Source organism: Aedes albopictus, chromosome 3, assembly GCF_035046485.1.
Source record: "Aedes albopictus strain Foshan chromosome 3, AalbF5, whole genome shotgun sequence".
In the NCBI taxonomy this organism is placed as follows: domain Eukaryota; kingdom Metazoa; phylum Arthropoda; class Insecta; order Diptera; family Culicidae; genus Aedes; species Aedes albopictus.
In genome coordinates this window covers 415566112-415676603 of record NC_085138.1, presented here as the reverse complement: position 1 = coordinate 415676603, position 110492 = coordinate 415566112, and the positions used below count along the sequence as shown (strand labels likewise).

Here is a 110492-nt window from a genome sequence, read left to right as displayed (position 1 = left end):
CTGAAATCCCAGGACTCCGCGTACCTTGCCTATGAGCCAGGAGAAGGATACAATGAGCATTGAGCGCTTACCGATAAGTGTAGAACGGAACGAATTGAGGCCAACAAAGTATGGTTAAACTGGCACTACACAAAGAGATGGAGGTACGTAAGCGGACGTCCTTAGAGAATCTGTGCCAGTTAGCTAACATAAAACCCAGGGGTGATGCTTACAGAGTAGTCATGGCCAAGACTTCCGGTCCCGGATATGCTGCAGTTAAAAAAAAAGTTTGTAGTTAGGTTAAGTGTAAAGTCCCAAAAATCCCACGAACGCAGCCATTACTGCACTGCCCTATACAAGGACGACGGTAGTTCTGCTAGCCACCACCAGGCTGCACAGGACTGCACGAATGGGCGGCCATGGGAGGCGAACTGGGTGGCCATCATGAAGAGGATACACGACGGGTCAATGGCCAAAGGTTCGGGGTGAACGAGCTCCATTACAACATTTTATTAGCCTGGTGATCTTTAGAGCCAACAGTCGGAGTTTTGAAAAGTTATTACAAGTAAAAGTTATTTAAAGAAAAGTATAGTAGGAGAAGTGAAAAGAAGTTTTGGAAACCACGGAAAAGTGGAAAGAAGGAAAAATAGAAGTAATCTGGACATCCAGGTAAACCCCGTAACAATAACCCCGAACTTAGCCATCCGTACAGTGCCTAACCCGCCATTGTGATACACCCATTATGTCCACAGAACCTCGCGGTTTTTATTTTAAAACCCAAGCTTCGCGGTTTCGAGACCTCTATACCGCAGCGTAGACCCTACTGGCCGATTTGTAGTGTGTCCGCATCAGCCCTGTACCCGATACAACAACAAAGCGCGCCGACGAAGGCTTTTTACAGTGAGTCCACGGATCACTAAAGCCTCGAGTCCGTCACCACACTCGAGGGGCGCACGGGACAGGAGGAAGGTCTGCGGGAGGCTGCAGCCAACGAGAGGAAGGAATGGAGAAGAATTGCCCGCTCCCTGGCCCAGGAAAGAGAGAAGGAGCCAGTAGACAGGCGAAAGGAGCGGAGCGAAGGCGGGGCCCCGAAGAAAAACTGAAGAAAAATGAGGAACGTAAGGTAGGATTAGTCCGTAAGAAAGTGGAAGGCGTCACCCAGTGTTGAGGACGAACGCCAGGAAGTTAGAAGGAAGGCAGTTAGAAGGGGGAAAGTAGGACGTCAGGAAGTGAAAATAAAGTGTACCCTGTAGTATAGTGTAATTTTATATATAAGAGTAGGCTGTGAGAAGAACGTGACAGGAGGCATGATATGAATAAATCATTATTGTTCAGTAATCCAAACAACCAAGACTATTGACTTCCTACATTGGCGACGAGGATGAACGGGAACCAGAAGCAACACCAATCCTGGATAAAACTCAAATGGGGACGACCATCGCAGAACTGGCGCTATCGAATAAAGCAGAACGAACTGGCGATATAGTTTAACTCGGAGGAACGATCCGGTCATTTAGGAGGAAAGTAGATGACGAGTAAATCGTTTTATTGAAATAGAGGTAAGTGTCCTTCCGTTCCATAAAAGTTATACTGAAAAAAAAAGGAAAGAAGAACGACGTTGGGCCTTATTACAAGTTTCACTTCACAGCCGTTATGTTTGTTCGAAGACCTACGGCAAACAGAAACAAGACCGAGACAGTGGATTTTGAAAAATGTAAAGCCATAGGTTTGAAGTAAAAGTCATATAATCAAACTATAGCATATTGTTGCTATTAAAGATAATGATTTACATTGTAGGATTCTCAAGTAAGTCTGCACCCGTGAGATAGCTCACAAATTGAAAAATGTGTCAATATAGTACAACGGTGGTTGTTGCTTGTGCGCTTGTCATTGTCTTCTAAACCATAAGCATGCTGTGATTGGATGTATGTTTGAAAAAAAAAAATAGATCAATAAGATTTGTGCTTGATAATGCAGTGTCATCACTCAACTGATTTGTTTAATTACTATGCTCAAATTGTAGTTGATTTAAGTTGGTCTACTTTACAGTGAAAGTTTTATTTGGATATTGAAATTGTTATGGCTCTTTTAGTGGTGCACAATTGCTCAAAGTGAAGATCACTTTAAACAAGGTATGAAATGTATTAAGTAACAGAGTGATTTTCTCTAATTACTGAAAAAAAAATACATTTACACTAGCTAGAAACAGTTGTGACTAGGATTCGGTTTGGTAGATCTTTTTCCGTAGCAATACGAGAAGGTAATGTACCTGTTTTACGAGTTTCGTAAAATAGAATCAATCATCATTTAAACCACTTTTCGCATGACACTGTGAATTAAGGTTTCATGTTGATTGATTTTTATTACTGGAACAGATAGCCCGTAATACTATTCTAAGACGACAGCTATACGGTGAATTAATTTTATTAAAATGACAGGTTTTTAAGACACTCACATGTGTCATGTTATGTTAAACAGTTTATAAGAACTTAGTATAAAGATTGAATAATCGGGTAGTGCAAAATCTCTTGGCATATTTCAATTCATTCCTGGACAAACTGTCACTTTAAATAAAACAAAATAATCCTTTCATATCAGAAAAAAGTACAACTGATTATTCAACACTGAAAATGTTCAAACGAGTGCATTGTCGTTACATCCAGGAAGGCGGGCAGAAGCTGATTCTAGTCCGTGCACCTGAAGAGCGAAGGGAAAGTTGATTTCCAGTCCGCAAACCAAAAACCAGGATAACGAAGGGAGCCAAAAATTCCAGCCCGTACACCTGGTATTCTTGCGTAGGGAATGTAGAATTCCAGTCCGCAGTTGAAACCCAGGATAACGAAGGGAATGGAAAATTCTAGTCCGTATACCTGGTACTCAGGCGAAGGGAATGTAGAATTCCAGTCCGCAAATAAAACCCAGAATAACGAAGGGAACCAAGAATTCCAGTCCGTACATCTGGTACACAAGCGAAGAGAATGCCGAATTCTAGTCCGCATTGAAAGAAAAGTCAAGAGACCAGATGCGAATAACATGTATGGTTGGTCCATTTCTACTTTGCATTTTTTAATAACTTCATTTTTTTTAACAGCGAGCCACAATAAAAAAGTAAGAAGAAAAGATCAGAATTTATTAAATCGGAAACGCAGCGAACATTAAAGAAAGTTCAAGTCCGTTTCTTTAACAATATACAGAGATTTAATTTGAATTTATACTCCAAACATACGGAGTTCATAGAAAAGAGCTAAAGGGATCACGGATCGTTATGCATTTTTGAGGGTATTCAAACATATTTTCGTCTTTTACAAACAAAAATGAAAGAGAAAATCACGTTTAATTCAACCAGAACAAGTGTAGATAATTATCAGATAGGAAAGACAAACGACAAGGAAGACGCTGTTTTTATTTCATTGTCCAAATTTGTACGGATAATGACATAATCTCGGAAACGTTTGTCTATTACAAAACAGGAGCTAACTCTAATCCATAATCTTTAAATCATGAATTACTAATTATCATGAACCCAAGATCAAAACTGTTTTGTGTTGATTATATATGTACAATGATGCAATGCTTATCAACTCTATGTTGAAATCGAAAATCTCAATACACAGCTAAGAAATGTCTAAATTCGCGGGGAACGACCTTTATTATATTCCATTCAAATTGTGACAAACCTATGCGTTGGATGGATTGTCACAACAAATGCGGATTGCAACGTTGTCTTTATTGTTGTGCGATGGATGTATATTGATACAGCTGCCGGAACGTAGAAAACATTTTTTATATTCGAATATAGAGAACTTCGTTATCCCAGCCTATCTGAAGTTTGAAAATAAAAGAATGAAGAGGATTTCTAATCCTAGTACATTCATGATTGCGAAGGGTATCTTGAAGACCAAATGAAGAAGAATATTCTTCGTACATTTGGCATTATATCCAGTCCACCATTTGATGTAGGAAGCGTTGTAAGCTTCAGACCATCTTCTTAAATGGTGAAGGGATATGCAAAAGAAACGTAGAGTTTCAGTATGCATTGCAAAGACCAAATGTAGGAGATCCGTCTCAGTCCATTTGGCAATCCAGTCTATCATGAGATGAAGGAAGTGTAACTTCAGTCCATCTATGGTATAGGGATATGCAAAGGAAACGGGATGTTTCAGTCTGCAATAAAAAAAGACCAAATGTAGGAGATTTGTCTCAATCCATTTGGCAATCCAGTCTATCATGAGATGAAGGAAGTGGAACTTCAGTCCATCTATGATATAGGGATATGCAAAGGAAACTATGCGTTTCAGTTAGCAATAAAAAAAATAATAAAAATAAACATTGGGATTTCCATTCTTCCACAAGATAAAGGAAGATAGTTGATCTTCAATCCACCTTTTACAGTGGTACAAGACATTTGCTCATTTTAAAAATAACATATTTTTTTCAAGTCTCGTTTAGGAATAACAAACATTTTCACATTAGACATAAATACTGGACCGGTATGGATTCTAGATTGTGTATCAATGGTAGGAACTTGATAATCTACACAAAATTACAAATGGGAATTATTCAAAATATTGAGGTAAGAAAGCCGACTTACTGGTAAAACAAGAAAGAAAGCTAAGTATAACATTTTATTAGTAATTGGAGATTGTTATTCTAATATTGTTTTTACCATATCTAGATTCACTTGCGCGTTGTACTAATACACTGATGCTGTTGAAGGACCAGAGGACCCCAAATTATCAAATATTGGATCGCGAGTTGTAGCGAAGCCATTCATAGATGAAGGAAAACAATTCATTGTGATAATTGAAATAGCATATATTGTACTTAATTTTTGTTTTCATTGAAGTTAAGGAGAGATGGAGTAGTTCACATTAATAGGTATAGGTAAACGAAAAGCAATTGAAATTTGAATTAGTAAAGAAAAAGAAGAAATACGTCATGGATTTATTTGCATTAGAAGAATAAGAAAATATTATGCGTAATGTATATTAGTATTACCTATGGAGGTTCAGCTGGTAATATGAATTATCAATTGTTTTAACTTTAATGGAGAAAAGGAGAGATGTAGTATAGTGTAATTTTATATATAAGAGTAGGCTGTGAGAAGAACGTGACAGGAGGCATGATATGAATAAATCATTATTGTTCAGTAATCCAAACAACCAAGACTATTGACTTCCTACATACCCCACACCAAGAATAGAGGAAGTTTTCTTAATCGAACCTATAAGTGTTTTCTTTCGCGGAGTGTCACGAGCGTCTTGCCGACCCTGAGGCTTGAAGACGGGGGTTTCATCCTTGACGGGAGTAACGCGACCATTGCTACGTTTCAGAGTTCAGAGGTCACCGTTTAATCTTATACAGGGGATGGCCAAAATGTTTGGGATAGGCATTTTTTTTTTCTCTCGCAAAAAAGTTCAACAAGCTATAACTTTTCATAGAGTGCATCAAAAAATCTCAAATTTTGACTGTTTGTCAGCCTATTATGTGTGCGTCATTGGTACAAATTTGGGCTCGATTGATCAATATTTCGCAAAGTTAGAACCGTTTGGGTAAAACACTATTTTTCAGACAACTCATTTTTGAGCTGTCATATCTCGGAAACCAGTGAACCGAATTGAATGAAATTTTGAACGTACACTAACCATATGTAAATGCTTCACAAACTATTAAAACATAGGTACTTTTTAAACGTTGAAAAAAGTTAGCATGGATTGACACTTTTTGGATTTTTCTTGAAAAAATGTAATTTTTTTACATCATTGTCAATAAATTTTAGTGTTGATATCCAAAGATTTTCCACTTCTGTTCTCAAGTTATCTCTTATCAGGTATATTAGAGCCTATTTAGATTGAAGGAAGAACACATTTTGTAATTTTTGTGTGGTATTGTAAATTATACTTATTTTCCTCTGCAGGCGTCTTCCCTTTTAGGCGCGATCGGCCGACCGTGGCATGGCCACCTTGGACGTCCGAGAGGGGTAATCTCCTTTACTATTAGGGCCTATGCCCGAGATTTCGGGCCGACCCGTGTGCTGGACGGTGGAACCTATTAAAAGGCCCAAAAAAGAGGTCCTATTGGACGAAGTGTTAAATATAAAATTGTTCTTTAAGAACCGTGCAGGATGTTATTTATTACCTGAGCAGGTTTCTTCCCGGGTATCCACTTGACCACGTCAAGGGGGGGGGGACTTATCACTGCACTAGAAAAAAAACATCTACAGCACACGGACGCCTGATAGCAATAGCTGCCTAATTTGGGCAATGGCCGTTGAAATTCCAATTTTTCCACATTCTACCCATTCTTACTTAAGTCATTCGTACAGCCATGTCTTACTATTGGTAGCATACGAATGCGTTTGCAGCGGTACTGGACCCTTTCACTACTGTGGTATTCTACTGTTATTACACAAGAAACGTGAAGGGTCCGACCTCAACATAAAATACAAAACAAAAATCTACAATCTTGTAACGAAACGGTTACAGTTACGAGTGTAGATCTGAAGGCCTCAACCACATAATACTGAAAGGTGACCTCAGATATTTCTGATGCTCTGGAAACTTCTCTCCCATGGCTTGCACTATGTGTATGAATCAAATGGGCAAACTTTGAAGTTTGCGCACTTCTGTTGATATACCATTTCAAATTTAAACCATATTTCTCAACTTTAGAATAGTTCGGATGATCCAGGATGCCTCTATGATGTGTATACAAGTATCATATGATTCAACTGATCTTCTATGACTACCAAATCGTACTGTACCAAGTTTGAAATGCACCCGGTACGTTATTACGGGTATAGATATAAAGGCCTTAACTCCAAAATGATTTGGATGGCTTAAGATATCGCCATTGATGTGCAGTTAGTCTTTCATACTCTGATTTACATGTATGGATCTAATGAAATCAGTTCTGACATTCATACATTAGTTTGATATACTTTACAGGTAAAGGTTTTACAATCAGAGCCCCAGAGCTATTTTAAGTTGCCTAGAACATCATCAGGTCATGACTACCATTATTTCATGTTTCAAAATGTATATTTGAATGTAATTCATCAAGTTCGAATGATTTAAAAAGTAAACACAACTATTTGTATTCAGTAGACAAAGATAAAAACTTCTGGACGTTTTGTATAATCTGGAGATCTATGTTACAGCTGTAAAAGGACATAAGACATTTCTATCTAACAGCCCCAACCCATACAAAGAATATTGTGCAATTTTCATTTAAATATATCACAGGTACATAGAAAATAAAACACGGAATCGATTAAAGAACAAGTGGTGTACACTACATTTGCAGCTATATCGCCAAAATATTCTAGCATAACATAATCTCCATATATGCATATGATAGCACAACAAATCCACTTGATAAAAAACAATTTAAAGTAAAGTCACACTACCATCACCTGGTGGAAAAGTTGCACGAATCACTGTGTTGTGCAATATCGTCAACAGAAGGCGCTAGTGTGAAACGTCAAACGCATAGAAAAACGATGCGTGCGCCTCTGGTTGTGAAAGCCACAACTATGAAAATTTAAAATGATCGTTAAAAGCGTGGTCGATGGAAATTTTGCAAGTGTTACGTCTGTTTGTCTGTGGTAAAGTCAAGGATATGCTGAAAAACTTTGCCGAAGACCGAAAAGTGATCCAAAGCGTGTGAAAAAACCTACTCACTAGACAGGCGCGTTGCCGCTACGCCACGAGAAGACTCGAAGACGTAGCTGCTAACCTGAATTCAAGTTCAACACAAAATTCCGAGGTTATCTTTTCCACAGATTGCACCCCTTTCGGATGGAATGAGATGTACATCCACACTACGCATATATTGTATATGTAAAGCCTAGGCGAGAGCGCATTGTTTTTGTGTGTTGGAAGTCCACACACCTCTCATCGACGACTGTGTCGAAGAGATCGCGCGGTGAGCGGAAAGCTTCCAATGGGTCGCGACGTTCTCAAACGACCGGTTACGGAACATGAGTCCGTTGCTCGATGACATAATTAAATTAATTAATTATCGATTTTTGCGGCTTAACCAGCCGAATGGAAGTTTTACTTTATTCCTCGTGGCGTAGCGGCAACGCGCCTGTCTAGTGAGTAGGAGTCGTGAGTTCGAGTCTCACCGAGAGGACGAGTAACTTTTTCGCAAATTTCACCTCAATTTGTCCATTTCTCACTCACGCCAGTATATGTAAAGTCTAACTTTTGGAATAAAGTAAAACTTCCATTCGGCTGGTTAAGCCGCAAAAATCGATAATTAATTTAATTATGTCATCAAGCAACGGACTCATGTTCCGTAACCGGTCGTTTGAGAACGTCGCGACCCATTGGAAGCTTTCCGCTCACCGCGCGATCTCTTCGACACAGTCGTCGATGAGAGGTGTGTGGACTTCCAACACACAAAAACAATGCGCTCTCGCCTAGGCTTTACATATACAATATATGCGTAGTGTGGATGTACATCTCATTCCATCCGAAAGGGGTGCAATCTGTGGAAAAGATAACCTCGGAATTTTGTGTGTGAAAAAAGTTTTACGTTTGGTAAGTTAGTTTGATGTTATTCCTTTACATGTTAAATGTTGAGCACTTTCGGACGATCTGCAATGTCACAAATGTCGGATCACTTTCTGGTCTTCGGCAAAGTTTTTTGGTTTATCCTAGGCTATACATAAACGTCATAAGTTAGATCGTTTCAGACAAAAAAAATCAATTTATGAGAAAGCACGTTTTCCCATACGAATTTACATACAAATTTCAATCGAAATGCGGGATACGGGGACGCAACCAATCGCTCTCAAATTTTGCACAGTTGTTTTGGACGTTACAATAACATATTTACCCAAAGTTTTCCTCAATCAGCATCAAACTAGGCAAGAAACCATAATACCCACGGTGTTTGCACCATTTCATTGCAGACATGAAGATAAGGAAACGTTCGGTGTAGTACTAGAAATGTAGTAATGAGCTGAATTCCCAACTAACATTTTCAGCGCTATAAGCTTCAGTCATTTGCTTTCTGTTGTGTAACCATCGAGTAAAAGCAGTCAACGCTGTACAACTCGTTATACTGACAAATCCCCAAACCAGCAGCGCTTTAAAGGCCGTTATGCGATTTCATTACGGCTAGAAGCTGTAATAAAGAAACTGTTGGTTTACCAACACGGCTTGTCGGATATAAACAATAGGGGGATTCACTTAACAGCGTAAACTGATTAAACTGATTAAACTTCGCGATCACCAAGGCAATCTTAGATTATTTCATTCGCAAAATCATGAAACATTTCAAATAAGCAGAAAATCATGGCTTACGCAGCAATTTAACCTGTTTAGTGAGTACCCCTATTATTGTCAAAACAAACTCTAAGCGGGATATATACAGGGGATGGCCAAAATGTTTGGGATAGGCAACTTTTTTTCTCTCACAACAAAGTTCAACATGCTATAACTTTTCATAGAGCGCATCAAGAAATCTCAAATTTTGACTGTTTGTCAATCTATTATATGTGCATCATTGGTACAAATTTGGGCTCGATTGATTAATATTTCGCAAAGTTAGAACCGTTCTGGTAAAACACTATTTTTTAGACAACTCATTTTTGAGCTGTCATATGTCAGAAACCAGTGAACCGAATTGAATGAAATTTTGAACGTATACTAACAATATGTAAATGTTTCACAAACTATTGAAACATAGATACTTTTTAAAGGTTGAAAAAAAGTTATCATAAATTGGCACTTTTTGGATTTTTCTCGAAAAAATATAATTTTTTTACATCAATGTCAATAAATTTTAGTGTTGATATCCAAAGATTTTTCACTTCTGTTATCAAATTATCTCTAATCAGATATATTAGAGCCTATTTAGATTGAAGGAAGAACACATTTAATAATTTTTGTGTGGCATTGTAAATTTGATTTATTTTCCTCTATATGGGTAAAAATTTCAACCCGGTATAACTTAATTCGCCGTAAAAAATATTTCATTTTATAACGTCGTATTAAGTATCAATATATTGTTGATAAACGTTAAAAAAATCATTCAATTCGGTTCACTGGTTTCCGAGATGTGACAGTTCAAAAAATAATTGTCTAGAAAATAGTGTTTTACCCGAACGGTTCTAACTTCGCTAAAAAATAATCAATCGAGCCCAAATTTGAACCAATGATGCACATATAATAGGTTGACAAACAGTCAAAATTTGAGATTTTTTGATGCACTCTATGAACAGCATGTTGAATTTTTTTGTGTGAGAAAAAAAGTTGCCTATCCCAAACATTTTGGCCATCCCCTGTAGCTACTACCAGGCTTGTAAACATTCGACACTTTTCACTACCTTCGTTTCGTTGCCGCGGTCGGGTGTCAGCTTGCTTTGTTTCATTCGAGCGCGACCGCTACCTCTTACACACAACACGAGCGGCAGAACGAAGATCAATAAACAAAAAAGTGGATCAAATCATCGTCGTCTGACACGGTGACATTTGTCTAATTCCAACTTTTCGGAAGATTTCAGCCAATTTTGATTAAGATTGGTATAATATTAGTTAATTCGTGTGTGATAAATCGATTACGACACATACATTTATACAAAACAGCTCTCTTTATGGGAAAGACAGGAATAACAAAAACCGAACCATCTCCAGAAGACGCAATCGTGGTCAAGCGCATTCATTCGACATTTTTGTTCCGGACAGTAGTTTGATCGCGTGTGTTGCGAATGTTGGAGACAAAGGCAGCCGATTTTCGACAAAAAGGTGTCAAAGACTGTGATCGCTAACAAGATTGGCTACTACACAAATTCTTTACAGCTATCTATGTCTGTGCTGTGAAATTATTTGGGTTGCTTATATTGCACTTTAATTCAATGGCGGAAGATTTGCCGGAAGATGTGCAAATCGAGTAAGAGTCCCAGCTACTACAACAGCTGCTTTTATACAGTACGTTCTGTAATGTTGCCAAAACACAAAACAGCAGCGCTTCGTAGCCGTTTAAAGAACACTCTTTCAGCTAGAAGCTGTGAAGAAGAATCTGTTGGCGCAATCCAACAGCTTGTTCAATGTAAACATTATTGCGTTTGACGTTTCACAAGCTTTTGCAGCAAGATGAAGTTGGGTAAGGTTTCTTGTGGCACAATTATGAAGCCTTGTCTGGAGTAAAACAAAACGGGCTATTTTCTATGTTTATATATAGCAGTGTGGCAGCGAGGACATCACCGGGACCAGTGGATACGGAGATCGGGAGTTCGATTCCAAATAGCGGCAAGTACTTTAATTATTCAATTTTAAAAGTGATAATTCCAGTTCCACATGTATTGCGTCACGGTATCCATAACCTAATTATATTTAAACGTTTAATTTGGGGATGCCGTATAACTATTATTTAACAACTGCGAAAAGGCTGAAAAAGCACCTTCTCAAGATGTTATTCAGTTAGTGGTTACATAGGAGCCGAGAAAAGAGCTGGTGGCATAGAAGCTTCTCGCACAGCATATACATGCTGATTAAGTTCGCCAGATTCATTGGTATAGGGCTTTCATAGAAGCTTCCTTCCATATGTACAACACAGTAACTCAGCATCAAGCCGTATTAAGGACGCTTTGTTGACGTTTACATTCGCAATAAATGTTAGTTGGGTTGTCAAAGGCTGTTACTCTTGTATAAAACGAATAAGTTTAATTTAAGACGAACAAATCTACCTTAAGATCATAACTAGTAAAAACAATCTTCAATAAAGGCTGTAGCTTTCATGCAAGGTGACTTGGTTCTATCATTTTGTTTTGTTTGCTTGGAACGGCAGACATGCTTAGAAAGAATTGAAAAAGTGGCGTAGCCTTTTGTTTTTAAAGGAAATTTATGTCTTCGTATATTAATGATTGATATTATTTTTGAGGCGCTTTGTAATTTTCGTTTGGGTGGCATATCAACGTAAAAGTGGGTATGGCACGGAAAATTTTGATTCCTTGTCATGAATGATCTGTCAGGCAATTTAAATGTTTTAGCCATTTCAATTTCATGAAAATTAATTCGCAGTTCAATTAACATTTCATCCATGAAACAAAACTTGTTTGCATCTGCATAATGCTTAGATAAAAGATTTCATTTATTATGCACTGTTGACACTTTTGAGAAAGACAGCTAAAAGATCAACATGCCTCAAGCTATTCTTGTTAAAGTTCCATGAAGTTCTTATAATCAATCATCAGTGCATGTACATAAATACAACTAGTTTCATAGCAGTCTTCAAAATCAGCTTTGAAGATCTCCTGAAGAGTGGGCCAGATTAGTCTTATGGATGTTTTATACCTATTTTATCTCAGATTTGCAGAACAAAGAGCTTTATTGCTAAGTTTTATTATTCTATCTTAGAAATCACTTCAGGATTGCCACAAAAGTATAATTGTTACTTGGGCTACTTGCCTAATTTCACCTTCTATAAATTTTCACACTTGTTCGCAACCTAGCGAATACTGTCATATTTATCATTTCATTGATCACTTTGATCTCTACTCCCTTACACTCTGAGTAGAAAAAGACCGATATAGCCATAAAATGATTAAGTTATAAATAGAATACGTTCGATAAATCAGTATATGTAACAAAAAATTTTCGAAGAATTACGTTTGTTACCTGTGGCTCTATCTAGACAGAAACCATATCGCTCCTGAACCCCAGGAAAAAGGTTTCTGATGAGAACGTGCAGAAGAGTGGCGTCACATTGAATGGCGTTGGCGCTACTTGCGTTCCAACTATTTGACTTATCACAATGTACATACCTTGCGCAGCTTTAACACTGAACTGCAACACTTGAGGCCTGTTTGACCATTTTTCCTCGACATGTCTATGACGACGCGTATACAACATACAAAGCATCGAAAAATCCATTCCACTTGAATGAAAAGCATACTTCAAGTAAGCTAGTTCGCTTAATTAGTATCGCACAGTAAAAATTCACGTAGTAAAGAATACGCCTAAATGTGAGTCTTCCAATCAGCTCAAATTTCATCTGACACGCGTCCCAAGCAGCACCTGCAACATCATCCAAAATGTGGTTTTCTATGCTTTGGTCTAAAAGAGTTGCAATAAAAGCGCACGCAACTTCCATGTTGTCAGTTGAGTTGCATTTAAACTCCGAACATCGTTAAGTTGCAGCTTTGTTTCATAGGAATTACAAATAACATCGTATTTAACATCGATTTATGGAGGCGGAGCTTACATATTCCTCACAAGTGGCAATACAGTCAGCTGGCATTAAATGTGCTATGTAACACACATGAAACATCTTACTCTGGTTTGTTTGTTCAGATTAGGTTCCAAATGTGTTGCGCAAAACTTGCGCGTCTTTTCATTTTGACAGCTATTCTAACTTGTGACAAAAGCGGTACAATGAAGTAACGCGTAACTTCAGTAGCTTTTATGGTGCATTGAGCAACAAATCTTTCACAGAGCTTCTGGTGTAGTATGTAAGGTGAGTGGTTAATACTCCTGGTGTCCATGGTTCGAGTCTGAATATATTTTTTTCATTTTTTTTATCCTTTTCTGTAGCTCAAGTTGCAACACGATTTAAAATTTGCGCTTTTTGCGTTTCAAAGAAGAAGAAATTGTGTTCTGTTGTCCTTAATTTGAACAGTGAATAAATTGCACTGATGTTGCTGGTACTGGCTTTGAAACAAGTCGTGTTGCTTGGGGTATTTCCATAGTTCGGATCATCAGTACTGTAGGAATCTTCCGGCAGCAGTACTACAGGAATCCAGCAAGATCGAATCCGTTCTATTGGATTTCTAACTGCAGATATATATCTATGAACAGATACAAAGGAGGAAAAAAAAGTAGGACGAGCCAGGGATTGAACTCAGGACTTCCTGATACGAATTACAACCAGTAATCACTAAACCACAAAGCCTGCCCATTATGAATTAAATGAACCAATGAATGTTTTAGATATTATAAATATATATATATGTAGCGATTGTAAGGATGTTCCATCGGGAAGTGATACGCACTACACGTAGGTACAACAGTCCATCCAAATGCTGCCTGATTCTTCGTTATTAAGATCTGTATCTGTGTCCATATCGGAAATTTGAAATTACACTTGTTTATCCTCTGCTTTACTGAAATCGCAGAGCTCTCTACGGTTTGATAATGTAATTTTTAAAACGTGTAAGTGTGGGTTCAGTTTCTCAGTTTTAAAATAGTTTTTTTTTGCACAGAGGTATATCCATTACTTCACTTCACTTGTGTATGTATAATGTATATATTAGTAATTCATTCTCTGACTATCACATCATTTCACATCTCGTGACACACAATAGCATCCTTTCTTCCGTTTATTTAAGCGTTCCGCTTAACAACTACGTGAATACAATGATTCATATATAAATAAGTTTTATATAAAAATACGTATCCCTAAACATTACGTGTGTCTTTGATTGCGAAGTTCGAACTTGGAATTCTTCGAATCGACTGAACAATAATTTGGTTTTTCAAAATGTGACCTATACGATACGAATGGATAAGTCTTATTCCTCTGTCACGTCGGTCAAGGGATCCTCTCGCTTATCGCTCATCAACACCATCTCAGATAAATAACCTTTCTAATTGCACCATTCGATTTTTCTTTTGTGGGGTAGGGGCTTACAAAAATTCACTTTGGCCTTATCACTTACGAAATATGATTGCTACGTACTAAACATCAGTAGTGTGTTTGTTCGATTTCTTTTTTTGGCTGGGTATGTTTGATCTTGATATCACTGCGACTGCTGATCAATACTTTTAGGCTTGTGGGCTCAACGAGACGTATCGAATTTCTGCTTCTTGCCCAGAATCTTCATCAGGCTCTTGGACATGTAGTAGGGCTTCTCCTGGGTGCCGTCGTTTCGTTCACAGTCCTCCACTAAAACCGGAAAACGTTAGGGTTAGTAAGACTTCTTTATGTTCTTTTTTTGAACGTAAAGTCTACAGAAAGTATACTACTTCTCAGCTATGAGTTCTATGATCACTTCCACAGTTTTTAACTGAAGGCTTTCGTGTGAAATACTTACAGAAGCACAGGAACAACGTATCCACCGCTACCGAATACACGCTGAAGAACACCGACGCGATCACGTACGTCCCGACAAACACCAAGATCGCCGGAATGAACGGATAGTGCAACGGTTTGGTTGGCCCGCTATCGAAGAACGTATAAGTCACGGCCGCCATTCCACAGGCAATCAACAGCTTCGACAGGAAGAACAGGAACCCAGTCACCTTGTCCAGCGCAATCACTCTCAGGATGTTTCTGGCCAGCAGACTGAATGCATCCTTGGCACTGGAGCAGAAGTTCTTTCCGTGGATTGCACACATGATGTACGCGTTGGTGTTCAGGAACTTGAGGAAACTCTCCAAACACCAGAAACAGCACTTGCAAACGCACAGCACCGCCTTCACCACTCCGTTGTCGTACTTTCGGAGCTTGTGATCGACGTACTCCAAACAGGCCCGGATGATCTTGCAGATGGCGATGATCAGTGAACCGAACGCCAGCGTTCCCAAGTGGTAACGAACCGTACGCAGAAAACCTGTTGTTAACACGAAGAACCGGAGCTCCTTCTTTCGGAAAGTCCAGTACCAGGTGGCGAAGGTGAACGCTAGAACCATATCGCCGAAGGCCGACACGAAACAGATACCCCAGAAGAACCCAAGCACGTTGATTGCCTGCGAGAGAAAACAAATGATGAGCGATCGCACAAAGTATGACGAAGAACTACTCACGTGGAAGTACCCCACTTCCTTGGGGCTGTTGATCTCCTGGAAGTGGCAGGCCGCATCCGTACAGCGTGCGTCCAATGCCCGCACCAAACTGTTCCGGCAGTGATCGTTGAACACCGTTGGATCGCACACATCCCCATCGCGGTACCCGTTGTCGCACACGCAGGATGAGGACGTGTTCAAACCGTACACCCGATGAACGGGTTCTCCGATCGAGGCCAGGTACAGCCCGACCACGACCGAGAACACGATCACCAGGATGTGCAGCGCCCACGGTATGATCGGGAAGAACACGGTCGAGAAGATCGCACTGACCGCTCTGTGGGATGATCGAGTTTCTTGGTAATGTGTGGAATCTGTTGAATAATGCGGGAACTTACTTGCTTCCTTCCTTAACCAGTGCGATCGCGATCACGATCCGCTTGCGGAGGACTAGAATCACCAACAACAGAACCACCAGAATGATCGACAGAATGATCAATATCCACAGCCAGGTGCGATCGGATTTGAACCACGAGTTGATCAGCGAGCTCAGATTGGGCGACACGTTGACGTGGCTTTCGACCGGATGTTGGCTGATGTATTGGTACTGCTCGTAGCTATAGTACACGCCTGGAAGAGAAAACGAAGTTTGGTAGAGTTCAGCGATCGAGGGGGCGGGATTGGGACTCACCGTAGCAGAGGGCAGCAATTACGCCAAGAATCGAGATCCACACCATCGGTTTGGCGATCCAGCGCAGCATCGTGATGAAGATCAAGCTGGCGAAGAGGGATACCACGAGGAACACGATCACCATGCGCCATGACTGCAGGATGTCTTCGACGACCATTTGGCCAGTCTGGTGGGGGGAGGGGATGAACGTGTCAGTAAAGGAAATTCAATTCTGATAATTTTGGATTTAGGGTTGTTAGTTGTAAACTTTGTGAATAAAATACAGTGGTTTGCTGATGAGTCTGATTCATACTAATGTGTCTTACTTCTTAATGAAATTAACTTAGTTTAAAATACAAAATTAAAGATCTCCAGATGTTGACAGGCTCCTAGAGAAGGTCTTCAAAGATTTCAGAGAAATGCTTGTCCAAACTTCCGAGAAACGTCTTTCCATTTTTCCATACTTATGAGGAAAGTCATCACAGACTTCTGGAGTAGGAATTCCCAGACATCTGGGGAGAATTCAGGGAAAGATCTTCTCATACGTCTGGGGAAAAGTCTTCCAGACTTTTGAAAAGGGACTTCCTATAAACGTCTTCACAGGTTTCTGGAGAGGGTCTTTCCAGACTTCTGGAGAAGGTCTTTCCAGACTTCTGGAGAAGGTCTTTCCAGACTTCTGGAGCAGGTCTTTCCAGACTTCTGGAGAAGGTCTTTCCAGACTTCTGGAGAAGGTCTTTCCAGACTTCTGGAAAAAGGTCTTTCCAGACTTCTGGAGAAGGTCTTTCCAGACTTCTGGAGAAGGTCTTTCCAGACTTCTGGAGAAGGTCTTTCCAGACTTCTGGAGAAGGTCTTTCCAGACTTCTGGAGAAGGTCTTTCCAGACTTCTGGAGAAGGTGTCTCCAGACTACTGGAAAAGGTCTTCCCAGACTTCTGGAGAAGGTCTTCCCAGACTTCTGGAGAAGATCTTACCAGACTTCTGGAGAAGGTCTTTCCATACTTCTGGAGAAGGTCTTTCCAGACTTCTGCGAAATGTCTTTCCAGGCTTCTGGGGAAGGTCTTTCCAGACTTCTGGGGAAGATCTGAACAGACTTCTGGGGAAGATCTGAACAGACTTCTGGGGAAGATCTTTCCAGACTTCTGGTGAAACTCTATCTGGGGAAGGTCTTTCCAGACTTTTGGAGAAGGTATTTCCAGACTTCTGGGGAAGGTCTTTCCAGACTTCTGGTGAAACTCTATCTGGGACTTTTGGAGAAGATATTTCCAGGCTTCTGAAGATGGTGTTTTCAGATTTCTGAGTAAGCTCTTTCCAGACTTCTGGAGAAGGTCTTCCCAGACTTCTGAGGAAGGTCTTCGCAGACTTCAGCGTAAAGTGTTCCTAGACTTCAGGGTAAGGTACTCATAGACTTCTGGGAAAAGTCCTCCCAGTATTCTGGGGAAGGTCTTCCCAGACTTTTAGGTAAGGTCTGTCCAGACTTCTGGGGAAGGTCTTCCCAGACATCTGGGGAAGGTCTTTTCTGAATTCTGGGGGAAAGTCTTCAAAGACTTCTGGAGAACGTATTTCCAAACTTCTGGGGAAGGTCTTGTCTGAATTCTGGGGAAAGTCTTCACAGACTTCTGGAGAAGGTATTTCCAAACCTCTGAAGATGGTCTTTCCTGAATTCTGAGGAAGCTCTTTCCAGATTTCTGGAGAAGGTTTTCTCAGACTTCTGAGAAAGGTCTTTCCAGACTTCAGGGTGAGGTGCTCCCAGACTTCTGGGAAAAGTCCTCCCAGTCTTCTGGGGAAGATCTTCCCAGACATCTGGGGAAGGTCTTCCTGAACTTCTGGAGAAAGTCTTCCCAGACTTCTGAGGAAGGTTTTCCCAGACTTCTGAGGAAAGTCTTCCCAGACCTCTGGTTATGGTCTTCCCATAGTTCTAGGTAAGGTTTTTCCAGATTTCCGGGGAAGGCCTTTCCATACTTCTGGAGAAGGTCTTTCCTGACTTCTGTGGAAGTTTTTTTCCAGACTTCTTGGGAAGGTCTTTCCAGACTTCTGGAGAAGTTCTTTCCAAATTTCTCGGGAAAGTTTCTTCTGACTGTTAGGGAAGGTCTTTCCAGACTTTTGGGGAAGGTCTTTTCTGAATTCTGGGGACAGTCTTTCCAGACTTTTGGGGATGGCCTTCCCAGACTTCTGGGGAAGGTCTTTCCTGAATTCTGGGGAAGGTCTTTCCAGACTTCTGGAGAAGGTCTTTCCAGACTTCTGGAGAAGTTCTTTCCAAACTTCTCGGGAAAGTTTCTTCTGACTGTTGGGGAAGGTCTCTCCAGACTTTTGGGGAAAGTCTTTTCGGATTTCTGGAAAAAGTCTTTCCAGACTTCTGGGGAAGATCTTTCGAAACTTCTGGGGAAGGTTTTCCAGACTTTTGGGGAAGGTCTTCCCAGACTTCTGATGAAGAACTTTCCTGGACTCTGGAGAAGGTCTTTCTAGACTTCTGGAGAAGGTCTTTCCTGACTTTTGGTGAAGTTCTTTCCAGACTTCTCGGGAAGGTCTTTCCTGACTCTTGGGGAAGGTCTTTCCAGACTTTTGGGGGAGGTTTTTCCAGGCTTCTGGGAAGATCTTCCCAGACTTCTGGGGAAGGTCTTTCCAGACTTCTCGGAAAGGTCTTTCCGGACTTCTGGGGAAGGTCTTCCCAGACTCCTGGGGAATGGCTTCCTAGACTTCTGGGGAAGGTCTTACCAGACTTCCTGGAAAGGTGTCCCCAGACTTCTGGGGAAGGCCTTCCCATAGTTCTGGGGAAGGTCTTCCCATAGTTCTGGGGTAGGTCTTCCCATACTTCTGGGTAAGGTTTTCCCAGACTTCTGGGGAAGGTCTTCCCTGACTTCTAAGGAAGGTCTTCCCAGACTTCTGGGGTAGGTCTTCCCAGACTTCTGGTTATGCTCTTCGCAGACTTCTGGGTAAGGTTTTCCCAGATTTCTGGGGAAGGTCTTCCCAGACTTCTAAGGAAGGTCTTCCCAGACTTCTGAGGAAGGTCTTCCCAGACTTCTGGTTATGCTCTTCGCAGACTTCTGGGTAAGGTTTTCCCAGACTTCTGGAGAAGGTCTTCCCAGACTTCTTGGAAAGGTGTTCCCAGACTTCTGGGGAAGGTCTTCCCAGACTTCTGGTTTCGCTTTACGCAGACTTCTAGGGAAGGGCTTCCCAGACTTCTGGGGATGGGCTTCCCAGACTTCTGGGTAAGCTCTTCCCAGACTTCGGGGTAAGGTCTTCCCAGACTTCTGAGGAAGGTCTTCCCAGACTTCTAGGGAAGATCTTCCCAGACTTCTTGTTATGCTCTTCTCAGACTTCGGGAAGGTCTTCCCAGACTTCTGGGTAAGGTCTTTCCTGACTTCTGGGGATTTTTTTTCCATACTTCTCGAGAAGGTCTTTCCTGACTGTTGGGGAAGGTCTTTCCAGACTTTTGGGGAAAGTCTTCCCAGACTTCTGGGGAAGGTCTTCCCAGACTTCTGGACAAGGTCTTCCCAGACTTCTGAGGAAGGTCTCTGAACAAAAAGTTCTGGTTTTGATTTATTATGAGTGTTCTACAGGGTGCGGCAGGAAAAAATGCGAAAAGTTCAAGGCACTATAACACGCTAAATATGGGATATATATGACTATTTTTTCATGACAGTGTATCAGTCAATGTCTATATTCTAGCACTGAAAAATAAAAATGAACATTTTTGATGTTTAACATGTGATATTGTAGGCCTAATAAGCGGATATCAATAAACTGCGCGCCCAATGGTCATTAAACAAAATGACTATAACAGTAACAAAATTAGCTCAAATTCGACGAACAACCAGACCACACTGATCCAGAGCCATGTAGTTTCACATACCAGATGAAATAAGTACATATATTTGATGATATTGTAGAGAAAATCAACAATTTTGTTTTATCTGCGAAATTTAGCAACCTGTGCGATTTTCTACGGTTTGAAAATTCTGGTTGTCTTCATCTTCAGGCGCCGCCCTGTAAAGGTTAGTGACCAAAATGGGAAATTTTTTAATTAACTTTTCAGAAAACTAGCCTATTATAGATCATGGAACGTTGAAACATAGATTGGTTAATGTCAAATGGACGAAAATGAGGTTTGAAGTTGAAAAACACTTTCGCATTTTTTCCTGCCGCATACTGTATACCATCTTTACCAAGTTTTACCTATAAAACCCTGACTCACATCCTTCAAACAACACAAAACAAACCTACCCCGGCTAGCAGTTTAATATTAACGACTCCCTCGATGATGTTTTTATCGATGTCCTTGATTGTCTCCAGATTGGGAAGGCAACGTTTCGAAACTGCTCCGTCATCGTCGTCGTTGTCAGGGTTGGTGGTGCAGTGATTTTACGGGTTACGTGAGTTGCCAATTGTGGGAGAGTCGTGTGCCAGGGGTTCATAAACAGTAGCAATAAGATAGAGATAGATCGATTGTAGAGAGTAAGAGCGATAACGCATTAACAGTGCCTACTGATTAGTTGGTTCGGTTAGTTTCAGGGTTATTGAGTAGAAAGCGCAAGACGGAGTAAGAGGGAGACAAAAAACAACGCCACAGCTCTAGTTGGATTAGTCAAACACAGAGGCATTCGCAAACGCAGCATGCTACGGGTTAGCAATACTGTAAACTCGATGTTACGCGATGTTCGCCGCACAAACCTGATGGATATTGGTATCGTTGGTAACGTGCGACAGCAGGTTATCCACGTAGCGTGCAAAGTAGGACTGCAGTTTGGTGACGCGATCGACCAGCAGCTGCCGACCTCGGCGCCGTTGGCTGGCACAGTCCCGCATCTCGGCTGAGAGTTGTTTGCCGGATCGGGTCGAGTGGTCTTTGGGGGACGGAGCTAGTTGGTACTGGGGCAGTACCATTGGTGGAATGTAGGGACACTCGGTTTCCGGTAGGTCCGAGATGCACCGTTTAGCGACTGCAAATAGCGACTCTTTCTATGACCGTTCTTGATTCTAGGGGGTAGTCTTTTTGAAGTTATGGGTACAGAGACAAAACATCGATGCGACACAAATAGATGCAAGGGACTAGGGATCGGAGTATTGCGGGGTCTTAGATATTGAACAATGAACGATACTTACACGGAACGCTCTTCAGATAATACCTGGCGCAACGTCCTCGATCGATGAGCGATTGAATATCGTTGCAGCCGAGCTGATCCTTCTGGACGGTGTGATCACAGATCAGCTTTGATCGGATGCTAGCGAGGGAATTTGCATTGCAAAGGTTCGTAACGAACGTGAAATCTTCGGTGGGACATTCTTTGACGCAAACCTGCGGAGTCTTGCAGCCGTACAGCGGGACGTCATATTTGGCACACTCAGTTATGTCGAAGAACACCAGATAGGGTTCCTTCTGGACCTCACTATCCACGCCACATTTGAGACCGTTCGAGTCGGTCGGGACTAGTAGGCGATCCAAGTCGCCGTGGTGAAGTGCTGTGTGTAGATATAGTAGGCAGGTTATTGACGTTCTACAGGTTTCTGCGTCAGGAGGTACTCACCATAGTAGGCCACCGCTCCCCAGCCCGCTAGGAAGGCGATGAACAGAAGGAGACATGGAATGTCCGTGCATGATCGCTTCGACAGAGGTCCCTTGAACTCGGGATCGTACTTCAGTGGTTGACCTGTAAAGAACGAAAAAAGTTTTGTCGTAAGTTTATCATGTTACAACACAACGTCCTCCTGAAACACATTTCTCTTCAAAATACAGTGTTCTTACTTTCAGATGGATCTAGAACATCATCTGCGGTGTGTTGTATGACGCGATCTCCCGATCCACAGCAGAGCCCCATCTTCACTATAAATTTCTTTTCTGACTAATGTAGTCGTCAATTAGCAATCGAAAACTGATAACCTGATAAGCATTTCGCAGTATCTATCTATGTATCACTGCAGTTACACGTACGTTATATACTGTATGGTAATCTCACTGTGAATCACAATTATGTAAAGAGATTTATTTAGTATTGCAACTCGTAAATCGCTCGAAACTTGTAAACTTAAACTAAATTTTCCGAATGCTCCCAAACATTCTTATCATTCTATCGCACAGCCCTCGCGGTTTGCTTCCCTCGAACAAGCGGAGCACTCTCGAGAGATACCTACTGTTATCGTTACATTTGGTATACTGAATGCGTTTGGTATCGCCACAAGAGCGACACACAGAGTGGAAGCAAACAAAAAAAGCGTTCAGTCGGACAAATTCAACGAAAATAGATTAGTATGTAGGTAGGAACAGTGCTGCTCAAAATAAACTCTACATTCGTTGATTATTATCTAAAACGTGCCTATTTTGAGCACTGAATCTCAATATTTTACTTGGGTATTGCAAGTAATCAAGGATTTTGTAAATAAGATATCAGTCTGTCAAAACACTACAACATTTCAGAAGAAACTTCGAATACATTAAATAGTCCTTCTCAAAAAATTCAATACAATCAACTTGATGTGATGTGGGTGCTTAATTGATTTTTTTTTAAAAAAAATTACAGTTCGAATATCAAGATAATATTTTTAATGCCCGGTTGTATTTGTATGTCATTCAGTGTAATGAAAACTGATATTCAGATCTCTTCTTTAGATGAAAATCGAACAACGTGTATCCTATTCTGTCCGTCCCTGTAGGTGTAGATGTAACGTCCTTTACATATTTGCTATTATTTTGGGGGCATGAGCAATAGTTTAAAATGGTAGTAGTTGATCCATTTTTTTCATACTATTCCAACCAGCTTAAGATGGTTTTAGAGCATTTCTAGCTCAAAATATGAAAATATCAAGACTTTTTTGTTTTTGATGAAATTTTCACAAATTCCCGAAAAACTCTACTAGTTTAGGACTCCGGGGATATGTGTGCCTGGTCCACATGCTTCCGGAGTTATTCCGGATTGTCTTGGGGTACCAAAATTGGCCGCATACTTTGCACAACGTATATCTCAAGATCCCGATGAGATAGAAGAATAGCGTCTTCGGTGATTTTTTTCAGCATGTTAAGAACTAATTGGCAACGGCGACTTTGGTTCGCGACTCGGCCACTAGGCGGCGCCAGTGTAAATCATGTCGAAACCCTCATATCTCAGAAACCTGATAAGATAGAAAGATGCTGTCGTCGGCAAAGTTCTTCAGCAAGCTCAGAACTATCTGATAGTAAAGTCTTTGGTTTGGGATTTATCCGCTAGGTGGCGCCTTGTATCTGAAAAATTCAAACACGTATTTTTCGATACCCTAATGAGCTACAAGCATGCCGTTTTCAGCGAAGTTGTTCATCAGGCTAAGAAATATCTGACAATGGCATCTTTGGTTCGAGAATCGTCCGCTAGGCTGCGCCAGGGTAAAATATGTTCAAAATTATGTATTTCAGAATCCTGATAAGATAGAATGATGGCGTCTTCAACAAAGTTCTTCAGCAAACCAAAAACTGTCTAACAACTGAGTCTTTGATTCCTGATTTATTCGCTAGGTGGCACTTCTTCCAGGAAATCCTTCAGAAATTCCTCCGGGAATCCTCTAGAAACTCCTTCAAAGATTCCTCCAGGAATTCCAGCGCGAATTTATCCAGGAATTCCTTTCTCTTGGATTTCCTCCGGGAAAGTCTCCGGTAGTTCCTCCGGAAACTCCTCCATGAATTCCTCTAGGACTCCCATCAGGAATTCTTCCGAGGATTCCTCTAGTAATTCCTTCGGTAATTTCTCCAGGAATTCTTCGGGGATTTTTTCCAGGAATTCCTCCGGGGGTTTCTCTAGGAGTTCTTCCGTGAGTTTCTTTAGGAATTCTTCAGGTTTTTTCCAGGACTTCCTTCGGGAATTTCACTGAGAATTTTACCAGGACTTCCTCTGGGAATTCTTCCATGAACTCCCCCGGGAATTTCTTAAAGAATTCATACGGGAATTTCTACATGAATTCCTCCGAGAATTGCACCAGGAATTTCTCCAGGAACTTCTTCAGGAAAACTTCCAGTTTTTTTTCAAGGAAATCCTCTGGAAATTTCTACAGGAACTCCTTGAGAGATTCTTCCAGGAATTCCAGCGCGAATTTATCCAGGAATTCCTTTGGGAATTTCTCTTGGAATTCCTCCGGAAATGTCTCTGGAAGTTCCTCCGGAAACTCCTCCATGAATTTCTCTAGGACTCCCATCAGGAATTCTTCCGAGGATTCCTCCAGTAATTCCTTCGGTAATTTCTCCAGGAATTCTTCGGGGATTTTTTCCAGGAATTCCTCCGGGGGTTTCTCCAGGAATTCTTGCGGGAATCTCTCCAAGGTTTTTTTTCCAGGACTTCCTTCGGGAATTTCACTGAAAAATTTCCCAGGATTTCCTCCGGGAATTCTTCCATGAACTCCCCCGGGAATTTCTTCAGGAATTCATACTGGAATTTCTACATGAATTTCTCCAAGAATTGCACCAGGAATTTTTCCAGGAGTTCCTCCGGAAATTCCTCCAGGAACTTCTAGCTTTTCTCAAGAAAATCATCTGGGAATTTCTACAGGAACTCCTTGAGGGATTCTTCCAGGAATTCCAGCGGGAATTTATCCAGGAATTCCTCCGAGAATGTCTCCAGGAATGTATCCGGGAATGTCTTCAGGAATTCCTCCGGAAATTTCTCTAGGAATTCTTCTAGAACTCCCATGAGGAATTCCTCTAGGTATTCCTGTAGGAATTCTTCGGGGATTTTTTTTCCAGGAATTTATCCGGGGGATGCTCCAGGAATTCTTCCGGGAATCTCTCCAGGAATTCCTCAGTTTTTTTTACACAATTCCCTCCAGGAATTTCACTGAGAATTTCCCCAGGAATTCCTCCATGAGTTCCTCCGGAAATTCCTTCATGAATTCCTTCGGGAATTCCTTCAGGAATTCCTACGAAATTTCTACACGAATTCCTTAAAGAATTTCTCCAGGAATTTTTCCAGAAATATCTTCGGGAACATCTCCGGGAATTCCTCCAGGAACTTGTTTAGGAAAACTTCCTGGGAATTTCTCCAGGAATTTCTTTAGGAAGTCTCATGTGGTTTTTTTTTCGCAGAAAATGCTCTGGGAATTTCTCCAGGAATACCTATGGGAATTCCTCTAGGACTTCCTTCAGGAATTCCTCCGTGAATTTATCCTGCAATTTCTCCGGCATTTTTTCCAAGAAATCCTTCCTGGATTTCTCCACGATTTCCTCCGGGAATGTCTCCGGGCATTCCTGCGAGAATGTCTCTTGGAATTCCTCCTGGAATTCCTGCGGAAATCTCTTCAGAAATTCCACTAGGAATTTATTCAGAAAATCCTTCCAAAATTGTTCTGAAATTCCACTGGGAATTTCTTTAAGACTTCCTCCAGGAACTTCTCCGGGAAGTCCTTTTAGGAATCGCAGCAGGTATTCTTCCGGTGATCCCTCCAGGAATTCCTTCGGTAGTTCCACACACCGGGGGCAGAACGCAGTTATGGACAGACAATACCTCTAGTGCTCTGGATATACATCCTAGAGATTTGGTGTCTTTAGAGAAGTGTCTTGTAAGAGTTTTGACTAAAATCTGGTAACTCAATAATTGATCTAGATAAGTTGCAACTGATCTAGATCAGTTTTAGCTTTTTATAGAAGCGTCATAGAAGAAAACTTTCTTCTGCAAAGTTGTTTATTCTGATATTTTTGACATTTCTTCCGAAGACATTTTTACTCTATAATGCACACGAAAGGCACAGTGGGCTACTTTACTGACGAAGTCGAAAAAATCGATTTTGATCAATATTTTGAAATAAAAAAAATCAGAAAAAAAAATTCCCAACGTTTGGTTAGCAGATTAGATTATTCCATATCTAAAACTTACATAATCACGGAAATTTGAGGTTTTTCTTATTTAAATAACAAAAAAAAAGGTGATTTACAATTTATTTGATAACTCATGAAGCAGCAGGCGGAGGCAGCTAATTTTTTGGTCAAAACATGTCAATACCACTAGCATCGATACAGTGGGGAAAGAAAAGTGGGGTAACTCGGGGCTTTTGCTATGTTACGTTTGCTGTATTTGCTATGCTATATTACATTAAAAAGCAATCGGAAAATTGCTTTACATCATGTTGGGAGTTCAAAAAATTGATCTTAATGGTCAATTTTCATTTATTTTCGTGGTGATTTCATACTAGTATATAGCAAAAGCCCCGAGTTACCCCACTTTTCTTTCCCCACTGTATCGATGCTAGTGATATTGACATGTTTTAGCCAAAATATTGGCTGCCTCCACCTGCTGCTTCATGAGTTATCAAATAAATTGTAAATCACCTTTTTTGTTATTTAAATAAGAAAACCCTCAAATTTCAGTGATTATGTAAGTTTTTGATATGGAATTTTTTTGATAGCCCATTGTGCCTTTCGTGTGCATTATAGAGTAAAAGTGTCTTCGGAAGAAATGTCAAAAATATCAGAATGAACAACTTTGCAGAAGAAAGTTTTCTTCTATGACGCTTATGTAAAAAGCTAAAAGTGAACTAGATCAGTTGCAACTTATCTAGATCAACTATTGAGTTATCAGATTGTAGTCAAAACTCTTACAAGACACCTCTCTAAAGACACCAAATCTCTAGGATGCATATCCAGAGCACTAGAAGTTTTGTCCGTCCATAACTGCGTTCTACCCCAGTGTGTTCCACCTGGACTTCATCCGGAAATTTCACAGAGAATTTCCCCATCACTTATTCCTGGAATGTCTTCTGGATTTTCTCCAGGAATTCCTCCATGACTTGCTCTGGGAACTTCTTCAGGAATCGCTCCAGGAATTCCGTCAAAAATTTCTTCTGGAATTTATCTGGGAATTTCTCAAGGAATTCCTCAAGGAATTCCTCAGGGAATGTCTCCGGGAAATTTCTCCAGGAAATCTGCCAGGAGTTATTTTGGGAATTTCTTCAGGAAATCTTCCAGAAATTTCTCCAAGAATTCTCTACGAAATTCTTCTGGAATTCCTCCGGGGATTCTTCTGAAATTCCTTCAAGAATTCCTACTGAAATTTTTCCGGCATTTTTTCATGAAATCCTCTGGGAATTTCTCCAAGAATTCCTCTAGGACATCCTCCGAAAATTCCTCAGGAAATTTCTCTAGGAATTCCTCCGGAAATTTCTCCAGCAATTCCTGTGGAAGTTTTTTCAGGAAATCCTTCTTCCTGGAGGAATCCCCGGTGGAATTCCTGGTGAAACACTCGGAGAAATTCCTGGAAAAAAAATCTGGAGAAATTACCGAAGGAATTCCTTCGGAATTCCTGGAAAAATTACCGAAGGAATTCCTAATGGGAATCCTAGAGGAATTCCCGGAGAAATTCATAGATGGAGACCTAAAGGAATTTCCTAGGAGTAATTTTGAAGAATTTTCTGAGGAAATTCCTAGTGGAATTTCTGAAGAAATTCCCGGAGGATTTCCAGAGCAATTCCCAGAGGAATTTCCAGAGGCATTTCCGGAAAATTCGTGGAGAAATCCACGGAAAAATTTCTGGTAAAATTCTCTGAGGAATTTCTGGAGAAAAAATTCTCAGAAGAATTCCTGAAATAAATCGTAGAGAAATTCTCAGGGTAATTCTTGGAGAAATTCCCAGAAGATTTTCCTAAAAAAAAAAAACTCGAAAGTTTCCCCGCAGAAATTCGCGGAGGAATTTCTGGAAGAATTCATCGAGGATTTCCCGGAAAATTTCCTGAAGAAATTTCCGAAGCAATCAGGCTTGTCAGTTGCTCCCACAATGTGCCTTAAACGCACGTTTTTGTTCTTGTTGTTTATATAGGTACGCTCCCATCGATATTGATTGCGAGAGTAAAGAGGAAACAGGCGAAAAACAAAGAGAAACGTTGAACCACAAAAATCAGCACAAAGAGAAACATTTTTGAGCATCATTTTTGAGGCTCCCGCTAAGTTGTACGACAATTTTACCGGCATTTTGCGCGGTATGATCCACCTTGTTTCGGTGTCACAAGCTGCAGGCAGGAAGGTGAAGGAAAACGAAAGAAGGCGCTCTTGTTTTGCTCTGAGGAGTATTCCATCACTGGAAGCAATTCCTGGCGGATTTTCTGAAGAAAGTCCCTGAGACATTCCCGGAAATATTCCTGGAGGAACTTCTGGAAAAACTCCCGGAGGAATTCCTGAAGAAATTCTTGGAGGAATTCCTGTAGACATTTCCGGGGGAATTCCTGAAAAAAATCCCGGAGGAGTTCCTGGGGAAATTCTCAGTGAATCTCCCGGAGGCAATCCTGAAAAAAAAACCGGAGGAATTGCTGGAGAGATTCCCGGAAGAATTCCTGAAGAAACTCCCGGAAGAATTCCTGGAGAAACTCCCGGAGGAGTTCCTGGAAATATACTCAGTAGAATTCTTGGAGAAATTACCGAAGGAATTTCTGAAGGTATCCCTGGAGAAATTCCTGATGCGAGTCTTGGAGGATTTCTTGAAGAAATTCCTGGAAAAAGTCCTTGAGGAATTCCCAGACGTAATCATGGAGAAATTTCCGGTGGAATTCTCGAAGGAACAAAAAACAAAAAAGGAGTGACCATTTCTGTACTTTTACCACCAGGGTGCAAGGCTGCCATTTTTAAGAATCCAACATCTTGTATGTAAACATTTGTGTATCCACAAAATATTCCATTGTGGATACACGATAGATGTTGGCTCCTGTCAGCTGCATTAAGTGGGATAAGGGTTTCCACATACGTGGCTTTTACGAAGGGGAAAAATGTACGTTGGCTGGATGAAGGTTGAGATAGGAAGATTACATGCATACGATGACTTTACACCGTCCAAATCATAAGAGCCGAATTTTCATACGTTCAGTGCGGACAAGCATGGATAACGTCATCCTTGTGAAATAGCAAAGGTATTTACTTAAAACCCATTCTAGGTATGTTATCTGGTTCATTTTCTTGCGAAATCGTGAAGTGTTTCTCATGGAGTCTACTGAACATCCGGGTGGAATTTCTGGAGTATAGAAATCACCGTTGAAAAATGAGAAGAAAAGTATAGGAAGCGAAATTTCAAAGGAATTTGAGGAGGCGGAAGATTTGTTTTCAGAACTTCTCACGGTGAAAAAATAATGGCCGCTCAGCCAGTTTTGACATCTAAGAAAACCTTACAATATATAATGACCTTGGGTAGCATAATACAGTGGTCATTATACTCAACTATTTTCTTGCTCAGGAGATACCCTACCTGTCCTACTTACTCCTAGTGCCGCTGAGGTTATGCATTACACAACAACCAACTGTATTGTTACTGTAAAGCAATAATTTTGTTTGATTGGATATTGTTAAAACTATGAGCCGTTGAAATTTGACAGAATTTTAGAAGACACGGACACCGTCTTCAGCCAGAGGCTGTACAGACTGGACGAAACTTAACACTAGACAAGGGACATATGGAGCACGCACCAGTGAATACGGAGAAGAAACTATTCTGACAAAAAGTTTCATCTCCTGGAGCGGGAATCGAACCCACACCCCAAAGTATGGTACAATTTGAAGTTTGGTGACCCTATCCGCCCGGCTTCAAGGCTTCATTTTTCATATACTTATTGAGATTATTTGAAATGAATTCTTAAACCTGAATTATATCCAGCTTAAACGGTTGTCCTTTGTCTAGAGGTATCTCTAGAAACTTTAACGTTTCTTCTAATGGATGTGAATGAGCAAATATAGAGCATCAAACGCCATTTTTCCGGGAAGTTCTACGTCTTCCTGACAGTGACTATACTATCCAAACTATAGTATTCTATTACCGAAGACGCGTACGTTTCTGAGTAAGTTTCCCCGCTGGTAAAAAGGCAACGATGACGCATTCCGCCACTTTGTGTGCAGTATGTAGATAGGTACGTAATACAATCACTGCACAAGTTGGCGCTAATGTTATGTTACAGTTTACCATCTTCTGGACTTGTCTACTCCATGTGCTCTTTGACTTGGCAAATCACCTTACGAGACACATGTGCAATGTGCATATGTGCGGTACACTAACTGTCATGAGTATGGATTTTCATGAATGTTTTATAACTGTCCAATTCCAAATTTTCCTCCCTCAGCAGGATATGTGTTTCTGATGATATGAGCAACTTTCTTCAAGAGGTCTTATTTGACCATGATCAAGATTTTGAGTCTTTATTTCTAGGTGATACCAAACTTGACTTTTAAAAGTGTTTGTTAGAATTTGTCATCTAGTGTATCCGACTATTACTTATCAATCCTGATTTTAAATTTGTGAGTCCATACTTTTGACGAGTAGTGTTATGTTTGCAACTAGATATTGCAAGTATGTAGGTTCATGTACCTAGATAGACATGACAGACGACGCGATGGTGCGGTGGAAGACAATATTTTCTAAGCCGACCGAGGCCGGATCAAACCAAAACAAAGCATGCGAACGCGAACCGAACAGACAACAACAAGGAACGTGAAATGCAACGGCAGCAAGGCAAGCCATGACTTGGGATTGCCGAGCAAACCTGTTGTTGGTTGGAAGACCTGATGACTCGTGAGAGTGACTCATGGACCAACAGCGCTTCAGCAGGTTGCACTGATTAAGTAAATGTTATTCGTTCGATATGTTGGGTGGTACGACTTCCACGGTTTAGCTAAGGGATGTTGTTTCGCAATGATTTCTTGTAATATGAAATGAGAATGTTTGAAATCATAATGGTCAAGTTATTTTAGAATAGTATCAAATGAGTTTGCCATTTTTTTCTTTCTGGATAACATTCCAACTGTGAGAGACCCTATAATACACCATATCCAAGGAAATCAAGAACATTTCCATTACGGATCCTGGGTAGTTCGGGGTTCTAACCTACTACCCGCGTGTTTATCACTTAGGCTACATAGGATTGTCTTGATAATGGAATCAAGTTTTCATTTGAAGTGATGTCAGTGCCAGTTTGTTTTATTTGCACTTCATCGAAGCTTTACCTTCAGCTCTGAACATTTTTTTTTTCAGTTCTCTCATTTAAATTCACACCTAGCCACTATTAACATCGACCCGATATTTGGTCACAAAAATATGGCCAACGGAAGCTTGATGCTTATTTGGACTGCCTAATCTGATCACTTTCGGCATTAGAGATAAGCTTTTTTGAGACATATGGTATTCATTCAATACGAGGTATTACAATTTGCAGTGATCCTAATTTACCTCTCTTGGCTAGTATCGGGCTCAGTTTTGGATTCAGCTCTATCATCATTTCGGCATTATGGTCAATCAAGATAGTCTATAACCTCTATTACGTATGTCAAACCTCTCTGGGTAGTTATTGGAGGCATCCACAAATCTCGGATGGTCATAACAACTATGAAAAAGGAACAAATAATTTTCGAAATGCTTTAGCACAGTCACAGATAAAGTCTATTATCTATAGTTGTATATTTGACGTAAGCGTCAATACGGCAGAGATTAGCAATGGCGATTTCTACTGGATACTGATCAACTATTTTTGGATTGGCTTTCTCAGCCACTAAGTCAAGACAAGTATTTTATGCTGTTCCGAAGTTTTGGCCTTTCGTTGTGGCCAATCCCAGAAGATGGCCACAACCAAAAGGTAGAAACGTCGGAACAGTATACAATATTTGTCGTGACTTAGTGACTGAGAAAGCCAAAAATTTTTGGGCGTAGATTAGTTTAGGAAGCAATGCATGCAATTAACCTAAAAACTTTTTTTTATGCAATTCTGTATCATAATTTCTATTTTATACTACTCATTTCAGTATCATAATATCTCACTTTTCCGAACCGGTTCATTATGCAACTAAAATGCAACAATTATGTCACCTTTGGGACCGACCAAGTAGCCCGTTTTAAGTGTGATCGCCAAACTCGACGTAAAAATTAGGTTACTTAGGCTTGGGTTACTGAGTTAGGTAGGTACTTGTATTAACTTCAATTTATACGATCAAGCATTGATCATAAGAGACAAAGTTCCATAATATTAAATGAAATACCAACAATCGCATTTTTGTTACCTAATAATAATCATATCGTCAGAGTGTTTTGAAATGAACGTAGATTATTGGAGAACCATCTGTACGTTTACTTGTCTTTATATTAATACTTTTTAATTTTTTTATTTTTTTAGGAATAATTCTTATGTTTTACACTATATCAAGCCCTTTTCCGACTATCACTTCTTCACAGTCACAACTTCACACGATCACATTAAATATAGACTGTTTCAGAAATTATAAATACACTAACGATAACCTGCCATTTCAATTTGAGCACATTATCCAAAAAAGTTTCTTCTAGCTCTAATAGTAAACATGCTAACGAAGCAAATAATATCAATTTTGTTGATGTTTCTGGTAAGTGTTGAAAAATAGGGCTCTGTAAACAAGATGATCAAAATTTGAAGTTGCACAAAGTGGTCAAAAAATGTAGCATAGTAGAAAAGAAAAAAATCTCACAGATAAAATATTTAACTTCCAAACACAATAGAAATTGCTGTATCGATAATAAAAGATGTTTCTCGATTGGTAAGAGTATTTTTTACTGGAATAATTGATCAAGAACCATCATTACGGGCCTTCTCAAAACAAACATTTTTGTTTCAAATTTCTCGACAACACCAGTAGCAACAAACGTTAAGCAAACGAATGTCTTAATTACTGCTTACTGCATTCGTTTTTATGGTATGATAAGCTTTGGCATCTGAAGGATCGAATGAGCTGAAAAAATAAGTTTGTTTAGATTAAATGCGTTCAGGAAAGCTAAGAAACTGTGTGGTAGTTCTTATGTTCCTTAGAAAACCTCAAAAAATGAGAAACTTGATCTCCGAAAAAATGTTGTGGAAATGCCTTTATCGATTTTTCCCAAATTTTGATCAACGCATTCCTAAGACAACTTGTTGAGAAAGCGAATGTGATAAAAATTTAGATAATTTTTGGTATTTAGTGATAAATAATGTTGAAATCATTAAAAAACACCTTTGTGCAAATTCAAATTTGAAAAAATTAGTTATTTGTTAAATAACTCGACCGTTCTTTAAAATATCAAGACAATTGAAAGGAAATATAAAAATATGGAGTACAATATGCTATACTCTGAAAGAAGTAGGTAAAAATCATTATAACAGTTCATTTAATTTACTTAACAAAGTGTATTTATAATTTCTGAAACAGTCTATAGCAGCATGCCACCCACGTCCATCAATTACAAGCACTATTAATTAAGAGTGTCCCAATCAAGCCAAACTAGTACCACAGTCCACACTGCAAGTCACCCGGTATTTATCATTCTAAAACGGAACTCCTTCGCGCACTGATAAACTAAGAATTCTCGCACTACAACCGCGGTCGGCGGCGTACTTTGTCGCGGTCATTTGTTTATCATCTATTCTAATTGGTAGCACCTTCCAGTAAATCTTGGCGTTCGCGATGTAGTTCGAACTCGCGCAACTGTTGAACTGACGACAGTAGGACTGTGTTCCGTAACACTTGAACACTACACGCTGCTGTTGCGTACGAAACAGCACTGGAAGAAATTGTCAACCAAATGAGCGAAGGAGGCGTTGTTGATTCCTCCTCTTGCTAGCTAGAAGTAAGATCCAGCTGAAGATCGAGGGGTGCTCTGATAGAAGGAGAATCAAGATAACAAGAACTTTGATTATTGATAAATATATGTTATCATCAATCTGTCAGAGTTCCGTAGAAATCGCATGATTGAAATTCTTCTCAATGTGTGCTTGAAGTAATCTCTACATCAACGGCGATGTATCACAACAATAATTATCCATCTGAAAGCCCCCCGTCGCGTCGTTGCGTCTAGTATGTACTCAGTCATATGTTTGCTTCTGCGATGTTCTGTTTGTGATGCCACCAAACAAAGCAGACATTAACTCAGTATACACAACACCCACTATTCATGTGTAGTGTATCTACATATGGGCTGGGTATGAATCAGTGCGTAAGGTGTAAACTCAACAAACTGTTGGAGTTCGTTTACATACATCAGAGAGTAAAATCAGATAGTAGCACACCGCACTTTCCGCAATTGGTAGAAGCCACTAGCTGAGTGTATTAATGCAAATTCTTCACTAATTGATCTACTAGGTTCAAACTGTGCCGACTTGTTAAACGCGTGGTGCAATTACAGTACCGAATGGTCAGTATAGTCAATTCTCTATATCTCTATATAGGGTCTAGGACCATTTCGGCAAGAGGGCCTGTTTGGGCACTTGTTTCTATAACTTAGTCAATATTTATTCAATTGACATATTTTTTTATTCATGGCTAGATACTGTACGATAGATACTTCACTGTGTCCCAGAAATAAAGCCAATTGATGGATCCATTTGAGAGTCATTAGCTTAATGTACAAATTTGATGTAGACATAAACATTCTTGGTGGTTCATATATTAAAGTATGTCAAAGATTGTACTTTTTTAAGCACAATAATGGTGGGCGCCATTCATTACACGGTTAATTTATGCCCTTCATACTACCCAAATATATTACATTTTTTTAATCACACATTTCATTTTAAACTACACACTCAATTCTGAATTGCCTGTTCAGCACTTTTTTGATGAAAATGGAACAGCAGAACTATTTCGGTAGCTTCATTAATCGATTATACTGAGACTCAGTACACCAACTGTTAAAACCGGGTGCAAAAGGTAAACAATGCAGTACATATAGCTGTTTTCAGCTGTTCTATTTTCGTCAAAAATTTACCGGTCATGGTATTCCAAGTTAAGTGTGTATACTATAACTGAGTTTGTTATAATGTTGACATAGAAATCAGCTAATCACATTCTAATGTATTGTAACTAAGGGCGATGCAAATATTATTTTTCTTTTATGTCCGAGACCTCCCATAGGGTACGAGGGGGGGGGACAAAAATTAATAAAGAACAAACAAAAAAAAAACTATTGAAAAATTACAAGTTTCACCAACTATTGAAAAAAATATTTTTCGACTATTGAAAAATAGTTGCTTTTAAACTTTTTTTTCTATTGAAAATGGAGTCACGGGACGCCATGTTTGTTTTCGCCCCTTCAATATTTTGTGATTTTTGAAGGGGGGGAGGGGGGCGGGTTGACATAAAACAAATTAAATATTTGTATCGGCCTAACTTGGCTGTAATTATGATATAAGACAAAATTGTTTTCAGACCGATTCCAATTAACATATTTATATCTCGCGCTTAGTATCATACGGGCGTATCTACAATGATCGATTTCTCTTCATCGATTTTATCCTTGTTCAATAACTTGGCTGGCATAATATTTGCTGAAATACACCAAAAGATCATCCGAATATTGGTCATATTTCCCGGAATAATTCGAAGATAAAATCGATGAAGAGAAATCGATCATTGTAGATACGCCTGTATGATACTAAACGCCAGAAATATAACAAATTTTGATACATATACCAACCGTTTATATAATTATTAGCGTGGTTCAAAAAATTGTTTTTGCTCCACACCGCTTATTCAATTCGTAACTAGATTCTATGCCATCTCCCAAAATTTGAGCTCATTTGGTTGAAAATTGAGACTGCACAAGCCCTTCATAGTGTGTATGGGGATTACTATGAGAAAACGATGTTTTTCATTAAATCGACTGTAATATTTCTCCAAGTGCCCTAGAGGATTAGTTGACCCTTGGTACTCCTAGGCTACTCTATCAGCTAAGACTTTGCCGAAGACTGCATTTGAATCGGACGCCTCGTTAATTAGTTACCGATTTTTATCCAGAATTGAAATCTTTGCTCATGATGGTTGAACTATTCGGTGGGCATCAGTTTGCACAGTGTGCTATCTTTGGCGCCATATGAAGCATTGTTACCTGCTGGGAAGCTGGAAGTTCATTGTTTAAGTTTGTCCAGTTGGATACAAATCGATAACTAATCAATGGGATGTCCGATTTGAATGCGGTCTTCGGCAAAGTTGTAGCTGATAGAGTAGCCTAAGAGTACCAAGGGTCAATCAATCCTCTAGAGCACTTGGGAAAATGTTACGGTCGATTGAATGAAAAACATTGTTTCCCCATAGTAATTCCCATACAAACTTTGGAAGGCTTGCGCAGTCTCAATTTTCAACCAAATGAACTCATAGTTTGGGAGAAGGCATCTAATCTGATTACAAATCCAATAACCGGTGTGGAGCAAAAACGATTTTTTTGAACCATGCTAATAATTATGTTCTGTTTTTGTTATGTCTTTCTGATCGGGTTTGCTTTGGTTTGCTGTCAGTTGTCAAAACTTTCTATACTAATTTTGCTACGTTGTTAGAGCAGATTTCTGAAATATACACCAGTCGGTCCAAAATGTTTCGTGCTCTTCCATTGACAGATCAACTGATCACTTCCCATGTTCTATCCACAGTCTACTTGGCAAGCCTAGACTACCAGACCCTCAAATTCTCATTGGTTGATGCCGGTATGCTTTGACAAGAGTAATAAATTCGTATTTGATTGTGTAACAGGGATTGGTCATCCTGCTCCACCTACCGTGTTCATTATACCCCACCTCCAAAACGTAATTTAATACCCATAAATAAGGATTATACGTTAAAATGATTTGCGCTAATTTATTGAATTTGGTAGCAAAATGCTAAAGCTGCTTATAAGACCCCAGCTATTTATGAAATATTCAAAAAAAATACTTCAAAATTCCAAGCGAAGAAAAAAATTTAAGAAGAAAATTTCATGGATTCAGTGTTTACTGTTTCTTCAGTATAAAAAAGAAAAAGAGCAACAGATCAATTGACGTTTGTTTTCTACTTTTTATTATATATTAATTTTCGCAACTTTGTGAGATATCTCATAATAAAAAATGATCGTCTTTCGTTGACAAAAAAATAAAAAAAAAACAATACAAAATCAACACATGAAATTATATTGAATGAAAACCGATATTCATATGGAAAATGAAACAGTTCAAGCAAATTGAACTCGTCGTTGTTGTTTCGATCAAAGTAGCCTAGTGCAAAGTTTAAACTGCTTAGGTGTGTGGTTGCTCGGAAGCTCAAGAGCCAGAATCGCGCGCGTTTCGCTTTCGGTGCCATATTCCACCTTTGATTTGTACATATTGTGACGAACACTGTGAGTTGGTTCCATATTAATAGAATTATCAGTATTTTTTGGGAATTTACCCAACGACTATTGAATAATTCGTACGTCAAGTGTCGGCTAAAATTCTCAAATATCTTTTTGTTGAAAAACCATACTTCTTCATTTACGAAATAATTTGAATTGTTCGTCATCTTCGATGTCGACATGTGTAATATTATAGTCAAAATGAAAGTGTTTTGATTCAAATTGATTCCATATCATGTGACTTTTCCCCTTCTCCACCAACAAAAACTTGTTCCCGTGACAGTCGTTACCCGAGCAGGTGAAAATAGCTGAAGAATAACTTACTCAGGTATGGAAAACAGAATACCTAAACCTGAATGAGGTATTAAGTAGACCTGCATAAGAGGTAAAATACCTAAAATAATAACTGGTGTGTATTCTGTGCATAACGCGTGAATAATGACATCAGGTATGGCAATACCTAAATAATAATCGGGGATTTTTCCATACAAATAGCGATTTTTCCATAATTGAATTATAACTCAAGCAGTCCTCAACACCAAACCAATAACTCATTGAAGTATTTTATCAATACCTACAAAATACCAAAATAAATCATTTTCAATACCTGGATAACCGACCAATACCTTGTCTTGGTATGATACCATACTTTGGTATTCTCCAGCTATGTGTCAGTTATTCATTCCTGCTCGGGTAGTCATACTAACTACCTAAATAAGCGGACAAGACACTCTATCGCTTCTCAAGAAATTCATTTTTTTTGTAAGAAGGCTTTCTGAAATTTTGTTTCAGTTTCTCGAGGGATTGCTTCAGGAGTTTCTCTGGCCTTTCTTCTAAAAATGCTCTAGAAAAATCTCAGGAGATTCATTTAGAAGCTAGGGGGTTTTCCAGAAGATTATCGGATATTCCTCCTGGGGTTACATCATATACATCTCTTGAGATTTATTTAACCCTTTCTTCAGGGATTCTTTCAGAAACTACCTCGAGGATTATTCAGAGATACTTTTTAGAGATACTACCATTAATTTTTTCAAAAGTCTTTTAAGGATTTTTTTGACATTTCTCCAGGAATACCTCAAGAAATTTTTCTTTAAATTACTGAGCGTTATCCAGTTTCCCATGCATTCCTTCAGAGTTAATAAAATTCATTTTTGCAACTCCGCACTATAATATCTATGTTTAAACTTGCCTCTTTGGTAACGTAACGGCCTACTTTTCTTCACTAAATCAAAGAGTTGGATTATGGTTCTTAATGCAACTCATTTTGGTTGCATTATGAATCATAATGCGATTGTTTGATTGGAAACCAGAGTTTCCACGGTAAGAGCTAGAAATATTGTGACGGTTATAGCACGGCTTGCTTGATTCAAATTTCGAAATATGGAACACGTGGGCGCTCTTATTCAGCCATGGGGAAGCACGATGGTACTGTTTCAATTAATTATATTCTTTCGTATTTTTTTGACATTGCAAAAAATGTTGTATGCAACTCGTTGCAAAACTCGATTTTTACAGCACTCGGTAAGCCTCGTTGGATAAACGTATGACTCGTGCTGTAAAAATCTTCATTTTGCAACTCATTGCATACACTCCCGTTCAAAAGTTTGGGGTCACCCCCTCAAAAACATGTCTTTTTTTTAGGCCCATATCTCCGCCAATTTGCGTCCGATTCCAAAACCCTAGGTTTCATTCAAAAGATAATAAGTCAAAGAAACTTTGAACATGATTTAAAAGAAACTTTTTCAAAAAATTTTGTATGTAAACTTAACCCAAAGTTGCCAAATTTTCTAAAAAATGAATATAAACTTACGGCAATGTCGCTGGAAGTTGCGTCGACCAAATTTTAAGATGAGAGTGGTAATATGACCCATTTTCTATTAGCTTTCAACTGCTTTTTACAGAACTTAGCTAAAAAATCTAGAAAAAAAGTTATTAAGTAAATTCTGGAGCAACATTTGAAAAGGGCCCAAGAGGTCTTGTGTCTTTTTTCTAAAACGCCCCGTAGGGCATAACAGCAGCCCGCCCACGCAAATGAACACCGCTATCCGAAAGATCGATGTTTGCTCTATCTGATAACGGTCTTAGTTTTTGTGAATAAGCTGAGGGGGGCTCAGGAGCGACGTGTGAAGTCATTGTTTACCAATGCTTGTATGCCATTTTCAAATGTTACTCCAGAATTAATCCTTGATGTCATCGACCAAAAGTTTGGGGTATTTGCAAATTCTATCCGGGAGCCCTTGACCAAATTTGCATGGGATTCCTGGAGAAACGCTCCTAAAAAACACTGAAATTTAAAAATAATCTAGATAAATTGGAACATTTTTTGAACAAATACCTTGCAGACATTCATTAAAAATTTCTTAAATTACTGAATAAGTCTCCGGAGATATTTCTGAGGAGATTCCAGAAGCAGTTTAGAAGAAATCCGTGTTTCTGATGGAATCCTTGAATGATTTTTTGGAGATATTTTTTTCAAAATCCCTCCAATTTTTTTTCAAATTCAGATAATACTGAAAGAATCCCAGGTAAATTTCTTAAGGAATTCTAGAAGAAGTTGCTGACAAATTCCTGGAGGAATACCTGGTAACACCCTTGGTGGAATTCCTAGAAGAATTTCTGTAGAAGTATCTAGGAATTATTTCTGAAGAAATTCCAGGATTTCTTATCGAATCTGAGTAAAAATTCCTAAACGTATACTTGGTTCAAATGCAGTTTTTTTTGTTTTTATTGATGTGTATTTTAACTTAAATGCTAATTCTACACTCATTCGAATGCAGGTGGAATTTCTGGGAAAATACTAGGAGGAATACCTGGGGCATCTCCTGAAGGAATCTCTGTATGAATTTCTGCAGAAATTTCTAGATATACTAGACCTACTGGAATCACTTAAAAAACATGAATGAACTTCTAAAGGAATTCTTTGAGACATTCCTGCGGTAATTTGCAATAGAATTCCTGGAGAAATTCCTGAAGAAATCTCTGGAGAAGTACGTGAAAAAAATATCTGTACGCAATACTGAAGGAGTCCTTCGAAGATTTTCTGAAGAAATCGCTGGAAGAATGTGTGGAACCTCTAAAGATACACCGTGTCCAATAAGTCCCCATACAAAATCAAATTGAATTTATTTCACATCTGTAATTAGGATTTTAAAAATAAATTTATTTATTGAAAGGCCAACTAACACTGAACAACTACAGCATATGTTTTGGAATTAACATCCTTCTCTGCTGATCGCTTATGTGTCGTAAGTCTATTTCAGATAGCACGCATGCCATTTCATGGATAATTCATCTGATTTCAACGAGAAATGGTTTTAAGTTGAAACAAATTAGGTTCCTGTCTTCGCCATTGCCAGTAGCAACTATAATTAGAAGAGAAAAAAATATGAGTTTCTGTTTTGGTGAAGTACGAAGCCGTTTTTTTTGAGCAAAATAAAACGTAGATTAAACAAAATGTCCATTTTCATGTTTTAATAAGTTTTGCTGTGTTAAGGAAGCATGGTTGTATTTTATATTATTGATTCATACCACCCAGGTAACCAATAAGCATTTGAATAAGCCGTATTTCTGTTCTATATATGCATTAGGCCTGCTTACTACCGTGTTACAGCAGTTCGACTGTTAAACTGCCCTATATTAACAATTCAAATGCTACTAAAAATCTGACAGCAGTTTCGTAGCATTTCAAATGCACGGTATGTTTTGGTCAACAGGCATCATAACTGCTACTTTACTGCAATGAAACTGCTAAGAGAGACGAGTGATGCTAAAACCACAACACATTTCCACTTTCTAATTGACGTGCCACGGCTGTAGAAGCCATCATCATTCGCATGTCCAGTCAATCATAAGTAACAGCGAAGAAAAGAATGCATTCTTACTTCCAAACCATGCTAGTAACCCTATTGTAGTAAATTGTGTGTAAAAATCACGGTCATTTTCAAAGAAATCAGCCCAAATTGAGCTTGCTGTCAAATTTCTTACCTTATCATCCTTATCAGCCAATGTAACAAATAAATTGGAACCTTATAAATGCGCAACGCCCCATGTTGGGCGCCAATGTGACGATAAAATTGGAACCTTATAAATGTTCATTTTATTTTCCGTATCGGGCCCCACGCAGGGTCGCCAGGTCTATTTTTGAAAAATCTGGATGATTTAGGAAGTTTTGTCTGGAAAAGTCTGGATTGTGGGAAAACCCCTATAGGGGTATACAAATTCCGGACAGAACCTTACAAATTCCGAGAAAACCCTTACAAATCCCGAAAACAAATGTCTGGATCTTCCAGATTTTTTCAAAATGAGACCTCAAAAATCTGGATAAATCCAGATAAATCTGGAAGGTTGGCAACGCTGGCCCCACGTCTGGGAACTTAGATACGAAAAACAAAATGGAACGTTACAAATGTACAAAACACAAACATGCAACATATAACATTAATTTGTGCCCAGTCATCCTCATGGATAACGAAGTCCGAAGCCAGGATGACTAGGTTTCATTATTGTTCTTGGTCCATCAGTCATCCTAGAATTGTATTTTGTTTGGCAGTTCGCCTTTTAGTTCGCAGCATCTGTTGCGGCATTCATAGCTTGTTTTGGTCTAGGAATTTCTAATCCTAAGGGGGCATCCTGATTTGGGCAACAACACAAGACCGTCTACAATTTGATGTCCGTGTTAGGGGACGGCTTGTGTGTTTTGTGCTGGTTCGCTCCTGAAATGTTTGGAGCGCTACAAATGCACATTAAAATTTGGGGGCAAATGAACCAATCACAGTACAAAACAGAAAATTAACTGACAAAATGTTCACAATGTGCCAATGTAACAAATAAACAAGTGTTGCGGAACACTACAAATGCATTGTGCTCCCGATGGGTACCACAATGTAGACAACTGCTAATAGAACCCTACAAATGCGCATTTTATTTTCCGCATCGAGCCCCACATTTTGAAACTAGTGGGATACGAAAAGTAAAATGGAACATTACAAATTCACAAAACACAAACATGCAACACATAACATTAATTTGTGCCCAGTCATCCATATGGATAACGAAGTCCGAACCCAGGATGACGAGGTTTCATAATTGTTCTTGGTCCATCAGTCATCCTAGAATTGTATTTTGTTTGGCAGTTCGCCTTTTAGTTCGCAGCATCTGTTGCTGCATTCATAGCTTGTTTTGGTCTAGGAATTTCTAATCCTAAGGGGGTATTGTTTTAACCTTAATATATCCATTTGATACAATAATTGGCATGAAAATTCTACCGTAAAATTTAAAACTTTTCCATTATTTTTCTTGCGTGTCGGTGCAAACGAATTTGAGAAAATGGAAGTGTACTGTTAGGCTTATAAAAACAAATAAAAAATAACGTTATTCTAAACCGTATGCTTTATTTAATGACCCTTCAAAACATGCATTCGTGTTGAAAACAAAAATCGCAGATGTGAAATAAAATTATATTTTCTAAATTTGTATTTTGTATGAGAACTTATTGGACACGGTGTATAATAAGTAAAAACATTCCAATAAGTAAGTCCAAAAGACCCAGTAAAGAAACAGGGGTGCAATAAGTAATAGAAAAACAAAAGTTCCATAAATAAATAAAAAATCCAATAATAAATCAAACTTTTGTATAAATAATTGTTTTTGGGCAATAAAAAATCATCAAAAATGCAAAATAAATCAACATTTGCAATAAAAAGGGTACTTTTCCCATAAAAATTGGAAAAACTATGCCCGAACTCGTGGAAAATTTTCGAAATAATATTTTTGAGAAGGTCATTTTATAAATTTTAGAAATGTACTTTTTTTTATTCTTGAGTTATGGCCAATTTTGTGAAAATGACCATGTAAGCCTATATTATATGGTCATTTTTCACAAAATTTGCCACAACTCAGGAATGAAAATTAAGTGCATTCCAAAAATTTCAAGGAACAAAGCTTATGAAATTACCTTCTCAAAAATATTTTTTAGAAAATTTTCTACGAGTTCGGTCATGGTTTTTACGACTTTTCATTATGAATTTTCTCAATGGTGGAAAAATTTTTGGAAAGCTTTTTCTACTTCATATTTTATTTTAATTCCTGAGAAAATTTGCTTTCATTTTCATTAAAAAAAAACTTTGTTTCTACGATGCTTCGTTCTGGAGTTAAGATTTTTCAAAGAAAAGGCTGTTATGGTACATTTGGACATTTTTTTTTAACAAAATTGGCCATAACTCAAAAACGAAAAAAAATGCATTCCAAAGCGATTGATTATAAGCTTCAAATATTTTTCGAAAATTTTCCACGAGTTCGGGCATAGTTTTTCCGGCTTTTCTATACGAATTTTCTCAACTATGGAAAATTTTGTGGAAACTTTCCAGTTCATATTTTTTTTGATTCATATTTTCTCTTTGCTTTCATTTTCTAAAATAAACTTTTTTTTCAAAGATTTTTCAAAGCAAGTAGTGTCAGTGGAAAATAAAAAAATCCACCTGAGTTTTCCGGGAAAATAGGCGACCCAGAATGTTTCTCATTTTTTTTGTTCATATATCCATGAGCCCTGCCTGTGGAAAAAACTGCATGAAAATATTAAAAGAAAATGTAGGAAAATAAGAGGCAATCAAATGCTGAATCGTACTTGTGTGACTGAAGCAACTGAAAAGACGACATAGCTATGTATACGATTTACCGAGCAATTGGTAGCTATCGCTCGTCAGATCTAAAAAAGGGGTAACATCTATGTTTGCAGTATACCGGACAAATTTTTGGCTTTTTTGACGATTTTTTATGGAAAATTTTGATTTATTTATACATTTTTTTATTTGTTTATAGAGCTGTTTTAGGAGCAGTTGTTTTTTTATTACTAGATACCACCCTGGTTCTTCACTGAGACTTTTGAAACTATTTATGGAGAATAATCACTTTTGTATTTGTCATCAACATTGCAGCGACTATCGAGGTAGAAAGAAAACGAATTGAAGAACCAATCTGTAATGCACACTAGATTGAAAAAAAAACCTCCCCAGCTATGAAAAACCAACAACAAACAAATGTCATCTCACCTTCCTAGAATATTTTGCATCTAGAAATCGAGGTCTAGTATCCTGTGAAAATGAACATATTGACATACAACAAAGAAATCCAGAACAAAAACTTATGAGATGGCATCGAGATAGGGAGATAGGACCAATCAAACCATCGAGATAGGGAAGGATATCGTGTTGTAGAACATCGAGACATGAAGAGTCGATTGTATTTCCGCTCTAAGCTTAAAATTTGGTCGCCTCTATTTGTAGCGGCAATGTCTTTTGTTTTAATTTATTTTTTAGAAAATGTTGCAGGTTTAAGTAGACAAAGTGTTCATCCGATTTTTTTTGACAACATTATGAAAGTTTTTTTTGACATTTAAAATTAACTGTGAAAAACTTAGCTTTTTGACATCGGATGCAAATGGGTGGAGGAAATGTGAGCTTTATCAAAATCATGTTTTTGCTCATCTTAAATAGAAACAATGCATTCACGACAAAGGAAACGAATGTCAAAAAAAGCTGTTTGAAACATAATTATGAGAAATGTCATTACTTGTGCATTTTCGAACGAGATTATCTTGGCCAAATCTCTAAATGTTCAACAGTCGAACTATATGCATATCTAAATCATAGGAATAATCACTTTATCCCCTGATAGTAGTTTAATCTTATAATATCTACATGAGATATTATGTTCTTCCCCGTATGTACTAATTTTTGATCTTTTATCTCTTTTGTCAAACAAACCAATAACTAATTATGATCTCGAGTACTTCACTGAGTAATATCAAATGATGATTTTGTTTTGATTTTTCTTCTACTAGAGATGTCTCTTCGAACTGTTCACTCTAATTGTTAATCGATCATTCAAATTGGTTATCCGGATTCATACAGAAGCTGTACAGGTGCGGTTTGGGTTTGTCCCGGACAAATCATCGGTAATGAATGGGCCGATATTCAATGATTTGCTTTTTTTAATATTTATCGGTCACATCTGTCGAACAATGCGTACCGATTTGCATAACTAACAATGCAATGCAAGTTACTTTAGTTAGCACAAAAGCCAGTCACAAACTCCGGTTAGAACCGCCCTGTGACGATGCACGATGCTTTACGGCTCACTGCTTTATCTACGACACTTGTCCATCGCTCACTATGTATACTAATTTATGATTAGGGCGCATGAAGTGTTATTGGTATATTCAACAAAGTGTTGAATTGCCGATTCGCCTGTATGGGCACGACTCGACAAAAGATTCCACTCACAACTGATTGATACTCCCTTATCACATATCATCTCAGAATTGTATGTTTGTGGTTGGCACGCGACGCGGTAAACTAAAAGTGATTTGATTATCAACACTGAGGCAACGACGGCGACAAGTGAAGATCACGACCGATCAGAGTACGTCCGGTCAAGCGTTCCGTTCGGTACAGACTGCATTGCCGTTGCATCGATCGATATGGTCGTTGCATCAAGCAACAAAGATACGTCGTCGCACTCTGTGCGATCGCCAATCAGCTGTTTTAACTGGTCGGCGCTGATCGTCAGTGATGCACTGTCAATTGAACTAGTTGACCAGTTTCGATTGGATGTTATATATTAGATTAAGTAGCCCTTCCTTTTGAGATCACTCAAAGGATATTGTGAGGAATCGGAAATGCGAGCCCAGTGTGTTTGAAAATATCAAAATCATCCTATATTGATGTGTTAGGATTATCTAACATGGCCATATCGCAGATGATGTTAGCATATATTGCAGATTAATTCTTTTGTCAAAGCTTTAGAATTGCAATACGATCAACGCGTTGCAATTGCATTACTATTCTCCCAGCTGTGAACACTTGAAACGAGAAGGTTTAGCAATAAAAGTGCACAACGTTCCAGTCTGTATGGTGGTGTTTCTAATTGACCGTCGATGGCGACCGCGACGCGAGCGCTGAAATGTGAGAACTGCGAAACACGCTTGAATAAACCGGCTCGCGCGATCTTCTCTACTGACTGCATACTTAACTTAGATGGGAATCAAGCGGCCCTTTGTGTTCAACTCATTCTGAACTGGAACTGGACGGCGCGGTGGCGTGGCAGTCCAGTTTGAGATGTTACATATTGTTCAATCATTATGTGCTGTGCATCTGTTGCCCCGTTGATGATCATCAACATTCTAGCAGTGTCTCCTCAACTTGGCAGGAGCTTTGTTTGGCTTGCAAACATGGAGTGATGATGGTTACGAAACCGTAAAGTGCTTCGTGCATTAACTAATCGCGACATGTTCAATTAGTTTCATATGTATGATGAAGTCGACTTCCTCATTGGAGTCTGTGGTAGGTGGACTTAGAATAGACGATACTATATCGCCCCCTTAAGGACAGACTTATTAGAATCCCAAAATGGCCGCCATAATGGCCGACTTTGGCACCTACTCACGATTTTGAGGGCACAAATCTCTTCGTAAACAAAACCAGCGCACCTGACCTTCTTATTTTAAGCTTATTAGAAGTGAGCAAGAACAGAATAATTTAATGCACTGGTTTTTGAAGTTTGCTTCTTGAAATTTGTGCGTTCAAAGTTCTGATGCACTGTTGAAGCGGGATTTCAAGACGTTTGTCCTTAATGCTAGAACTAGGTAACTCGTTTTGAAAAGTGCGAGTAAAAATGGCTTGTAAAACATATCCTGCTATAAAACAAACTCTTTGTTGGTCTTAAAAGATAAATCAATATGTGTTTTTATAGTTTCAAATAACAAACTTTTGTTTATTGTGGTGTACGTTCAGATGTAAACAAATTTCTTGCGATTTCGCAAAACCAGTTACCTAGTTCTAGCATTAAGCAGACGATATGTCTCCGTAAATATGAATGCAAACAAACGAGATTGACTTCAAGTAACTCTAACAGTTTAAAAACATATAAATACGTCGTAAATAACATAGCCATAACACCATAAGGCTTATGGCATATAAGCCAATAAATTAAAAAAACTTTCTATTTACTTTTCACAGTGCTCTAAGCCGTAAACATTCCATGTCGTGTGACGTACACATGATATTGGGATCAGCAAGGCCATTAACAGAAAAGCAATAGAATCTCTGGAAATATTTCCGGAGATTTTCCTGGAGAAATCATTGGAGCAACTTCTGGAGGAACTTCCGGAAGAATCCCTGGATACACCCTAGTCAAATTCCAGGATAAATCCTTGGTGGAATTCCGGGGGGAGATCTGTAGAGAAATCCCTACAAAATCAAAATCACTAGAGGAACTCTTGGATAACTTTTTGGTGGAATTTCGGGAGGAATCTCTGGTGATATTCTTCCTCAAAGAACATGGAGAAATTCTAAGAGAAATTCCTAGATAAACCTAGAAGATTCCTGAGAAAATGTTTGGAGGAACTACTGGTGGATTCTCTAGAGAAAATCAAGGAGAGATCTGGCAAAATTCTTGAAAGGAATTCCGGAATAAACCCATGGAATACATTGCGAAATTCCTCAATTAGTACATAAAACAATCCTTTAATATCTGGAGGAATCCCTGGGGAGAAAATGCCTGTATTCCTTGCTGAATCTCTGATGTGAATATCTGGTGAAATCTTGGATGAATTCCCGCAAGAATGCCTGGAGTAATATCTACATGAATTCCTGGATGTACATTTGATGCTGTGTGATTCCTGTTGGAACCCCTGGCTGAGCCGCTAACAAACCCCTCGAAGAATCCTTTGAGGTGTTCCCAAATAAATTCCTCGTGGAATATCTATAGGAATCCCTGATAAAAGCCTAGGATCAATATATTAACAAAACCCTGGGTAAATCCATGAATGGGTTCCTAGGCGAATCCCTGCGGCATATCTCTGGTGGAATTCCTGGAACAATTCCATAAAAAAGATAACGCGTAACAAAATATTTTTTAGATTGGGACCTATTCTAAAGATAGCAAAATATAAAAAAGGCATCTGACATCATGCTGTTTAAAATGTGGAGTAGGGTAAAAGTAGTACTTTATACTTTTAGTTGGGTTGTTAACAAAATCAATTGAAGACTAAATTCTTACACGTACACTTACATTTTTTCGGCATCCCTCACAAAAGGTCCAGCTAGTTCTAAGCTTGCTGAATAACTTTGCCGAAGACGGTATCATTCTGTCTTATACGAAGTTTTCAATATTTTGTACACTGGCACCGCCCAGCGAACGAATCTCGATCTTAAAACACCGTAGCCCGATAGTTTTGCATCAGCTGAACATTTCTGGCTCATTAGAGATACGGACAATAGTCTCATTTTCAGATAGTTCTTAGCTTGCTGAACAACTTTGCCAAAGACGGCAACATTCTATCTCATCACGATTGTGATATATAGGTTTGAACATTTATGGCCTTGGTGTCATCTAGCGTTCGTATCTCGAAAAATTTATGTTGGAAAATTTGCAAGAATATAATTCCATAAACTCTCCAGAGATATACTTTTCAAGGGTTTGGGTGGAAATATTTATTGATATTTCCGCATAAACTTCTGACAGAATGTTAGCTCTATTTTTTAAATACACCCTAGAAAGAATTCAGATTTGTTTGCCGATTATCTAGTGGAATCCGATTATACTTTATAATTTTTTTTCTTAAGATTTTCTGGCAATTTTATTCAGCAATAAACATTATTTTAAGATTGGTTTTTGGTAGAAGAGGTTGTTGAGAAACTTTTTATAAAACATCTTAAGGATGTTCTATAGTAACATTAGCAATAATTCCTGTGAAAATTCTTGCTATATCTGAAAAAGACAAATCAATCAAATGCTATATCAGAAATTCGAAACGATATTGCGAAGTTTTTTTTTTAAGATTCTCGTGTGAACCGGGAAAGTTTTTCGGCTTCGCAGTCATAAACACAATCAAACTAACTGCGAAGCCGAAAAACTTCCCCGGTTATAAAAAAAATCAGTCGATAGCGCTCTACAATTATCGTGTGAACTCCATCCAAAATATTATATGGAAGGTAAGGAAAAAAATGCTGAAGAAACGATGGACCATTCATGATGGTAATGAATGTTCAAATCGACATTTTGTTTTTCGAATCGAATTCAGCATTTCTTTGGTAATGAAATTATTCGGAAGTTCCTTTGGGGATTCCTTCGGTATTCACTTAAGTAATAAAATTGAAAATTTTATCAACAATATGTCTCTCTCTCTCTCTCTTCTTGGCGTAACGTCCTCACAGGGACAAAGCCTGCTTCTCAGCTTAGTGTTCTATGAGCACTTCCACAGTTATTAACTGAGAGCTTCCTCTGCCAATGACCATTTTGCATGCGTATATCGTGTGGCAGGCACGAAGATACTCTATGCCCATGGAAGTCAAGGAAATTTCCTTTACGAAAAGATCCTGGACCGACCGGGAATCGAACCCGTCACCCTCAGCATGGTCATGCTGAATACCCGTGCGTTTACCGCCTCGGATATATGGGCCCTTAACAATATGTGTGGGAGTTGGTTATTTCTGTGACAATTGCTTTGAGAATTTCTGAAGTAATGCTTTTCAAAATTATTCGTCAATTCCTTTGAGAATTTCTTTGGACTTAAAACTTAGAACTCTGAAATATTTTCGGAATTTTTTTTAAACTTCTTTTTCTACTTCTTCTTCTTTATGGCTCGACGTTTGCATTTGGAACTTGGCCTGCCTCTCTTCAACTTAGTGTTCTTAGAGCAATTCCAAATTCGAAAATTGAAGGTCTTTCTTTGCCTGTCATTGCATGAATTTGTACATTGTGTGACAAGTACAACGATACACTATGCCCCAACCGGAGCGGGAATCGAACCCGCCGTCTCCGGATTGTCAGTCCATAGCCTTAACCACTAGGCTAACTGGAGACCCTTGGGTATCTGTTTTTATTTTAAATATCTACGCTACCTAGTTTCTTTGGAGTTTGATCAGCAATTTATCTTTCTTCTCACTTCTTAATCGCTCAGCAATTTAGGTTATTTCGTCGGCGATATCTTTGTGAATTATATTGATGTTAATGAGTTAAAATAATAAGGTAATATGGGTCGGACTCGATTATCCGGAGTCAGGTTCTGATTCTTCCAAAAAAATAATATCTCACAAACGGAATGTTCTATAAAGCTGATATTTTGACATTTTCTCAAGCCAGTTTTAATTAACGATAGGTCAAAATTTCAGCTTTCACAGCACTCCATTTATGAGATATAATTTTGGGAAGCGCCAGCACACGACTCCGGATAATCGAGTCCGACCTGTAAATAAATAAATAAATGTTCAGCACTTTCTTTGAGAATTCATTTGGCAATTTGTTTGGAAAATCCCACAGTAACTCCTTTCAAATGTACTTTGAGATTTTAAAGTTTCATCGAAAGCTTTTTCGGCAATTCCTCTATAAACTTCTTAGGCCATTAGTTTCGAAAATTTTCAAACCATGATTTTGAAAAGTCCCTTCGCAATTGCTTTGGTATATTCTCAGCGAATTCCTTCTGTTTTTTTTTTTTGAGAATTCCTGATGCCATTTCTCAACTGCCGAATCAATTTGCAAAGTAATTCTCAAAAAGATTCTCAAAAGAAAATTCGAGAAAAAAAAACAAGAAAAACTTTCTGAGAAGTTCTCCAAAAATTTCCGGATACATTTCTATAGATATTGCCATTCATTTAAGGACTGTATCGGAAATTAACTATAAACGTTCAAAATGCTCTATCTCGAAGCATGATTGGTCTTTTTATTCCACTTCTTCTATGAAATCTTCATAATATAGTTAAGTTTAGAACAGCTTGATGAAATTGGGAAAATGTTTAGTATTATTGAAAATATGGTTTTATGAGTAAACCACACAAAATAACAATTTGTACAAACTGCATTTTTGGAATTTTTTTAACATTTCAATAATTTGTAGCGAAAACAACTTGTACGTGGAAAAATCTGGAAAATAATTATTATTACTAGCAGTTATGTGCACATAACTTATCACTCAATACCGACTTTTAAAGTTCTTATTTTGGATAGAAAAACCTCCAACATATAGAATATGGTCTATCCCAAAAAACACCTACTTTTTGGTCGAACTTTGACGCTCTGTTTTGAATATCTTCAGAGGTTATAAAATTCCGTTCTCTGGTAAAACTACATCTTCAAAGGATTTAAACACATACCCAATTAAAAAATAAATGCAAATTTTCAACTTTATGTATTTTTTATTTGCGTAATATTTTTTTGATAACGCATAAAAAAAGAGTCCCTCGAAAAATGGATTTTTTTTCATTTTTTAGAATTGCCCTTAACTTCGGAGGGAATTTTTCTTGATAAAAATAATTTTCCTATATCATGGACATTCTGGAAAAGAATATATCTGCGCAAGAATAAGAGATAAAACTGAATATTTTCCCACAGTTTTCGCAATTTTAAATTTTTAGGAGGTGTCCAAAATTTTAAAAACATATATGCAATCTTTGAGATAAAAGTCTAAGTTAAATGATTATTTTTTAAAAATCAGAACTGCCATTCTTTATTCAAAATATTTTTATAGTATCTCCAAAAATTAAGTTATGTTTATTTCGAACAGATTATTTTGAACGTTTGAACGTTTATAGTTAATGTGGAGCGGACCTGGTGAGATGGTTAGAACACTTGACTATCACGCCGAGGACCTGGGATCGAATCCCACTCCCGACAAACTCGCAAAATGTGAGTTCTTCCTTCGGAAGGGAAGTAAAGCGTGGGTCCCGAGATGAATTAGCCTAGGGCTAAAAATCTCGTTAATACAGATAAAAAAAAGTTTATAGTTAATTTCCGATACAGTCCTTAATACGTAACACTTTTTAGTATGAATATCTTAAAAAAATCCGTAACGCTTGGCTGTACTCCCCCTCCTTCTGGAGCATAACGCAATTTGTAGACGGTGCCTAGAACACAGACACGTAAAAAGAGTCAATAAAAATCGAAACAATTTTCAAAAAATATGTTGACCAAATTTCAGAACGTATTCGAAGCAGCTTAGGTCGGATTGCCGAAAGGATTTCTAAAGAAGCTGCAATGCCTAAAATCATTTCTATACAATGCCAAAGAAATTATGAAAAGAATTCACATATGCATCATAGAAGAGAAACACAAAAGAATTTCTGAAATAAAACAGAACTTTTATTTGGCATGCATTTCAAAATATTTACCCAAGAAAATCTCAAAAAACAACAAAGGAATTGCCGATACATTTCCAAAGAAATTTGAGAATAAGTCATAGAGTCCTAGAGTCATTGTCAAAGTCAAAATAATACCGAAAAAACTGGAAAAATAAAAAAAAAACGCTTAAAAATTATTTGGCAAATCAACTTCCGAATAAAGTTTCCGAAGGATTTTATGACGAAATTTAAGAAAAATGGCCAAATAGCTCCTAAAGGAATTGCCAAAAAAGTTTTCAAAGGTTATTTTCGACGACATTTTCAAAAGAGTTTTCTGAAAGAGTTTCCAAACGTATTACCCAAGAAATTCACAAAGAAGTTTCCGAATTGCTGAAGAAATTTCCTAACTTCAAAGGAACTACTGAGGAATTTCCGAAAGGAATCTAAATTGCCTAACAAATTTCTCAGAAAATTCCTTGAGTAATTGCCAAAAACTTTTCGTCGCACGAAAAATTCTCCACTGGGACGCAGGGTGTTATTTGTATTGTCCGCTGTCTAGTGTTAGTAATGTTCAGTTTGATCAGCCTCTGCCTGAAGACGGTGTTATTGTCTTTAAGAGTTCAAAAATATTGTTCACATTATTTGAGGCATGTAGCTGGGTGTAAGTGATTTATGCCGCATGGCAGTGAAAGTGTTTAATCAATACAACGTTTAGAATTTTCCAAAAACTGTACTATCCAACATCATTTTACAAACAAATTGAGGACGGATCGGTATTTCCTTACTAACTAGATACGCCAATGGTCTAGAGTGAATCAAAGTGACGAATTCTGGTTGATTTACTAAGTCTTTTATGCAATTCAGTATCATAATATATATCTATATATATAAAGATGTAGTGGCATACGTGGGACCGCGCATAACTTGCGAACAGTGGGTCCGATTTGGGTCATCTTAGTTTTATTCTGTTAGTTTTCACCCAAGGAAGGTTTATGAGCCATAAAACATGGACAAATCGAGAGTTTTTGAAAATCTATTTTTCATACATTTTGAACGGGGACTTGGACTTGGCTAAAGACTTGAAACGTCAAAAAAACGCAGTAGGCAAAACAAAGTTTGCCGGGGTCAGCTAGTTTTATATAACTCATTTTGGTATCAGAATGGCCATTTTTCCGTACTGGCTCATTATGCAACTGAAATGAGTTGCATAACGAAAAATAGTTCCATAATGTTCATAATGCAACTCATCTGAGTTGCATTATGAATATTATGCAACTCAAATGGGTTACATTATTAAAAAAAAATTGCATAAAATTTTGTATGGAACTCGTTGCAAAACTCGATTTTTTCAGTACCTTCGTATTTATCCAACTCGGCAAGCCTCGTTGTATAAATGGACGACTCGTACTGAAATAATCAACTTTTTGCAACTCGTTACATAAATAACTATTGTTCAATCAGAACTATAGAGATGACAGCTAATTTACTGTTCTAATTGTTGACGTTTCTCCTCTTAACTTTTTTACAAGCTCATTTCATTACTCTCAAACGTTGATGCATCTCTTTTGTTTTATTTAAGAGGCAGATAAATGTCTTAACAAATGTGTACTTTCTGATAATAACTGAAAGGAGCAGAGTTGATGTATACGTGCTGTAGTCCCATGTACGTGAGCCACATTGCAAGCGAGCTCCCAGGAGCACTGTACATTTAGAGACTGAAAATTATGCGTCTCATTTTTCTCAAGTTGTGTAGGTATCATGAGCTTCGTCTCATGCGCTGAATATATTAGAAAATTTCACGACAAAAACTTCCTAAACGAACGAGAATTGAAACCTTAACCTTTGCATTGAGAGTCCCTAGTCGTATCGCATAGACCAACCAGACACTTGTATTGTGTATGGAAAAAAGTTGTTGAGGTTCTTCGTTAGCAAGAAATTGTTTTTCACCTTAGACACCAACAGCTCACGCAGCGCACGAGACGAGCTCCCCGGAAGCTATTCTTTATTACATCAACGAACCTAACCTCAAAATGACTAACAATTCCCAGGTCATTTTGACAGATGTAACATGAGCATGAAAAGGACGGCAACAAGATCAATAAAGTAGAATATGTGATCCGTCATTTTCGTGCGTGCTGCCCATAATCGCATAGTTGACGTAACCACCATTGACAATGTCAGCACTCACAAGCTGATATCTATCAAATGTGCATAATTGTGACCAGTTTTATTCAATAGAGCACAAGATCTAATCACTAGCTAGATATCAACGTGAAAAATCATAAACTATTCATTAATCATTGTTAAAATTTCAAAAGAATGCTGAAAACTACAGTGGCGCTTACGTCAACTATTCGATTATGGGCAGCGTGTGTGGTCTGTCAAAATGACCTAAGAATTGTCAAACATTTTCATGACTAGCTTTGTTGGTGTAATGAAGCACCCACCAGATTTTCGTAAGCCTCTTAGCAGCGCAGCATGCTGCGATTTTGAAGAGCTAGGAGACAATTTGGTGAGAGGCTCGCTGTCACATTTATGAACACATGAGCAATCGGAAGCTCTGGAAAGGAGTCATCTGTTTTATACACACCAATTCTTGGCCATATAGAGTATGCGGCAGGAAAAAGAGGTTTTATTATTATTTTTTTCTTTATCATTGAGGTTTTCCACCTTCGGCTGGTTCATCTCGTAATGCGACAGTGTTTTTCAACTTCAAACCTCATTTTCGTTTATTTGAGGTTAACCAATCTATGTTCTAACGTTCCAAGATCTATAACAGGCTACTTTTCTGAAAATTTATTCAAAGTTTTTTTTTTCACAAGACAGCACCTTAAGCTGAAAACAATCAGTATTATCAAACCACAAAAAAGTAAACAGGTTACCAAATTTCACATCTGATAATATAAATACCTTAGTTTTCTTTGTAATATCATCAAATGTATGTACTATTTCCTACATGGCATGGATTTTCATCAAATTATAGTTATTTTTAGTATATTAGCCATTTTGTTTTTTGACCATTAGATGCGCAGTTTTTAGACACTTTTACGGCTTACATAATCAAAAGTTAATAATCAAAAGTATACATTGACTGATATACTGTCATGGAAAAAAATGGTCATACAAAATTTAACCTGTGAGAGCTCTCTAAAGATTTCGAATTTTTTCCTGCCGCACCCTGTACGTGAAAGTATTTATAGAACCTGACTAAGTTCTTTACATTGTGCTATTCTAGATGAGATGTTAAGCCGGCAGAAACAGAGTTTCAGTGTGATTCACAATGATATTTTTTAAACCATGGAAGCTTTCTTTGTACATCACCACAAAGTTCCGAGATCAAGCAAACAATCGGAAGATAGCAATTCTCCGGTGAAAGTAAACAATCTCAATGATAACTAAACACAACCGTATGTGAATGGGCTTCCCAAGTATGCCGATGATAAGAAAAAAAAAATGTTCCCGATGACAGGGAGAAGACGGCGTTAGAAGTTTATAATTACTCATGACAAACATTGCATATCATAAAGGCTTAAGTTACGTCGAGTGGTGTCAGGTGAACCGAGCCAAGATTACCTTTGTGAATCCCAGAATTTCGGAATTTTAAACAGGTTTACTTTTGTTTTTATCCAGTCATAGGAAAGATTAAAAATACCAATTAATTAATACAAAGATCTTACTATACAACACTACTGTCTCCAGTCAGCGTTTCCAGTTTGTTAAGTGGTAATGGCTGTAGACCAGCGATCCAAACACGACTCATTGTGCTTGTACTTGTACAGGATGACAAAGAAAGCTCTTCACTTGAATACTTTTGAAATGCTTATAACAATGAATAGGCGTTCCCATTGAAACTAATATGGAGGAGAATGGTAGGGTAAATGTACCAATAGTGGTGCTATTAGTAGCTCATTGTACTGAAATAATTGAATAAAATTGATAAAACCACAAAACAAAAAGTCTGAAAACGTTAATCGATAGTTTTTTATTTAAATTTGCTAAGAAAAATGTAAAAACCATTGTTTATTTCAGTTTTTGCTAATAAATCACTTGCACCAACTATAGGTACACGGTTCCTATTATGGAGGTAAAATTTAACATTGGTTCCTATAGTGGCGCATCCCATTGAATTCTTATGGGACCCACCACTATAGGAACACTACCGCCACTATAGGTACAAAGGAGCAAAAAAGTTAAGGAAAATAATTATTTAAAATAGGTTTTCCGCCAAATCCTGAACACAAAACTGAATTAATGTAATTTATTAGGTACGATGCATCTATTAAAAATGCCATTTGCAAGCTTTTTGGTCAAAATAGTGCTAAATTGCCACTACCACCACTATTGGTACTACCTCCACTAAGGGAGCTTTTACCCTATTAACAAAAAATTTTACGGGTTTTATATTTTATTTTTTTACCGGTGTAAAATCGTGCTTCTCAGCTTGGTATTCTAAGGCCACATCCACATACCTCACCGAGAAATTTCATTGCCAATTCGCAATTGCTGCATTTGTTTATCGTGTGGAAAATACGTAGATACTATTTTCCCAGGATACTGAAAAACTAAAAAATAAACAAAAACATCTTGGACCGTACCGGGCATCTCACAGAAAAAAATATGTAATTAAAATTCAGCGAGAAATCATGCAGATAAAGGGAATGCTAGAGTTAGTGCACTTTTACATGAGATATAATGCAAAATTACATTACCATCGTGTAAATTTCCGCCAGCAACGTTACAAGACGAACAATATTATACGGAGTCACGTTTTAAAACTTTCTGAACAAGCAGTTGGAATGCTGTACAAAGATGATAATTTTGACCGATTTTGATGATACATAATTTGACTTACTTATCCAAGTTGGTTTAAGAAAGTGTAAAATTTGCATACTTACATGGAGTTCAAATATAATATTACTAAAAAATATTCCATATTCATATTATACAACGTACTTACCATAGCCATCACCACCGCCGTCATGCCTGGCCATAGTCTACTTCTTCTGCGGCATAGAGCTGTTGCCACCTGGGTCTAAAATAGAAGAAACGCAAAACAAAACGAAAAACTATCAATGGCTTGTACTTCCGAGTGGGAGAACTTTCACGATCGCGAATTGAAGCACTACTAAGTTCGACCACACCAGTTGGCGGTTCAAGTGCTGCCACCGTGCCATGACAAGATAACCACGGTTGCTACAATTGCTTACGCTATCTGGATGGGGGCAGGCAGTTGATGATTCAGAGTGCAGGGGAATGTGGGTCAATTTGCCAGTTTGATATGTCATATGATGAACAGCGATAAAATTTTCATACGTTATGTACTAATAGAAGCCAAACAATAGTTCGGCACCAGTATTACAAAAGGGTGTTACTGCTTTTGGAACTTATACCTTCTTCTAAATCTGTGCACTGTATTTCCCCCCTTTCACGTTATTCATGCTATGGTTTGAAAAGCCCGTGAAAAGTTTTGCGAAATTGAAAGAACGGGCTTCAACAACTACGAGATTCCAGTTGTCTTTCTTGAAGGCACATCAAAAAAAGATTTACGAGCAAGCAACGCAGCCACAAAATTTCCTAGTCATCACAGAAAATCAGAGTCCTCGGCAACCCTGGATAGATGTATGTACGACTCGTGCTGAAAAACTGCAACTCGTTGCATGAATATCTATGATGTGCTGAGCAAGTTTACCCCACGTTCCCATACCTACTAGGCATAGGAAGCATATCTATGGCCAAGGGAAACGAAGCAAGGTGGACTGTGAGAGAGACCTTGTCTTTAGTTGGTATCGTACCTAATGCACAGCAATTGAGCTGTTGAGCTATGATTTGTTTTTGAGTTTGTTTGGCGTTCAACGACAATATTGCGACTATCACCATGCTCGTAGTGACAGCTGCCAATACGATAAGGAGATACTTGAATGAGCAAATGCAGTGTTTTTTTTAGGTCTGGAAAGAAACAGTTGTGATTTACTTGCATGTCTGTATGTTCATTTGTATTAGAGTTGTAAACATTGAGCATTCATTAAAAAGGTTCAAACATCGAAATCAAGACACAAACATACAGAAAGATTCTACTTGTGTGGATCGACTGAAACTCTTAACTGTGAACTTTGAGTGGCTACGCAGTCTTTATTCTTGAAACGGGTCATTATTTACCCAACGTTTCGGCACTTAGGGATGGTGCCTTCGTCAGGGGGAACTGGAATTGATTTTGTTGATTAAGTATATCTTAACTAAATACCGAAACGTTGGGTAAATAATAAACTTGTTTCAAGAATAAAGACTGCGTAGCCACTCAAAGTTCACAGCAAAAAGATACTGTGACTTAATACACTTTACACTGGGAAATAAACTCTGTCAATCATGCTTTATTTGTTGACGTTTAATATCTTTTTGAGCTAGAGCTTTACTGGCTGACCCATAACTACTCCAGTACTGCCACATCAGCTTACACAAGAAATCAATGAGATGCAGGATCAGTCCTGTTATTGGTCGTGACCATCCCATGACGATGAACAAGTAGGCCTTTTCATCGTCACAAAATGAAACGAGCACTCGCGCTCTTCGTCATGTCATTTCGCAATAATCAAGCGTCTTGACGAAAACTTCCATATTATTTTGAAATTAAAATTTTCCGTGGTCCAAGCAAATTTAGGCTAGTCGTTGTATTTAATGGCAGCCGGTTGAATGCACCCATAAAATATTTAAAATGCACCATAAACAATATAAAAGTGCTCCATAGAAAAAGAAGCCATGTACCAATAAAATAAATATAATTCTTCATAGATAGACAGGAATGTACCATTAAACAGCTGAAACTGTATCGGTAAACCAACAAATTTTCTGACTGAAGTTGACAGATTGCACCAATAAATAATGACATGGTGCTCCATAAACTCATAAGAATGTTCCATGAACAATCAAGAATGTACCCATAGTTTATACATTGGTGCTCCATAGATATATCGGGTTTGCTCCATAAAAAATTAAAATTGCTCCATAGAATAATAAAACTGCACCATAAATATTATCTTATCTCACTATACATGTTAGGGCCGATTTCTTCACCTATCCGGCTTAACGCCGTAAGCCTGGTTTATCTTAAACCACACTTTAAGTTAAGCCAAATTCTTAAGCCAGGTTTAAATATACACTACCCGTCATAAGTACGGACTCACAAAAAGTATTGCAACAATATTGCATCACCCTGACTCACCTCGATATCTCCAAAACCTGAGGACTTACAATGATGCTGTCTTCAGGAAAGTTATTCAGAAGACCAAAAGCAACAACTTTTCCGAAGGCGGCATTTTTGTAGGTGTTCTGGTTTTAGAGATATCGAGGTGAGTCAGGGTGATGCAATATTGTTGCAATACTTTTTGTGAGTCCGTACTTATGACGGGTAGTGTATGCATTTCTTCACACCGGCTTAGCAAATGAAGGCGATGGCTTACACTAAGCCGAGCTTAACGAAATTTCCCATATCATTCCAGTGACTTTCCAATGGAAACGTCATTTTAAGCCGCCGATATTTTGAAATGCCCGTTATATGTAGTATGGAGTAACAACAACAAAAATTTTAGCAGAAAAAGCAGAATCGCTCGACAATGTTTTCGGATGCAGAAGGAAATTAACAATGATGAACTACCTAGACTGTTGATATTTTACCCAACGCTAGTATCGAAGATCTTCGATTTAGTACCTACTCCACATGATCGTTCCACAACATTTAATGTGCGAATTTGCCTTTCATTGTACAAAGTTGGAGTGCCACATTGCAGAAAATATAATTTCGTCCTATCTAGATTAAATGTCATCGAATATCTTCGAAAAAGGTAATTAATATTAATCATGCAAAAATGGGATCAAAAGATCGAGTATTGCAACGAGTTGCAAAACATTTTTGTAATGAAAAACGAATCACTAGAATATGATCATCTCCATCAGTACCATCGTGCTTTGCGGTGGTCCGGTGGGAACGGTCATGTTCATCATGCTAGACTAGACACTAAATTTTGATCAAGCAAGCTACAGCCGAAATCAGTTGCATGAATCATTGAATTGCAAATGTATAGTACCAAAAACTAGTCCGTTGTGATATAAATCAAATTTCATAGTGCTGAGTTGCAAAAGGATATTTAAAATCCACTTGCGTCATTTTTAGATAGGGGAATTTTTGACAGTTTTGTTCTCGTCATGGGAGGTTTAATGCCCAAGTAACACACATGTTATATAAAAGTTACGACAGCGAAAGTTTTGGTTGTATAGAAGTTTATTTTACGTTATTTCAACACAATGCTAGAATTACGTAAAATAAACTTCTATACAACCAAAACTTGCGCTGTCGTAACTCTATTATAACATGTGTGTTGCTTGGGTGAAACCTATTGAACTCAAAGCTGGCCTCAAATCCATCCAAAATAAGCTGAATGATATGGCCATGCCCATGTTTCAGGTATTTGACCGACAAAAAACCACACGATGAAGAGAACAAACCTGCCGAAAATATCCAACGTCACCCTATTGGTTATTCAAAGTAAGTTTTAGAAGTACAACACGAATAATACTTTTTATATATATAATGAGTCAAAATGTTGAATATTCGATGGGCTTAACGTGCTTTGAACTAAGTATTTGTAAGAAATCAGTATATAACAAGTTATTAGAAGATTTTTTTTTGATTGTCATCCTAAGTTTGTTTGTTAAAAAAATAATATCTTTTGAATCATAAGAGGCAAAAATATGTTTATTGTGACCTGAAATTATGGAAGGACCGGACGAAATAAATAGAAATTTCAATGCTAATGTACTTTCGACTTCCAAATCAAGATAAAAAATTTCCAAAACCTTCAACACGGTGCCTTTTTGAAGACTTTTAATTTAATATAAAAACTTGAATGTTCCAAAAATCGATGTCCAATATTTTATATTGACGACGCGCCGGCTGTAGATAATCATTTTCTTTATCATCGCCTTCATCCGTATCCAAACGTTTTACAATTGCATCGTTCCTAAGTGTACATGTTTTAATAGGAAAAGCGGAATCGGTAAATTTTTCGGATGCAGAAGGATATTAACAACGATGAACTACCTATAGTGTTGATATTTTACCCAACGCTAGTATCGAAGATCTTCGATTTAGTACCTACTCCATATGATCGTTCTACAACCTTTGGTGTTCAAATTTGCCTTTCATTGTACAAAATTGGAGTGCCACCAGTGCCACATTGCAGCAAAGGCGTTGCAATGTTGATTTTATGCTTTGATATCCAGAATCGCCTTCGAATAAATAATCTCCATTATCGCCCTGTTAGAGTTGCATTTCGATAGTGAGTTTTTGAAAATGTGTTGGTCGTGAGATACTCCAGCGTCCAGACCATTTTTCGATTATGTTTAAAATTTTGAACTGTGTATGAAAGTCACAGCAATGTTCAAGTTCAACTAGAAACTGGAATCCCTCAATAGAAACAGTTTATTCCACTTTTATTCCATTCGTTGGTGTTTTTATAGTAGTTTACGCAACAAGGTGCAGAATGAAGATTTTTACAGCACGAGTCGTACATTTATCCAACGAGGCTTGCCGAGTTGGATAATTACGACGAGTGCTGTAAAAATCGAGTTCTGCATCGAGAAAATCTGATCATAGCAGGTTTTACTGTGTAGTTGTCACAATTTTTCAAACTCGCGTCCAGAAATCATAAAGAAGTTGATCCAAACTGAAAACAGTGCTGTAATGGTTCATTACGCAACGCAAATCAGTGCTGTAATGAACCATTACAGCACTGTTTATTTGATGTGGGAAAGTAGGCATTTTCCTGTCATATTTGCGTGAGGTAAAACAGCCTATTACGATGAGAAATTGCAAAAAATACTTTTTGCAACTCGGCACTTTAATGTTTTATTTTATACTAGCTGTCCCGGCAAACGTCGTACTGCCTGCCTACTGTGTTTTCTGACATGCAGCTCTATAGGGACGTCTCCCGCAAAGTCATCTATATGGGAGCCCCCCGTTTCAGAGACCGGAGAGATCCCGTACCAAGCTAAGAACCTTCCCCGGTACCTAAAATACCCACATACAAAATTTCACACCGATCGGTCCAGTAGTTTTTGAATCCATAACGGTCAGACAGACAGACAGACAGACAGACAGACAGACAGACAGAAATCCATTTTTATATATATAGATCTGCCATTTCGGTAAGGAAACGGCCTACTTTTCCGTACGATACCAAACAATTACATTATGGTTCATAATGCAACTCATTTCGGTTGCATTATGAATCATAATGCGATTGTTTGATTGACAACCTTAGTTTGACCTCAGTTTCCACGGCTAGCGCTTGAAAAACTGTGACAGTTATAGCACGGCATGCTTGATCCAAATTTTGTGCCTAGCACGACAGAGCACGTGGCCGTTACCATTCAACCACCGCGAAGCACGATGATATTAATGAAAATCGACAATGATTTTTCATAAGGGCCTAACTGACTTGATCGATTTCTCTTCGTCGACTCTCGCTTTCGCTAATAACTTGATCAAAACAAACAAAATCATTATTCTTTTTGTTTCTATAGGCTAATCCGAATGACCCCCAATTGAAGAGGCGCTTGGTGAGATAAGGGGAAAATCGTTTGTTTACATCTCTCTCTCTCTCTTCTTGGCGTAACGTCCTCATTGGGACAAAGCCTGCTTCTCAGCTTAGTGTTCTATGAGCACTTCCACAGTTATTAACTGAGAGCTTCCTCTGCCAATGACCATTTTGCATGCGTATATCGTGTGGCAGGCACGAAGATACTCTATGCCCAAGGAAGTCAAGGAAATTTCCTTTACGAAAAGATCCTGGACCGACCGGGAATCGAACCCGTCTTCCTCAGCATGGTCATGCTGAATACCCGTGCGTTTACCGCCTCGGCTATATGGGCCCGTTTGTTTACATAAAAAAGTCAATTTTTTGTCGTCAAATTTTACTCACTCTAGAAGTTACTATTTTCCATTTGCAATGGCTTCTAATATCATCATTCTCGATGCCCATGCCGACAGACACCGGATTGCCCAGCTAACAAAAAATCCGGAAGATCGCCCGCCGGAGGCATAGCAAGAGCTCCTCAAATTAATCACATAAATTGTTCGTAGCGCACCTGAAAGAGAATTAAATTTTCTATCCAAAAAGTGATCGTTTGTTTCTCTACGATGCGGAATTCGATATGAAAAAGTGAAAAAAGTGCACTTTGCCTATGCTGCGCCATGTGAAATTTTGGAGGAGTCACGTTTTTCATAGGGTTCTCATTCCTGCTACCAGATGCGGAGGGATCGTTAGCTTCCGTTGGATTCACCTATAGCAACATGTAGTCGTCTTCTTCGCATTTCAACCAAAAAATCTTTGGAAAACGCAATACACATTCTGTGATAACACAAAGAGAGGATCGATGAAGAGAATTCGAAAATGTCAGTTAGGCCCAAATAAAAAATCAGTGTCGAAATGATCATATTCTATTTCAACACATATTGTGCCTATGAACTTCAGGCATTACGTATGTCTAACATACCATTTCGGTTGGTTATCCAAAAAACAACAACATTCGTGATGATCATATTCTAATGTTTTTTTTTCTTTCGTTGCAAAAAATGTTGTATGCAACTCGTTGCAAAACTCGATTTTTACAGCACTCGTCGTATTTATCCAACTCGGCAAGCCTTGTTGGATAAATGTACAACTCGTGCTGTAAAAATCATCATTTTGCAACTCGTTACATAAATAACTATTATTTTAAAAATGCTTATGTGCCGTTCACAAAATACGTAACGCTCTTAAGGAAAGGAAAATATGATCGTGCGTTACGGCCCATACAAAAGATTTAGGATTTTAGTATAAAATACATTAATACCATGATGGTTGTGGATCAAACAATTGCATTATGATTCATAATATGTACAACCGAAATCAGTTGCATTATGAATCATATTGCAATTGTTTGGTATAGTACGAAAAGCTAGTCCGTTGTGATCCGGCAAGTATAAATCAAATTTCATAGTGCTGATTTACAAAAAGATATTTAAAATCCACGTGCGTCTTTTTTAGATATGGGAACTTACGTATTTTCAGCAGTTTTGTTCTCTTCGACATGGGAGGTTTTTTGAAACTTATTGAACTCAATGTTGGCCTCAAATCCTTACAAAGTGAGCTGCATGATATGCCCATGTTTCAGGCATTTTGGCCGACAAACACCCCACTATGGGCCAGAAATCAAAATTTCGCGACAAAATTCAAAAAAGATGTTTTTTTTTAAATATCAATCAATTTTCATATATGTATGATTGTTTGGGCTATGTTTGATTGTATACGACTGATTTTTTTTATATTTGTAACAAAATTGTATCGTTTTTTGTATGGAGAAACTTCTTATAAGCGAAAATTCTCTTTAAGTCTAAATTACAATTTTACAATGTTTACTCAAATTGTACAGTTTATTCGCCAATTTGTTCAAAAAGTAGAAGTGTTCGACCGTATTCGACATGCAACCGATCTAGGAAGCTAGTTGAGACTCTTCTTTTTTGGATGTTACCGGACTTTTTTCGGAAATTTGCGGGAAACCAAAATAGAATGATTTAAGCGCATGCGTTAATTTTACAATGTTTTACGCTGTGCTTTAATATCCATCCACTCTTAGATAGACTTTTGCCATTACGACGCAATCTCTTTATAGCTTGCGAAACAATACACATAGCAACACACTACTATTATTCTGGAAGGTTTCGTTTCAGGTAAGACTGTGATTGTAGACGTTTAAATCAATATCACACACTTACTCAAAGTGCAAAGTTTCGATGCATCAATTCGTGTGATCAATTATGATTTTTAATAGTCTCAATTTATGTATAGATGTCATGTATGTATAGTTTGTGGTGAAAAAACTCGCTGTTCGGGTGTTTCAGATGTCCGGCATTTGGCAGAATGCCAGTTGGCCGAATTATGTTCAAAATAATTCAGAGACCTCTTTTCACATTCTAGCTGCCAATTTGATCATCATTAATTTTTCCTTCTTCCTTCCTCCAATCATCGACTATTCTTTCTTATTTTACGATTCAGGGATAAGTTGGCGTTAAAACTGTCAATATTTTATCAGAGATTATTCCTCCTTTTAATCAAAGGGGATTATTTTGAGTTATACTGACGCGGTGGACAGTGGCATGAACGTTTCTTCTTCAGCCAAACGGCATTTAGTCAAATGAGGTTTGGCCAAATGACGTTCGGCCAAGCGGCAATCAGCCAAATGACACTCTGCCAAATGACTTGGAGTCGATATTTGAACAATAAATTGTGTTCGCTCTTCGATCATATGTACAAGTGGGATGGATATATTTGCGATTAGGGAAAAGATTTGATTTTCCTTATAATATTTAAAATGCCGTGTCATTGATAGGCTCGGTAGCTTTGTCGGTTAAGCACTTGTGTAGCATATAAGCGTCGTCATTTGAAATCTCACTTGAGCTGTGGATTTGTTCCTAATTTCACTAATAATGTATCCATCTGTACATATGTATGTACGTTGAGTTTATTTAAAATTCTAATTGATAACACGGGTTGATATACAGAAGCATTGCACATTGAGTAAGTCTGTGGTCTTGATTTATAAGCTTATAATCACATTTATATTTAAAACAAAACCTTTCAGAACGAAAGTTTTTTGTTGCTTTGTATATTGCTTCGCAAGTCATAGCGTCGTAATGGCAAGAGTTGATGATTATTGAAGCACAGCGTGAAATATTGTAATATTTAAGCAAGCACTAAAACCACACTAACTTGGCTTCCCGCAAATTCCCGCAAAAAAGTCCGGTAGCATTCGAAAAAGAAGGGTCTAAACTAGCATCCTAGACCGGTTGCATGTCGAATACGGTCGAATACTCCTACTTTTTGAACACATTGGCAAATAAACCGTAAAATTTGGGTAAATATTGTAAAATTTATTTTTAAACTTAAAAGCATCGCAATTTGTGCATCAAATATGCAAAATATACTAAATTAACTTTTAGGAAATGTATGCGTTATATTTTTTAATCACATTTTTCATCACAAATCACATTTTTCTTAATATTGGTTAAAATCGAGAATTTTCACTCATAAGAAGTTTCTCCATACAAAAAACGATACAATTTTGTTACAAATCGAAAAAATCCGTCGGAATATAATCAAACATAGCCCAAACAATCATACAAATATGAAAATTGATTGATCTTAGAAAAACAACTTTTTTGACTTTTGTCGCGGAATTTTGATTTCTGGCCCATAGTGCACCCCCTACGACGAAGAGAACAAACCTGCCGATAATATCCCACGTCACCCTATTAGGTATTCAAAATAAGTCAGGTTTAAAAGTACACCACGAATAATACTTTTAATATTTAGAATTATAAGTCAAAATGTTGAATATTCGATGGGCTAAACGTGCTTTGAACTAAGTTTTTCTAAGAAATCAGTGTATAAAAAGTTATTAGAAGATTTTTTTGAGTGTCATCCTAAGTTTGTTTGATAAAAAAATAATATGTCTTGGACCATAAGAGACAAAAATATGTTTATTGTGACCTGAAGACTTTCAATCTAATGTAAAAAACTTGATTGTCCCAAAAACCGGTGTTGAATATTTTATATTGACGACGTACCGGCTGTAGATTATCATTTTCTTTATCATCGCCTCCATCCGTATCCAGACGTTTTACAATTGTATCGTTCATAAGTATACATACTATATAATGTTTTTTTTTTTAAATATTGTCTGCTGTTTCAAAAAATTTACCTTGAAGCAGGTGAAGAAACCCAAACTCCGCAATTTGCGGCTTAAGCCTGGCTTAGCGCTCCTAAGCCACCTCAGAGCACCGCTTAAGATAAGCCACACTTAACGTAAACCGTAGCTTTATTAAACCGGGTTTAGTGGTTAAGCCGAGATGAAGAAATCGAAAAAATGTTAAGACCGGCTTAAAATTTTGCTAAGCCTGGTTTAAAATTTAAGCCCGGGTGAAGAAATTGGCCCTTAATCCTATAAAAAATAATGCTAGCTCGCTAAACCCAGTTACCTGGGTGGTGGGACATGATTTTAAGCTTCAACCTAAAAAGCTTCAACCTAGGTGTGTAATTGACCGGGCAAACGCTTGCTGTCCGAACTCTTTAACGCTCGTCGGACTAAAAAAAGGGATATCATCTCTGTTTGCATTATACCGGGCAAATTCTTGCATCTGTGGCTTGCCTAGAACCAAAACAACACAGTTACGGCGAATCGGATAGATAGATAGAGGAGAGATAGATAGAGGAGGAATGTATTTATGATTTGAAGGATTTAAACAATAACAGAATCCATCAATGTGCTGGTAATTGCCCTGTTAACAACCTTGTCACGCTCCGTCATGACCAACAAATGAGCGAATATTGTTAGACTCTGATCATCGTCTCCCGATCCAATGACATTAACCTTTCAGGACGCGCGCCATCAAGCAGCCTAAACTGCATCGCGCTCGCGCTGTATACGACGAGCGAGGTTTTTTGGTAGTGTTGTACATTTTACAACGGCGCGCGCGCTGAAGGGTTAAGAGAGGCATTTCTGTAAAAATCACGTGACGAATCGTGTTGAAATTGACGCTTTCCAAGCCTGTGCAGGATACAGGACTAACAGGAAATCTCAGTGCGCAAGTGTTGATAATTTTCTTTTAGTGGCAAGGATGGCACTAGCCATGTCAGATTTTAAGATGATATGGGAAAGAGGGAGCAAAATTGATTATAATAAAATAACAGGTTTCGGCGAAAAAAGGGAAAATATCTGGCAGTTTTGCTGCCAACTAACTAACTCTGGATAAGTGATCGAGAAGTATGGTCAGTTCAGCAGATGCAATACTTAAACCCAAATGGTTTTTGATCTTCTAATAGATAAGGGAAAAAGCTTTGCCGTGCTAATGATGTATCACACTGCGCTGTTCAACTGCCTGAAGTCGCCGGACAACCATAAAACAAATTAGCAAATAAGATTTTGCTTCTGACGGATTCAAATCGCAAACAAATATAGAAAAACCACTTGAAACACTGGCTGCAAGAAGTGACTCACGCATAGTACCAGTGTTGGCGCGGATGGATTCAATAAAGGTTGATCAATTAGCCATGGATGTGGTTGGGGTTTCCCATAATTGATCGGCAACCGATATAGGATCGAATGGGCGTGCTACTCTGATAGTAGGTATATTAGAGTTGTCAGTCGCAATAAGCGAATACTAAAACAAAATAAAACAGCGCCCACTTTTGGAGTTGGAAGAACGAATAGAGTGAACATCAGTTCAATGAGAACTAGAAATCGGATGATTAAGTGTTTTGGAGATTTTTTTTGGAAAAATGCTTGGGAGATTTGTTGGGAAATGTTATACTGGAATTCATTGGCGTATCTAGGATTTTTTTCTAGGGGATGCCAGTTTTATCGGTTTTCCGGTTGTTTTGCTTTTTTGTAAAAGGAAATACCGATCCACCCTCAATTTCTTAGTATAATGATATACTGCGTCGCGGGAAAAATTAGCCCGCAAATTTTGACTTACGTAAAACGAACATTGTATCAAGTCTGGTTTGTACGTATAATACAAGAAATGTGTGTTTTCGGCAAAAAAAAAATCTTTCGGTATTTGCTCAGGGAATTTACTGTGTACCGTTCGCAAAGTCCTTGGCAAAGTAATCCTAAACCGAATACAGGAGAAGATTGATGCAGCTCTCCGACGGCAGCAAGCAGGATTTCGTGCTGGACGATCCTGTGTGGCCCATATTGTCACGCTCCGCATCATGATGGAGCAAATCAATGAATTCCAAGAGTCTCTCCACCTAGTCTTCATTGATTATGAAAAAGCTTTCGACCGTCTCAATCGCGGAAACATGTGAGAAGCCCTTAGGCGCAAGGGTGTCCCTGAGAAAATAATCGGCCGGAAGAAAATCATCTGGCCTGAAGCACAGTACAGAGCATTTTCGTGCAGAGTACTGCTCAACGTACTGTTTTGTCCGATCACCGCTACAGTTCCTCATCGTAATCGACGAGATCCTGGTTGGTGCGATTGACCGTGAATCAAATCGTGGATTGCTGTGGCAGCCCATTACCATGGATCACCCAAATGACTTCGAATTGGCTGATGACGCTGCTCTCCTAGCCCAACGGCGCTCTGATATGCAGAGCAAGCTCGATGATCTTGCCGATCGCTACTGGGCAATCAGTGGAGAAAGTTGAAAGCTTCCAATATCTTGGTAGCCAAATGGCGGCCGATGGCGGCACCAAGATCGACATAGGTGCACGGATCAAGAAGGTGAAGTCTGCTTTTGCGTGTTTAAGAAATGTATGGAAAAATAACCAGATCACTCGACGCACCAAAGTCCGAATTTTTAACTCGAACGTGAAATCTGTGCTGCTTTACGCCAGATCAACCTGGTGTGTATCAATGGAGAACACGCAACGGCTGCTGCAGGTCTTCAACAATAGATACCTGCTGCGGTATATAATTCGTGCATGGTGGCCTCACAATTGGATCTCCAACGTGGAGCTCCATCGTCGATGTCAGCAAAAGCCGATAGCGACAGAAATTCGGGAGCGAAAGTGGAGGTGGGTCAGCCACACTCTACGCAGGGGCGGAAACGAAATCTGCAAAAAAGCGTTAGACTGGAACCCAGCAGGGCATCGCAGCAGAGGCAGACCCAGAGGCTCATGGCGGCGCAGCCTCAATAACGAAATCAAGCAAGTCGACAGAAATTTGACCTGGCTACAGGTCAAGGCGATGGCTGGCAATCGCCCAGGATGGAAATCTTTCAATTCAGCCCTCTGCACCACCGTGGGTGCCCAGGACTAAAAGTAAATAGTATACCTATAGGTAGTAAGTATTTCAATAAACATTTCTTTGTTTCAAGAGTTGTAATATTTTCTTTTAGAGCACATTGTAAATTTAATTGTAAGCTGGTTCCTCACTCAAGTTACAAAATTTGCATGCATTCTAAAATAAATTGTTTCTACTGTTACATCCCTGTCCGTCTAAAATTCTGGTATTGGCAAAGCACATTTGCGATCGTTTGACGCAAAATCACAAGTGATCAACCGATAATTCCAGACACAAAAACTTCCTATTTCCTCTGCATGGGTTCTCGATTTCCAAAATGCGTAAGCAAAACCAGTGATGATGACCTCCTCCACTCCGGAGCATCGATTTCCGAAAAGCCAGCATCCCCATCATCGGCATGTTGCTGGTGGTGATGATTAGGTACATTAGCGGCCGCGGGGCAAGCAAAAATCGATCCAACAACAACATACAGTAGGAGTAGGTACCTATATATTGAGGTGGTCTAGATTGGGCCCCGCATGGCAGCGACCGTCCCCGAAAGAAGCGAGAAGTTCAAGACCACACTCTCGGAATCGATTTTCCCCCATTTCGGTCGGCGATCTATTAGCTTGCTAGCGTGCGCCACAACTATCTGGGTCTGACTGGTGATGTGGTAGTACCGTGAAGTGAGATGACATTGAACGCATTTTCATGCTCCAAAAATAATGCATTTTGAAGATGTTGAAGTGTATTTTATTCATTAAGTACGAGACATTTATTTTGTTATTACGCTGCTTTTTGAAATTTGAGAAAAAGCTAAAAAAATAAAAAAAATGCTATTACTTTAATACAAATTTCACAGTTTAACTTTATAAAACTTGACAATTTTTAATATTATTTCTTTGTCGTAGGTAAGTGGCGAGAGAGGGTTGTTCGATGCAAAAAGTAAATTGTGAGCAAGTAGCGAATAAAATGTGATCAGCAATTAGTTGCGAAAGATCTATTGTACGTTGAGGTGGAAGCTGGTGAATTCGTTTCTGGTGAGATATTTTGTTTTTATAGGATACATACCTCGATAGTACGTACACCACCGCTTCGTTTAGTGTACGTACTATCGAAATGTACGTACTATCGAATCACAATTTTTTATTTTAAATTTCATTTTCAAATCTAAGAATGTTTTTTTCCAGAACGTCAGGATTGCCAAAAAATTACATGTGGCCTAAGGGTCCGTTTATTAATTACGTAATTTTGCCTGTTCATGATCCTATCTTTATTGTAAAAATCTTCTTGTGCTCTGGGGTTGCTTTGTAGAGGCATCTGGTCTAGATATAATTAAATCGATCTAGATCAGTTATATCTTGTTATAGAAACATTCTAGAAGTATTTTCTCCAGCAATATTTATTGCCGTGATATTTTCAAAATCTTCTGAACATTGCTCCTTCTAGGACACCTCCAAGAGCAGGGATGGGAACACTCACTTGCAAAGAGTTACACTCACTTGCTTTTTTCTCAGCTCAGAAACGTGCAATCAAGAAACGATGTATGGACGACTTTTGCCTTGTGGTTTTGTCTAAAACATCGCCGAATAGAGTAGGAGTCGCACACGAATCCCAAAGTCATGGCAAAGCTGTGAAAGCGACTCTCCACGAGGTGAGTGTAATTTACATTCACCTCGTGGAGAGTTGCCTTCGCAGCTCCCTCACGACTTCAGTATGCGTGTGCGATCCCTACTCTATACGGCAAACTTTTAGACAAAATCACAAGGCAAAAGTTGTCCATACATCGTTTTTTGATTGCGCGCTTCTGAGCTGAGAAAATAGCAAGTGAGTGTAACTCTTTGCAAGTGAGTGTTCCCATCCTTGTCCAAGAATTTAATTTTTTACGAGATGGGAATCCCGGAATTCTTGGAGGAATTCAAGGAAAAATTATTTGATAAATCTTAGAAAGAATCTCTGTAGGAATCTCGGAATGAATTTCTGGAGGAATCTTGGAATGAATTCATGGAGAAATACCGGAACGAAATTCCTGGAGGTATTCAGGAAGAAATTCCTGAAGAAATCTTGGAAGTCCCGAAAGTACACAGATAAAAATTTCCTTGTAAATTTATGCCAATAGTAATGCACATAAAGGGAATGCGAATATTAGCGTAAAATTAAACGCGAAATAAACTTTACACGTTTCAAATTTTGTGTGCTTGTAATTTTACTAGTCGTCGTTGAAATATCAGCCGGCGTGTAATTTTCTGCTAATGTTTGTTTCACTAAGGCTGGTTGTTGCGAAACCCAGAACGACTGCTCTAGAGCGAATACATCAAAATAGCATACACAATCATGGAGATCCGGAACCAGTTATATCATCTTTCAACCGCTGTTTGGTGTATGGATTTCAGCATAATATCAATGAAAACACTTAATTTATGCGATTAAATATGTAATTTATTTCAGCGTTTGGTCATATTTGTAAAAAAAATCACAGGAAAAGCGCACACAAACTACCGGTAATCATATCACTGTACTAGCTAAAAAGTTTTGTTTTCTAACACTTTGTTAATAACGTCACCAATTCACCGCTAAATCACAAGGAAAATTCAATCCAGTAGGTAATCTGCACTTTCTCCTATTTGGCTGGACTCGCGTCGATTCACAGAAATTCATCATGCGATGGCTGGAATGATCAGGAACATACTCCACAGGCTTTGCTTCGGATGAGCGAACACAATTTTCTTCAGTTTTTCATGAGAAGGGCACTCAATCTTTTGATTACCGCATGAAATCCAGCTATCCGCTTGCCTAATAAACGGTAAATCACTTCGAAACGCCCACATTGTGTTTATTTAAAACTAAAAACTGTCGATGGGACGCAAACTAGAACTTTATCTTCAAGTAAATATGGCTGCCACACATTGTCTCTGCTGTGCAAGCCGCAGACGGAGTGCAAGAAAAAGCGTGTAAATATAAGATAAAATAGCGTAAAGCTAAATATGTGGCGTAAAGCTCTGAGGGAAAGAATAAAAGTTTCATAAATGCAGCGTAAAATAGCATGATTTATGACATTCCTTGTATGTGCATGATTGTTTACACAATATTGTGCGCGAAATATGATTACATGAGACCTTTTTCAGCGATATTATCAATTATGCTAGAGATAAATTTCATATTTTCTTTCTGTGTATTACATCAGGAATCTCAGGAGAAATCTCTGAAAGAGACCCTGGACTCTCATTAGGAACCGCAGAAGAAACTCCTGGAAGAATCCCTAAGGAATCCCAGAAAGAATTTCTGGAGAAATCTCGGAACCAACACCTAAATGAATTTCGGAACTGAAAGAAACTTAACTTGAAGAAATCCCTAAAGCAAGCGAGAAAGCGAAATGTCCTTCTCCGAATCCCACAATTCGGGTTCACCCAGAAACAATTGAATTGGTACAGCCTATAGGACAATGTAAGCCGTGGTTGCCAAAGAATTTTTTTCTAAGTTTTTGATGTTTTGTGACCTTTTTGTTTACGTTCGGAGAGTGTAGAATTAGCATCTAAGTTAAAATACACAAAAATAAAAACTAAAAAAAAAAGTTTACGTTCGGACTTCTAGTGATTTCTTCCAGAATTTCTCAAGAAGTCCACGGAATCCTCCAGGATTTCATCTGAGATTCTCCGAATAGTTTCTTCTAGAATGTCTCTGGATTTATTTTTTTGGGCTTCCAGATAGTATTCCTGGAAATTCTAGCAACTTCACCCAGAATTTCTCGAGGAGTTCTTTCGGTGTATCAGAAATTCTTACCGAGATTCCTTCAAAAACTCCTTGCAACAATCCGTAAGGATTTGTTCCTGGAGTTTCATAAGAGATTCTTCGAGCTTCTTCTGTGAATTCTTTCAGAAACTGATTCCGGGATTTCTTCGAGAACTTTTTCCAGGAATCATCTAGGGACTCTTTTTAGTTTCTACCAAGGGCTCCGTCAGGAATTCCTGCAGACCCTTCTGGAATTCTTTCAGATGTTTGTAATGGAAATCCTCCTGGAGTTCATTATGAATTTTTGGAGTATTTTGTTTATGGAATTCCTCATGTAGTTTCTGTAGGATTTTCTTGAATAAACACAGGAAACCCGGGTAGAGGTCAAGTACTGGCGATCAAAATGTGATATTGGTTTGATTGAGATAAGAGGTTTGTTCTTGAAAAATTTGTCCTTGAACCATCTAACCAATAGCAAAACTTGATATTTGAAGATCATTCAAATAGCTCACTGCTATTGGTTAGATCTTACCAAGAGCTAAATGTGCTATGATGACGATGTTCCAGGAGTAAATTTGAGATATTCTTTTCAGTACTTTTACCTCTTATCGCAAACAAACAAATATCACTTTTTGATCTCCGTATCAAAATATGCTATTATTGAGCTTTTTTCCTCTACTCGGGAAAGCAACTTTGTTATAGCTTCCTCCTAGAGGAATTCTACAATAAGTTTGTGGAGAAATCACGGAAGGAATACCTGGAAGAGATTCAGGAAAAATTACTAAGGTAATCCTAAAAGAAGTAATGCTGAAGGAATCTGGAAATTAATTTCTACAGAAATCCAGGAATCTCTGGAAGAATCTCGGGGAACTTCCTGGAACAATCCTGGCAAGAGCTTTTGACGGAATCTCAGGCGGAACCTCTTAAGGAATCTCAGAAAAAAAACTCCTGGGAAAACCCCAGAGGGAACTTCTGAAGGAATCCTAAATAAACTTCCGGAAGAATTTCATTAAGAGCTTACGGAATACCAGAAGAGAGCTCTGGAACAAAATTCTTGTGGAATCCCAGAAGGAACTCCATGAGGTGAGCCACCAAGCCACCATCAAGTTATAAAACAGCACACGTACGCATACCCCCCATTTTGAATTAAACCCAACCACTCATGATAAGCTGGCGAATTTTTTTTGATGCGAGAGTCCGAATCGTAAACAACAAAGCCACGAAACGTCAAAAACTAAGAACATTTTCCTTAGCAACCGCGGCTTGCAGTGCCCTACGGTTCTCAAAGTAGTTTAAATTTCTGAACTCATGAAAAACTGTCAAACATTTTATACGTTATCGCAAAAAAGTTAATTGTTGGAAAACGAAAGAAAAATAACAAATAAGTGAACTGAATGGTTTTGGGTAAGTAAGTTGAAGGGTTTGATTCATGTTTTGGAGAGCAATCTTCGCCGAGAAATTTAGTTTTTTTTATTACCACACAAAATAGAACTATCATGTGCCTTTTTATTTTATTACAACGTTCTATTGGTAAAGAAAGCGTTTTGTTAATAACTGTGCAAGTGCTTATGGACCACTAAGCTGAGAAGCAGTCCTCCCCAGTGGGGATGTAACGCCAGAATGATGATGCCAGATATTATGACTGGCAGAAAATATCTCTGTAAAGCGAAGAATACTGCAATCATTACATCAAACGTATTCGTCCATGCCTTTCATTTCGCTACATTTTAAAGCTGTTTAATGCATAGGTTCCCAAACTTTTTAGGTGCGCGACCTCCTTTTGCCAGTTGACGTGCTTTCGGCGACCCACCATAGAAATTCCCTCATTTGTTGTCTGTTGCAGTAAATTATTCAACTGACCCTCGCGACCCCCTGGGTGAAGGCCGGCGACTCCCCTGGGGGGTCGCGACCCACAGTTTGGGAAACCATGGTTTACTGAAAATCCGTGTTATAGGAGTCTGCACAACACAAATTCATAGTATCGGAGTCTCTGCTATACGTCTACTAATGAATCGAACTCATTTTTGTAGATTAAAAATTAACTTAATTTTAGTGTACGTACTATCGAGGCAAAATGTACGTACTATCGAGGGTACGTACTATCGAGGTACGCCTGTACTAGATGTCCCGGCAAACGTCGTACTGCCTGCATACTGTGTTTTTTGACATCCAGTTCCATCTAAGAATGTTACCCAAAACGTAATTTTAGATTTTCCTTTTTTTCTTGTCTTTCCGGAAACTTTTCCCAATAATTTTTTTCGCACGAACACGTTGGAGCCCTACACGAATGCTACAGCGAAAGAATTAAGTATATCCGTTAACCCGTTCCCGAGCCTATTCGTGACATACAAACACCATTCCATTTTTATTTATATATATTTATATATATAGTAGCTGTCCCGGCAAACGGGAGCTCCCCGTTCCAGATATAGGAGGGGTCTCACACCGAGCTAAGAACCTTCCCCGGCCCCAACAGCACCCACATACAATATTTCACGCCGATCGGTTCAATAATTTCCGGATGCATATGTGTCAGAAAGACAGAAATTCATTTTTATATACATAGATATATTGTGGATTTACCGGCTAATTGTATTCTACCGGTCGCTTCAGTATGGCCTCCAAAGTAGCCGTTTTATAAAAAGAGTAATTTAAAAATGATTTTAAACATTTTTATTGAATGCGCTATTCCTCGTTGCCACTAGCTACTCAGCGACATTCAATTTTTGGCAATCAAGTTGATTTTTATATGAAAACGGCTACTTTGTAACGGCTACTTAAGTAACCTGTAGAATATAAGTAGCCAGTAAATCCACAATAGATAGATGGGTCCATTTGGGCATGGGATCCTATACTGGGCCCTTCCTAGGGGGGGTTAGAAGCAAAGGGGTGTATGTGGCAAAAAGACACTTTCGAGAAAATTACACTCAATGATTTCCATCAATCTTTCATCCCATACAAAATGTACAAAGTTTTAAAACGAACCCATTTTTTTCCCGATTCATTGGATTTTTTTTTTCTAAACAAGATAAAGATAATCCCAAAATGTCCTGAAAAGCTTGAAGTCTGAAGAATTTTTTGTATTTTCTACTCAATCTTGACAAAAAGTTCACTTACACCGCTTTGCATCTGGGCCCGTCAAATAGAAAAGAACATAGTTATTCGTCAAAATAGAAAAGCCGAACAGTGTTACCTCGATCGACGGTACGTGAAAAGACGCTCGGTGGAAAACACATTGCTCCCTATTTGAAGGTGCGTCTTCATTGGGCGCCACCACATTTCCATGGATCTCGCGTTTTTTCTACTCTCAAGTACTCTAGGTCATGGCTGGCTACTGCCGGTCGCCATCTAACGGCCTCGGCCATTAGTTGTTGTTTTCCACTTAAACCATGTTCAATATGTTTTAAGATTATAGAACGACGCCGGACGGATGATGTAAGCTCGCGCTGTTTTCGGAAGCCGTGACATACGATATCTATCGGTTCATGCTTGAGTACGACCCGATAGATTTACGTAACATTAGAAATTGTTTACTAAAATACATCTCGCACTCGATTGACTGATGATGATGATGGTGGGACGAGATGTCGTTGCTTGGTTCAGTTTGTCGGCGTTTTTTCCCACCATGTGCAGGCCCACCGAGTCCCGAAAGTAATGGCCCAGTAGCGCAGCGTGCGCAATCATATCATCTAAGTAAGCCGACCGGACGGACAGTCGACACCATCTCGTTTCTTGGGTTGCTTTGTTGTGGGTTCTACGTGCCGGCTTCACATGGTAGAAATGTGAGAAAGAATGTCTATTTAAAAATACGAACTTGTACATTTAGGTTCGACCGAAGAAATTCTGTGATGTTTTTGTTGTACTAATGACTTGAGAACATAGAGGCTTTGTATTTTGGTGTAGGAAAACTTATGAATGTACAGTACACCTATTCCATTAGGCAGAGACTCATTTTTTTTAGAACCAGCCTACTCTTCCGGACTCAAAGACTTTTGTCCATAGAAAATATTCGAGATTTGCTTAGACCGTAGACTTTGGCCAGAACTACCACCAGCCTTCGTAGTTTATGGACGGTCCCCTTATGAGTCATTTAACGGAAGTAATGTGAATTGACACTACAGTTTTGAAACACTTTTAAGGTAAACAGGAACAGTTGATGTTCGATATAAGATTGCAAATATCGCCACTGCAACCACTCATCAATCTGCATATTTAACTTAATAGTACACCGTCAAAGGGTAAGGGCATTAGTTTTGACCTACTCTAGAGTGAGTAAACGAACGGATCCTTTTTTTGTTTAAATTCTTATTATTCTTAATTTTGTATTCTAATTTTGCGCATTACATGAACACAAGTTTACAAAATAAAACAAAAATCACCTACTTTTATCATCGATCAAACTTTTTCATGCATAAACATGTGTTGGTTTTGGAAATGCACTCCAAAAGTTTAAACAGAACATTTTTTGATTTGTCGTAATGCCTTTGGCGACAAAGACTGTTGTTTTATGAAAAGCCGTCATGATATCATGACTCGTGGCATATTTTATGATTTCATGAGCGTTTCGCCGTGATTTTTTTTCGTGTGAGCACTTCCACAGATATTAAGTGAGAGCTTCCTTTACCAATGACCATATTGCACGTTTATATCGTGTTGCAGGCACGAAGATACTTCATTTATAGGCCCTGTGTTACGAGAAAAACGGAGCACAGTTTATTCGTTGAGAAAGGCACAATAAATGTGAAGGAAAGTCGGATGAAAACTTAAGACTGCCATAGCTTCAAACATACACATCAACAGTCGAATCTTCAAGATTTTTTGAAACTTAGCATGGTCAAAATATGTATCATGCAAAAAAATGGTACTTCTACCCTAGCGTGACCGACAAAGGTGCAACTAATAATTATTATGAACGATGTTTTATCGCGCTGCTCTGGTTGTAAAAGAACACACTCCTCATCGATCGCGCAAATGTTGTTTACAGCCTATATTTCGCTCCGTCAACACCGCTCACCGTCATACTGTGCCGATACCGGATCTTCCTGTTGCGTTTGAATCACATTACATTTGATGCAGTAGCATTGAATCGAAGTTACATGTCCAGAAATCTGGGATCTATAGGCATCTGTTCCGAGACTTCTAGCTTCTATCTACATAGCATTAGACACGCAATGCATGGAGGCAGATACCGTCACAGTCAATGAAACGTAACCGTATCCATGTCTAGGAAATTTCACTTTTCCATTATTGTGTCTGGGAGGTGGGTTTGGCAAAGCTGCCTAGCAGCACGATGAGTGGAGAATGCTAATTAATCCATCAGTGTAATCACAATTTGGCAATGGTGAACTGCACGATGCTTGATGCGTGACTTGATGAGCGATTTGGAAGCGATATTTTTTTCTGACATACTCACGCAGTAGGTCTTGGTGCGAATGATACATGTCGAACAGTGAAGCTGACACCGCCGTCTACGTTGATCATGCAATCATGCAATGCTTCTGGCATCAAGGCAAGGACAATGAAAAAAAAAATCCAAAAATTAGCATTTTTGTAAACTTTTCCGATTATCTACAAAAATACTCGCATTTTTGAGAAATAGTTCACGATAACTCAAACAATCTAAGTAAAAGAAAATCCGAGTGGTATATACGGTCTGCCGTGGGCAAGCGATTATTGCAATCATCACTTCCTTTCCGTTTCCCACATTGACCTGAAATCTGACGTAGCAGGCGCCGTTCTCGTCTAAAAATAGCAAATCTGCAAGTATCATTTCAATGAGAGTAGTTCGAGCTGCAAGACAAACACGTTTTATGATTTCAAAATTAACTTCAGAATGTGTCGCACTGTCAAATGATGAAAGATAACACAACACCACATTACCGTGCAAAGCTTCTTGATCTCGAAGTCTATTTCCACTATCCTCCGGGTATCATTATCATTAGGTATCATTTGCCCTGTCAGCAGTGAAATGAAGGTTAGGTTGCACCATGCATTCCAACCACTATTCTTTGTACCAGTTTGTGCATATCATACAGTCAGTACCAGATTACAACAAAAAAAACCTGCTTGTTGGCGGCGCCCAACGCTAATGGTTGTTGCCTGTTTTTAACCTTGAAGTCGCTTAACAATAACGTATGTACGACGACGTACGTGAACACCAATTTTGCGGCAGTCAACTGTCTGCTGACGACGACGATGTTCAACTTCGTCACCACAAGGTGACTAATGATAACAATGTGTTGAATCGATCATTTGATTATACCTAATAATGAGTTTTTGCCATAGATCCGATTCAGGTTTTATGAAATATGATTGTTCTTGGTGTGATATGCCAACTGGGAAAGAAACTGCTTCTCTTCTTGGTGTTCTAGTGCATCATGGTCCTGGGTCAACAAATGTAATTTTTACAGTTAAGGTCCCATTAGATATATGACACATTTTTGGCCAAAGAAGCTCAACAAATGACCAACACATTGTGAGTCATAGCATCCTTGGATGAATGTCGGACTTCAATGGCAAATAGGTATTTAACCCTAAAAGGGATACCTTCATGGCCTCAGTTTCGTTACCTCGCTGAGTGTGTTCCATCAAAGACGAGCTCTGAAAGGCGCCTGGGGTCCAATGGACCCCAGGTATCCCTTTTAGGGTTAAGATACTCTTAGCCCACACTGAAATAAATTATGTTATAGAAACTACCGATTCCATAGTAAAATTACTAACCGTACCTATGATTCTCAACCGACAGCTATTTCCTGTTAATTCAACTGTCAATTTAACTATGAGTGATGTTAACAATACCAAAAATAATCTAAATTTAACAGCTGGGCATTGTATTTTTAACCATAACGTGTTGTAAGATGCGTGTCCAGGAAAAATTGACAATGTTTTGTTGTTGAGGCGACTACGCTTTTAGTCAAATTTACTGCAATGTATTGTTACTTCAATCATATTTCAGTGAACTTAACAGATTTTGTTGTCGGTTGAGAATCATAGGTACGGTTAATAACTTTACTATGGAATCGGTAATTTCCACAACAAAATTTATTTCAGTCCAGGGAAATATGATCAAACTTTCATTCCGGTGATTCTAGGCCGGGAATCGAAAATAGTCACCTTTAGCAAGGCCTTATTGTTCATCAGGGTATTTTATTGCATTCGCAATTTGGGTCTATATTATTGAGAAACTCGTAAATCTTGAAACTCTTTCGCTCGATCACAGTGAGCAGACTCTATTAAATTGAAGCCTGAGCAAGAACATGGTAGTGTTCATTTGAGCTCAATCAAGCGTGATTAAATGTGTTAAGTGGAGATGGGGCATTTTTACGCCGGAGATCAAGAATACTCAATTAGCTCTCATTTAAAGGGGAACAGAGCTCCTATGTAGGAGCACAACAATTAAGTCAAAGAAGGTATTGCGCTCAAACTTGAAACAATAAAATAACACAACTTTGAATATGTAAATATCTACGATGGGAGTGTGAAGCAACGCGAACACGTTGAAATCGTTTCGAACAAAGCCCCTCCTTCCCCGTAAGATCGTCAGATGAATCAGGTCTTGCCCAACAAACGTACCATTATGATTTTGCACAGACGAGAAAGATTTTGCATTGGTGGGCGCCATGGACCAAACATGAATATTTGGCGACGAAATTCAAACATAAAACTTGTGAATTAAAAAAAAACATATGATTCGGTGTAATGGCTTCCTGTCTGTTGTACTTGAAAACGGATTCTTTTGCTTCCAGCCCATCCAGCCCACGGCTTGAACAAAGAAGGCGAATAGTCGGAGCATAAGTTGACAACCCAAGAAACAGGAGTAGCTGAACAACAGTTTCTTAAGCTGAAGTTTGCTTAAGATAAGTTTGTTCACCTCTCATACAGCTAAAGTGTTTGTTGGGAAGGTGTCTATGCTGCAGGAGAAACATCAGAGAATACAAATAAGGCTGCCACAATGGCCGACTTACACACTTAAAATCAATTCTCGAGCTCGGCAGAAAAATATGCTGACTTCAATCGGCAAACCATCATTTTGCTGATATTTCAGCAAACAGAACATGTTTGCCGAGATTGTCTAAAATGTTTTGCTGAAATATCAGCAACTAGTTTGAAAATTCGGAAAAATGACAGCATTTTTTGCTGAGTTTATCGGCAAACATAGATTTTACTGAGATCAGCAAACGAGATTACTGAGAATTCAGCAATTTTATCATCCATTGCAGAATTTCAGTAACACAACTGTCACTTTTGTCGTTGCCACCTCAGTGGAAAAAAGACAAACAAACCTGATTAGTGCTGCATGAAGATATCCGAAAAAATGGAAAGAACGCTGAGCGCAAAAAGTGTAAGTGAGTATTCAAGAATGCAATTATTCTGTAAATATTGTAACTATTTGTAGCTTATGTTCATTTTCATTTTATTACAGGTTGGCGGCATCATCATTTGGATACTGAAATTCACAGTCGCGTTCGAGGAGCCGCTCGGTGTTTCCCCGCATGGTGTTGCTTATGGAGTATATTTATGAAGAATAACCGTGTGCCGCAAAATCGTTATTTTTATTGTAAAAGTGAACCTGAATAAATTTGCGTAGCCAAGATTGTATCATCGTTTTTCCAAGCGGGTGCAATGAGGATTTTTTAATTTTATTTTGAGTTTTTTTTTTCTTTTTGATTCCAAAACAAAAACAAAACACAACTGCCGAGATTCAGCAAATATTATTGCTGAGATTTCGGCAAAAATATCGTTAGCTGTCAGTTTTGTGATTGCTGAGATCTCGGCAAATCTATTTTTTGCCGAGATGGTTACCGAGCACTCGGCGGTGCCGATCTCAGCAAACGGTTTGCCGAGATTCGGCAAAAAAAAACTTAGTGTGTAGTCCCCTACTTACGTTTTCAATAGCATCAATCTTGAAAATTCGTAAACAAATGCTCTATATTTGGAAAAGCTGCCTCTATTTGCAAGTGAGCAAAGCCAGGATAAACAAGTTCGGCTTGGTTCGATGCTTCGTTCGTCAGATTTGTGCCTCTAAAGTTTGTATGCAAAATTGCAAAGGGATTTCTTGACGTTCCACCTTAAAGATAAAACGGGACATTGTTAATTCCTGAAAAGGCACAATAAATGTGTCCGAAACGTCGGATGAAATGATAAGAATCCGTTTTCAAGTACAACAGACTGGAAGCTCCGAATCAACATATCACAGTCGTACCTCTTAAAAAAGAAAACATAAAAAACATAATTTTGAAAATTAAAGCCAAGAAGTATTTGGAGAAAATTGTGATGTAATTCTTACAGGAAGTTTCTACATTAAGACTGGAGAAACTTTCGATGGGTTTCACAGATACATAAAATAAGTCCATTTCAGAACATTATTGATGATGCGTAGCTATATAGACTCTGTCTTAGGCCAGAAACTTGCATACTGATCTAGTTACAACAATAAATATAAGAGATCCTACATATGCTCGATGAACCTTATTTCAAAACAATGGAATCACAAAACCAAAAAGGAATGAGGATACTTGCACAGGTTCCTTTGGGAGAGGAGGAATTTTTCATTCAGACCATTCAGACATTCAGATCTAATAAAAAATCATCAGATTTTGATAATGGAATTATTTGAAGATTTTTTTAATCAACAAAACAAAACTAGTTCGATTTTATTTAGTGTTTTCACCAAAAGTTTCCTAAAAACAACGATAGAAAAACAATTTGGCTCATTTGAATTCATCCAAACCATAAACATAGCGAGAAGATAAAAGCTACAAATTACAGTTTGGATTTACGCAGCAGTTAACCAATAATTACAGTTTGTGCGGCTCCGTGGTCGTGCGGCTAGGGTCACCAAGCTCTTAATCGCATCGTGCTGAGGAGCGCGGGTTCGATTCCCGCCGCAGCTGTCAGGAAAAGTTTTCGGCTTTGCCACTGGGCGTTGCATGCTAGTCCGTTGTCTAGTGTCGTGCTTTCTTCAAAGAGCGAAAAGCTCACTGGAAGCATTGAACGTGTCCGTGTCTTTTAAATAGACCTCAATTTTATTCAAAATTTTCCTTAAGGGTTCTCATATAAATATTATAAAATCTCCAGAAGAATCCCACAATGAATCACAGGTGGAATCCATGAAGGAATCCTTGATGGAATTCTCGAAGGGATCCGGTGAGGAATTGTTGGTTGACTCTGTGGAGAAATATTGGAAAATTCTTTGACAGAATCCCTCAGAGTATTCGAGGAAGAACATTTTGAAGAATCCGTAGATATTGCCTGGAGAAATTTCTATATGAACCACCTGGAGAATTACCTAGGGGCCATCCATTAAGTACGTCACGGTCCGTGGAGGGGGGGGGGGGGGGTTTGTGAAAATGTGACAAGCAATGTATTAAGTATATGAAAAACCCGTACGAAGGGGGGAAGGGGGGTCGAAAATTCCCGATTTTAGCGTGACGTACTTAATGGATGCTCCCCTAGAGATTTCTTGGGGGAATCCATAGAGCAATCAGTGGAGGAATTAGAGAAGAATTCCAAGCAGGAATCTCTCACGGAATCCATGGACTGAGAGTGAATCCGTAAAGGAGAAAAACTATAGATAGTAGAGTAAACATAGATCCGTGATGAATCCGTTGTATCCAAACGAACTGTCCAAATATGTATCTAAACGAGCATGACGTCATGATGCCAACAACACAGATGGAACGCATGACGTCATATACAGCCGCCGCACTCTTGAAAAATACTATTCACATGCTTGAAACCGTCTTCAGCCAGAGGACGCACAGACTGAACATTACTAACATTAGACAACGGAAAACACACATATTACATCCAGTCAGTGGCCCAGAAGTGGAGTATTTTTCCCCATTACTACCCCGATTTTTGAAGCCCCATTACTACCCCGAAACACTCAGAAACGTTTCTAAAACATCCCAAAATAAAAAATGGAAAAAATTATCATTGTTTAATATATTTTCAAATTTTCAATGTGCATTATTTTTAAACTATATTATAATGACAAAATACACTTTGTAAAATTAGCTGAAATTAATCATTTTTTGAAAGCCAAAAGTCGCTAGAAATGTTACTAGTAAATAACAGAGAATTGACTTTTAATTTTCAGATTTTCCCGGTATAACTTCTAGAGTAATTTCTGGGAAAACTCTTACAGAGGATTTTTCTGCGGATCACCTGGTAAAAGATCTAAGAAAAATTAATTCGTGGTGGAACTTCTACAGAGATTCCCGCCGGAACTTCGGGAGAAAGTTCCGGTTGAACTCCATCGATGGACCTCTTCAAGGTGTTCCCTATGGAATTCTTAAAAGAACTGCAGTGGAAATTCACGATGAAACTCTTAGTAGATATCCTACGTCTCCTATTTTCCAAATGAACACTTAGAGAAAATCCCAAGCTGTAGAATTTCGCGGTGGAATTTGAGGAATTCTTGGTAAAACTCCTGTGGGGATTCCGACTGAAACTCTTAAAAGAATTTTCCATCGTACAGCTCCAGTTCCGGTGGAACATCAGTGACAGTTTCGATAGAATTCCTGTAAAAATTTCGATGGTAATTTGAGGGGAATTTCCGGTGCAACTTCTAGAGTAATTTACGCAAGAATTTTCGTTGAAACTATTATAGGTTTCCCTGGCGAAACTTCTAGAACATTTTCAAGATTTTCTTGTGGTTAATAACTGTGCATTACTGAGAGGTTAATTACTGAGTTACTGGTTAACCTCTTAAAACATCGCGTTGGAACTCCCACAAAATTCCTGGAATTCTAGGAATAATCGATGAAACGCCTAGTGAAATGCTTTGTGGAGCTCAAACAGATATTCCCCGTGTAACTATTTCGGGAATGCTCAGTAGAACAATTACAGGAGAACCCGGTGGAACCCCTGTCCGGATTCATGATGAAACTCGTATTGGAATTCCTGCGGTGGTGGAGGAATTTGAGGTGGAACTCTTAGAGCAATGATCACCAACCTGCGACGCGTGGGCTGCATGCGGCCCTCAACCAGATTTTGTGCTGAATTTCAAATACATTAGAAAGTGGTTCACTTAGAGATTCCATAATGACAATCAGAAATTCCACCATATTTTAGTACTTTTATGAGAATGAATGTGAATTATTTGAATTTGGCCAATATCATGGAGAGTTTTTTCACACGCGAATAACCATTATAAAGTTATAATAGTTATTTATGTAACGAGTTGCAAAATGATGATTTTTACAGCACGAGTCGTAAAAAACGAGTTTTGCAACGAGTTGCATACATATTTTTTTGCAATGACAAAAAAATAACGGTAGAATCTAATTTATTCAAACAGTTCCATCGTGCTTCCCCATGGCTGAATGAGAGCGCCCACGTTTTCCATCCTACGAAATTTGAATCAAGCAAGCCGTGCTAATAACCGTCCCAATCGTCACAATATTTCAAGCTCTTACCTTGGAAACTCTGGTTTCCAATCAAACAATCGCATTATGATTCATAATGCAACCCAAATGAGTTGCATTATGAATCATAATGCAACTCCTTGATTTAGTGAAGAAAAGTAGGCCGTTACGATATCAAAAAGCAAGTACAAAAATAGATATTATAGGACGGAGTAGCAAAAAAACTGTAAAAGGATTTACTAGCTGTCCCGGCAAACTTGCCGTCTTGTGGTGGTTTGAGAACTGTTAGCTCAAAATAGCACCGCACTGTAGATTGATTTTATTTCGATCGTGATGATTTCCTTCTCAGCTCATGAAAAATCAGTATTTTATCAATTTTCTTACTTTTCTGGTTGATTTTCGTAACTTTTACTACTTATAAACACAGCCACCATGAATACGAATCTAACAATGCAAGAGTCATCCTGATCGATTCATCCGTTCGTGAGTTTTGTTGCCTCAAAGGGATTTCAAACTTATTTTTATATATAGAGATAGATTACAATTTATACTAAACATTTGTTCATTTTCCACGATTGTTTAATATAAAAAAAATCAAACAAATACAATTTGTATTGAATCTTGAACATAAACACTTGAATACTTAAATACTTGAATGATTTCACTAGTTTACAAAATAAAACAAAAGTCGTGAACTTCTGTCAACGATCAAAATTTTTGAAGCACAATTTAGTACTGATTTCGAAACCGTGCTTCAAAAAATTTAAAGTAGAGCAGTTTTTCAGTTTTAGCTCAATATCGAGTTTTACAATTTTTACAAATATGGGATTTACTAAAATTCAAATATCTTGCGTTTTGTTCAACAAATGTCAAATCTTTTTCCATAAATCAAAAGCTGAATACAATAGCATTCGATCATCTGAACGCAGGTTTTGCGTCAGATTAATGAAATTCAAGATATTGGCGAGTTTTAGGGACGATCTCCTTAAATTTTAGCCAAATTTCCAAAAATATATGAAGAAATGTATTTTTTTCAATAAGAAAAAAACAATTTAAAAATTCTTTCTCGACGTTCATTTGACATATCATATGTGGGCGAGTTACAGTAAAAAATTCAGCTCAATCGGAGCATTGATTACGAAGAATGAGATGTGTGAAGTGAGCGACGTTGCTTAAAAATAGAACAAAAATCGATTTCAAATCATCAACCTTGTATGGAAAGTCGAAAAAATTTCCGCTCTACTGTAATTTTTTTCCTTCGCGTTTTCGAACTCAGGGCATGATTCTACACCAAAAATGATCATCAGCTTAACGAGTTCAAAAATGCTGTAAACTAGTGTTTGCGGAACTCCTGCGGGTATTCGTGTGGAAACTTCAAGGAGAATTTCCGGTGGAGCTGCTAGAGAAGTTCTTAGTGTAGTTTTCAAAAAAATAACAGGAGGGACTCCTAGGGAAATTTCTGGTGAAACTTTTAGAAAACATATAAGGGCGCTCACATAGAAGTTTCCGGCGAAACTTCTGTAAGAATTTCCAGTGAATCAACTTCAGAAGGCATTCCCGGTGATACTCCTGTGGGTGTTCCCAAGGATGTTTTCGATCACCTGGCAATCATTTGACTCATTTGTTTATAACTCAGTTCAGAAACATATTATTAAAATGTGGTGTTTGACAAACTTGTAGATTAGTGTTTTTCCTATAATTATCCCCAAGGACGCTATATTCTAACTCTAATATTTACGGCGTGAAAGTGTTAGTACCACCTACTGTTACTAAACGATCGGATTTTTCGATTTTTTAATATGAGTAGGTGATACTAGCGCTTTTGCGCCGTGTATATGTGAGTTAGAGTATGGCGTCCTTGGTGATCATTGTAGTAAAACACTAATCTACAAGTTTGTCAAACACTACATTTTAGTATTATGCTTCTGAACCGAGTTATAAGACAAATGAGTCAAATGATTGCCAGGTGATCGAAAACATTCTTGGGCGTTCCTGTTGGAAGTCCTAGAGGTTTTTTGTGGTATATATTTGACCACCTTCCGTAATTCGTGGAACTGGTTCCGCATATACCAAACTTGATCAGAACGCTTTAGACAACTAACTTTCCATTTCAGAGACGTGTGCAGAGAAGTTTTACAAAATAATCCGACGAATTAATAAAGTTAGTACATTTTGAAGCAGTAGCTACGATGAAAGCTAACTTTTCAGATGTTTCGGATTTCCAGAGCCCGTGCTGAATAGTTTATGAGTATTAATTCTATAATCAAAGTTTACGTGAATATTTTCCAAACGAAACTTGAGCGGTCCCGATTACGTGTTTGATTGCAAAGTTATACACATGTCTATGTTGCTCTTCAAATTTCTATCTTGTCTAAAAACTTGGGGTCTCTAAAGGGACTTTTTTAGTTGAAGCAGGCTCCAGATAGTCACATTTGCTACATTCGGTTTAATCCGGTGGTTTTAAAAACTAAACATGTGTCATGTTATTACAAGTTTTATTTTTGTGTCTCATGACCCATTTTAACCTGTAAGCAGCTTCGCAAGTTAAATCCACATTTATAGTGGTTTGACGTCTTAGAGCATAAGGTACACCGGGGCAAGTTGAAAAGGGTGGGGCAAGATGAAACAGCGGGTTATCATGATGTTTTCTATTGATGATAAACAATTTGATTGCCATAACACATAGTTTTTGATTCAAACAATCTTTTAGTGAAGAATAAATTTTCAAATTTTATTAAAATCTATTTCAAAATTTCGTGTTTCATCTTGCCCCAACCGTTTTAACTTGCCCCGGTGTACCTTATGCAAGACATTATGAGATCCCAGTAGTCTCACTATTTTGAACTACTTTCAGGTTATTTCGGGCAAAAAAGAACTACCAATTATGGGAATCGTTCCCTAACAGGGATATCAAAATGTAAACGTCTCGTATGCCTTAGGATTACAAATCCCTAGACAAAACTCGAGCTAAGTAAGCAATAAATGCAGTGAACAAAAAGGCAACCAGCCAGACAAAATACAATTACCGGATTGAATGATGGACCAACAACAAATATGAAACCTCGTCATCCTGTCATTGGAATTGTTATCCTCTAGGGTAACAGGGCAAACTATATGTTCTGTGTTGTGTATGTTCACATGTGATGTCCTTTTTTACTACGCATTTGTAGTGTTCCACTAAATTTTAAGTGTTAGATGTCATCCCAGATAACCAGAAATCCTATAAGATGTTGCATAAGATGATAAAGTGGAGGCCATATGCGTACATGCCTCCATTTAGGCGCATGTAAAATGTACGCATATCGCCTCCACTTTATCATCTTATGCAACATGTTATGCGATCACTGGTTGACTGGGATAATTCAAATATGCATCTGTAGTGATTCATCATACTAAATTGTTGCTTTTTTATAGGAACACTCCTAGGAGTCATCCAATGCTTTTGATTTAAAAAAAATCTTCACTTCAGCTAAAGAATAATTATAAGAAAATTTCAGGAGCGGGAAATTTGGCATAAAGTCATTTGGCATAAGGTCGTTTGGCATAAGGTCACTTGGCATAAAGACGTTTGGCATAACGGTCATTTGGCATATTGGACATTTGGCATAATCGAAATGCACCCTACTTTATTATGCCAAGTGTCCATTATGCCAAATGACCGTTATGCCAAATGTCTTTATGCCAAGTGACCTTATGCCAAACGGCCTTATGCCGAATGACTTTATGCCAAATGACACAGACCCGAAAATTTCATACAGGAGGTGACCAAAATGTATGGGATAGGCAACTTTTTTTCTCTCTTAAAAAATTTAACATGCTATAACTGAGAGTGCATCAAAAATTCTCAAATTTTGACTGTTTGTCAACCTATCATATGTGCATCATTGGTACAAATTTGAGTTCGATTGGATAATCTTTCACGAAGTTAGAACCATTCTAATAAAATTAAATTTGTTAAACAACAAATGTTTGAACTGTCATGTCTCGAAAACCAGTCATATGAATTGAATGAAATTTTTATCGTTTATCAACAATATATTGAATACTTGATACGACGTTATGAAATGTAATATTTTCTCACGACGAATAAAGTTATACCGGTTTGACATTTTTACCTATATGGAGGAAAATAAGTGAAATTAACAATACCACACAAAAATTACTAAATGTGTTTTTCCTTTAATCCAAATAGGCTCTAATACATCATTTCAGAAATATTTCGAGAACAGAGATAGAAAATATTTGGATATCAAAACTTAAATTTAATGAAATTGATGTACAAAAATTAAAAATTACATGTTTTCGAGAAATATCCAAAAAGTGTTAACTCATGATAACTTTTGTCGTCGTTCAGGAAATACCTATGTTTTAATTAATTGTGAAGCATGAATATATTGTTAAGAAACATTCAAAATTTCATTAAATTCCGTTTACTGGTTTCCGAGATAAGACTGCTCAAAAATTAGTTGTCTGAAAAATTGCCTTATACGAGAAGGGTTCTAACTTCGTGAAAGATTATCCAATCAAGCTCAAATTTGTACCAATGATGCACATATAATATGTTAACAAACAATCAAAATTTGAGAATTTTTGATGCACTCTATGAAAAGATACAGCATGTTGAATTTTTTTGTGAGACAAAAAAAATTACCTATCCCAAACATTTTGGCCATCCCTTGTATCTTTATGGCTTTCCAAACAAGCACTACAGGAAATTTAAACATGAGAAGGTCGAAAAAGGCCCAAAAATAGGGCTAAAAAAATGCCGAAGGATACTTCTCTTCAACTGTAGGTGCTCTTTGAGCATTTCCAATTGATTGAAAGGATTTTTTTGCCTGTTATCGTGTCTATATTTGTATATGTATAGTGCGACAAGCACAATAGTATACTAAGGCCCAGGAAATTAAATGTTCCCGACCAGAACGGGTATCGAACTCGCCGTCTCCGTACTATCCATCTATCCATCAGTTTAACTGGGGAGCGTGACTGAATGGAGTGACAAATAAGATTCATATAATTGTTTTTTTTTTCTTTTTCTAAATGTAGCTCGATTTTTGTCGCAAAATTTTAGTTTTTGGAATATAGTAAATAGTGTGCATCGTATAGGGCACTGCACTGTTTTGATTTTGTATGGGGTTTTGACGTTTCTTGGCCTTGTTGTTTACAAAATTTCTGTAAGAGTGAAAGAGAAGGGGAGAATTTCATGCAGTGCCCTATTGCATAGTAAAAGTTCCCACTGCATGTCTGAAAACTTACCCGTCTCGTGTATCGGTGTTTCCCGCTTACTACGATTTGTTTGCCTTCTTCTCAGACGCGCGTAAACACAGCTGACTTCGGTTGTCGGATGCTGGATAGGACAACCACCTTCGCCTTCGCGCGCGCACTTTGTCCGGAGAGGCTGACTGTCTTTCTCTCGACTCCCCCACCCACCCAATTGGAAGGAAGGTGTGCTCTTTCTCGACGGTCGGTAGACAAGGCCGAAGATGAAAGCGTCAGTCAGTTCCCGTTCCGCAATAACGGATACTCCAGTTCCCCGACCTCTCTTTGTGTTCCCGATTCGGGGCTGCTGCTGCTGCTGCTGGTCAATACAATGCACCACGCTGTGTCTCGTTTCGCCAGACTTGGATGTGGTTTACTGGCGGTTTCTGGATAACAGACAAAGTGATTCTTCACTGGCACTTGGATTAAGATGACGATGATCTTTGCTCGTGGACGCACTTGAACAGCAGCTTCCAAGAATGACACTTTGCCCGAAATAACTTCACTTTTACGACTTCCGTCACAAATTCACTATCCACCGCACGTCACACTCAGAGCGACGACTTCACCGTCAATTTCAGCCACTTAATTTCGGCAGAGCCGTCGTAACTCGAGCAAATGCTAGCTGATTTGATTTGCCTACCGAAAAACACAATTCACCAATTCGTACGCTAATGCTACACGCTCGTGCGGTATGCAAAATCGGAACTCGTTGCGCGTCGCCGCCGCCCGCAAACCCGAAGATCCGGAACACCGACCGTAAACCACACGACACCCAGCACTATGTGGGATGCTGATTGCTGGGTACCTAACTAGCGCCACCGTCTTCGACGGTCGAACCACTAGCTGTATTGGGCAAGTATGACCACGCGACCCGAGTGGATGCAAACGAATGGAGCAATGGAAAGTTGCACGGCGCGGCTTTGCTAGATGGGCCATCGGGTGAGCAGAGCACGCTTGACTCGTATCTACGTGTACGTAGTGAGCGCGAGACAGGTTTGCTCTCTGCTCTGATCTCTACGTTATTGTGGTCCCCAAATTGCTCTTGGCTCCCCACACCTTTCACTTTCGGAAGCGCGAAGACGTTGTTGTTTTCGAAGAAATTGTGTTGTTATTTTTTTTTTTCTGGTCAATTGAGTGTAATTGTTAGATTTTATCGTTATTTAAATGGTTATGGAACTACATATATAGATGTTGGAAACATTTAAAGACAATTAAATAATGGCAAAATTATAAACTATCCAAACTATAGAAATATGTACAATGAGCGCCTTTGAAAATTGAGATCAAATTGAGTTTTTTCATGGATCATTCTGGTCAAATTTCGTTGAAACTTTAATACATATTGACCATGAGTAAGGACTGTATCGGAAATTAACTATAAACGTTCAAAATTGCCTGAAAAATAATCTGTTCAAAATAAACATAACTTTATTTTTGGAGATACTATATAAATCTCTTAAATAAAGAATGGCAGTTCTGATTTGCAAAAAATAATCATTTAACTTGGACTTTTATCTCAAAGATTGCACATATGTTTTTAAAATTTTGGACACCTCCTAAAAATTTAAAATTGCGAAAACGGTGGGAAAATATTCAATTTTTTTTCTTATTTTAGCGCAAAAATATTCATTTCAGAATGCTCCAGAAAAAATCCCTCCGCAGTTTAGGGCAATTCTTAAAAATGAAAAATAGGCCATTTGTCGAGGAACTCTTTTTTATGCGTCTTCAAAGAACGATTACGCATATAAAAAATACATAGACTTGTAAATTTGCATTTTTTTTAATTGGGTATGTATTTAAATCTTTTGAAGAGGTAGTTTTACCAGAGAACGGAATTTTATAACATCTGAAGATATTCAAAACAAAGCGTCAAAGTTCGACCAAAAAGAAGGTATTTTTTTGGGATAGACCATATTCTTAATGTTGGAGGTTTTTCTATTCAGAATAAGAATTTTTAAAATCGGTATTGAGTGATATGTTATGTGTACATAACTGGTAGTATTAATCATTATTTTCCAGATTTTTCGCTGTACAAATTTTTTTCGCTAAAGACTATTGAAACGTTAAAAAAAAATAAAAAAAAAGTAGTTATTTTGTGTGGTATACTCATAGAACCATGTTTTCAATAATACTAAACATTTTTCATATTTCTTCAAGCTGTTCTAAACTTAACTTTATTGTGAAGATTTCTTAGAAGAACCGGAATAAAAAGACCAACCGTGCTTTGAGATAGAGCACTTTGAATGTTTATAGTTAATTTCCGATACAGTCCTTATAAGTATTGAGCATACATGACCACGCAATTTGTAGTTGCTACTTCTTGTTTGGCCATAGCTAGCTGAATTGCACAGAGAACTAACAGATGAGGCTTGGGATACGCACAACAACCTCAATGAACACGTTCCGAGAGCTCTAACTTTATTGGGTCAATAACGGTGTCGGCCACGTCCTTGCGGTAAACCGGAGAAGAGAAGGAATGCTAGTTTGGCAACCATTGCTAAAGTATGGCCCACTTAGTAATGGAACGTACCCTTTTGCTCATTAAAACGCTCCTGGTAGACGTTTTCAAAAACTTTTAACGTCTATTTGTTGACAATACCAATAACAATTATAGAGATTTTTGGTTTTGTTTTAAAACTTTGTTATTTTTGAGATAGGTACCATGCAATAGGAGCTTAGACGCAACATCGTGCACAGTCCTCTGGAAATTTAACGTGGTCCGCTTCCAAGCTGGCAAAAGAATTGAGTTTTTCTAAAAACACCGAGTTTCGCGTGCTTAAAAGGTACACAAGGCACCTTGACGACTACTCAGAAGCCGAAAATAAACGCCGAGCTGGGACTACCAATCGACAGCTTCATTAATAGGTCTTGATGTCCATAAGAAGAAATCTAGGGTATGTCTGATCACGATGTTAGCTAAAAGCATGATAGCAACGTTGAGCAACGTACAATGAAGAAAATTTGCTACCGTGTAGGCCATGAGCGAAATTACATGCACACCGAGCTAGCAAGCAACCAAACAGATCTTTCAATCAAAATTTCGTGGTTGAAAACCGTACTCGGAAGCTTTATGACAACCTACTGACGAACCCTGTTGGGTGCATATGCATACTGATGTATGATGAAAGCTATGTAAAGGTCGATTTCCAACAGCTTCCGGGACCAAATTTTTACATGACGAAGACTTGAGAAGGTGTCCCTGGAAGATATAAATTCGATGTTGTGGAAAGGTTCGCTCGCAAATATATGATCTGGCAAGGAATTAGCAGTTGTGGTCAAAAGGCAAAATTGTCAACACCAAAACAACGTAACAACGATGAACTCGGAGGTTTATAAAACGGAATGTCTGAAGAATCGAATTCTGCCGTCATTCCAGTCTCATGATGGCATAGTGACATTATGCCCGGATCTTGAGGATTGCCACAACAGCCAGGAAGCAAAAAGTGGTATTACGACAGTAATGCCCAGTTTGTACCGAAAACTCGTAATCCACCCAATTGTCCTCAGTTCAGGCCTATTAAACACTATTGAGCAATTATGAAGAGGACACCGAAGGCTAAGGATACAATCATCAGAACAATTGCGGAGATGAAACATTAGTGGGATGTAACCACTAAAACAGTGGACGAAACTGTTGTGCGATGCCTAATGAGTTTTGAACGGGGACTTGGACGTCAAAAAACGCAGAAGGCAAGACAAAGTTGGCCGGGGACAGCTAGTTACCTTTACTGCCCATATTCGCATAGTCGATGTAGCCACCATTGACAATGCCACCATACAAAAGCTAATATCTAACGTGTGTGCATATTTGTGACCAGTTTTATTCAAAAGATCACAAGATCTAACCCTTAGTTAGATGTCAATGCGGAAAAAATATTGAATTTTCTATTTATTCATTGTTAAAAATCCAAAAGTATGGTGTAATGTACAGTGGCGCTTACATCAACTATGCGAATATGGGCAGTTTAAATTGCATCGAATAATGTTTTCTTAGCGAAACTTAGCGAAAGTTTAGCAAATTTACTATTTAAAGAAAAACGACTTCCAAGCTTACAAACGCTGTATCTCTGGAACGGCCCAGAAGACCTCAGGGAGTTAAGCTTTTTCGATTGGAATATGTCTGATAAACGCGATGGAATCAAAATTTTTCAGAAACTTCTCCAGAAATTCCCCTAGAAATTGCCCTAGGATTGCTTTAGGAATTCTTCTTCTTTATGGTTCGACGTCCCCAATGGGACTTGGCCTGCCTCGCTTCAACTTAGTATTCTTTGAGCACTTCCACAGTTATTAATTGAAGGATTTTCTTTGCCTGCCATTGCATGAATTTGTGTATTGTGAGGCAAGTAAAATGATACATTATGCCCAGGGAGTCGAGAAAATTTTCCCGACCAGAACGGGAATCGAACCCGTCGTCTCCGGATTGGCGATCCATAGCCTTAACCACTAGGCTAACTGGAGACCCCTTTAGGAATTCTTCCAGGAATTGATCTGGGAATCCTTCAGAAATTATGTAAGCAATTCTTCTAGATTTTTTCCAGGGAATCCTCTAGGGAATCCTTCAAAAGTTCTTCCTGGAATTTCTTCAGGAATACCTTTAGCTTAGGAATTATTCAGGAATTCCTCTGGGTTTGTCCCCCTGGGATTTACCCAGAAATTCCTCCAGGAAATCATTCGAAGATTCCTCCAGGAATTTCTCTAAGGGTTCTTCCAGGAAGTTCTCCTGGAATTTGCCCAGGGATTTTTTTCAGAATTTTTTCCAAGGATTCCTCAAAGAACTCCTCTTGAGATTTTTCCAGAAACTCGTCCAGGAATTTCCCTAGGATTTTTTTAAGAACTCTTTCAAGAATTTTTTCTAGGAATTGATTCAGGATATCTTTCAGAAACTATGTCAGCAATTCCTCTAGGAATTTCTCCGCGAAATCCTCAAGAGATTCCTTAAAAAATTCCCCCAGGGATTTCCTCAGCAATACTCTCAGGATATTTTCAGAGATTCCTCCAGGAATAACTTCAGGAATTCCTCCAGGGATTTCTCCATAAATTTCTACAGGGATTTCCCCAGGGATTAATCCAGGAAATCCTTTGAAGATTCCTCCAGAGATTCCTCCAAGGATTCTACCAGGAAATCCAGCTGGAATTTATCGAGGGATTTTTTTTCAGAATTTTTTCTAGGGATACTTCCCAGAATTCTTATGGAGATTTCTCCAGGAATTTCTCCAGGAATTCTTTCCAATAACTCATCCGTGAATTTCTCCAGGAATTCGTCCAGAAGTGCCTCCAGGATTCTCTCTAGAGATTCAGCCAGGAATTCCTCCAGAGATTTCTCCAGAAATTCCTCCAAGGATTCCTGAAATTTATGTAGGATTCCCTCCAGGAATTCCTCATGAGTTTTCTTCAGAAATTTCTCTAGGGATTCCTCCCAGAATTCATCCAGGTGTTCCTCCAGGTTTTTTCCAGAGATTTCTATGGGATTTCCTCCAGGAATAACTTCATTAATTCCTCCAGGGATTTCTCCTTAAATTTCACCAGGGATTTCCTCAGGAATACATCCAGTAAACCATTCGAAGATTCCTCCAGGAAATCCTCCAGGAATTCCTCCAAGGATTCTACCAGGAAATCCAGCTGGAATTTATCGTGGGATTTTTTTTCAGAATTTTCTCCAGGAATTCCTTCAGGGATTGCTCCAAGAATTCGTCCAGGAATTTCTGCATCAATTCTTCTAGAAATTGCTCCAGGATTCTCTTTAGAGATTTTTCATGGAATTCCTCCATGAATTCATCCAGAAATTCCTCCAAGGATTCCTGACATTTCTGTTGGATTTTCTCTGGGAATTCCTCAAGAGTTTTCTTCAAAAATTTCTCTCGGGATTCCTCCCAGAATTGATCCAGGAGTTCCTCCAGGTATACTTCCAGAAATTTCTCCAGGGATTTCTACGGGATTTCCTCCGAGGATTCTATAGAATTTCCGCTAGGCATTCCTGTAGGAATTATTCCAGGGGTTGCTCCTTGGAATTTTTCTAGCGATTGCTTCAGGAATTCTTCTAGTGATTTCTTCAGAAATTCCTCTCAGGTTTTCAACAAAAATTCATTTAGGAGTTCCTTCAGGAAAATGGTGAAATCCTTCGATCATCTTTTCCAAGGATCTCCCCAAGAATTTCTCCAGGATTACCTGAAGTTTTTTTTAATTACTTCATGGATTTTTAGAGTAATTCCTCCAGCGAATAGTATTGGAAGATATTTCAAAAGTATGCATACAGGAACCATCAAATTATCCAGGGATTCTTTTAGAAATCCCTCCAGCAGTTTGTTCACAAGTTAACTCCATTTCATCAGGAATTCTCCCAATAAGCGAGAAAATAAGTCCTCCACGGATTCTTCCAAACAACACGCATGTCACAAAAGAGTCACGGCAGCCCAGGTTTTAGTTGCGCAGGAGTCACTGTGGCTTGCTTTAACCCTCATATGATGTTAAACTAAGCGCACCACGATAGCGTAGTGCACGCTCAGCGAGCCTGTCTGGGTCATATTGGCCCCAACATCCTACTAGGGTTAAACATATAAGAACATACATGCTAAAAGTGCTTTCAGACATTTCTCCAGGGAATACTTTAGGAATTCACCCGGGGAAGACTCCTTCTTAAATTCCTCCAGATATTTCCAGGATTTTTCCAAAAAATACATTATTTGAGAGCTTTTCGAAAATACCTGCAGGAAACTCGTCAAGTTTCTCCAGGCATTCCTTTCTAAAATTCTCTCAGGGTATCTCAAAGTTTTCCTCCAGTGAAAGTTTCAGAGATTTTACGAGAATACCTTCAAAAATTCTTCCGAGGATCCTTCCTGAAATACGTCAATTGACATTTCTATAGGATTATGCTCTACGATGAGTATATGCATCTTGTATAAAACAATCTTCAGGGAGATTCCAGCAAGGATGTTCTCGGAACAATACAATTGAGGATGTATTTTCAGAGGAATAGAGATCCAGAACATTCCAAGATTGCTATTAAGCATAGACACATTGGATGATTAATTTCTGAAAGACCTACAGTCAATCATGCAAGACATTAGGTAGACATTTTCAAAATATCTTCGGACAGGTTTTCATTTTGTGTGAAAAAAATGTTGAAGGAAGTCATAATAAAAACTTTTGGTTAGAGTTCGTAATTTCCTAGAGTTCAGCTATTATTTCTTACGAATGTTTTCTAGATAATAATAAAAAAAATCAGAGATGAAATAATGCACAAGTTAATAAAAATCCCAAATCTTCCAGAACTTGTCCACCGCTATCAGTATCATGTTGATTTATGTAGAACAGGCGAGATTTTTTAACGTATTGTACAAAATACAACAGCGTGATTGCTGAAGGGTTAAACAATGCTTTTAGAATATAGTGTTAATATAGGGTGTCCCAGAAAGTATGGGCACAACTTTGCAGCGCTACCATTTGGCAATGATTGCAGAAACAAACTTTATTTTCACACAGTTCCTGCCTTAATATATTAAAAACAAATCCCAATCATCATTCAATTTTTACTTTTCATTTGAATGTGGTAGAACATTCCCTGAAAGATCTTTTGAAACTTCTGCACAAATTTCTATATTTTCCAATGACATCAAATTTCAATAAAATATATCCGTAATTGTCTATACGCATATCTATTATATAACCATTTGTTTGAACTCAAAACATAGATTTTTGAACCGGAAAATTCAATTCAAAAACAAAATTCGATATTTTTGAAACCCTGGTTTTCCAATAGTCGAAAACAAGCTTCAAATTGTATATCACAGCATACAGAAATTAGCAATAAAATTTCACTATGAGTAAAATAAATGCTCCAGCTTTATTGAGTGTAAATTGAATAGTATTTATTCTCGTTAAAACATATCCAAAAACTCGAATGTCTGTGGGCGTGTCTTATCCAGAAATATAAAAAGTGAATTTTTCAGTTTCCTCAATATTTGAAAGTGCTCGTACGCACAGGCAAAACATATTCTTGTAAAAAAAAATCAGTCATGTATCTGAGGAAACATGTTTTTGAGCATATCATGTCAAAAAAATTGAAAAAAATGTTTCGAATTTGTGTGTGTGACAAAAACGTGAAAAAGTAGTTTGTGCAGAAGTCTAGAAAGTTGTTTTTACCTTTTAAATATTCTGCACACAAAACTCCATTTTTCGAGTATGAACTCTTCACAGGTATCAAAGAAAATGCTTTGAATAAAAATAAAAAAATGTGCAAATAGTTGTTTGTCAAAAAAAAAATATTGTATTCTCGCTATACAAAGTTGAGCCCATACTTTCTGGAACACCCTATATATTCAATTTCATCGTTTTCTGTTTAATTATAAAAGCTAGTAGGTATAAATTTTCTAAGGGTGCTTGCAATACCCCCTCCCCTCCCCCTCTTCCTGATCCAAAAGTTGGCCTTTATCTTCCAAAAATACTATGTCACTTACAGCGTTCGGAATGCTCACTCATTCTCACAAAAATAGAATTCTCCCTCCCGCCAGTTTTCAGCGAAAATTTGGTTTGCGAAAACTCCTTTACGAAGAAGAGGTGGACGAAAATAGTTATTTATACAACAAGTTGAAAAAGGATGATTTTTCCAGCACGAGTCGTATTCAACGATAAATACGATGAGTGCTGAAAAATCGAGTTTTGCAACGAGTTACATACACATTTTTTTTTTCATTACGAAAAATAATGTTTGAATAGATAGGTTACATACTTCTTCAGAATAAGGTACGACCATGATACTCGGTCAATCAACCTCATTCAACATGCAGTTCATCCTACTTTTGATTACACACTCGGAAATGAATGAAAAATGTCTCCTGGTAAAAGTGCCGAAAAGTGCTAGTTTTCAGCACAAGTGCCAAAAAGTAGGAGGGTCTTGGACCAATAGGGCAGGGGACCTATTTTGGACACTTGCTGCAATAACTCAGTCAGTTTTAAACTAATTGACTTCAATTTTTGTACATGACTAGATACTGTAGGTATCTCATCGTGTTCCAAAAATCAACTCAATTGGTTAAAAATTGACTGAGTTATAGCAACAATTGCCCAAAATAGGCCCCCCAAGACCCTACTTTTCGACACTTTTGTTTTGACGAAAAAAAAGTAGGCCGTTTTAAAGCACTTCTGCTCAGTGAAAAGTTGACGTTTTCGCAACGTAATTCTTCATTACACCAACAAAGCTAGCCATGAAAATGTTTGACACTTCTCAGGTCACTTTGACACACCACACACATGTACGAAAAAGACGGACCATGTATTCTACTTTATCTACCTTGTTGCCATCCTTTTCATGTTCATGTTACATCTGTCAAAATGACCTGAGAATTGTCAGTCGTTTTGACTCTCATCGTAAATTTGACGTTTGAGCGGTGTCGACACCGCTGAAACGTCAAATTTCGTGTGAGAATAGGCAGGACAGCACAAATTCGTATATTGCACACGGTAAAAATTCTACACGCTGGATGGAAGGGAAAATCCCTTAACTATTCAACGTCCCAATCAACATGATTAGAAATTCTTTTCCTTTTAAATCGCAATGCTGTCAGTTTTGATTTGAGAACCAAAACAAACCCTCCGAAGAAATAAACTGAAAAACACTTCGATTTGCACTTATGTGCAAAGCAATACAATCCAAAGGGAAAAGCTGTTGATTTGGTAATGACTGTTTTGGGCATGAAAGGAAATATAGATGACAGGTGGTAGAAAGTGTTTCGCTTCGATTCGCACCTCATCATCAGATGTGAAGTAGTGTAGTGGTAAAGCAGAAGACCGTGAATTTCAAGGTCCTGGTATCGAATCTTGGTGTTGCGGGGGGTACACTTTTTTATTTTTTATTTTGAAATCAAAATATTGTCAACAATGAATTGAAGTGCACTTCCAGTAAAACTGAAGAGGCATTGGATGTTCTTTTTCAAATGATATTTAGATAATAACAAACTGTTTGGACAGTAGTGCGAATTCAAGTGCCAATCTGTTCATATCAGAGTGCAGATTTTTTACCGTGCACTGCATGAAATTCTCTCCTTCTCTTTCACTCCTACAGGAATTTTTTAAACAACAAAGCCAAGAAACGTCAAAATCCCATATGTACAAAATCAAAACAGTGCAGTGTCCTATGGTCCACTGCACGAATTTGTGCTGGCCTGCTTACTCTCACAGTAAATTTGACATTTGAGCGGTGCCGACACCGCTCAAACGTCAAATTTCGTGTGAGAGTAAGCAGGCCAAAATAAATTCGTGCAGTAATCCATAAAGAATGGCAAAAAACATTTTTTGCAATTCCTCATCGTAATAGGCTGTTTTACCTCACACAAATCTGACAGGAAAAGGCCTACTTTCCCACACCAAATTAACCCGTAAACACCCGGGACGATCTACTTTTGGTAGAAATGCAATATCTTCTTTGTTTTAAAACATTTTACCCCGGAATTTTTTTTATAGTCAAGGGGAATAGTTGTGCTAAGAAATGCATGGTACCTCCCCCCTTTGCACCCTCCCCCCTTTTGCGGGGAGCCGAAAATACGTGGCTTTTTTTTGTATTTTTAATAAATTCTGCATGTTTTTGCTCAAATTTCATCGTTTTGCTAATCATCAATAGTTTTCACTGATCCTAGACATGCAATGTATTACTACCCATCATATTCTGTTGAAGTTTTGATCCCAGAGCTATTCTAAGGCCTCCAAAATACTCCGAAGTTTGTGACACAAATGTAGCATTCTCAACCAAATTTAATGCACGATGAATGATCACAGAACATAGTCTACGGTACTCAAAAAGCCTCAAATCACCCCTAGAAAATTCACGGTACATGACTTGGGTGATCTAGGTCATCCAAACTACTCTGGAATTCATTTTCTTAAGATCTGGAACATCTACCATCGTTTGTGTTCACTCTGTTCAAGAAATTTAGTCACGTTGATGTCCATTAGACCTCACTATGCTATGAGCAACTTGATAGTGTGGTAGTTGGACATTCCGTGAAATACAAATGGCCTCCAATACACTTTGAAGTTTGGGTTACGATATCTACATACTGTATCATGCTTTAGTTGTGAAAAATATTCGTGGAATGTAGTCTATACTGATGATGGAACCTCAGTGCACATCTATAATGCTTTTGGTACACTCATGGGATATTCCAGGCTTTCCAAACTATTCTGGAGTTAGGAACATCAAGGCCTACAGGCTCTACTCTTGTTTTTATTCACTCTAACGGCATAATTCTGTCACGATTGTGTCTGTTGCACCTTATTATATTACGAGTATCTCTATTTGTTGTTAATTGGGTGTCTGCTGGCATACAAATGGACCCAGTGTATTTTGATCATACCATACTTCAAAATACATTGGGTCCATTTGTATGCTAGCAGATACCCAAATAACAACAAATAGAGATATTCGTAATATAATAAGGTGCAACAGACACAATCGTGAAAGAATTATGCCGTTAGAGTGAAGAAAAACAAGAGTAGAGCCTGTAGGCCTTGTTGTTCCTAACTCCAGAATAGTTTGGAAAGCCTGGAATATCCCATAAGTGTACCAAAAGCATTATAGATGTGCACTGAGGTTCCATCATCAGTATAGACTACATTCCACGAATATTTTTCACAACTAAAGCATGATACAGTGTGTAGATATGGTAACACAAACTTCAAAGTGTATTGGAGGCCATTTGTATTTCACGGAATGTCCAACTACCACAATATCAAGTTGCTCGTAGCATAGTGAGGCCTACAGGGTGCGGCAGGAAAAAATGCGAAAAGTTCAAGGCACTATTACACGCTGAATATGGGATATATATGCCTATTTTTTCATGACAGTGTATCAGTCAATGTCTATATTCTAGCAATGAAAAATAAAAATGAACATATTTGATGTTTAACATGTGATAATGTAGGCCTAATAAGCGGATATCAATAAACTGCGCGCCCAATGGTCATTAAACAAAATGACTATAACAGTAACAAAATTAGCTCAGATTCGATGAACAACCAGACCACACTGATCAGAGCCATGTAGTTTCACATACCAGATGAAATAAGTACATATATTTGATGATATTGTAGAGAAAATCAAAAATTTTGTTTTATCAGATGCGAAATTTAGCGACCTGTGCGATTTTCTGCGGTTTGAAAATTCTGGTTGTCTTCATCTTCAGGCACCGCCCTGTAAAGGTTAGTGACCAAAATGGAAAATTTTTTAATTAACTTTTCAGAAAAATAGCCTATTATAGATCATGGAACGTTGAAACATAGATTGGTTAATGTCAAATGGACGAAAATGAGGTTTGAAGTTGAAAAACACTTTCGCATTTTTTCCTGCCGCATACTGTAATGGACATCAACGTGACTAAATTTCTTGAACAGAGTGAACACAAACGATGGTAGATGTTTCAGATCTAAAGAAAATGAATTCCAGAGTAGTTTGGATGACCTAGATCACCCAAGTCATGTACCGTGAATTTTCTAGGGGTGCTTTGAGGCTTTTTGAGTACCGTAGACTATGTTCTGTGATCATTCATCGTGCATTAAATTTGGTTGAGAATGCTACATTTGTGTCACAAACTTCGGAGTATTTTGGAGGCCTTAGAATAGCTCTGGGATCAAAACTTCAACAGAATATGATGGGTAGTAATACATTGCATGTCTAGGATCAGTGAAAACTATTGATGATTAGCAAAACGATGAAATTTGAGCAAAAACATGCAGAATTTATTAAAAATACAAAAAAAAGCCACGTATTTTCGGCTCCCCGCAAAAGGGGGGAGGGTGCAAAGGGGGGAGGTACCATGCATTTCTTAGCACAACTATTCCCCTTGACTATAAAAAAAATTCCGGGGTAAAATGTTTTAAAACAAAAAAGATATTGCATTTCTACCAAAAGTAGATCGTCCCGGGTGTTTACGGGTTAACAGTGCTGTAATGGTTCATTACAGCACTGATTTGCGTTGCGTAATGAACCATTACAGCACTGTTTTCAGTTTTGATCAATTTCTTGATGCTTTCTGAATGCAGTTTTGAAAAATTGTGACAATTGTTCAGTATAACCTGCTATGATCAGATTTTCTTAAACATGGTTATGAGCATCAGTATGCAGTTTGATGAAAAATTTTGTTCAAGCGGTAATTTATGAACTTGCAAAAAACGTTGTACGAAACTCGGTGCAGAACTCGATTTTTACAGCACTCGTCGTAATTATCCAACTCGGCAAACCTCGTTGGATAAATGTACGACTCGTGCTGTAAAAATCATCATTCTGCACCTTGTTGCGTAAACTACTATTCACAAGTGTTCCTCATGCAAAATAGTGAAAATAAACTCTCCCGCTGGCGTGAGAATAGCGTATTTCGTATCACTGAAACGAAAATTACGAACCCTGATCACTTATGATTCATAAGTTATGAATGCTCCCTTACTCCGGTCTCTCTAAGTTGTGGCAAGGCAAGTCGATGGTACATTGTAGATGATGGGGAGTTTTGGGCGCAGTTTGACCATCGCCAGGTTAGTGGTAAGAGTGGATTGGTCTTGAAATTATGTACAGTCTCCGTCGATTAAAATGGGGGTCGTTTTGCTATTCCATTTAGCGTGGATCTCCAGGTGCAACAATAATAGTGACTGTGTTGCAAGAAGGTGCTACGAATGGCCATGTTCTTGGAGGCGGCGGAATGTATAAGTTGTAGGTTGTTTTTGTTCAGCATCTACTAGAATGCATCTTCAATGTTATGGTTCAGACACATTTACCACCAACTTTTGTTGCTTCCATAAAACCATCGTTCCAAATGTTTTGTCGAAAAAGCTCATGCGTCAAGCCATTCGCGGAACGTACAAATTCACCGCAATTCGTGAATATCACGTTTCGATTCATAATAACTGAGTGATGAAATAAGTTATTTTTATGTTATTAACATAACAAATTATGTTACAAACTTGACTGTCATAAGCGGCAAAATAACAAAAATCATAACAAAAAAATGTTCCTGGAAGACCAATTTAATATCATATTTTGTTAGTTCGATAACAACATAATAACAATGAATATGGGAAATATTTCAATAACAAATGTTGTTATTTAAAAGTTATTTGTAACAATCCGAAAGCAAAACTAGTTATGATATCAAACTAAAAACAAAGTAAATAATAATCTATAATAATAATAAGTAGATAATAACAATTTTTTAAATAGACCGTTAAATTGGTGTACAATTAGAATTATTAGTAGTACATCTGTTTGTCTGTGCTAGCAGCTACCGTTGTAATAAAATGACAATTATAAATATAGTAAATTGCCAATTGTTGCACACTTTAAAAACTTACCATTTGTTGCACATCTCATAACAAAAGCATAGTGTGGAACAAGATTGGCAAGTTTTTAAGTTGTACAAAAATTGGCGATTTGCCCTACAATAACAAAATAATAAAAGTCGGTTCAGTGGTTAAACAGTTACGATTGTTTGAAAATTTAAGGAATTGTATTTTTTTTACTTCCTTTTAAAACGATCCTAGACCTTAATCCTGGAACACATTGCGTTCGTTCCGTCGAGATCCGCGTTTTTTTACAGTTTTCCCATGGGAAATCTGTCAAACTACTGTCAGTCACTCACAAGCAAATGTATGCATTGTGTGGGGCACTTAATCCTAATGACGAAATAAAAAATAAATATGAGTCCAAGTATTTGTTATGAACTACAAACTGATCAAGTAAAACAACATTCTGAGTTCCACTATATTGAATTTCTAAGGAATAGCTACGAATATACGTAACTAAATACTAAAAAAGGAACAAAAAAACAGGTCATAATTATCGAAGTGTTCATCAAATAATAAACTGAAAAGCTCATTCAGTCCCAATTAGAGGAATCAATTAGATCATACACACGGTATGCTGTTAACAAAATCTCGAATGATGTAGTTTCAATTTCAAAACTTGTTGTTGTGCTATTGTTTATTAAATATTTGTTCATTCTCAATAGTATAATAATAACTAAATTTGTTCCATAAAAAAACATATGATTACAATATTATTTTATGAGTGTATATCAATAGCTTGATCATAACAAAATAAGATTGTCAGACAAAACAAGTTATGGAAAACTAATGCCTTGATATGTTAATAATAACAAAACAAGATATAAAAACAGATTATGTGATTTGATAGTTATTAGATTGATATTCCCCTCTGCTCGGGATGATATTACCTTCTAGTGCAATGTACAGACAACAACGATGACCAAGTGAATCATTGAGAACATTGCAGGTTCTTTTGCATTACTTGTAGCAATCAATTTTGTTTATGGATTCTCGACCTAACAGCTATGATTATTCCAAAGGTACGATTAAGATAAAATCGTCTGAGGAGAGTGGGGGGGGCGCTAGATTCTAAGAACAATGAAAACAGAGAGAAACATGATGCTTCATCTCAGTTTCAAACGGTGATGCTCTCATCTCTGAGCAAGCGTTACCGCGAACGATTTAGCTACTAGTGGGTGGGGTTGGGTGCGCCCCCACAACGTAGAATGTAGCAAACATCCCCCAAGGAAGGAGAGCGTTGAGCACAACAAAGAGAGAAAGCTGATATGTTTTGATGGTTTCCGAAGTCAAATACCTTTGCTGATTCGATGCTGGCGGCGCGACGGTGGGTAGATGCATTTGTGTGCAGTTAGATGCATTGGAGGTGGGTGAGACGATTTCATGTTTGTTTATTTATGCTGGTTCATCGTAGCACGAGTCTAGACGAGGATGGGTGGGCGCCTCTCAACGAGAATTATTGTACGGTGCGGTGGTGTGCAATATGTATTGAGGAAGAAGAAGGTCGTTTCGCGAATGTTTTTCTTTCTTCTGATCGTTACCGCGAGCTGCAGGTGGGTTTGGAGTTTGAAATTGAATCGAGACACAAAGGAATGCAGTGTTCTGGTTTCAATGAAGCTGTTTGGTATACGTGACAGATGAATTAGTTGAAGTTCGGGAATTTCTTTTCTTGGGAAAAAAGTTAAACGCAATTTTGCAAAGTTGTAGTAGAACATCTTTAAATGATTTTAATGATGATTGATTCTTTTTTCCACTTTTATTCACCTAAGAAACACTCATCGCTAGAGTAGCAAACCCTACACCTACGCTTGGAATCAATCTCCACCTAAAACTCTATATGACAGTGATGACGATGTTACACCACACCACAGAATTTCGAACAGTAATTAAATGCAGTGGTTCGCTCTCTGGTACACCTTTCAATCACAACCAATCGAGCAGTGTGGGCGTGAAGTACGTAATGATGCAATCTGCTCCGGCACGGCGCATCCCAACCAGCACCTCCCACAGGACGGTCCGCAGATCGAAGGCACCGATTTTGCCGGCGTTCAACAGCATCGAGTACTCGCCGGACACCTGTGGATGAAGGGAAATAAAATTAAAACTTTTTCAAATCGGTAATTCTAGCAGAAACCAGGCTACCACTTGAATGTTCTTTTAAGCATATTCTAACGATTAAGCAAGACAAATTTGAAATCCCAGACGTTATGTAGTCCGGTTTTTGCGAGAATTTCCCTTAAGTAATTTAGTTTGGAAATTGATAGTCTTTTTGTCCACTAATTATCGTATTGCTTCATATTTCCTCTTATTGCTTTTGCATCGTCTGGTCTTCTAGTTTGATAGCCTTTCCATTTTCTTCTTTTAATCGTATTCTGTCAATTCTTAGTTTTTAGGTTTCTTGTTCTTTTTTTTACAATCATTATTTCCTAATTATATTTCTTACAAACCTTATCATATGAGCAGTTTTTTTTTCTCTTCTCATGCTTGATTACTTATTTTTCACTTTATTGAATTTACGACACGTTTGTATTTTTTTTCACTTCATCCTACTTTTTCATTTGGCTTGGATGTCATTTATCTGTTTTCTCGTTTTATTTTTATTTTTATTTCTATTTTCAGATGTTTTTTTCATAAAACTTTTTGATTATTTCTCCTCATTATTCTTTATATAAATTTATTTCTTACTTGTTGAATTCAAATTCATTTTCAAATTCATTTTTCTGTTCTTGCTCTCTCAATATCTGAATCGGTGAAAGCGTTGACTCCAAATATTACGTTGTTTTTAGTTCTTCTAATCATCTCGATTTTTTTTATTTAATATTGTCTTGAATTGTCGTGTTTATATATTTTCTTGCCTCCATTTCACAAAGTGTTAGTAACTTCATGTCGTCATTTTTATATTTTATAAATTGCATGCACTTGTTGACCAATCTTATTGTCTAGTCAGAGGCGAAAGAACTTCTAGATTTGAGACCCTCAGAAACACCCTTGAATCCTCCTGAGACCCCTAAAAGTCCCATGAATCAATCTCTAATCATCATCAGATTCCATAAATCGCCTCAAGACCTAGCTTTGTGGTCTTTTGATCTTCTGGTCTTTTGGTTTTCTGGTCTTCAAATCTTCTGTTTTTTTTGGTTTTCTGATATTGTGATCTTCTGGTCTTCTGATCTTCTAGTTGACGGGTCTCCTGTTCTTTTGATCTTCTGAACTTTTGGTTTTCTGGTCTACTGATCTTCCAATCTTCTAATCATCTGGTCTTCTGGTGTTCTGGCCTTCTGATCTTCTGGTATCATGCTTTTCTGGTCTGTTGGTCTTCTGTAGTCTTGTGTTCCTCTCATCTTGTTATCTTTTTGTCGTGTTTTCTAATCTTCCTGTTTTGTTGTCTTGTTGTCTTATTGGTCTTCTGGTTTTCTAATTTTGTGGCTTTCTGGTTTTCTGGTATTTTGATCTTCTGGTCTTCTGGTTTTTAGATCTTCTGATCATTTGATCTTCTGGTTTTCTGATCTTGTGATCTTCTGATCTGCTGGTCTTCTAGCCTTCTGATCTGTTCATCTTCTGATCTTCTTGCCTTCTGGTTTTCTGGTCTTGTGGTCTTTTGATCTTCTGCTCATAAGGCCTTCTGAATTTCTGATCTTATGGTCTTCTAGTTTTCTGGTCTTCTGGTCTTCTGTTCTTCTGATATTTTGGTTTTCTGGTCTCCTGGTCTTCTGGTCTTCTGATCTTCTGGTCTTCTAATCATCTCGTTTTCTGGTATTCTGGTTATTTGATCTTCTGATCTTCTAGTCTTCTGGTTCTCTGATCTTCTGATCTTTTGGTTTTCTGGTCTTCTGATCTTCTGGTCTTCTGGTCGTCTAATCTTCTGGTTATCTGATCTTCTGGTCTTCTTATCATCTGACCTTATGGACTTCTGGTGTGCTGGCTTTCTGATTTTGTGGTTCAAATCTTCTTCTTCTTCTTCTTGGCGTAACGTCCTCACTGGGACAAAGCCTGCTTCTCAGCTTTTAACTCAGTTATTAACTGAGAGCTTCCTGTGCCAATGACCATTTTGCATGTGTATATCGTGTGGCAGGCACGAAGATACTCTATGCCCAAGGAAGTCAAGGAAATTTCCTTTACGAAAAAATCCTGGACCGACCGGTATCGAACCCGTCACCCTCAGCATGGTCATGCTGAATACCCGTGCGTTTACCGCCTCGGCTATATCCCGGGTAGAGGCTAATGGCAAACAAAGGACAAAATAATAACTGGTTTTGCCATCATATCTCGTTTTGCCATTCTTCTGTTATTATGAAAAACTTAAAATGGCAAATCAATAGCAAAATATACAACCATAGCAAATCTTGTCATTGATATGTTATTCATGAATAATGCTAAATAACACATCAATAACAAAAATTACTATCATGGTAAAACTTGCAGTTTAGCACCTTTTATAATGAATTATATAAAATATCAAAACAA

The 110492-nt window shown here is 38.2% G+C and overlaps 2 protein-coding genes across 6 annotated transcripts in view; both read right to left on the bottom strand.

The window, feature by feature from the left end:
* Window positions 1–14009: 14009 nt before the first annotated feature.
* On the bottom strand, window positions 14010–92583 carry LOC109403171 (choline transporter-like 2). Of its 5 annotated transcripts, none has more exons than XM_029875532.2 (10): window positions 91707–92583; window positions 57490–57564; window positions 21904–22026; window positions 21482–21838; window positions 21050–21318; window positions 16405–16570; window positions 16112–16343; window positions 15735–16050; window positions 15023–15677; window positions 14010–14874 (listed from the first exon to the last, which is right to left on the bottom strand). In XM_029875532.2, exons 2-10 carry the CDS (start codon window positions 57521–57523, stop codon window positions 14768–14770), a joined length of 2259 nt encoding a protein of 752 aa, XP_029731392.2. In that variant the 5' UTR covers window positions 57524–57564; window positions 91707–92583; the 3' UTR covers window positions 14010–14767. The 5 variants fall into 5 exon arrangements, with proteins under 5 accessions (XP_029731392.2, XP_062712297.1, XP_029731393.2 ...); XM_062856313.1 differs by lacking the exons at window positions 57490–57564; window positions 91707–92583 and adding exons at window positions 22122–22331; window positions 33728–33838; XM_029875533.2 differs by lacking the exon at window positions 91707–92583 and having other exon boundaries at window positions 57490–57644.
* A 15149-nt stretch (window positions 92584–107732) lies between these two features.
* LOC109403180 (delta-aminolevulinic acid dehydratase) overlaps window positions 107733–110492 on the bottom strand; it is a 9402-nt gene continuing 6642 nt past the window's right edge. The window contains exon 4 of the mRNA XM_029875536.2: window positions 107733–108107. Within this exon, the coding sequence (XP_029731396.2) occupies window positions 107955–108107 (153 nt within the window). The 3' untranslated portion in view covers window positions 107733–107954. The remainder of the gene's footprint in view (window positions 108108–110492) is intronic.

What these genes read in the sequence shown, in the direction of transcription:
- LOC109403171 (XM_062856313.1), bottom strand. Translation starts at nt 22,194, where the DNA reads ATGGGGCTCTGCTGTGGATCGGGAGATCGCGTCATACAACACACCGCA. An exon ending in GGGAGCGGTGGCCTACTATG is followed by an intron (nt 21,839 to 21,903) that starts GTGAGTACCTCC and finishes ATCTACACACAG; the next exon opens with CACTTCACCACGGCGACTTG. An exon ending in CTGGTTAAGGAAGGAAGCAA is followed by an intron (nt 16,051 to 16,111) that starts GTAAGTTCCCGC and finishes ATCATCCCACAG; the next exon opens with AGCGGTCAGTGCGATCTTCT.